Here is a 121896-nt window from a genome sequence, read left to right on the forward strand (position 1 = left end):
CAATTTAATTTAATTTAATTTAATATTTAAATTTATATACCAATGATGTATGACAGATAACTTTTGAGTCATGTTTATATAGAATTACTCACAGGGTGAACAGAAATTTAGAATGCTTTTGAATCAACTAAAATAAAATAAATTAAGGGCCCGGGTTCTAGAATGTCATATATATATCAGAAAAACAAGGAGAGGCTGGTGATGAATTCAGAAGAATTTAGGAAAAGCTCTTTTTAGATTCTCCGCCTCTGCCCTCTTTTTCAGGATACGGATATTGTCTTGTTCCCCAGTTTAAAATGAAATAGACAATACTTGTGCTTTAAAAAAAAAAATAATGCTACTGTTTTCTCCATTGATTATAACAGAGTATCATCGCTATTAGCCTGCTTTTATGAAATACAGGTAGTCCTTGACTTACAACCATTCATTTAGTGACTGTTCAAAGTTACAATGGCACTGAATAAAATGACCAGTTCACACATTTATGATTGTTGCAGCATCCCCATGGTCATGTGACCAAAATGTGGGCGTGTATCAACTGGCATGTATTTATGACAGTTGCACTGTCCCAGGGTCATGTGATCATCATTTGTGACCTTCCCAGCCAGTTTCTGACAAGCAGGGTCAAGGGGGGGGGATCAGATTCACTTAACGACTGCATGATCCACTTAAAAACCACAGTGATTTGGCAAAATTGATCATAATGTTGGAGCCCTGACTCAATTAACAAATGTGGTTGTAAGTTGAGGTCTTTCTATACTGCTGTTCTGTTGAGTTGCCTGGGAAAATGTGAAATGGCACAAATCAAGTCTGCTGGGCGAGGGTTTGGACTAGATGACCTACAAGGTCCCTTCCAACTCTGCTAATCTGTATCTGTAAATCTTTTCTTCATACTTACAGTTATTTTCTTACCATCATAGAAATAGCTAGTGTCTCTCCAAACCAAATATGCTCTGCCATATTCTACAATATTCTACCCATACTTCTTTTGCTTTGGATATGTAGCCTTACCAGCAACAAAACACAAGCCTCCTATGCCTCTAATGAAGTTGAAGCGAAGTGTTGGGATGGCAAAGGCGATGATGGACAAGGCAAAGCAGATGCAGACGAGTACAAATCCAACTAAGAAGGTACCAGCTGCACCTCTACCCCAAGCTGGAAATAAAAACAGAAAACAATGGTTCCATCCTTTTTTGCCTCATCCTGGCAAGATACAGCTCTAAAATACCATTCAGTTATTCAAGAAGGTATGGTAGGGTATACATAGCACTTCCATTTATCTGTGTTTTATGTAATAATGGCTTATCAAATAAACCACAATTGGATGGGTTCATATACAGCAGTAAGGCATTTGCCATGGCTTAGCAAACATAATAGCTGGATTTCCATGATCTGCTAAACTAAATCAAATGGGTCAAAATGCTTTGTGAACACCAATTATTACATCCATAATAATTGGAGGAGGGGGTAATTATTTCATGGAACGTGTTCTTTGGTTTTAAAGCAGCTACAGTTTTAGAGTAAGCCAGTGGTAGGCATTCATTTTTTCCAGGCAAATACCGTGTTTCCCTGAAAATAAGACCCTGTCTTATATTTTTTTGAACCCTGAAATAAGCACTTGGCCTTATTGCCATGTGCTCAAAAGTCCAGTTGGGCTTATTATCAGGGGATGTCTTATTTTGGGGAAAACAGGGTAGATATGATAAAGGGATCGCTACTTTTGCTCTTAGGCACCTTATCTTTGTTAAATAAGGCTTTCTGGGTTATTTTAATATTTCAATAACCTGTTTGAACAGGAATGACTGTGGGACATATAACCAAATTAATTCTGGTTCTCATAAAATCTCTTTCATGTCTTGCCATTAGTGCAGAATTGACAACCACAGTGACATCGATCTCTTTGGACCAAAAATACAATAAAAGCAGGAATAACTTGAGAATGCAGCAGAGAAAGGAATGTAGTAGAATCTAAATCTTAACCATCTAAACACTTAGGAGTATTTTTTATTTATTTGTTTCAACTGAGATGCTCATATAATACTGAATTGTTCTATACAAGATTAAATCCAGGAACGATCTTGGCATGTCAAATGTTAAAAAACATTTTGCTAAGATTAGTCGGCTCAGAATTTATAAAAGCATTTGTAAAAGAATAGAAATCTTTATACAAAGATATTAAAGCTGAGAAGATCATATTGAAAAGCTGTGGGCAATGAATGGTGGAAGCTAATTGGGATTTTAGAGACCCAAATTCAAGAAACATATTCCATGGCTTGGTGAAAAGAGCACACGGCACACAAGATAAATATTCCACTTTTATTTGTGCAGCATTTTTGCTTGGAATGGCATTTTAAACATTCCTGGGTATATTCCTCAGATTTCACCTACCAATCTAAAATAAATAAACTACTTAAATGTAGTTTTACATTAGGGTTTTAACCCTTAGAGGGTTTTACATTTTCTACACATGAAAATATAACTGACTCTATAAAAGTGATTGAAACTTATTACACAAAAATGATTGAATCTTATTACATAGTATAAATAGAATATCTTTCACTGACAGCATTTTAAACCCTTCATTGCTGAAGGTTTTTTAAAATCCTTCATTTCACTTTATTTGGCTTGCACCCTACAAAATCAGTGCAGCCTTCAAATATTTTGTACCGAAGAGCAGCCAGAAAATAAAACTGTTCATGACATAACACTATTTCCAGAAAGAGAACACCATATTTAATATGCTTCCAAAATGTGTCTGCTGGAAACATTGATATCAATACCTTCAGAAATACTGAACACTACACAAATTCATTGGGTATAATCATTTAACCCTATTATGTCACTGTATATAATCACCCAAATATTTTCTTAGACTTTAAGACTGGCACCAATAAAAAAAAAAAATCAAAATTATCAGTTTCGAAATTTTAAGTTGCTATGTTTTCTACTGACCAAGACAAGAATAACAGCTGCAAATTCCCTAACCTGAGAGTACAAATAAACCAGAAAAAAAGGAAGGTATGTCTTTATAGCATCTACTTGCACAACTGTGCTGTCTGACAATCAATTCCTTCTTTTTTTAAAAAAAAAACACATTACTAAGCATTTCTAATTTGGAGGGAAAAAATGAAGTAATGATAACAGTGAGAAGAACTACTTGGAGTTACATGTGCAAAAATGTTATAAAGCATATGATGCCCCTAAATCCTTAGTGTAATTTGTATCACACGCACACACACACACACACACACACACACACACAAATTGCCTTACAGTGTCTCCATCACTAAGATCCTTACCAAAATTCATTAGAGATGTACATCGCCGTTCATCTTCCAAAGAGCATAACTTCCATAACGAGCCTTCAGTCACAAACGGAAAAGTTTGTGAGGTTACCCAGCCCCAACCAGCTAGTGAAATGATGCCAAAGATCATTGCTAAGCCCAGCAGAAGAGGCAAGATCCATCTGCAGCGGGTATAATCCAGACCATACTGAACCATCTTGCTGTTGGGTTTTTTCCAGTCACTTTAAATGCTAAGCAAAAAGGTCTTCCTGCAATGGCTTTGGTAGTCTGGGGGGGAAAAAAACAGGGGGTAAATAAAATGTGTGTGAATGGAAAAGAGAAAAAGAAAGAAAGAAAAGCAGAGAGGAGAGAGCGCAGCTTTGTGATCCAAGGCCCTAAAGAAAACTCCACCTAAATTTCTATGAGCAAGTCACTACAACAACCTGTTGATCTGGAAAGAAAATTCAGGGTTGGGACCACGCTCATTTTAGAACCTGTCTCCTCCTTCTTTGTCAGCTACTAATTAAGATAAATACAGATTATATGCCATTGCCATTAGCATTTAATCTTTTCATGGCAGTAGCGTTTCACAACAAACAGCGCTAAAGTGCTTTTGAAGAGAGCAATGAAAGTTAAGAGCGCATTTTTTGATGAATAAACTAGTCCCAGTCTTTAAAAACAAGATATTGAATAAATGGTTGAGATTTCTCACTGCTTAACTCTAGGAGTCTGAACAGCAAAATCCAGTACGAAAGACCCATCTGGGCATCTGGTACTGTGAAGTGATTTTTATTGCAAAGCAAAAAAGTTCTAATTTTGAATAGTCATATATTCTCCAATGACAACTAAGAGTTGTATTAGCAGAAAAGGAGTAGCTTCTTACGTTGCATGATTATGTGACATCAGATTGTACTATATCCCTAATCCTTTTTAGCAACATAAATGGGCCTCTGGGAAACATCCAGTGATAGGGATTTCATGGTTTCCAACATCCTGTGAGATGTTTTCTTAAGCCCTGGAACTATAATTCCCAGAACCCCTAGGCAGAATTGGCCATGCTTGGAGTTGTAGTTCCAACTCAGTGGGAGGGTACAAAATTGGGAAAGGTGAAAATAAGCAAAAGCAATACCTAGGCTCCAAAAATCCAGAAGACAGAAAATTCTAGTTCTTTTTTTCTTTTTTTTTTGCTATCCAGTGATTGTCCAGAGTTTTGCAGCCCTGAATTGTAAGCTTATTTATTCATCAAGAGGGATACATGTGCATTTTGGGAGTTTGACTGAGAGCCACAAAGTAGATGTGACTAGGTTTGCTTGTTTCATTTTAAAACAGAAGACAATATTCTAATTTTCATGCATTTTCCAAATCAAGAGTGGATCATCAGAATCTAGCCCCAGATGTCAGCGTTCCAGAAAAAAAGCCAACTCCAAGTAAAGACTTTGAAGCAAGCATTTTTCAAAGTTCTATTTACTAGAATAGGTAAACTGGCACATCTGGGGAAAAACCCAAATCTGAGAGGTCCAGGCTTTCCCTCAGTAAATCAAAACCCCCAAAACCATTCCCTCAATCCTCAATTGATCACATGCTCCAATCAACCACCGTCCCATCTCAAGACATCACTCCGACCACTCCTTCTCCAGATGCAGGATTACCCTGACCTTGACCGACAGGAAGAATGCTATTATGTCTACAGACAAGCCCTCTACTAAATACCCCCTCCTACTTTCCCACACATGAGAAAGTGGCAGCATGGAAGCTTCCGGCCTAATATGGCTTCCAAAGCTGACACCAGGGTGCTTTGGGGGACCTTGGTGTGACAAAATATGGCCTATCCCTTTTTACTTTATTAGGGTTGCATGCATGCACAACAGATGTATGGCTTGAACTGGTATGTCTTTTATTACCAGATTAATAATTTTTATCTACCTGGCACAATGGAGAAGCTGCCTTCTAGGGAGAAATAACCAGATCTTTTGCAATGAGAGAATATGGACAATATACAACATTCAGCAACTCTATTGCAAGCAAAGTTTTATTGATTCCAAGCAAATCAGCAAAAAATTGCACTCACTCTTCATATATACCCCATCGGCCCTCCCCACCAGGTTTACCAAACTTATTCATGAATTATTGGATAAAAACCAGGTAGCAAGATGAAAGAGTGCACATTGAGGGGTCTTCCAGCAAGCCATTTTTCAGCACGCTGAATATTTAGTATGCCTTGGATTATAGAGTTCCATGCCTGTTTGCATATTCCTTGGTGCTGATACAAGGTCTATTGTGATAACAAATTATTAATGCTCAGGTAGAAAACATCAAATAATGGCTTGGCTAATTCACAGTCATATTAGCTTTCCTACCATCACAATTGATTATTCAGATTTTGCTGTAGCCTCAAAAGATTTTATCAAAAGATGAAACTAACTGAGAATACAGTGTGCTGGAAGGAATGATAGTGATATGTCAAAGAGATTTGGTTTAAGGAGTGTTTGTGCAAGTCTGTAAATATTGCATCCAGTGGTGAAATCTAAAATTTGTTACTACCGGTTCTGTGAGTGTGGCTTGGTGGGGGGGGGGTAATGTGACTGGGTGGGCGTGGCCATTTTTTCTTTTTTTAACTTTTAAAACCATTTTTTTCTACAACCTCTTCGCTGGAGGTTGTAAAAAAATGCTTTCAAAAGGCTCTGCCGATCAGGCAACTCAGCTTGGATCGTCAGAGGCATTTAAAAGAAAAAAACCCTTTTTTTCTTTTAAATGCCTCTGACGATCCAAGCTGAGTATTTTAAAAAGCCACTGCCTTTTGCCGAAGAGGTTGTAAAAAAATGCTTTCAAAAGGCTCCGCCGATCAGGCAACGCTTGGATCATCAGAGGCATTTAAAAGAAAAAAAGAGTTTTTTTCTTTTAAAAGACTTTGAAGATCCCATCTGAGCCGGGCGATCATCAAAGGCTTTTTTTTTTACTTTTAAAAGCAGAAGAGGTTGTAAAAAAAAATGCTTTTAAAAGTAAAAATAAAAGCCTCTGATGATTGTGCAACTCAACTGGGCATGGAGGGAGGGCAGGGTTTTTTGCTACCGGTTCTCCGACCTATCACAACCCCATGGACAACGTTCCTCCAGGCCTTCCTGTACCATCCTCTGGAATCCATTTAAGCTCACACCAACTGCTTCAATGACTCCATCCAGCCATCTCATTCTCTGTCGTCCCATTCTTCTTTTGCCCTCAATCTTTCCCAACATTAGGCCCTTCTTCAGTGAGTCCTTCCTTCTCATTAGGTGGCCAAAGTATTTGAGCTTCATCTTTAGGATCTGGCCTTCTGAAGAGCAGTCAGGGTTGATCTTCTCTAGGACTGACCGGTCTGATCGCCTTGCAGTCCAAGGATTCGCAGGAGTCTTCTCCAGCATCATAGTTTAAAGCCCTCAATTCTTTGGTGCTCAGCCTTTCTTATGGTCCAACTTTCACAGCCATACATTGCAACTGGGAAAACCATAGCCCTAACTATACGCACTTTTGTTGGCAGGGTGATGTCTCTGCTATTTAGTATGCTGTCTAGAGTTGCCATAGCTTTCCTCCCCAGGAGCAAGCGTCTTTTAATTTCTTGGCTGCAGTCCCCCATGTGGTGATCTTGGAGCCCAGGAAAATAAAATCTGTCACTACCTCCATTTCTTCCCCATCTATTTGCCAGGAGTTGTTTAATATATTTGTGGATAAATGCACTATGTAAACATTACTTTGGATGACATGGTTGGGAATGGTTGGAAATGTGAATGATATGTACTTTTATATGTACAGAGGATGTTACATTGAGGATGTTATGTTGTTAGATAAGAAATCAAATGATTTGTCAGGACTTTATGATGCAGTGAAAAGCAAAGGTCTGAAATTAACGTACTAGAAAATTAAGTACCATTGGTACCAAAGACCAATGAACTGTATTTGACAGAGAAACTGGAGTGAATGATTGCAAGATATCCATAACAGGGGAAATCAAGGCAACTAGATGAATTTGTAGTCCATCTATTTCATTTCATTCCTTCTTACCATTGTGTCTCCTTCAATTAGCTTTTGTGCCTGCAATGGAATGCCTCTTTCCCCCTGGCCATTTTCTCCCTGAATGCCAGGCTGCCAAGCTATCCTGAGGAAGTTCAGGCTGGATACAAGGAAGAGCTTCCTAACTGGTCCAGGATGCTATGCAAAGTAATGCATTTTCCTTCAATAGAGATCTTCTAATAGTAGCTAAATGGTCAGCTCTTCAAAATGCTATAGGGAATACTGATTAAATGCCCTCTAATCTTCCTTCTAATTCTGTGGTAACCATGCTTTTCTTTCTTGCAAACCCACCTCTTGGTTCCATATAACATAAAGGGCAGAAGAATTTCTACTTCTACTGGTATTTGCAAGTCTTTAAGTATCTTCATTCATTTTGCCATTGTAACAAGGTACACAAATTCATCTATTTGCTCTTAATTTTAAATATGTGTGTTGGAAAACAGTAGTTTTGAAGTAGAGAAGAAAGAGAAGATTGTGTTTATGGTCGGCTGGTGATATATATATATATATAGGTGTGTGTGTGTGTGTGTGTGTGTGTGTAGGTCTTTGGTTATTCGGGTCTTCTCCCATGTAAAATTGGAAGTGTCTTGGCGACGTTTCGACGAAGTCTCATTCGTCATCTTCAGGCTGGTGTTCTCGGCTTCGTGCTTCCAGGAGCAATGTGAGATCGCAGCTGTCTCTTCCTTTTAACTGCTAGTGGGGGTGTGAGCTGATTGGGTGGGGACTTGGCTGTGTTCTGATTGGGTGGGGGGTTGGTTGTGCTCTGATTGGATGGGGGTGTGTTCTGTTTGGGTGGGGGCTTGGTTGTGCTCAGCTTAGTCTGAGTTGCAGGGGGATTTGAGCTGGTGAGCTGCGTTGTTGTTGTTTGGCTTCGTGTTTGTGGCCGTGCGAGCTCTTCATGGTGGGTGTCAGTCTGCTTCATGTATGGATATATATATATATATATATATATATATATGTGTGTGTGTGTGTGTGTGTGTGTGTGTGTGTGTGTGTGTGTGTGTTTTTCTTTTAGCCAGGTTTTCCCTACGTAGCCAAGGTTTTTTTTTGTAGCTCCAGCTCAGTAAAAAAAAAAAAAACATAAACCCTACGAAGAAGTAAGAAAATTTATATATATATATATATATATATATATATATATATATATATATATATGTATATATATATATATATATATATATATATGTATGTATATATATATATATATATATGTATATATATATATATATATATGTATATATATATATATGTATATACACACACACACACACACACACACACCCTTTATATACACACCCTTTAAAAAATCTGCCCTAGAGCGCAGGCAATAGTTGTTAAGCTTAAAAACAGGTAATGGTGGCCAATATGGCAGATTCCAGGGTTTTTAAAAATGTTTTTGATGAAATGTTGAAGTTAATGTAAGGCCTAACACCTTTGTCAAGATTAGATCAGAGACTAAATTGAAAAATTATAAAATGCTTGGTAGATGGGATAATAGCACAATTTATGAAAACATATAAAAATATAAAAATGTTAACTGTATCTCCAGGAGGGAGCCCCAAAAGTCAAAATAGTGACCACAATCATGAAATCGAAGCCCAATCCCTTGATAAAGTGTGAATAAGAATCTGTAGGAATGGATTGAATGAAAAATAATTGACTTCGTAGTTCCTTAATTCTCTTTTGGATTGATGTTTCCATCCAGGAGATATAGAATGAGATTCTCAGAAACCATGTTGCTCCATACATAGAAGCTATGAGGATAGTTATGTATCCTATAAGTGTAGTTCATCCTCTTTCAGCCTGGGGCAGAAGCCAAGAAGGCTGATCAGAGAGCTTCTTCCCATCAACTTTTTCTTCATTCATTCCACCAGTCTCCCAGTTGTCCTTCAAGCAACATAGACTATAATCTTTTCCTTTATTATTTTAATATGTACTTTTCCTTTTCAATCCCTAGGCTGTTGACTACAAGATTAACTTCTGTAGGGACCGGCAAGCAACAGTGTAAAATATATTATCTGATGTGAAGTTTAGCATGTTGTTCATAATAGTAGTGCCTTGAGCAGTATCAGTATCAAGACAAAATGATGACAAAAGAACACAGATGATCAGAAAATGGGGACCGATTCCTTTTCCTTCTTGGTTATATCCATAGTTATTTCTCCTTTTCAACCTATTCTCATACTACTAAGTTTACTCTGCGAAAGGTTTATGATTAAAGGGTTTTAGGAGGGATACCTATGACTTTTTTTCAGGCATATAGTAAAATTATGTTGCAAGCCTAAAAGCAGATAAGGTTCTCCCATTTTGTACTTGGACACTGGGCTGCAATAGGGACAGGTGAAAAGGGAAATGAATCCTAGATTCATGTTTATGGTAGTGAAAAGGGTTTTAGCCACACAGTCCATTTCTTGTAGGAAGGCCTCAATTAGATATACACAAAGGAGGTTATTTAGATTTTATCTAGCTAATGATTGCCTATGCTATACCGGGCATGAGGTGTCCTTGTGATAGCAGTGGATGAAATGTTTTTCCAAAATCAAACAATAGATTGTCAACAAACAATTGTTGCAATAAGAGTTGCTAATTGAAACCTGTGTATTCAAAGATATTTGACTTGTGAGACTTGTTCTCATTCAGCAAAATCATTACCAAAGATGTGTTTTTCTTAAGTTTGCTTTCTTGATATTGAAATAATTTTTTGTTAATGCTGAACTATCTTTAAACATTTCATTTCTCTACAACTGTCCCCGGATGCCTCAGCACAATTTTTTATGCAATTTAGATCATTTGAATAAAGAAAATAAGCTCAGTATAAAACCCATTTAAAAGCCATTCATAGTTACAGAAGGCTGAAAAGACCAGTATTTATAGCTTTCTTGAACATCTAATGTTATGATCTTTCCTATCTTAGTGAAGCATTGATATTAACTAGGCCAGGGGTCTCCAATCTTGGCAACATTAAGACTTGTGGACTTCAACTCCAAGTTCCTCAGTCAGCTTTGCTTTGCTGGCTGAGGAACTCTTGGAGTTGAAGTCCACAGGTCTTAAAGTTGCCATGGTTGGAGACCCCTGAACTAGGCCAATCAAAATGGCCTCCTTGCATGATGAAGCCAATGAAAGAACAGCTGTTAAGTCATACCGTTTTTAAAAGTATATTCACATCCTGAGGATCCACAAACCGAAACTGATCAAATATAATCTTGTATGGTTGGCTGGACTGCGGCACTATGCCAGCCCAGAAGGTAGACTTCATCTGCAAAGAACTAATTAAACGTGGTGCAGTCAGATACATATTCTTGGCAGTTTGGTCAGGTTCATATAATTACTGCATGTTCAGACTAATTTGGATGAGCCCAACTATATTTCGAAGCTGCTTCTGCTATGAATTATCAGTGGCTGCTTGTAAATAATGCATAAAGCCAATGGCATCCCTCATTCTCTAAAGATCATCAGCACCCCACACAATTCCTGCCCCCCTTAATAAAAGGATGCTAGCCCGAGGTATACTTTCCAAGTGTTTAACTGTCATTGTGTCTGCAGGAATGAACCATTTTCCATACACTTCCCTCGTTTCTGTGTAGCCTCCATCTCTCCATGTTAACTGTTCAGGGCGGTAAGCTGCGCATGGTCTAATATTTTATTCTCCATATACAGGCAGCCCTTGACTTACAACAGTTCATTTAGTGACCATTCATATTCATCCAGTTTGACAATCTTAAGCTATTTTTCTTACAATTTTAGTTGTACGTACTTGGGAAAGGGACATGTTGCGCATGGTCTAATATTTTATTCTCCATATACAAGCAGTCCTTTACTTACAACAGTTCATTTAATCACCTTGACTTAAAAGTTCGTTTAGTGACCGGCACTTATGACTGTTTTTCACACTTACGAATTTGCAGCATCCCCACGAGCACGTGATGAAAATCTGGATGCTTGGCAACAGGTTCATATTTATGACGGTTGCAGATTCCCAGATCAACTTTGGCAATCTTCTGGCAAGCAAAGTCAAAGCAGAAGCCAGATTCACTTAACAACCATGTTACTAACTTCACAACTGCAGTGATTCACATAACTGTTGCAAAAATTATCGTAAAATGGTGCAAAACTCACTTAACAAACATCTCACTTAGCAACATAAATTTTGGGCTCAATTGTGGTCATAAGTCGAGGACTTCATTTATTTTCACTTTGCTCCTAGTACATGATCCCACCTTTATTGTTAAAAATAATACCAAATACCAAAAACTGTTTTGAGCTATGAAAGAACTATGGTTTGCAAGAAGGCAGATTCCATGTCACACCCTTTCCATAGGGGGCTTGGGTTACAGCCTTAATCATACCAACTTGAATGGAAGCTCCAATGGAATGAAAATTAAAATATATTTGAAACATTAGTGTATTTTTAACCAAGACCTGGTATGAAATAAAGGTCTGAATATTGATTGAGATTAAAATCTCTGTTCAGCCATGGATAACATTGATTATTCAAGTGTTTAATACATCACATAATATGGAAGAAATGTGTATTCTCAGCTCCACTGAAGAAAGGAAAGCTATGAAGACAGATAATAAATTTGATAGATTTAAATACTAGTTATTTTTCTATTATCAGTAAAATAAAAACCTACCTGGATGGATTACATTCTATAATTGAAAGTCTGCACAGCTGGAGTAATGAATGTGACTTTTGAAGGCACTACTAGGTAATGCCTAGTAATTCAGAATTTAAACACATATTTTATGAAAACATTGTACTTTAACTAAGGGATTTGTTATTTTCTCTCAGGAAATAAGTTGTCATGTCACCAAGCAGGAATGTGTGTTTTCTTTTTTAAAAGGGAATTATAATAAAATCCCATTTAAAATTTAATTTAATTACAATCTCCTTTTATTCAGTAGGAAGATTGCTGAAGTAGATTTATAATTTCTTGACAAACCTGAGTAAGGCAGTCTATTTAGTCCCACTTCTAATTGGCTAGAACACGAGCCTATAACTAATGCTCCAAACAATTAAAACTTTTCACCAATGTATTCTCAATATAATTTATCTATATTTTTTTATTATAGAGATGAAACATGTAGACTCCAAATGCCTATTTAAATATATGACTTCAAAATGTTGAAATATATGTACACACTTACCCTGTTTCCCCACAAATAAGACATCCCCTGATAAGCCCAACCGGGATTTATTACTCACAAAATGATAGAATATTAGTAATAGCTGGATTCTGCCTTTAGCTGATGATGCAAGTAAACATGAGTTTAAGGAACTTCAGGTGTATGGATTAAATACCCTTATTAAATTGGTTACATTGTTTATTCTATCAGTTTCTTTAAAAACTTCTCATTTTTACCAAAACAAACCTACTTTTATTTATCCAGAAAAAGCAAATTCTATTAAAGGTAATGGACTTATTTCCATAAAAAGGGATGGAAGATTTCTGTCTTCAATTGTAGATTGCATTATTTACAGAGCACATAGGCAACATTTCATAAGACCACTGTTCTATCACAATCCAATACAGTATAAAATACAACACAACTTTAAACAATGTGGATTCACATGAAAATTTCTTCTGTACCTTAAGCAACTTTTATTAATTAATTCATGCAGTAGTGTGCGGATATCCTTTGTGAATAATTGTAAACATACAAAAACAGTCATATCTGAAATTATACATTAGAATATACAATATTTCTGCAAATACAAAATAAGCTTCTACCAAAAGATACAAAATATATGGTATATAACCTTTTTTTTTTTTTAAAGTAACGTACATTCAGAGGTCTGTCAGGTTAACAATGGATTTAATGATATTAAAATATCTTAATGTAAATTAAAGTTTTCACATATTCCAGTCACAGATTCTATCCAATATTTTCGGTGATTATTTAATTTTCCTATTGAGATTAATGATATTAAATTCTCTGCAATCTTCTCTATGTTTATTTAAGATTAAGAATGACTGAAGTCTGTGTCCTGTTGTTGACTAAACATCCATAGTGTGGGGATTCTGAATGTGTACTGTAGGAATCTGGACATCTGATTGCCAAAGCCATATCTGTTTACACAATGGCTACCATAGTGTGTGTTGACAACTAGGCAGCAACTCACAGAAATTTTTTTAAAAAGGCAATGTGACATGATTATTTCCCCTAACTCCCTAACCCAGGGGTCTGCGACCTTAAACACTCAAAGAGTCATTTGGACCTGTTTCCCACAGAAAAGAAAACACCGGGAGCCACAAAACCCTTTCCTTTCTATTTCTTGAATAGGCACAAAACTATCATATGTAGTTGATTTAAATGTTCTGTTTTCTTCTGAAACTTTTCTTTTCTTGGATTTATCCATGGTTGGCCTACCAGGGGTTAAAAAGCTCAATAAATTGCATGCCGGCGGGTGTCGCACATTGGTGCTTGTGATGCATATTTTGAGTGACAGGGAGCTGCAGCAGAGGGGTGAAAGAGCCACATGCGGCTCCAGAGCTGCAGGTTGCTGACCCCTGCCCTAACCCATTTCACAAATGCTTTGCACTGCTGCAATTTTTCAGTGTCTTTCTCTTGCTAAACCTACACCCAAGTACCACTTTTATTTTGGAACACTGGGGATTCTATGTGAGATCCATAGGTATTCTTGTAAATAAATACGTCACGGACTGGCATTTTGTTTTACAGCATGCAAGCATTCCATATATTTTAGTTAAAAAAATAAAGTCCAATGCTGTAGAAGCCTGACTAGCCACACTGGAGTCGTCCTAAGGTTCTCTGCACCCATAGACATCACACTGCCTATCTGTGAGCTACACTGTATATATGCTTAAAGTTGGAAAGGCAAGTCTACTACTATTATTCCACTCCCAAGTAACTAATCCTGCAGAACCTTATCCAAAAGTTTAACAACCTTGAAAAATCAACCATACATGGCACTATCTTTATCCATCCTTTGATTCAATGCCATTTGAATGCAAAATACGCATATGGGGTGTAATCATGATAAAATGGGAGGAGAAGATCGGCAGCAGTAAAGCACTTTCTAACGGCAACTATCCAATAAACCAGCTATGTTTTTTTGCCTAATAAATTTGCCATCTAATAGTTATTTGGTTTTGGGTTTGTTTGTTTTTTTTTGCTTTAAATCTATATACTGAGAATAAAGTTGTCAGATATTGAGGAGAAAGGAAATTGAAAAGTATAACTCGAAAGTTTTACCTTCTCCCTAATTTAAATTTATGAGACATATTCAATATACAAATGTTAAGAAGTATGCAGGTAAATTAAGATGGAAAATTGTGGGCATTACTACCAGTGGCATTTATGCATTCTCTCTCAAGAGATTTCTTTAATGAGAGTGGAGGATCAGAAAAACCACAAAACAGCTAATTTCTCTACCCTAATTATCTGAATGGAGCAGACCTAACCTTGTCTAGAAGTGTCCAATAATGGGGGGAAGGGAAGCTGTCACATAAATTCTTTAACACGGGAAACCTGCACACACAGAATACTATAGTGTTAATTCATTTAGTATCAAGTAAGCTATGAAGCATTACTATAACAGAAATGCCAGTAAAATAATATTAACAGAATCTAATGCTTAGAAGATTGTATACTGAATGTATAACTATATTTTCAAAAATTCTTTTATTAATACATATTTGGATAAGGATTTTGAACCACAGGCTAAAAACAAAAATTGTTTGACAGTTTTAAAAAAGCCCTTACATATTTATTCAGTAAAATATTATCTTAGAATAAATCACCTCACCAAAGCTTCTGTCCTTTACCAAAAACAATTAATTCCTGAAAGGAATTATTATTAGTTAACAAAATTCAGAATGCAATCTCTCTTTTTTTTAATAAAGTAAGTCTGAAAACGGGAATGTCTAAAAATAAACTGTTATTCAAACAAACGAACAAATAAACCTATGTCAGAAACAATATTGCTTTATTTCTTAAAAGTATCTTCTATAAAGTCCACATCAAACTGGTTAAATGCCATCATGCCTATAGGGTTTTATGTTACCCAGGACTTCATCTTCCCAATTGGGAAGACAGCAGAAAAAGAAGGCACAACCTATCACAATCACTGTACTTGCCCAACCAAAACCATAAGCCCAGCTGAACATGTTGCTTCCCGACAAACTAATATCTTCGGTGTATTTCACTGGGTAGATGACCAAGCCTAAGATCTGGAAAGCAGCTGGATGGAAACAAGGAGGAAAGAAAGGCATTAAATAAAATCTCACACCACACAGAAATTTGCAGCAAACTGTATTTACATTAGAAGAGATTAGGATGGTCTCAACCTTGCTAGCCTTTTGTAAAGTCCTAAAGACTTGTCTCTGTGCCCAGAATTGGGGTCTCAAGTGTATGAAGGGATTCATATTCCTGCTGCATTAGCATTTGTTGACTGGATTATTTCCTTGGCTGCATGCATTTTAATTATTACATTGTAACAATACATTGCAATTGTATTTTTTATTTCATATATTTGTGGCCCAATCACTTGAGATTGGTGGCTTTACAAATTGATTGATTGAATAATGAGGTATTGTTGATCTAGTACAAGACACTAGAGTATCTACCGTAATTATAATCATTTATATGTATATATATTAAATTTCCTAATTAAATCTCTAAAGTTTCAACATTCTTTCTCTGCATGCTATCTCACAAAATGGAGTTGAGATTGCGGCAATCTAATCTAGAGAGAATCATCCTGCACAAGAGAGATGACAGAACTCTGCCAATGTTCAATGACGTACCTCTGTAATTCTTGGCAAGACCAATAATTGGTCTTACCAATAATTAAGATTTTTCAAGTCTGTTTGCCAAACACTTGGAAAATTTTTATATTATTGACATTATTTGCTATCAAATAAAGTTGATAATTACTGTTGATAATTACTTGTAAAAAAATTCCTTAATCATGGGAAACATCCATCACACACAATGTATGAGGCATCCCTATGTTATTGTGTATAGCAATCAGACAAATGAATATTAATGTGATACACCTGTTATACACATCATCACAGAATTAGGAGGCATTAGACATACTTCTTCTCAAAACAAGAATCCAGCACAACTAAAACTCACTGTCCAATCACTTCTTTTAAGAAGTTTTCCCCTAATTTTCCATTGGAACCGCCTCTCTATAACTTCAGAGCATTGTTAAACATCTTACACTTTGGGATAATAAAAATCATGGTTATTTGCTGTGTAATATTCTCAGATACTTGATTGCTACCAAATCCATTTGGGAACTTTCTGCTATTGTTGTTGCAGAGGTTAATATATTTAGTGTTTCATGTATTTTCTCACTGAAATGTTCAATTCTATAATCATGTTGGCCTTCTTTGTAACTGTGAAAATTTGTCTGAATCTTCTTCTTCAATTATGGCACCCAAAACTGGCCAGATGTTCAAGAATGGTTATGACTAATGCAGAATAGGGTGGAATTCATAACCTATGATTTGGGAAATTTCTATTAATAAAACTTAAAACCATGTTTGACTCTCTGCAACCATGCATATTCTAAGCATGATCAACTGCAATTTTAATTTTTTTGCATACAATATTACTAAACCAGGTTTCTCCTGTGCACCTCTGATTTTTTTTTTCTTGTGACAAAGTGCATTTGCTTCTGCCTAATTTTATTCTTTTGTTTCCAACTCCGCTTTCTACCCTGGGGGGCGGGTGGTGGTGGCAATCCATGGGCAGTTCTTCAAGACTGTGAGACACAATTTTGGATGTTGTGTTTGAAGGGAGGGCGAAATGTGGGAATAGCAGTGTTTTGCCTTTCCCATTCCCACTCTTAATGCCCCATACATGCCAAAATAAGCCAGAAAACCTACCCTCCTCAACTGTATCCTGCAGCCTTCCAAAAACCTGAAGGTTGAGTTACAACTTCCAATTCTAAGAAGTTGCTAAACTTGACTTAACCTATTAAAATAATTTTGATTTGTGCTTTCATCTTTAAGGATACTAACAGTCGTGCCTAATTCTATGTTCAGCAAGTCTGGCTGGCATTCCTTCCACCACCTCCCCCAAATCATTAATAAAAATACTGAAGGGTGTGAGTTCCAGATGAAGGGTCTAGTTGAGTTTCTGCACTACCCTCATGGTTTCTGAGTGTAATAAATCATGATTGGATAAAGTTTCACAGTATAGTAATCTATAAACTATGCTTCACAAATCACCCTAAATTCATGCAAGACAATAAACCCAAACTATAGAAACCAAATTATATGAAGTTTTATAAATGATTCTCAAGCTAGCTGTAGCTCAACCAGAACTAACTTACTAAATATAATCCTAGGAGCTTTTTTGTTAAAATATTTTGGAGAGATTAAGTTATATTATGTCCACAATATAGAAGGGAATATATTTATGTATTAAATATATTTTTGCAAATTAATGCAATTGCAAATTTATGCAAATAAAAACTCATGTGATATATCTTTAATAATACATGTATAATAATACAGTAATGTTATATATATATATATATATATATATATATATATATATATATATATAAAAGTTTCTCCAAAAATGAAGATACTTGCTTATTAAAAAATAAAATTGGGGAAGACAAATTAGAAACTAAATGATGGCTTAATGCTGGCTAGCTTCAATTAAGAAAGCTGATTGAGACCTGATTGAGTCTGGACAGTTGTTTGTTGCTAATATGAAATCTAAGAAAAGTTGTACAAGAGGAGGAAAGAGCTAAGAAAAAAAATTTTTTAACATATTCTAGAGAGAAACATACTTTGGGAAAATCACAAATAATTATACTTGGTCAGAAAATCAGTTCTCTTATTTACAGGCTTACCAACAACGAACAGCAAACCACCAATTCCTCGAACAAAGTTAAACCGCAATATATCAATGGAAAATGCTATGACTGCTAAGCAGAAACAGATGCAGAGGATGACAAAACCGACAAGATATGTAGCAGCAGCAGCTCTGCCCCAACCTTTGGGGGAAAAAAAGAGATAAACATATATACCTTATATGTAAATATATACATTTTGTATAAATTAAATGTAAGCTTAGAAAAATATTGATTGAAGGAACTGAGCAGAATCTTGCTTTTATTGTTAAAGGCATTATCTGTTAAATATTATGATCCTTCTTTTCATCTGACACAACTGCAAATCTCTACAAAGAATCAACAGTTTTTATAACAGGTATGCCTGAATTTGGTTGATTATCTTCTATTAACAGCTTTTTCTCTCCCTGCTCAAGACATCCCACCCCCCACTGCATTTTTAAAAGAAGTTGGTTAATCTACATGGTCAAAAGGGACGTGAAATTAGAGACACATCAAACTAAACTGCTAGAATGGTTGAGATATAGCCCAAGTCCAGCATCTCAACCATACTAGCACAGTTTAGCTTGATGTGTCTCTAATTTCTCTTTTCAATCAGACTTCATGTCAGATTGGTCACATTGGGGAAGACTGCACTAAATCAACATTTTTATCCATCGTAATTCCAAGAAACCTCTCTCAGTTAGTGATCCCTTGCTTACAACCTTACAAATGTAAATGTAACGTTTTTAAAACCTTCCATATGTAATACTTTACACTAGATTACATTTGTTCACCCTCCAGATTTGAAGACATTATTTTGGGATTTTCTAGTTTCTCTTCTTGATCCTCAGACAATTTGGTCACTTCCAAAACATTTATGAATAAATCATAGTACTCATCTGATTATAGATTCTTGGATTAACCACTGCTTACTATCCTCCATTATGAGAAAAAACAACACTATCCCTTTTGACCTATAGCAACCAAAAGTGGACACAGTATTTACTTGTTAACCAAGAGTACTTGAATTCACCTGATTATGAATCTTAAATCGAGTTTTAACCACTTGATTATGTCAGTGTCAAACATACCCTTTATTTGGTGCCATACTTGCTCATTCCCATTTCTTGAGGGACCAATCTTAAAATTTTCTCAGATCACCATATCTAATTTATTTAAATCATTTTTTTTCCATTTTACTAAGTAGAATTTAATCTGTTGTCATCTCTATTTATCACAAATCCCTAATTTCTTACTGAAAATGTTAGTTTTGTCATATGTATATTGTACTTTTTGCAGAGAAAAATCCTCTTTTAATTATATTTAACACCCTTTGTCATTCAATGGTTCAATAGTTTTGCAGATTAAAGGAAAAAAGAAAGCAGTTTTTAAATTCAGAATTAAAATTAAAGATAGTATTATCCAGTATGGAAAGAGGGAGAAAAACCATACAGTAGTAGAGAGAGAGAGATCCCATAGTTTACTCCTAATCCCTTACCTATGATTGTTGGCTGAGGAATCATTATTTACAGCTACTGTATAATGACTCTAACAAACTATTTTTTTAAGAGTAAAAGATACAGCAAGTCAGATTATGTAGGCCTGACCTTGATCAGCAAAGGTGATTAGAAAAGTTTATGATGACATCTCTCCTGTAAAATTCAGTCAACAGTTAATTACAATTTCATTTTATAATCTTTGCTGATGGGACCCACCTTTTCATACTGGATTTCAGTTGTGTTGCTAATCATAGGGTTCTAATGCCACTCTGACACTTGCACATTTTAAAAAGCAATTAGCAAGAGGATAATATTTATATCTCAGGTTTGAAATGAGGGGTCCTTGGTGCTCTCTGAGTTTGGTTGTTTTCTTGCAGACGTTTCATTACCAAACCTAAGAAACATCATCAGTGCACCATCAGAAAACAACTAAGCTCAAAGAGTGCCAAGGACCCCTCAATTAGCAATTAGTATTGTTGATGAAATTTTTGACAATTGTTAAAAATCGAAAGAAGAGGTTTTGTACACAACCTGTTTTGAGGGAAAAGCCATGTAAGGGCCATAACTTTTCAGTTTTCCAAACAAATCTGCTCTAGAGGATTAGGGGACATTTCCTTAGATTTGTGGAAGAGCAGAAAGCAGGAGAAATGAATAACCATGGCTTTCTTTATCTATCTTGTGAATAAGCATGGCTTTCTTTACCTATTTTGTGCCTGGAAAGTGATGGATTGGATGGGATGGGATGAGATGAGATACCATTACAAATCTATATCCCTTTCATTCTATGAGAAAAAGTGATTGTAGTTTTTTTCTATTTTTCATCTGGAGAGGACAGCCACAGTATTAAAAATAAAAGGTTTATTCCTCATGTGTTCAGTCTTCCTACATTTTAATTTCTGTGACAAACAGCTTTTGGGGAGGAGCTATTCTTTAATGCAAAAATAAAAATATTGGGAAAAGATATAGGACTCCATGTTACATCTAGTTTAATCTTGAAGCAAATCTGAATTACAAACTCTGCAATTTAATTATTATTCCAAACAAAGAATGCCTTCCTCCCCCAATGCATAGGGAGTGGCTCTTTTCTGTATTCTGTGCAATGTTAATACTTAACAAGTACAATCTTGAATAAGAATTTGCACCCGATGCAAATCTGCCATTAACAAGTGATCTTTCTCCAAGGTAGCTTCCTTTTAAGCAAAAGGGTGGAATAAGATCAATGTATGAATTACTTGCAATTTTTAATCTGAGTAACATCATTATAGGTATTAAATATGCCTCTTACATTTTTCTCATTTTTTAAGAAAAAAAATCACAATACAAATTGTAAGCAAGTTCTTCATTCAGGTAATTACTGAAATTTTGCAATAACCTTACCAATTAACTAATTGTGACACATTAATTTTAGCTAGCTTTCATGCAGCAAACACCATAATAATACAAAGATTTAATGTTCATTCCATACCCAGTGAATGATGAATGTATCTTTCTATCTAAATATTCTTTAAAAAGAATATTTCATATTTTTTTGTATAAAGAATATTTTGTATAAAGAATATTTTGTATATTCTTTAATATACAAAAAGTGCTGTAAGAAAGGACAAAGTTTAAGCACTGTGTCTTTAAAAAATTGATAACTGAAATAGCAGTTTGGCTTCCCTCACAAAAATCTAAATTTAAATAAACAAATAAATCTATGTTCAAATATTTTCCATGTACCCAAGTATACAAAATCTCTTTAATTTTTTTTGTTTCCAAATTGAGTCACTGAACTTCTGGATTCTAAATCCTAGCTTTTCCCCATTATCCGTATTTGATAGCTAATTATTTAGAAAGTCCAAACATACACAACTTGTTAAGCAGTTAAACTGTACTTTTAAACACATCTAAATTAGGGCACAATTTACTATCATAATTTCAATTATCAAATCTACCTTGAACACAAGTGTTGCAAAAGAAGTTGGGATAGTAGTTTCTGTTTGCCTCTATTTTCATGCATCAATCTTTATATCAAAAATTCGGTGTTTTATTTTGCTTTACATGATTTCAGTTCAGTTAAGACAAATTTGATTCCAGGAAGTTCTATGCAGCTGATAACTTGTTTGGGAAGGATAAAAGGAACACTTGGGTTCATTCCAGAATTTTTAGACACTCCTCATAAAATTATCAGCTATGACTAATAGCACAATATATGTTATCTCAACTTTCCACCAGACGTTTAAGCTGGCTTCTGTAGAGGTCTCTCTCTCTATTTTATCTACAAAACAAGTATGTGAGGTAGACTCAGCTGTCCAAGAATGATTGGCCTAAATCCCATCCTTTTCAGTGTGGTTAGTCCACAAGACTATTCTCCTTCCCTAGAGAAACCCATTTTTTTTTTTTTTATTTGATTTATATGCCGCCCTTCTCCGGAGACTCAGGGCGGCTTACAGTGCGTTAAGCAATTTTTAATGAGTTCATGGGAAAATTATTTCCTTTAGTAGACCGAACTGTAAGTGTTAGGGTTCCTCAGCTTATGTAATTTATATGCTTAAATAACATATTTTTGGGGAGCTCAAAACAATAGTTAAGTATAGGTAAGAATTAAAAAGAACATTTCTTTCTATTGCATTTTTAAAAAATTACAAGTGAAACAGCTTGCATTTGAAGTACAAATTATACCTATTCTTTATATAAAGGAACAAATGCAATTATCACTTTGCCTTTTCCAATTAAAGGGAAAAAACAGGGACTACCAACAGTTTTAAAAAACATCTCTAAAGGACATGGCTTGGCAGCACCTAAATTCCTCTTCTACAACTCCAATATGCTTTGTTATTCCATTAGTTCTCAAGGCACCATTTTACACACACTCAATCTTCTTTAATTGGCAGCCTCCAGATGTTTTGGGATCCCAAGTATACTTTGCTGTCTGAAAATCTTCGTAATTGCCACCCCAACATTTCTGGAGGCACCAACCTGAGGAAATCTAAGTTAATGTATCACACAAAGACTAATATGTTAACTTCTGGGTATGTTTTTTCTCCCCTTAACTACAAAAGGCTTGCAAAGCGCTGCAGATCTTCCCCTATTTGGCCATAATTCAATTCCAGCTCAGTCTTAAAAAAAAACAGAGATTACTCGCTGATTTGGTATCAAGTTACAACCAGCAAGCCAGGGCAAAGAGATAGTTACTCTCCCACCCCTTCTGAAAGCACAAAGGGCATTTGCTTCTCCAGCCCTGGCCGGAAGGTTAGGATTTGTGATGAAGAGCAGAAATACAATCAAAAGACTCGCCTTCTGTGCATTGAACGATGAGCAAAGCTCGTCAAGTTTGGATGAGTACAAGGTGTGGCAACCAGTTTGATCCAGAACCTTTCAAACTAGTTTCAATGAATAATTTTCGACTGATGTTGCAATTCGACTTATTGCATCTTAAAATCCTCCAAAGAGCAATCTATCTCAGAGCCTCGTCGCCTGCCTGTTACCTCACTATCTCCCATTACGTCTGGCTTTAGGATTTAACCCAGGGGTCTTGGCAACTTTAAGACTTGTAAACTTCAACTCCCAGGATTCTCTAGCCAGGCTGGCTGGTTAGGGAATTCTGGGAGTTGAAGTCCACAAATTTTAAAGTTGCCAAGTTTGGAGATAACATGATTTAACCCCTCTTCTCTTTTGTCCAGTTTCTGCTCTTCACTACCTGTTTCTCACCGGGCTACTAGTTTTGCATAAAGGCGAAACTGACGCCATATATGTAATTTGTTTCCAAGCAAGGCCTGTATTATATCCTTGAATGTGAACCGGTGCGCCCTTTGCAAATTGTTGTCTCCCGGGTAAGTTTCTTCCCGGATACATTTTTCGATTTACTGTAATTCCGACCTTTTCACCATTGTAGCCCTCCTCCCCACCTCGACTGAATAAAGCAAGACTTGAGAAAGCTCCCTGTAGGTTTAACAATGCACGCCGCTTGCCGCCAAGACTTACTGTAGTCCATGAGAGAATTGCAGAGCCAGTTCACATCGTCGGGCTTGTTTTTGTAACAGTCCCACCACAACCAGGCTTTACGCACGTAGGGGGCTTCGGCCGACTCCAGCCACCCCTTGCCAGCCAAGGCAATGATGCCAAAGATGATGGCTATCCCCAAGAGAAGGGGCAGGATCCATCTGCACCTCCAGCAGGCCAGGCCGCACCTGAACATTTTGCCCGGACAGATTTCAGGCGAGGAATTAAAGAGAGAAAGCAGGAAGCGTGGTTTGAGGTTCCCTTTTAAGGCCAATATCCTCGGGCCGGGCTTTGCGCCTGGGAGAAGGCGGCGGAAAAGGCGCTGCGCTTTTTAAGCGGCGGGCAAGGTTCGAAGGACGGCCCCGCCTAGATTCCGGGCGCGGAGAGCGGAGGTTGCTGCTGGAAGAACCTGTCGAGCGAGAGAGAAACTGACGATAAACAAACCTGGATTCCAAGCAACCTCCCAGGCTTTTAACTCTTTCTGCACGGGGAGGTAGCATGCGTATCCTGAGGTGCGGTTCTGTCAGGCTGCTGCTAATGAAAGGCGAGCAGCCACAACTCCCGACAAAAAACGCTCGTAAGTGAATGGATATCCTGGAGTATCCGTAGGTAAAGCAATAAGTATGGGTAATTAGAAGGAATTTCTTAAGGCCACGTGCTTAAAAACGGGTTGTAAATGGTGTTATCTTAGGAATTGCTTTCCAGATGCGTTCCTTCGCTTTCTTTTGAATCACAGTTTGTTTGTTTTTTTAAAGGTTGGTCATTTCAGTCCAAACTTCAAAGCGGAGCCGTTCCAAAAGTCCCAGATGGTTTGGAATCCAGCAGTTTGTAAAATTCCCAAACCGGAATTCAGGGATTTGCAACTCTGGGTTGGATGCCACCAGGTTGAGAAGGCTGCTGTAAGAGATTGTAGGAAGTTAGCACCCACCCCTTTCCTGGAAGAGTGAAATATTTTGGGAAATATTAAAAAGGCAGAATATTATGTTTCCCTGTATGAAAAATGGAGAAGCATGTTTTACAGACAAAGCAGCTCCCACCTTCCTGCCTCCCACCCTTTGTTAATGGGCCAGAGGCAGAAGCCCAATCCTTTGTCAAAGGACATTTGCAACACAATAGCAACAGAAACTAACACAATGGGACCCATCTAGACAGAAACTCACCACATGGCACCTGGGAAGATGGAAGATTACATCAGCCAGCAAGGCTAGCTAAAATCCCCACCCCCCCTGGGAGTCTGACAACCAACCAGGCTTTCTGGGCCCCAGGAAGTTCAAAGCCAGAGAGAGCATAAAACCCAAAAAACTCACTGTATCTGCCCATTTCTGTTCAAGAACTCAAGCCGTGTGATCCTGTCCACCATTAAACCATCTTTCCAACCAGTCTCCATGTTTCCAGTGTCTTTTTCCCCACTTGGAGCAGAACCTAGAAGGAGATTTTTTCCAACAAGATCTAAAGCTACCTTCTTGTACACTTCTTCGGAATGTATAATTTATTTATTTGAATAAGTAAAACGTGAAGAGATCTTGCTCTCAACTTTACAACCAGTGAGAACAAAACTGCCAGGGATCTGTCAGTGATCAAACATCTTAACAGTTTTCAGGAATCTCTCTTACTGTTTATGCTTTTAACCAAAGAATATAATCTAGTCCACTTCATCTAGTCTATACCAGGGGTGAAATCCAGCAAGTTCTGACAGGTTTTGGAGAACCGGTAGCAGAAATTTTGAGTAGTTCAGAGAACCGGCAAATACCATCTCTGGCTGGCCCCAGAGTGGGGTGGGAATGGAGATTTTGCAATATTCTTCCCCCAGGAGTGGGGAGGAAATGGAGATTTTGCAGTATCCTTCCCTGGAGTGGGCTGGGAATGGAGATTTTGCAATATCCTTCCCCTAGGAGTGGGGAGGGAATGGAGATTTTGCAGTATCCTTCCCTGCCACGCCCACCAAGCCACACTATGCCCACCAAGCCATGCCCACAGAACTGATAGTAAAAAAATTTGGATTTTACCACTGGTCTATACCCCTGCTCAAATATGATACTATCAGAAGACCTTCACTTGTCAGATATCACATTTTAGATTTTTATTCCAGCAGGGGTGTGGATGCATGGAAAAGAATGAAGGGGCAGACACTCCTTATATATTACATTTAGTGTATGACCTTATTATTGTTCGGTTGACTACAGTTTATTCAACAGGTATACATCTTCTAGTTAGTACAACTGAAATGATCGAGCAGAGATTTTTACCCAATGGAAAAATAAGATATAATTATATATCATGCAAATAAAGTCAGCCTATCATTTGGCTGTGAAATCATAGAATCACTGAAAACTAGAAGTGAAAAATATTTTGAAAGTTTCTCAAGTTATTCTTTAAATTAAAAAGGACTCTGGTTTTAATTATGCTGAAGGAAGGGGATAAGCCCTGCTTAGCTAGTTTTCTTCTTGTGTTGATCTTTATATAGAAGAAAGCCATTCACAGATTTCTCAGCCTGGGTCTGTGTGTTTGTTCAGTTATCTACGTATATGAGTGATGAATGTATAAGGATTGTCTCAGCCAGCGGACAAAATGGCAGAAGTCTACATTTCCTAGTGGTTTTGAAAAGATCTCTGAAGGAAACAACATCCTATGAGAATCTCAGTTATTTTTTGGAGATCCATAATTGGAGAATAACTGACTTAATCACATGCAACCAGTAGGAACTCCAGGGATTCAGGTTGAGACCAATGAAACAGAAAGGGCAATGTTTTGCAATGACAAAAAACAAAACCCCAAATTTTCCCAAAGCCACAGTTCTACTTTACATGGACTACAATTTCATATTTCAAAAAAATATAGTGAGTGTGATCTGAGAACTTTTACTGCCATAGTTTAATCTTCAGTCTACTTATTACGAGAAGAACAGGTAGCTTATGTAAGTTCACTAACATACTATTATTATAATTTAAAGCTTGGATAAAAGACGTACATTGGTTTCCTTGGGCTCCTTAGGTACACACATTTTTCTAAGTTACTTTAAGCTATGGAATTTTGTCATGTTCCATAATTCCAATGTCCGACTGACAAAACACGGACGTGCAAAAATATTGGTCATTTTAGCTGGTGGTATCTATGGTGATCTTTTCTGGTTCATTGAACTAGTTGTCATAGCTATATAATGGTTGACCCTTCTAGACATACAAGATAAATTGTGTGTGTGAATACAAGCAAGTAATGCATTGTTATCCTTAGATACATGGATTACAACATCCTATATTTTTCAGCCAGTTTGCTGATTCATTCTGGAACATGACAACATTATTGTTAGCATGGCCTTAGTCAAAATTTTGCTTGGCTCACGCATTTCTTGATAGATATAATAGGCTTGTTCTAGTCATCTGGACTATCTTAGATCTTTTTTAGGTTGTGTACCTTTGACATTTGGAAATGTCTTGATGATAGTCCTGCAAAAGATTGCTGTGGATGGCTTTTGTGTTCCCAAAACTATGGAAAAGGTAACTAATTAGATTTATCCCAAAACTGCTCTCCTTCCCTTAACATATGGGATTCTTTAAAGCTTTGGATTATTGGTCCCACATTTATATTTTCTAAGAAAGTTTATTGTATTCATTTGAAGATGACAGGCATTCTTGAAAATAAAGATCAGACTGGAAGATGACACAGTTAAAACATACCTGTCTCCCAGCTGCGTATCAACAGCCCTGCCCAGGCTACTCGACGCCCTATCGGGGCTGGTGGTGGAGTTTCCTAGACTCATTGTTCTGGGGGACTTCAATCTGCTGTCCCTGGGCGGGGCGTCGGGGTGGCTCGGGAGTTCATGGCTTCCATGGCAGTTATGGACCTGACTCAGATTATTCTAGGCCCGACATATGAGGGGGGCCACATGCCCAATCTTGTTTTTGTCTCGGAACAGTGGCAGGTGGAGTTCGGTGGGGGAGTATCTTCTATTTATCCCCTGTCATGGACCGATCACTATCTCCTCTGGCTGGGTTTCCAGTACGCCACCCCTCCTCACTGGGAGGCGGAGCTGACCATCTGGTTCTGTCCCAAGCGCCAGATGGACCCGGAAAGGTTCCAGATGGAGCTTGGGATGATACCTCTCTCTCTCTTCCACTCCCCAGTCACGATCCTGGTGGATGCCTGGGATGAGGCTGCTACCGGGGCTCTTGACCGGATCGTTCCTTTGCGGCCTCTGACACGACACAAATCCCGATTGGCACCTTGGTTTACCGAGGAGCTCCGGGGGATGAAGCGACGTAGGCAAGGCCTAGAGAGCCGTTGGAGAGCCAGTCGTTCCGAATCTGAGCGGTCCCAGTTAAGGTCGGCCACACGGGCCTACCTGGTGGAGTTGGCGATGGCAAAGCGTCGCTACTTCGCCAATGTCATCACGTCCGCAGAGAATCGCCCGGCTGCCCTGTTTAGGGTGTCCTGCTCCCTCTTGAATCAGAGGGTGAGGGAAGACCCTCTGCAAGGGCGAGCCGAGGAGTTTAGCCAGCACCTGTTGGACTAGATCTCTCAGATTCGGGATGGCTTGGACTCTGACTGGGCAGAGTCAGACGGTGAGGAGGCAGCGGGTCCTGTGCTTTGGGAAGAGTTCAATCCTTTACCCCAGAGGAAGTGGACAGGATCATGGGGAAGCTGAGTGCGGCCACTTGTGTGCTGGACCCGTGCCCCTCCTGGCTGGTTTATTCAGCTCAGGAGGTGACACGCGGCTGGATCCAGGCGGTGATAACGGCTTCCTTGTGGGAGGGAAGCTTTCTGGTCGCCTTGAAGGAGGCGGTGGTGAGGCCCCTCCTCAAGAAGCCAGCCTTGGATCCAGCTGTTTTGAGTCATTTTCATCCGGTCTCCAACCTCCGCTTTCTAGCGAAGGTTGTTGAGAGTGTGGTGGCACGTCAGTTCCCGCTGGCCCTGGATGAAGTGGATTACCTCGACCTGTGCCAATCGGGTTTCAGGCCCGGGTACAGCACGGAGACGGCATTGGTCGCGCTGGTGGATGATCTCTGGAGGGCTCGGGACAGAGGTTAATCCTCTGTTCTGGTCCTATTAGATCTTTCGGCGGCCTTCGACACCGTCAACCACGGTATCTTGCTGCAGCGCCTCGAGGGGCTGGGAGTGGGAGGCACCATTTTATGGTGGTTCTCCTACCTCTCGGGTCGAACGCAAGCGGTGTTGGCAGGGGGGCAGAGATCGACCTTGAGGTCCTTCACTTGTGGGGTGCCCCAGGGGTCGGTTCTCTCGCCCCTTCTGTTCAACATCTATATGAAGCCGCTGGGGGAGATCATCTGTGGTTTTGGGGTAAGGTACCACCAGTACGCTGATGATACTCACTTTTTTATTTCCACCCCGAACCAACCCAGTGATGCCCTCGACGTGATGGCCCGATGCCTGGAAGCGATATGGGTCTGAATGCGTAGGAACAGGCTTCGGCTCAACCCTGCCAAGACCGAGTGGATGTGGGTACCAGCATCTCGGTCCGAAGGAGAGGTTCCATCGTTGGCTATAGGGGGTGAGGTTTTACCCCCTGTAGACAGGGCATGCAACTTGGGCGTTCTCCTTGAATTTAGAAGACCATATAATGACCGTCACCACGGGGGCATATGCCCAGATTCGTCTGGTGCGCCAGTTGCGCCCCTACTTGGACCGAGATGCCCTACGCATAGTTACTCATGCGCTAGTCGTCTCCCGTATTGACTACTGTAACGCTCTCTACATGGGGCTGCCCTTGAGGACCACTCGGAGGCTTCAGCTGGTGCAAAATGCAGCCGCGCGGGTTGTGATGGGAGAATCCCGATACTCCCATGTAACACCTCTCCTGCGCAACTTGCATTGGTTGCTGGTTGCCCTCCAGGTGAGATTCAAGGTGCTGGTGATGACCTATAAAGCCCTACATGGCTTAGGCCCAGGATATTTGGCGGACCACCTGCATCCAGCAACAACTTCCCATCACCCGGTTCACGTCCATAGGGAGGGCCTGCTCAGGGTGCCGTCGGCTAGACAATGTCGGCTGGCGGCCCCGAGGGGTAGAGCCTTCTGTGTGGGCGCGCCTACCCTCTGGAATCAACTCCCCTTGGGGCTCCGGCTGGCCCCTGACCTCTGCACTTTCCGCCGCAAATTAAAAACTTGGTTATTCAAGTCCCCCAGCCTGGACTGATGGGGTTTTATATGGGTTTTTAATTTTTATTTGGTTTAATTGGGTATTTTAATTTTGCACTGTTGTTATTGTGGATTTTATTGTGAGCTGCCCTGAGTCCGTTGGAGATCGGGCGGCATATAAATTAAATAAATAAAATAAAATAAATAAATACCAATTTTACACTATTTTTAATTAAAACAATAAGTCAGATTGGATGTAGTGGCACTAGGAACTATGTAGGTACATTAGCTTTCTCAAGCAACATATAGATGATTTCAGCATGTGTTAGAGCCTATATGCTAGAATATAATTTCCTTAACGTTTCTTCTGGATTTTCTGAATATCTATCCATTCCAAATTGTGCAAATGCGAATTTAAACTGTAAGTTGTATGCATATTGCTGTAATTTTCCATGGTACATACATTATGCACACCATGTCATAGCATGTCAGTTACTCTGTTACAACTGTGAGTGAAACTGAACAGGTCTTCAGATCAGTGACTCAACAGAGAAAAATTAGTCTGGAGAAGAGCAAATTCTTGGCCCAGCAGATTTTACCAGTTTTGCACATCTCACGGCTACTTAACATTCGTTCCTAAAACACATCTTCAAGTGAGGAACATGTGGAATAGTATAGAAGTTTTGTTCTGTTTCTGATTACACCTTTGATAATTAGTACAGACTGTCCTGTTTTCCAAGTATGAGGCTTGTCAAATCAGAAGTCATAGCTCCTCTGAAATGTGTTGACAAATGGGCCTTTGCAAAGTGTGTGTCCTTAAAAGGGCCTCTCTCTACGTAGTAACTAGGCCAGTTCATAATGAGGCAGGCAATCTCCTGGATAGCCAGAATTAAATCATATACACTTTGAAGTGATTCTAGAAACGGGTAATCACAGCAGATCTCCCAGACTGATATGTTTTGATAGTTTTACCCACAAAGGAATTGTTACATCAGGACTTATTATTCCAGTTGTGATGCTCTTTACTAGTCCTATTCAGGTCCCAGGAGACTATGAAGAAATCATATGGCTATGGGAAAACTGCAAAGGTAGGATTGTGAAGGTATGGTATGAAATTTAGGAAAGGTATTTGTAATTGTAGGGAAACAAAGCTTTCATAATGAAACATATTGTCATGAAGTATCAGAACATGAGGGTTAATAAGAAATTAATAACCTTATACTAATGAAGAACCTTGTAAAATAGAGAATGGGCCTTGATGAGATATAGTGCAGTTTGTTTATTTAATTTAATTTTATTAAATTTATTTTAACCACCCACTCCCAACTCCCCACTCTCATAAAATCTAGTACCAAGTTAAAACAATTAGAAGATTAAAACATACCAGACTAAAATGAGCCTTTAAAACACCAAGTGACATGGTGCCTCCAAATATTCTGTGGCCTGGGCCCAAAGCCAAGTTGTAAGAGCATTTCAGAATCCCAGGAGAGTGAGTGGCCTTCGTACTTCTGAAGGGATGCTTTCCAGAGGGTGGGGGCTGCCACAGAGAAGGCTTACTTCCTAGGTCTTGGAAGATGGCAACATTTAATAAAAGGGACCAAGAGCACATCTATTCTGCCCAAATCAGAAAAGCAGTCCCTCAAATAACCAGGTTCTATGCCATGAAGGTCTTTCAAGGTAACAATCAGCACCTTGCAATGCACCTGGAAGCCAGCTGGTAGTCAATGCAGCTCATATAGCAATCTGACACATGGGCACAATGAGAGGTACCTATTACTGCTTACACTTTGAACCAGCTTCCAGATGTTCTTCAAAACGACCTTGTGTAAAGCACATAGCAGTAGTCCAGTTGTGAGGTTACCATGTATGAGTGACTATCTGCAGGGCCACCTAGTCAAGGAAAGGGCACAATTGGAGCACAAGATGTACCTGTGTAAAGGCTAATAGATTCAGCAATAGCTGTCAGTTCTGGAGCACACAAGGCTTGAATGGGGTAGAGCAGCCTACATATTCAAGACCAACAATGGAAACATTTCCACTTTTTGAGGAAGAAGAATCACCACAGCAACTCAGTCTTGTCAGGATTGAACCAAATTATGTTCCTTCCCAGGCAGACCTAAACAGATTCCAGATGTTGGGTCAATACCTCAACATCTTCATTTGTGCAGCCCAGCATAGAGATGTAAAGCTGGGTATTTTCAGATACTGAATCAACAGATGACCTCACCTAGAGAGTTTCATGTAGTTGTTAAACAGGAGAGGGGAAAATGTCAACCTCTGAGCTACATCATGAGTGATGACGGACATAATCTCTCTCCATCAATCCCAACTGGAATCAACCACTGAGGAAGGAGGTGAACTACTACAGCACACTCCCTCTTGCTCCCAGCCCCTACAAGTTCATAAGGATATCATGATTGATGATATTGAAAACTACTAAGAGATCAAGGAGCAAAGGACGGATTTACTACACTGCCACCCCCACCCCCCAGATCCACCAGAGGTTAACAATTGTGACCAGCTCTCTCCATATCCCAGTCTGAAAAAATCCAGATTATCCATTTACTCTAAGAGCTTCTGTGACTGCTTGAAATATGTGTTCAGTCTGCATTTGCAAGATAACGAGGCACTCTAAGAATGTGCATAATATAAATTGCTACAGGCCTAGAGACAAAAACAAAGCTCCAATGGAACAGGTTAGAATTTGGGATAAATACTAAAATAAGCAACAGCAACAAATGCTTCCTGTTCAAAACATTAAAGGAGCAGTACTTTTAGCAGTTAATTTAAGTTACCATAAAATGCAAATAGATTAACATTTTTATTAATTTAACTGTTAATCAGCCGGGCAGTATATTTTCATGATGTTGAAAAAAATATTTTTAATGGCCTTTATAAATATCCAGTGTCATTTTTATATTCTGCCCCCAAAAAACATCTGGGCCCATATTCTGCTTCACATAAAAGCAAAGCAGACGTTTCAGAGAAAGCCAGGCACCAAATATGAAGCAAAAACAAAAACAATGACTCGTAGCAGAAAGTGTGTTTGCTGATGCATCATTTTCCTGAGTTTCAACTTTGCATAAACACGAAATAGCAGGTGAGCACCACCCAAATGAACATGAGATTTGCTGCTTTGTTATCGCCCAGTTGATTTAGTGTTGCTTAAGTGTACTTTTCCTCCAAAAAAAAAAAAAAAAAATGAGCAGAGTAATTGAAAAGAAAGGGCCAAAGAAGATAGACGCTTTATTGATTGAGGAAGTTTACAATTCTCAAGCTTAGGTACAGAAGCAACACAGCCTATGACTGTGATGGTGAACCTATGGTACGTGTGCCCGAGGTGGCATGCAGAGCCATCTTTCCGGGCACGCAAGCCGTTGCCCAACTCACCGGCAGCTGCACATGCACGCGCAACCCAGCTGGTGTTTGGACCTCCGGTGTGCATGCACACAATTCAGGGGACCCAACTGATCTTCGGAGCTCTCCTGCACAGGCTCACGTGTTTGTGCATGCACGTGTGAGTACTTGTGGTGTTTGCGCATTTGCATTGCGTGCACGAAAACCGCACATATGCACAGATGGTGCGATTGCACATGCAGAGCATGGGGGAGCCACGTGAAATCTGTGCACATGCGCAGATGGTGCTATTGTGTGTGCAGCGCATGGGAGCTGCGCGAAAGCTGTGCGCATGCACAGATGGTGTGGTTACACGTGCAGCGCATGGGGGAGGAGAGGAGCCACACGTTAGCTCAGATAACACATGGACGCACAAAGCATATTTCTGTTCGGCACTCGGTGAGTAAAAGTTCAACACTACTGGCCTATGACATTGCGCCTGCTACTAGTTTAAATGAAGTGATGTTATGGACAATCAGAAGTAATTGTGAGAAAATAAAACCAAGGTTTATTTAGCAGGGTGTAGCAAAGATGCCACAAAGTCTAAAACAAAAAACTGGAGGAGATGGAACATCCATTAAGTGTTTAGGTTAAGATCTGATAAAGAAGAGATAAGGGGCAATTTTCTCACAATAAAAGAAGGTGTTGGCAATATACGAAAAAAAATAGCTGAGCATTCTGGACGAACTGTGTAACTGCTTTGTTAGATGTATTTATTGTGTTTAATAATATTTCAAAAATATTTTGGTTATGAATGTGTTTTTATTATTGAATTGCCTACCTCTAGTTTTATTTTTTCACACTTTGCTAAATATACTGCCCAATGTAACACAGCATAAGCATTTTTAGGAATGTAATTACTGTGCTACAGTATATGAGAACTGATGTATTCATGGAGCGGCTTTTATAACCAAAAGGTTTTTTTTTTAATTTGCATGAAATTCAGTTTAGGGAAAGGCGAAACCTGTCACCTAGTTAGCTACTCTACATTAAATTCTGAAGGAAATAACAACAGTGATCTCACTTGCAATCTTCTTATCACCTTTCAAGACAATCATGTCTACGAGATGCTGCTGAAAAAATCCTCCTCCTTTTCTCCACAAATGTCCTATTCTTTGGAAATCATTTCTATATGGACAAATTAATAATCAAGTTCTTATGCTAATTAACTGCTGCTCCAAGGATCTACAGCCATGATGGAAAGACAGTGGCACGATCCCCCAAAGCGTGTATCTAGGGATGGCATTATTTGACGTGGTGATAATGTATCTGATGTCACACCATATGCCATCTCCACGTCATTTTCACAATGTTTTCCATAAAGTACCAGGAGACAAGGAAGCCTTGCTCTCTTCCCAGTTTTGCCTGTGGACAAGATTGCAGCTCTACTAGTTCTGTCTTGCAAGGCTGACAGTATGTTTATTCAGATGGTTTCCCCCCACCCCCACCCCCACCCAATATTCAGATGGTTACTCACCCAGTGTTTGGATTAGTCTAAAGTTTTTCAGAGCTGGAGGTGATTCACCAGTTACCTGAATGAGATGACAGTTCTAAATTAGTGCTCTACATACTTGTTTCTCCAAACAAAACAGGTAAGAAATATGGATAATGAATTCAGGGACAGGGCTGAATTTCCAGACTGAAAGATGGGCAGTCTCAACTCAAAGTTCCCTGAGCTTCCAACCTAGGCCCAACTGTTAGTTTCTTCAATGCAGAAAGTAAAGATAACCTTGATGGAGATGGGGAAATATCCATTGCCAAGGCAATGGAGATAAACGTTGCAGAAGCCCAGATGAGGGAGGGTTAAGAAAACATGTCAGACAGCTGAGCTGAGGTGGCGCAGTGGTTAGAGTGCAGTACTGCAGGCTACTTCATCTGACTGCTAGCTGCAGTTCGTCAGTTCAAATCTCACTGGCTCAAGGTTGACTCAGCCTTCCATCCTTCCGAGGTGGGTAAAATGAGGACCCAGATTCTTGGGGGCAATATGCTAACTCTATAAACCGTTTTAAAAAGTGCTGTAAAAGCACTATGAAGCAGTACCCGTAATTCACATGAATATTAAAAAAGGGAGGAAGGGAATCACATTCAGACTTGCACATTTCTGTTACTATAACTGATATTAATAAAGGTAGCTTTAGGCCTACATAGTGTCTTATTTCTTGGTCTGGTCTGCCTTGTAGGGCTGACATTCACTACCACTATCTTAGAAAATACCTTTACCCACTTCTTCCTCACAGCCCTGCCGTATGAAAACGACAGGACTTTTACTGCCTATGGCTGACTTGCCAGTACAGCAACATGAATTAATTGCAAGTAGTCCTCGAATTAAGTGAAACATTTGTTAAATGAGTTTTGCCCCATTTTACGACTTTTCTTGCCACAGTTGTTAAGTGAATCACAGAAATTGTTAAATTAGTAACATAGTTGTTAAGTGAATCTGGCTTCCCTATTGATTTTGCTTGTCAGAAGTTCACAAAAGCTGAACAAATCCTAGGACATTGCAACTGCCTTAAATATGAACCAGTTGCCAAGAATCTGAATTTTGATCATGTGACTTACAGTTGTAAGTGTGAAAAACAGTCATAAGTCACTTTTTTCAGTGCCGTTGTAACGTTGAACCGTCACTAAATGAACTGTTGTAAGTCAAGGACTACCTGTAATTATATAAACTCTACTGCCCCCTCGTGGCGCTCATAGCTTTGAAAAATGCTACCAGAGAAAACTGCTGCTTTCTTCCTTTTAAGACGTTGGAAACCACAAGAGCCTAATTTATAAATAAAAAATTAAATTAGATTAAAATTAAGAAAAAAAACTTTGTTCTAACTTTAGGTCATTGCATCCAAAATCAGATTTGGGTGTATGAAGTAAAGACTACAGCACTGATACAGATCATAAATGGCATCTTCAAAATCAATCTGTAAAATGCTGTTGGAGAGATTGAATACCGATCCACCCAAAGTAGAGTAAAGAAAATTATTAGTTTTCTTTGTATACAATATACTTCAAATACAAAATCAGTCATTATCAGAAACAAGCAACAAACAAATAAATCATGAATCTTGTTGATACTTCCAACTCAGTAGCCTTACTGACTTTGCCTATTTGGGGTTCGGTACTACTGTAGCTGCCAGGTTCATCAACTCAACTTGTGAATGAAGATGGTCTTATTACAACCGATCTGTGGCTGATCAATATCATCTTAAAGCCAGGTTTACCAACAATCCAACTACCAGGAGTGGGGCTGCCAAGACTGAAGCCGAGCTCAATAATAAATTATCAGACTTCCTTTCCTGAAATGACACACCCAATAGCATTTGCTTTATCTCCCTTGGTCTGTCACAATTGGAAGCTTGCCATCATTCTCAACATGCCAGCCCCATTTAACTTATCCACTCACTATCATGTTCCCATACTCCTCCCACCAGCAACCACACAAGAACTCACTAGCCTATTATTCACTCACACAGTCTCCAATCTACTTTATCCCAACACACACCCTATAACTACCAGCTTTAGTCCTGGCAAAGCTACTGAGCCAATCATTGAGCTGGGCTAGCAGACCACTCTAAAATCTCAGTATAAGATCCACACAATGCAGAAACGCAACAAAACAAAAGCACTTAGACTTATATGCCACTTCACAGTGATTTACAGCCCTCTCTAAGTGGTTTATAGAGTCAGCATATTGCCCCCAACAATCTGGGTCCTCATTTTACTGACTTTGGAAAGATGGAAGACTGAGTCAACCTTGAACCGGTCAGGATCGAACTGCTGGCAGTGATCTGAATTAACCTGCAATACTACATTCTAACCACTGCACCACCGTAGCTCCTCCTCACCCATTCCTTACCATGTCCCTTGGAGCATTTTTGCATCTTAATTTTGCAGAGTCAAAAACAATTTACCTTTCTTTGTTCTTGGGTTTGCTAAAAATCATATTATTCATATTATGCTTATTTTACATATTTCCTACCCTTTTTCTTTATAAATGCAATATATATGTATGTATTAATGTACACATCTAAATTTGTAGCCCCCCCAGTTGAAAATGCGATGATTGGAAAAGCGTTGTTCTGCTAATGGGCTAAATTAAACTTGGCAGAAATGGATGTGACTATCCAATCCAATTCATATAGTCATTCTTGTATAATGTCAGGGTGAGGAATGATTGAAAATAAAACCAGGGTGTGGAAAAGAGCATGGAAATCTCCCACTCACTTTAATCCTTTGCCATCTAGTTGCTCCAGTCAACCCAAGCATTTTATTCTGTTCCCAATTCATCTTCAGCATCAAAAACAAAAACAAAAAGTCCTAAAAGCAATTATGGATAGAGTAAAACACAGGGCTGAGGTAGGAGTTAGAATTACCATATTTTTCGCACTATAAGACGCACCAGACCATAAGACCCACATTAGCTTTACAGGAGGAAAAGAAGAAAAAAATAATCTGCCTCTGCCTTCCAGCATCCATCCAGTATTCATCTGGCTAGCGTTCTTGCAGCAAAGAGCAAACAGCCTGGTCAGCTTCAGTACGTTATTACAGCGCCAGCACCTGGCTTGTCAGGGCTCTGCTCTGTTGCGCCCATCACCGGTCAACTAAGCTGAGCTGCTGCCGTCGGGAAACACTGGAGCCGCTGATTGGCGGTTGGATCGACCTCCTGGAATACTGCCAATCAGCTGTTCTAGGTGGCGGGGATCACTGCCGCCACCTATTGCTTCTGATCGCTGCCACCGCTGTTTACCACTAAGGTTTGCTGCTGCCGCCAATTGCTGCAACAAGCGGTGGAGGTGAGCGGCAAAGGCTCCAGCATTCCCCAGCAGCGGCAAATGGCAGCAGCAGTGACAACCCCGCTCCTCCCGCCGCAATATTCACTCTATAAGATGCACAGACATTTCCACCCACTTTTTTTTGCACTCTTATAGTGCAAAAAATATGGTAAAAGGCTGTGCTCTGTTTTTCATACAAAGAATTTTAAGGTAACCAGATCTCATCTGCAAAAAATAAGATATTTCTGTATCTTTTTTTTCTGCCTTCTAAGAGGCACCCAGATTTTATGCAGTTGAGATCTGGTAGCTCTAAGTAGGTCAATACAAAAACCAATAGCTTTTTAAAATCATAATTGCTTTGATATGATTCTCTTCTAAATGAATGACAGGGAGATCTTTGAAATGGACTCAGCCTGAATCTTTCCTACACACCTTTCGTGATTCAGTGTGTTTAAATGGGTGTGACTATGTCAGGAATTTGACCAATATTTTTAGCCAGTCAGCAGCTTGCAAACGATTAAATATTATAATAGGTTATCCTGAATATGATCCTGATTTTAATAAATGCTCCAACTATTTAGTCAAATTAGCTCCACCTTTAACAAATATCTTAAAGCATTTGTTAAAGTATCTTATTATGGATGATTATTCTATCCATAAAACTCAGAGAAGTTCCAGTTTGAACCCTGAAGGGAACAAAACCAAATTGTATCACCTTGTAGGCTGTAATTGGAAGAACATGAAGATATGGATTACTGCAATGCACTTTACATGGCATTTTCCTTGAAGATCACCCAGAAGTTACAACTGGTCCAGAATGCAGTATTGGGAGTCCCTAGGTTTGTCCATTTTACAACCTCTTGCAGCTATCTCCCAGTTTTCTGGGTGCAATTCAGTGGTGGGTTTCAAATTTTCTTACTACCGGTTCTGTGGGCGTGGCTTGGTGAGCATGGTGTGGCTTGGTGTGTGGTGGGCATGGCTGGGGAAGGATACTATAAAATCTCCATTCCCACCCCAATCCAGGGGAAGGTTACTGCAAAATCCCCATTTCCTCCCAATCAGCTGGGACTTGGGAGGCAGAGAATAGATGGGGGCGAGGCCTGTCAGAATTTTGCTACCGGTTCTCTGAACTACTCAAAATTTCCACTACCGGTTCTCCAGAACTGGTGAGAACCTGCTGAAACCTACCTCTGGTGCAATTCAAGGTGCTGGTTACTACAGAGACCAGGTTATCTGCAGGATTGCCTTTACCTGAGGAGATTTGTCATCCCAATAGGGTGGGTACACTTCAGGTCTCTTCCCTTAAATATTGCCATCTTGTGGAGTTCAGAAATATGGCTTTTCCACCGTAGCCTCTCCCTGAGATTCAACAGGCCCTATCCTTCAATCTTTCTAAAGAGGACTTTGAAACCTAGCTCTTCCCACAGGTGTGGTGATTGGGTGAGGCCAGGGTGGGATGAGAATGCAGGTACATTAGAGAAATGTGGCTGTGGCACTAAGTTCTCTTGTTTTTATTTTTTATTGTTTTAAGCCACCTAGAGTTGTTTTAAGATGGGTGGCTGTATAAACGTTTTAAATAAAACCCATAAATAAATCAGTGCTTTGTCATGTTCTAGCCAAGAACTGTAATTACTATATAACCTTTTCCAACACACTATTTGAGGTTCTCGTTTTTTCTTCCACCAAGCTTACAGCTGTAGGAGATGTCCACATGAATTAGTGTAGAACAAGATTCACCTATTGTATCATCCAGATATTCTAGAATTTGCAGTTTCACATTACTTTAAAATTATGGTATAGAAATAGCCACCTTCCACCTAGTGCCATTGCTACACGAGTGGCAGAATCCATGCAACTTATTCCTATTATCTTTGAAAGACATCTGCTATATCCTGTCCTTGCTATATGCTGTCAGATAATCATGACAGGACATTCTTGAATTTTTATATGCCTGCCTCCAATTGGATCTTCCCCTTCTATACTGGCAAACAAAAATATTCCTTAAACACCAAACTTCTGGAAGGTATCCAAGGTGAAAAACACTGAGCTGGGCAACCAAGGAGGTGCAGTAAATGTCTCCACCAATGTCAAAGCTACTTGTGGTGCTTCAGTACAGGTGTCTGCCTGGCAAATCTCTGATGCTGGATGATGAAGAGGGGACTTCAACGACTAGCAAACAGAGGTTTCTCTGTTACATGCATAGGAGAAACAGAGGCCTTGGCTTCTCAGCTGTATGACTGCACTCACTTAGCTTCATTTCCTTATTGCCTTTAGCTATTCCTCCCCACCCTCCACCCCCCACCCCCATTGAATCATGTTTGACTGTTGGAGAATGCCTGGACAAATTCTGCAATTTTCTTGGTGAGAGTGTTTTTTTTTCCAGATGTATTGATGATTTATTCCTTTTCAATATAACTGACTAGCCTTTATATAGTAATTTGTCTTTTTATCCAATTACACTACTTGCATCTTCACTATCCTAGTCTACATTGCTAAGAAATTGAATAAATATCAATATATGTAACCACTAGAGGGCAGAAGATACAAATATGAGGGAATGGGAGGGTTAAAATGCTGAATTATTTTAGGAGGTACAGCTGAGCAATATTCTTACAAGTTGTGAAGATGGTTTATCCCTACTATTTGCTAAAGTACTTCTTGAGCGATAAACACCTTGGAGAATGCACGTGTCCTAAATAAATAAAGTTGGAGAAGACATTTTTTTTCTGGTTGTTTTCCTTTTCAGACTCACAATTATAAACAACTGAATCATTAAAATTACTTACTGAAATATGATAGGAGCTATTTATCCGAATGATATGGGTTGCATCTGATCTGTCTACATGGTCAGAGATCTGGAGAACGTTCTTGCAGGCATTTGATTATTCGCAAAAGTAAAACAAATTGAAATAATAATAAACGGCATATGAGCCATATAGTATGATATGGCTGCAAAGAAGATAATAAAATTTTGGGCAACATCAACAGAAATATAATTTCCAAATCATAAGAAATAATTGTTTCACTTGAATCTGCTTTGGTTCAGCCCAGTCCTTGAGTACTGTGATCAATAGTTCTGAACACCCCATTTTTATTCAGAGAAATTGAAATAAGTTTACAGAAAGGCAGTAGAGATGCTCAGAGATCTGTAAAACCAAGCCTTATGGAGAGAATTTATTTTAAGAAAAGATGAATAAGATATTTATTTTATATCTGCTTTATTATTTTTAAAAAAACTCAATGTGGCTAATACATCTTACTTCTCCTATTTATCTCACAACAACCACCATTCTGACTCTGTAAACCACTTAGAGAGGCCTGTAAAGCACTGTGAAGCGGTATATAAGTCTAAGTGAGATTGCTATTGCTATTCTGTGAAGTGGGTTGGGCTGAGAGAGGGAAGCGGCTAATCCAAAGTCACCCAGCTGGTTTTTCATGGCTAAGTGGGGACTAGAACTCACCGACTCCTGGTTTACAGACAGATGCCATAACTATTTGATCAAACTGGCTCTAAGTCAGGGGTGTCAAACTCGCATCATCACTCATGACGTATCGCAACTTTTTTCCCCTTTGCTAAACCGTGTGTGGGCATGGCCAGCACATGACACATCCAGCCCCTGGGCCATGAGTTTGACAGCCCTGCTCTAAGTAGTATTTGATATCAATTTTATTTTGAATTTGAATTTGAATATTACTGTCCAAGCAACTGGAAGTACGTCACATAGAAGAAGGTGAAGAAGTTATCTCTCATTCCAGACTGCAGAACACAGAACAATGGGATTAAATTACAGGAAAATGGATTCTGATGGAATGTTAGTGGGGAAATTCTAACAATGAGAGCAGATGACAGTGGAAGCAATTATCCAAAGAGGTTCTGTGCTTCTTTTCATTAGAAGTATTCAAGGAGAAGCTAGATCGCCATCTGTCTGGGATGCATTAATCTGATTCCTGTGCTGAACAGGAGGTTTGATCCAATGGCCTTTTTAATCTATCTGAATCTATGATGCTGTTACGGGCAATACTATAAATGCAACCACTATGAAATTTAATATCTCTTCTGCTTGGCTAATTTTGTGTAAGATTTCTTAAATAGCACATATTCATCATTTAAATCGATTTAAGAAATCAATGGGAGGTTCAGTTCAGAAATTGTACTTTTTATATAGCACACAATCAAACAAGGGAATTAATTACCTCAAGAAATAGTAATGGACATCATAATCGTATTGCCTTTTTAAGACATTGGTTTGAATACATTTATTGGGAATAAGCCTTATTGAAGTCAGTGGGAACTTGCACAAGACTTTGAAAATGAATGGAGAATAACTCTATTAATCAAGAAAGGAAAATTGCACCTTAAGGTACCTCTGATTACTTGGTCTTGGAACTAATATTTAGGATATCCAGGTTCTTAATTATCCATAGGCCAGTTCTTTGGTTTGATTCTTTTAAGATTATTATATTTTATATAAAATGTTAGCAGATATTGTTGTGAATGTATGCATAGCTAATATGGAGGTGGAGATGCTAAAATGGACCCAGGAAATTAGGCTGCTTCTGACCAACTGCTGCCAATTTGTTCCAGCTATTAAAAACACAAAACGACATATCCAGAAATTTAGTAACTCATTCTATATTTTTAAGTACTGGATGCAGCACCTATAAAGAGCTGCTGCAAAATCATTCTTAGAACTATACTCTCAGTGGTGGATTAGAATGCCAAATCACTATGACACACAATAAATTTTTTAAATCTGTTTTAATAATGAGCCAATAGTCATATTAGATCAGAATATCCAACTAAGCTTTGCTACTAGACTGTGGCCACTCCTATTCTTCAAGAGGCCTCATATTCTTGCATGCTTAATATCTACTTGGTAGATTTCAGTATACTCCTGGTTAAATTTGGAGGTTGCATCCACTGTGTTAAGTACTCATCATCAGCAAACCTCTCCCAATAAGCAAAGATTTATTCACCATCTTTCAGTAGCTCCACAGAAGCAGACGTAAGGCCTGGATGCTCCCTCCCCTTTGAAGAAATCACAGATGGCTGGATTTGCTCAACTGCATGATTTGCAAAAAGGCCAACACTGGGTACACAAAGCTTATTAAGCCAGAACAGTTGTGATTTAGTGAGATATATCAATCAGGCCAATATTTTTCTCCTAGTTGCTTTCCCTACACTATAAATCTCTAAAAAATGATCTATTTTTTCTGAGGAAAAACATCTCATTGAATAGTGAGAACGTATGGGGAGTGGTTGGAGAGTACAGCTGGAAGAATTGGGTCTTTGTGGTTTCATTTGGATTCTGTGTAGTTCTAGGTAATATTGTAGGCATATTCCTACATTGGGCAACGAATTAACTGTTAGATGCTCACCCAACCTTTCCATATTATGGTTCAGGTTATGAGGTGACAGGATGCCTTTTTTTTAATCGCACGGACCTTCTATTTCTATTCCTCTCTTCCATTCTCAAAAACCTGTTTATTCATCAAATGAGTCTATCGCCAATCAACTCTTGCCTGCCCAAATTAAACAATTGCTTAAAACTACCCATTGCAGAGCTTGGCAAGCTTTCCCATTATAATTTTAAATTATTTAGATTATTATTTAACTCTCCTGGTTCTCTCCTTTAGGGCTGTGTGTGTTCCTAAGCATGTCGGCATGCCTTCTATTTGCCCCTGGGAATATAACCCACCATTGTTTTTGCCAAAATGAGAAGAAAAAAAAAGAGATTTCTGCTGCAGTATTTTGGATCCGTGGCGCTCTTTTTATTCTGAGGCGACAGCAATTCACCATGACGCTGTTAACATTGGGGTGTGTGTGTGTGGAAATGATGTCTGGATTGGAGAGGACCATAGCAAGTCTGATTCACCCAGCACCGTTTGGTACGTAAAACTGAACGGCTGGGTCCCCCACGTCAGCAAAGCGCACGCCGGCTTCCCCGTCCTGCCCCTCGGCGACCCGTCCGCCCCACCCTCCCGCTGGTGGCGCTGTGGCTGGAGGTCTGGGCAGCCACCGCTGGGAGCTGCCGTCACCGCCTGCCCTCTGCCGGGCGAGGAGGGGCAGGAGCGCGCCGAGTGACGTGTCCCCCCCCGATCCCCGAGCTTAGCATGATTCATCAACAGCTGCCGCTCAGATGCTGCGCGCAACCCCGATGTAGCGCTTGAGCGCCGATCCTCTCGCCGCACCACCCACCCCCGGCCCGGAGACTTTCCCTTTTCCTTTGGGCGCCGCAAGAAAAGGCAGGCAAGATGGAAGAAATCCTAAAGAAGCTGCAGAAGGAAGCGTCGGGGAGCAAATACAAGGCGATCAAGGAGAGTTGCACCTGGGCCAGCGGTAAGGAAGCGAGCGGCGGGCGGCAGGCAGGCACCTTCCCTCTTCTTCCTCCCTTCTCCTCCTCCGCGCCAGAAAGGAAAGCCGCTCTTCCTCGGCTGCCTTTCCGATGCCTTCTGCGCCAGCTGCATCTTCCCCTCCCGTTATCTGCCTTTAAAAACCCGGGGCTGGGATGTTTTTGTGCGGTTTGTGAATGCGCTTTTGCGTCGCGTCCATCTCTTCGCTCCGCTCTCCAAGCGATGGGCTCCCCTCCGCCCACATCTCCGGTGTATTTACTCCACCATATGGCTACGGAGATTCTCAGCCATCCAGGTCATGGCTGTCCCAAAGGTGCTTTTTTTTTTTTTATTTCCAGGAAAGCGTTTCGCTTCTCATCCAAACAGCTTCTTCAGCTCTGAAGACGCTTCATGGATGAGAAGCTAAAGGTCTTCAAAGAAAAACCGGAAAGTCCAGTTGCCTCTTGAAAAAATACTCTGGTATATTTTTACAGTCACCTCTAAGGCTGCAGTAAATTCCCATGTACTCTTATTGTGTTAAGGCTTATTCCTTTAGCTCTTTTAAAAGCTCTTTATTCTAAAGCTGGGTGGTTGTTGTTGTTTTGTTTTGGAGTCAATTGTTACTTCTGATATTCTGGGCAACAAGTCTGTCACCAATTGCTTTCCGTGCTTAAGGCAGGGCTAGAACTTGGGTGTCCCTGCTCCTAGGGCATGGCTTTAACCATTAGGCCTAACTGGTTGTGCTCCTAAGATGCAGAAGTTGTCAAGCGCCCGTAGGAAAGTGATTAAAAACAGAAAAATGCTACAAGTTGCCCTCGACTTATGACCACAGTAGGGACAGGAAAATTTATCGCTAAGCAATCATTATGTGAGACATCATGTGATTGCACCCAATTTTATAACCTTTTCTGTCAAGGTTGTTAAGTGAGACATCACATGACTTCCTTGTGACTTTCCCTGCTGGCTTACCCATTGACTTTGTTCCTCGAAAGCCAACCGGGAAGGTCACAAATAGCCATCACAGGACCCCAGGAAGCTGCTACCATGGTAAATGCAAGCCGGTTGCCAAGATCCTGGTTTGCAGTCACGTGACCACAGCGATACTGCCATGGCTGTAAGCGTGAGGACTAGTCATAAGTCACTTTTTTCAGCACCATCGTAATTTTAAATGACCCCTAAACAAATGGTACTGAGGGCTACCTATATGCTGATAAATTGAGGACTACCTATATGCTGATTTAATTTAGCCAGTCACAAGTGTTGGGGTACTCAGAGTATCCATGTATCCTCCCTTGCAAGAATCAGTTTTCTGATGAAATAACTATCACAGAGGACTTTTTGAGGGCAATTTTTATATTTCAAAGGTTGTCCAAGACCTCTTGACACGTCAAAACCCCGTAGAATGGCAATAGCAGGGCCTATTAATAATTGGCATCTGGCAGCAGGCCAGCCTGGCAAACAATCAGCCATTGTCTTCTAGCTGTAGAAACATACTGTATATTTTTTTTCTCCTTTAATGAAACATACACTTAATCTATTGCTACAGTCCCTTTGGGATTGTTTGTTTTTAAACCATTTTTCTTGTTTGGTGATCTATAAGTGACACTTATAGATCACAATAAACCAAGCAGGGATGTTACTGCAATCTGCATTTCTGCAGGTAATGAATATTAGAAGGAAAATGGTAACAATAATAGATCAGGATTATAAAGTCACTGGCTTAATCTCCTGTAAGGGCCTAGTAATTTATTATTCTGCCAACAGCTTTATTTAAGCTATTTCGTGATGATATCTGCAAGGAGGAAATTAAAATGTCAGTCAAAGCCCTGCCCCCCCCTTTTAACATGCATTTTACATACATACACAGGCCTCTAATAATCTGCAACACAAGACATTCTGATTAGACAATGATCAAACATGATATTACAATGTAGGTTAAAGAGGTTCCCACCTTTTTATCAATATATGCTTTCTTTAGTGACGACATAAATTTGGTATGCTATATAAATGTGCATGTTGTTCTTATTTATTTATTTAATTTATTTATTTCGTCAAGCATGTATTTTATGACATACAAGTGTAAACATAATTATAAATAAATGAAAAGAATACGAATAAAAGAAAACATTAGGACAGGGATGCTTATGCACGCCCCTTACAGACCTCTTAGGAATGGGGTGAGGTCTACAATAGACAGTCTAAGGTTAACGTTTTGGGGATTTGGGGAAGAATCCAGAGTCAGGTATGGATCTATGCTAGGCTGCTTCACTATTTTTATAACTTTAAATGGTTGATAGTTTTGCTTTTGCTATTCATACATAGAGTAATAGTCTTTTTAAAGTACTCCTTGAAATATATTTAAGAAGTTTACACTATTGGGGTTTTAAAATAAATTAGGTATCCTTGCATCAACTTGTGCTAAAATAATGCACTTTTTTTTCAGAGCTAGGAATGGGGTTATCCATAGGATGGATTATTTTATTTTTACTTAGCAGTTGGAGAAAAATAGGGTAGGGAGGGCTTTAAATAATGGCTCCTGTTCAGTACAGATTAAATAAGTATTTGTAAAACCTTCTGATTCAAACAATAAAAAGTAACTATGCTTGGATCATAAAACTGTACTTTTATTTATTTTAAGATTTGAGTTTGTTACATTAATTAAGCAATAAGTCATGTGCATTTATTTACATAAGCATAATAAATTCATTTAGAAGTTAGGAAATGATGTTATTTAAGATAAAGAGACAAGATTTGAGATATCTTATTGTACCATATGGAAAGGGAATTTACCAAGAAAAAAAACAGGCCTAAAGAAGAGGAAGAACAGAACCTATAAAAATAATTTATTGAGGAAAAGGTGCTTTTAATTTAGTTCTGAACACTTCAATACCTGCCCATGTCAATCTACATATAAATGCACTTGCAGTGTACAACTTGAACAATTTTAATATGGGATAATCCTGATTGAGTAAGATGGGACTTCAAGTTGCATAAAACTATATATAATGATGTATGTTTTCAACTCTATGCTGAATGCTTTCTGAAATAATTCCTTCTCCCTTTTCTACCCAGAAACATTAGAATCTCTGGATGATACTACCAAGATCCCTCCTTATCAGTTAAGGTAAGGAATATATTTTTTAAAAAAATCTTTGCTTATGAGTGACATTTGAAATGAAAGAGTGAAAGTCTTTTCTGTTTTATGTTTGCTGACTCTTGAAATCAGTATAGCACTGCTATGAACTAAAGATAAAAGCAAATTATCCCATTGGCCAAATTTTCTATTTTCTCACCATTGTTATGTATTTGTGGTTCTGAGATGCTCAACAATGCTTAGGTACATAGATTGCTTGAAATATGATGAACTGTGTTTGTAGTTGCCAGGGCATTCTTTTTCTCTCCCCCAAATTCTGTAAAACCTCAGCTCCCAAAATCAACAAGAACATCACACCTATTGTAATGGGAGAAGGAGAAAAGAAATGAAGGTATTAACTTAGAAGCTTTTAAAGTGCCCTTGTGAAGTGCATTACAGTGCTATCCCAATTAGTGCTGCCATTGTTAATTCACATTGTTATTGCTTGTTTTGGTAATAGTAATTCCATAATTAGAGAAGAACAATTCTACAAAATCCCCATGGTCCAAACCTTATGAAAGTCTATAAAGGCCACAAAATATGTAAAGAAATGGAAATAGATGAAATTAAAAGCTCAGAAGAGATGATGAATTATGCCTCTCTTTCTAATAAATTGTTTGAAAGTAAACACCAATGCTTCATTCTTGCTTAGGAAAAAAATGACTTGGTTAATATATTGTTTAATCCTAGTGTGTGGAATGAACCAATGTTGGCCAGGCTTATTCATAAACCATAGCTTTCAGTCACAGTTCATGCAACACATTAAGCCATAAACAGATCAATAGTGTTATTGATAATGATGATAATAGTGTTATAGATAATGATGCATCATGCATGAACTTAAGTGATGTACAAGCTTTGGGAAACATGAAAATGTTATTAGATAATAACAGTGGCAAGATTAAGACTGTAGAAGCAGTGGAGCAAACATTAGAGATCTGTCATGAAGTTCTAGATATATTTTTGTCTTCAGGCTCATATCTTTGATATATTTCTGATGATTAGAAGGCCTTGGGTTATGGAGAATATCTCAAAAGTTATTTCCATGCTCTCCTTCTTTGTTATTTCCTTTGTTAGTTCCTGTCAGAACTGTTCTCTGGATTGATACTGATCTACAACAAAGTGAAATACTGTCCCGCTATTTTGATAAAAGTGGCTACTTAATAGCGTTTATGGAAGATGTGTCTCCCAAATTGCAGCACAGAATTGTTGCTTTTCAGCAGGATACAAAAAGCCCAGAAACTTGTGAATGAGAGTTCACAGAATTAGGGCTGAGGAACAACTTAGCTTACGTAGGTGGAACCTGGCTAGAAAGAATATGCACATAAAAGCCTACGAAAAAAGAAAAAGACACACACACACACACACACACACACACACACACACACACACATATATTCTTCTGTTCAATTGTGTCCTATTCTCAGAGACTGCCTTGACAGTCCCTGCAGTTTTCTTGGCAAAGTTCTTTAGAAGAAGTTTGCTATTGCCTCCTTCTTAGGGCTGAGGGAAACTGACTGGCTCAAGATCACCCAGCTCTGTGGTTGGCTCTGTGCCTAAGGCAGGACTAAAACACACAGTCTTCCAATTTCTAGCCTGGTGTCTTAACCACCACTACATGAAATCGGCTCTCTACATAGGTGAATTTATTATATCAGTATTAAAACAGAATCAGGGGAGAGCTTACTTCATAACTGGTAATAACTTCTAAGTCATTTGAAATTTCCTTCTCTAGGAAGTATTGTGCCGATAAAAATATAACCATTTTGTGTGAGAGCAGAACTTATTTCAATATTTCTTATTTTCTGTATGAGTTTATTTCTTGACCTTTTTAGCTGTGACTCTAATAGATTAAAAAAAAGAGAAAGAAATCTGAATTTTTCTCTATCACACCACAGTTACATGGTGAATTTGTCTTATAATTGTTAGCCATATGGCATTTGTTCCTTATGAAAAAAAATCATGTTCTGAAATGTTGTATCATTCCCTTTAGCTTTGGACAACATTTTCTAATACTGTAGTTCTAGATTACGTAGATTTTTTTTAAAAAAAGAGAATGTCAATAGTTGCTTTTGCTTTGGTTTATATATGCAGGTTATGTTGTACAATAAAAGCTAAGTTTAGAACTATCTTTCTGCTCTAATAGGTAGGATACGCAATTTTAAGGATTGCCTGAGCTTTTGCAGAAGGTGGGTAAAGGCTATGGAAGTTGCGTGCAAGTTTTGTAAAATTGGTTCAGGTTGTTAAAAATAGAAAGACAATTTGATTTCCTTCCTTCATTTTTAGTTTTCTAATGTTTTTCGTCCTGGGTTTCTGCCAGGATTGTGCATCTAGAAGTTCTTTTCCCTGAGTCCTTATTTCATGCATCAACAATGGCTTCCATTCAATTGCTTTAACATTTACCAAGACGATTTGGTAATCTTTGTTAGCCTTCCATTAAAATAATTTTTGCTAAGTTTGTTTCAGTTTCTACTTTCTGCTTTCTTAATTCCAAATACTTTAACTGGTTTGAAGCTTTAAGTAATCTGACTTTAGATAATCTGACTAATTCAGACAATCCATTACATATTGTTTATTAGACTTATATCTCTCTTTTCCTTAAAAAAGCTCAAGGTAGCATCCATAGCATCTTTTCTCCTATTTCCCCCCCTAGCAACAACTTTGTGAGGTAAATTGAGCTGAGAAAAAGCATCTGGCCGAAAGTCACCCTATGGGAATCCATGGCTAAATGTAGAGTAGAACCTGAGTCTCCTTGCTCCTAGTACATATAGCCACAATGATAAATAAGATGCTTATTCAGTAAGAAGAATGAAATAATTGTTCACTGCTTTAAAGACATAATAACAACTACAATTGGATTATATTCAAAGGAATTGACATTTCCAAATATGTTCTTAGACTTGTATTCTGTATGTCAATTGAAGTGGACTCAGACAGGGGCGGGTTTCAAAACCTGTCATTACCGGTTCGCTTGAGGGAACACACGCGCTCACGCACGCGCACAATGTTTCTGCGCATGCACAGAAGCTCCCTGGCAGGTGGGCGGAGCTTCCTGCTGCTGCCGCTATCTGTTCGCCCAATCCGGGGCGAACTGGTAGAAACCCACCACTAGGCTGGGATTTTAGAAATTTCATGCTATAATTCATTTGTCCATTTTACAGTTCCGAATTATTTTACAGTTATAATTCATTTGCCTACTTTAGAATTGTTTGGTTTAGTTTTTTATTCTCCATTCAAGTGTTAAAATTCAAACTCTAGCATTTTGGAGCTAGTTGAACCATTGGATGGGTCAAAGTGTAGAATGAAGAGATTAGTGATAAAACTTCAGCTGATAAGGACAAGAAGTATCTAATTGGTATTTAATGTTGCTAAATGCTGTGATGGGAATTAAGAAGGTCCCATAACATTAATCAGAGCTTCGGCTAAAACCTCTTCGGCTAAGAGAACTAATTGAATTAGGTTGTGCTTTTTAATCTATTTCACTATAATACTGTACTCAGGTCCAATAGGGGCAAACATTTCAGATGGCCACTAGATGGTAACAGGAAAATAGAATTTCCTCTATCATTTTGCTTCCATCTAATAGTCTTCAAGATTTTTCAAACCTAACTAGTTCCATAGTTTACCAATAAACCAGTTTTATCCATTAAAATGTTGTATCTGTACCTGAAGGGTCTTCTGGCAATCAATGTATTTGTGGATTTTAGTTGTAATGCACCACATCAGTTTTACTAGAATTTACTTGTTCCTTTGCCAGGTGGATGTCTAGATGATTTGCCATACAGTAATAATAGTGGCAACAGAGATTTTCGTTTCTAAGGGCACAATAAATATAGCAGAATCAAGCTAGAATTTCCAAATGTGTTCAGAATGTACTTTTTTTGCTTTTGCTTCGTTGCTTGTTTAGCTTTTATATTCGATGTCAGAAATCATCATCTGTATTATCCTTTCGAATCCAACCCATAGACTTTAATATCTAAGAGGATTTACAAGCATCACAAATCAGATGTTAGGGTACTGAAGTTTGTAGTAGTAGGGATAGAGATTTGAATGCTGGGTCTTTTGGCTTTTGCCTGAGTAATCCAGGTTTATCGTTGATGTTGACAATAAGAATGGATAAATTCCCATTCTGCCTGGTTATATCTCATAGAGTAGACTTTTAGCTAAAATTGATGGCCAAAGAGAGCCATATTGTTTCATGAAATGAATTACCTGTTTTTCATACCTCTTTGATACCATTGAATGACAGCAGACTGTTTATTATTTATGTTTATAACATTAGGAGGAATTGCTCTCTGTTAACATATGAACAATGCTGTCAATACTGCTATGGGATTCTCCAAATCAATTTGCTGTAGCTTTCACATTTATTTAAATACAACGTTGTTCCATCCCATTTTGTATATTAGTAAATGTTTTAGTAAAATACAAGGTAAAAGTTTATTAATTTCTTTCTAATAAATGCTTTTGTTATAACAAATTATTTTGATATGCATTTTCCTGATAAATATATTATTCTTCATATGTATATTAAAAATGTGTGTATTAAGAAAAAAACAGACCAAGATTGTGGGTATTCTTATCTCTAATTTCCCTTAATACATGACTTTAAAAAAACCTGATTTCCAACTTTTAGGAAGTATGAAAACTATACTGTATTTGAATTCTGATCACTATCGGCTTAAAAAATGAGAATTAAATTGACTTTATTGAAATACAAATTATATTAATATCCTATCCATACGCTTAACAGAGTATCAGGATGCTGGAGCAAAATTCCATTTGATTATTATACATCGACTGCTGTTTTTGCAGTGTATTCATATCAAGCTGGAATCTAATTCTTAAAAGGGTTGTTTTGATAAACTAAAAGTGGGCATCATCCAAGACAGTTTTTGTGTTGTGCAAAAGCATTAAAGAAAAATCCTATCCGAATGTTGACAAAGGAATTCCATATTACTATACAGAGTTCAAGAACTTTGCAGAAATTACTGGCTACATGGAATTTTGGCAAGGAGATCATTTCTCTTTGTAATTGAAGAGAACAACAGCTTTGAAGTCAGAAGACCCCCGTTGGATTAAAAAAAATCGTCTAATTTTCTAAAATGCATTATAAAACTGTTCTACTCAAGTGTAACAAACAGTCTTCTTCTGGCACACCCATTTTGGGGCTGTAACTATAGATAGATATTTTATTTCTTTGTCAGAATGTTCTGTTCAGCTTTAAATCCTGGCTCAAACTTTGTCTTGCTGAATCATAGTTAAGATGCATTATTGATCTATTCCTTGATATCAATCAAAGAAAAAGAGAAGAAAAGGGCCCCAAAGAGGAAAATAACTGTAGGAATTGTATAATTTTGTTGCCTATGATTGAACAAATGATCACAGCGAAGATATTGCTAGCAACATAGCTGCATTCGCTCCTTTTGTCATTCATGTATGGATCAAATGGGGGTAAAGTACAAGTAAAATAAACTTTGAGAAACTATAAAAATATAAGCTACTTGATTCTGAGTTCTAAAGAAACCTCTCTTCCACTAGGGAGAAGTGTCTCCATCCACTGCAACTGGCTTTGGAGAGCAAGAATATGAAACTGGCACAGCAAGCTCTAGCAGGAATGCAGGTAGGTGGCTAAGGTTTGACCAGATTTGGAGTTATTGAGTGAAATAAGAAGTTGACAGGAAAAGTGAATGATATGAAAACTTAATTATACACTTTAAAAGCATGCAGACCGATAAATAATATTGAAGATAAGCAGGACTAGTGTTGTGGCCTGTCGGCCGCTGGCCCCTCCAGCTACCAAATCAGATGAGGAGGCGGAGTGGGAGCCGGGACTAGCATCAAGGCAATTGAAGAGTTCCGAGGGGGAAGAAGGAATGGAGCTGTCAGAGATAGAGACAGAGCCTGGGCTGTCCATCAGCCGCCAGATGGAGAGGCAACAGCCCCCAGGTCCGGAGGTAGCTGATGAGGAAGAGGAGGAACAGCTGGGTCTGGTGCCTGGAACATGGATATGCAGAAGGCAGAGGAGATGGGCCGGTCCTCAGGACAGAAGAGCCACCACTGCTAATTAAGCCCCCACCCTAGCTCATCTCTCTGTCAGTCAGCCACTGATATTTTGAACTTCTGAATCCTGTCGGGAACTTTATTGGAATTCTTTCTTGGAATCTGCGGCGTGAGAGTTGGTGCGCCTTCAGAGCGTGTGTGTATGTGTGTGTGCTGCTGGATAAGAGCGAGCGAACCTTCCAGGACTACCTTTATGAGTGTGGGTAGCAAGGGAGACTCCTCTCTATATTGGGACCATTTCATGGGGAAAGGGAGCGAGCTTCACTTTCCACAGGCACTTAGAGACTTTGTTATCCTGCTGTGAGAGAGAGAAAGACTCTTGGCCGGGGCTGCTGGCACTCCTAATAAAGGGAACGTTTAGTTAAAAACAGCATACTTATCATATTTGGGAGCTGGGTCAGAACACTATGCATTAGGGTTAATCCTGTGCAAAACCTTTACAGGGGATTATAAAGTAAAGGTAAAGGTTTCTCCTGTGCAGTCGTGTCCAACTCTAGGAAGTGATGCTCATCTCCGTTTCCTAGCCAAGGGAGCCAGCGTTGTCTGAAGACAATTTCGTGATCATGTGGCCAGCATCACTATATGCCAAAGGGCACAGAATGCTGCTACCTTCCCACCAAAGTGGTACCTATTTATCTAGTTGCATTTGCATGCTTTTGAACTGCTAGATTTAGCAAGTAAAGAAGAGCTCACCCTGTCACACGATACTCAGGTCTCAAACTGGAGCTCCAGTGTCTTAATCACTGAGCCATCGTATCCCTTGGCTATAATATAGCCTTCCTCAGAATTTGATGCTCTCAAAATATATCTGCTTAAAGCATTCTCAGCCAGCTCTCTTGGGAGTTGTATACTGACACACTCCCAGTTGGGGAACAATGCTGCAGTGAATATTTATGGAGCAATAAGGAGTCTTTCATCTCACTAAATGAAAGGTGGACTTTGTGAAGCCTACACAAAAGGACATCTCTGGTAAGTGCTGTAGGCCTCATATGCTTCTCTAATGAATCCTTTAAACAAAAGCCCTTGGTACCCCAAGGTATGATTACAGATGTTTCATCTTGGGACAATTATTGCTATGGTGCTTTTAAGATGAAAAAAACCCTACCTCTGAATGGATGAAAGAGAGGAGAAACTTAGCAATTCATCTTTTTTGAGAAAAGTCCAGAATGCAAGTCTGACCAGTATTGAATGAGTGGATTGGTGTACATTCTAAGGGCAAAATTAAATGCTGCACTTGCGTTTAAGATTTGCCATTTTTCTATCAGTTGGTTAGCAAACTTATCCTTAATTCTTGTTGGCAAGGTTGAGTCTTCTAATTTGGATGCTTGTAAAAATGTCTCCCCATCTCCAAGCTAGAACTCATCTTCTGATTTTATTTGCTTTATCTGAAATATAAAGGCCTTTCCTCTTCACACTTCCTTTAGGAATTGTGAGGCTTATTGCATCTTGTGATAGGCATTGCATGCGTTAAATAGATTTTACTATTCCACCAAAGCTTGCTCCCTGTTATATGGTTTGGAAAGCAAGGTAATTTGCTAGTAAATATTATTTTTATAACAACATTATGGGAGAACCAAATGGAATTAAATAGTTCCATTTTTTCTTTGCAGAAGCTACTGTCTGATGAGCGATTTGTATCCATGGAAACTGACTCTGATGACAAGCAGTTGCTTAATCAAATGCTGAACGCAATCAGAGTGACTCCATCTCTCAATGAGGACCTGCAGGTAGAAGTGATGAAGGTTAGTGTTTTACAGACGTCAATATTCGCTTGTTCACAGGACAGGCTTCCTATCTGACTCAGCTCTGCCATTCTGGAGTCGATTGTGACCCTTAATTGAATTATTTTATGCCACAGTACAAAGCTAGCTCTTGTGCTTGTGACACAGTTGGATTATTCTTTACTATTGTAAACCTGGATCTGCAGGACATCATCGGTATTATTTTTTATTCATGTAAAAGGTAATCTTCCTTTAGTTGAAAGTCTATAGGTACAGTTACAAGGCAGAACTTTATGCATGTTGATGACAACAGACAAAGCTAAGTGCCTTTTGCTAACAGAATAATTGTTTACACCAGTGATGGCTAACCTTTTTGCCATCACGTGCCAGAAGGGAGGGGGCGGGGGGATCATGCGCATGACCATACCCATAATTCTATGCGCCATGCGCATGCGCCCCCCCCCACTCCTGGCACGCGATGGCCCGGTAAGCCTGTTTATCTCTCTCACCTGGGTCCAGAGCCTCTCTAGGAGTCTGGGGAGGGCTAAAATGTCCTTTCCCCCACCCCTCCAGAGGCCAGAAACGGCCTGTTTGCCAATTTCCGGTGGGACCGGAAGGCCTGTTTTTTGCTGTTCCCAGCCTCCAGAGCCTCTCTAGAAATCTGGGGAGGGCGAAAACGACCTTCCCCGCCCCCCCCCCCAGAAGGATGGGGAAGGCCGTTTTCGCCCTCCCCAGACTCCTAGAGAGGCTCTGGAGCCAGGTGAGAGAGAAAAACGGGCCTTCCCTACCCCCCGAGGCCCTCCGGAGGCAGCAAACAACTTGTTTCTCTACTTCTGGTGGGCCCAGAAGGCTTGAAAATCAGCTGGCGCATCCGGAGCTGAGCTCGCATGCCCACTGATATGGCTATGCATGCCACCTGTGGCAATCATGCTATAGGTTCGCCATCACAGGTATACACTATTATTTAAATTCAAACCAATCTTGGCTTACTAACCACAACTAGTATCTTCTGGCTAGGAGAGAGTGCAACAGATAAACCAAATCCAAGCCAAATCATATCCAGATGATTACCTTTATTAAGACTATTATAACACAAAAATTGTGAAGGTGTTGAAAGTTTTGGAACTCTCCTCATTTTTGCTACTTAAAAATGGGGAACAAGGAGAACATTTTAAAAACTGGGCTAGACATTGAAAATCATGAAGTTTATAATTTCAGATGAGTCCTGAAATTAAGGCAGGGTATCCAACAAAGTCATTCTAGGTACTGTTGTTTCCAAACGGCACTCAGATATGAGGGAGAAATAAAGTGGACTTCCCCCCAACCTCTGGAGCCATAAATTACTCTGAAGTCCTATTCTGTTGCTTGCCAATGGCAGAGACAATCAGAATCATCACTGTCCCTAATTGTATACTGTATTATCTCCCTAAAAAAGAGAACAAGAAAATTTATTGGGCTCTTCAAAAGTCCTTAACTTTTGTGGAAGAAACGTTTAGTTCCAAATCTCTGTCTGCACCTGAATCTATATGTGCGAATTGTAAATACGTTGAATATTGAATGCCCTCTGCTACTCCTAGACGTACAGTTTCATTACTGTGAATTAAATTAGTGGTAGTGCTGACCTGGCAAGCAGCCATATGCATTGGAAATGAGAAAAATATCAATATAACCTTGTTCTGCTGACTGTTACCATGGCAGTTCCTTGCTGGAAGGCTGCATGTCTGGAGAAAAATAAAATTATGACAGTGTACTTCCATTCTGTAGGATGTGTATATCATTCTACCTATCGAGACACTGTAAGTTTTGAAAAACAGAATGAATTTGTGCTCTTGTATCTTCCAAAGCACTTCTCTGAATCATTTTTGAAGCATGTGCAAATGTTACCTTTCACACATGCAGTAGTTTTTACATTGATAGATCACAATTATGTTCACTTCACATTCTTTTAGGTGTTTGAATTCAATGCAGTACAATTATATTACAGTAAACTGTCTTGATATTTTGCTTCGTATTTTTATTTTTTTCATAGTTTAATTTTGGTTTTGAAGTTTAATGAGATGATGGTTGAAAAGAATGGAACTGAAATAACTTTTTTAAAGATAGAATAATTGAAGAGGTTGTCATTCCTTTCTATCATTCCAGAAGCTACCAGCATATTAGATATTGTGGAGCATTATGTTGGAAAAGGAGTGGCAGAATCTGTGGGCAGATTTAAAAGGGGGATCAGCCTAGAACCCTAGTACGTAGCTACAAGCAATGAGGACCTGGTTTTTCACACCTGATTAGGGCTTTTGAACATTTCAACCACAATAGTATTCTTTTCTGCTCTTTTCAAAGTCACTGTTTTCAAATGAAAAATTATTGAATTTTGCTTAAATTCTCAAATCCTTCTTATTTCTAATATTTTTAAATTTAAAAAGTAAGGATATCCAGGAAACTTCATAGATAGAGAGCTTAAATCTAATATTCCTTGTCTACTATGCAATTCACAATTATCTTTAGCTTTTCTAAACCATGGAGCATCTGAGAGTATAGTTCTAAATATTCAAGGTGTCCTTGATTATTACTGAGGAATGTTATCGGTAACAAATGCCAATTCCTGCAGAGAATTCCAAGGCACTTCAGCTGTTCTCTGGATAGGCCAGATCTGATTAGTTCTATGAATGCCATGCTTCTTCAAAAGCGTAGACCTGAAAAACCAAATAACATCTAGTTACTGGAAGTAGAACCTTTGTGGGACTAGCAAGTCTTCTGGGTGTGGTCCATGAAGTGAAAGAGAAAAAAGTGAAGATAGGGCTGAGATAGTGATGTACGCATAATAATAATAATAATAATAATAATAATAATAATAATAATAATAATAATAATAATAATAATAATTTTATTTCTATACCGCCCTTCTCCCGAAGGACTCAGGGCGGTGTACAGCCAATTTAAAAACACAAGACACAACAATAATTAAAGATTAAAATAATTAAATAGATTTGGCCGATTTAAAACCCCAACAATTAAGATACCCCAATTTAAAATTATTATATTGACAGCCCTGCCTGGCGGAACAACAGGGTCTTCAGTGTGCAGCGGAACACCCGGAGGTCGGAGATCTTACGTATTTCCGGGGGCAGTTCATTCCACAGGGTTGGGGCTCCCACAGAGAAGGCCCTCCCCCTGGGTGTCGCCAGCCGACATAACTTGGCTGATGGCACCCTGAGGAGACCCTCTCTGTGGGAACGGACTGGTCGGTGGGAGGCTATTGGTGGCAGAGGACGGTCTCGAAGGTATCCGGGTCCTGTGCCATGGAGCGCTTTAAAGGTGGTAACCAACATCTTGCATAAACTAGCATGAAAGCAATGAGGAAGGTCTATGGCCGACATTTCAGGAATTTGGGAAAGCAGGTCAATAAATGTGACTTGTTCACATTATTTTGAAAAGAAAGGTCCAGAAGAAAAGTGTGTTTGTGGGCAATCAATCCTGACTGAAAAAACAATAAGTGACTAAGGCACTTATTTTTTTACATTCTGGGAATTAGGTTTGTAGCAGTGGTGGGTTTAAAATTTTTTTACTACTGATTCTGTGGGTGTGGCCTGGTGGGCATGGCTTGGCTTGGTGGGCGTGGCTTGGCGGGCGTGGCAGGGGAAGGCTACTGTAAAATCTCCATTCCTTCCCCACTGCAGGGGAAGGTTATGCAAAATCCCCATTTCCTGCCGATCAACTGGGACTCGGGAGGCAGACAATAGATGGGGGCAGGGCCAGTCAGAGGTGGTATTTACCAGTTCTCCGAACTACTCAAAATTTCCGCTACTTCTCCAGAACTGGTCAGAACCTGCTGAAACCCATCTCTGGTTTGTAGGCTTCTATGTTGGGGTTAATCTGAAACAGAATATGTATTTTGGAGTTAAGGTGTCAACACTGTCATATACTCGCTTCTTTAGTTTTTATTTGACATTGGTGTTTTATGACTCTGTCCATCACAGCAGATTTTTTATGATTCAAAATGTTATTTCCTCTTGCAGCGTTCATTGGGTAACAGTGTCCTTAATAACTTCTCAAAATTCTAGATGTGTTACTAAGTCAAAAAGATTGATATGAAAGCTCTGCTTAGGATTTGCTATAATCACTTGGCTAGATTTTTTTTTTTTAAATCTATTCATTTTATGTTAATATTATCAGCTTTGGGCTGTGAGATGTCTGCAAAAATTGCTCAGTAGACAGTAATACCAAGAGCCTTGGTGGCGCAGCAGACTAAAGTGCTGTTAAATAGCACCAGCTGCCTGCAATTACTGCAAGTTCAAATCTCACCAGGCTCAAGGTTGACTTAGCCTTCCATCCTTTCGAGGTAGGTAAAATGAGGACCCGGATTGTGGGGGCAATAAACTGACTTTGTATAAAAAAGAACACCGCTTGGGGGGGCGGGGGCGAAAGCCCTACTAAGCAGGTATATACAAAAGTATGAAGGCTATTGCTTAACGCATTGTAAGCTGCCCTGAGTCTCTGGAGACGGGCGGTATATAAATCGAACCAATAAATAAATAATAATTTTGCTCATAAACTTTCCAGGTCACTTCATCAACCTAGCGGTAAAACTGCTAAATTGTGAACATGGAAGCATTATTCTAGGAGACAAGAAAATTGGTAACTTTCTGGTAGAGAAGAGATTTGACTGGGTATCTTTTTTCCTTGATTTGGCTTGTTCCAACTTTCCTCATTATCCTCAAATGTAAAAGTGCTGAGAAAGCAGATGCATGCAAAGAAAGATGAAAATAACTAATTAATCCCTGCTCAACTATTTCCCAGAACCAATGTCAGGAGTGACCTTTTCTAGTATTTATGAGCTATTACTTCTTTACTGTTAATTAAAGTGATAAAGAATCTCTGGACTGAGATGATGACTATATACACTGATAAACGGTTCTTTGTTTTTTTACCCTGACTCTGGAATAATTAATCTTCATAAATTTAGTAGGTCTCGTGTGTCATGCAGACATGGAATAAAAATTCCATTACCAAATGAATAAACAGTTACCTAGACAGGAGTAGGATAAAATAAGAATGGTTTATATCTGCATTTTCATGGAGAAAAATCTATCTATGTGATCGCCAGGAGTAGAAAATGACTTGATGGCACATAAATCAATCAATACTGCATTTATTTGATGGGTGTGTTAGTTACTTGTCCCTTTCAAAAAACATTAATCTTTCCTTAACCGAATGGAAGTAGAGATGCACTGTTATTGATTTTCTGTGTTGACTAGGATTCTCATGTTATTTATTGGACTGGAATTGTCCAGTCACTTTTCATACTCAGTGAAATTTAACTACATTACAATGAAACAGATTATGTTGGATTTTCTTCCACGTAAATCTTTTCATAGATTCAACTTTGCTGCGATGAATACATCCTGATTCTATTTTTGCCTGTTTAGATATAAATAATACTGGCACGTTCAGTGAGATTTCCCTCTCCCTTCTAAACCACCCCCCCATTCAAAATATAATATTCAAAAAATAATAGCATGTTAATATATCAAGTACTTAACTGCAGTGAATTTTGGTAAAAAATAGCCTTGAGAACAATAGTATATCTATTATATGTGTATCAGATTGTGATGGGAAATGAAGTAAAAGCTATATTAAACCACATTTAAGCTCATAATATTTCTTATTTTCTTTGTATAGCTTCAGATGCTTTTGATGAGGTTTAAGATACTTCAGGGTAGCTAAAACTGGCTTTGCAGTAGTGAAAGACTGTTTCTTTTTTCTGCAAGGTGGACCATTCGGTGTTTGCAAATCTCCTCTCCTACTCATTACAATGTTTGCTCTGGAAATGTCAAATGTCATTTATAATTACTTCCTTGTTCTGTCAGACTGGCAGAACAGGAGCTAAAGTATTTTTAGACACTCTAAATCACTGTTGTACAATATTTGGCATTTCCCAAGTCCCTGTTTAAAAGTGCTCCTTGAAATTCCACAATCCTGAATCTAGTATCTTAAAGGGGATATATTCATTTGGGCATTTGAAGAATATGAAATATTGCACTCAGAGAAGATGTAGAAATGTCACCTCTGAGGCAATTTCCCACTGTAGAACCAAACTAGCTTTATATTGAGTAATCAATTTGATCAATCCAGACCATGGATAGCAAGTCTGCTAACAACAATAGTGCCATTCATGAAAGAAAAGAAGTTCTGGTTGGCCAGTGTTCAGTAGCATTTACCAGGTGGGGAGGGACAGAAGAGTCAAAATAGCAGAACACAGCAACACAGTTGTCTTTTTTTTTTTACATGCCTTGATAGCACATAGATATTGTGGCCTTCAGTAATGCTGCTCCAACTGCCATTTTGACACTTAGATTACTCACGCAGAGATTGTGCTTATTCCCAGTTGCGGTTGTTCTTCATTTTTTTAACTATTTTTAAGGGTTAAAAGGTAAATGGAGGGACGCAGTGGCTCAGTGACTAAGACACTAAGCTTGCCGATCGAAAGGTCGGCAGTTCAGCAGTTCGAATCCCTAGTGCTGCGTAACGGGGTGAGCTCCCGTTACATGTTCCACATCTGCCAACCTAGAAGTTTGAAAGGACGTAAAAAATGGAAGTAGAAAAATAGGGACCACCGTTGGTGGGAAGATAACAGCGTTTCATGCGCCTTTGGCATTTAGTCATGCCGGCCACATGACCACGGAGACATCTTCGGACAGCGCTGGCTCTTCAGCTTTGAAACGGAGATGAGCACCGCCCCCTAGAGTCAGGAACGACTAGCACATATGTGCGAGGGGAACCTTTACCTTTAACACTGAATAAGAAATTTTATACCCAGAGCCAGGGATGAATATTATCTTCTTTCTGCTATTCCTAAACAGACATTTTTCTTGCTATAAACTGATATCTGTCTTAGCCCAATGGATTAATGCATTCCTTCTTTAGGGAACATCCAATAGATCACATGCTTTACAGTTATACCATGCCTGTATAAGAGTTTGTCTAAACGTTTAAGCATCCATCACTCTGAGTAATTGTTTCTAATCACTGGAAAAACCATTTCACAGCTCCATGTGAAATGTGAAAGCTCCGTGTTCATCCTCTTCATAATTAAACATATCATGCTGTGTACACTGAAGGAGTATTTAACCCTTCTAAATGTATACATATTTCCCAGTTTATTTTGCTTTTTTTAGTGGGTGGCACAGATGTGTTTCAATCAGAGGGCTGAATCTAATTTTAATAAATCTATTGTTAAATCATATTGCCTTTTCTAGACCTTGGTCAATACATTATCTATAAAGATATCAGTTTAGAGATCCTTGGAAATAACATATGGAAGTATGCCAGAAAATAAAAAATTAAGATTGCTCTCCATTCCATCCAGCATATCCATCCAGCAGATGAAAGTGGTTTGTTGCATTCATCATATATAGGATTACAAATAGTATTTGTAAACAGTGGGAGAAGCCTCTGAATAATGTGGAATAGTCCATCCCATAGATGCAAGTCAGAGCAAAACCAAAATGCTGGGAGATTACAATTACAATATCAACTGTAATCAGAACTGAAGAAGGAGGGAGGGACCCAGTTCTTAACCATTCTTGGTATATTTGTTTCCATTTATATGTGTTGGTATATGAAACAGGGCAAAGAGATGTTGCCTAGGGAATGGTCAGATAAGAAGAGACATAGTCCACAGGTGCACAATGGGCAGAAAAAGAAGTTCAGAAGGGACCCTCCAGTGGTGGGGTACAACTGGTTTAACAACCGGTTCGGTGAGCGCATGCTTTGCGTGTGCTTTGCGCGCGCGCACGCCTAATGCTCTTGCGTACAGCATTCAAAATGCAGCAATTTGAAGCTCAGCTGCTTACCTTCTAAGGCAACCCCAGTAAGTAGAACAGTGGAGGCATAGAAATCAGCTGTGCCATGCAAATCAGCTGAGCCAGAAAGAAGGAAATATAGGACAGGATAGGGCGGGGCGGGTGGGCAGGGCCAGCTGATCATCAGAACTACCGGTTCACCCAAACCGGTCCGAACCTGCAGCAGCCCAACACTGGAACTCTCCCTAACTTCTTAAGCTGTAAAGGAGACAATGGGAGATTTGTATTTTCAGATTTGCAAGATTCTGTTAATGTAACCATACAATAAAGTAGATCATCTGGCCATGTTTCCTGTCTGGTTTACCTGAGAAGGCTAACTAACATCACTCTGGCAAGTGTGCAGGTACAAATCTCCTGTTGTCTCCTTTACTGTCCGAGAAGTTAGAGAAGATCTCTTCTGAGCCCATTATGCAGTTGTGGGCTATGTCCCATCTTATCTGATCATTTCCTATGCAGTATCTCTTTAATCCCTTTATCAGGGTCTTTCTCATATACCATTATATCAAATTATTGCAACAGTATTTTATCTATGTCCCACTGAATGTGAATTGTGGTAGCCTCCTGGCACTAGAAAAATATTTATTCTGAGTAGATGTAGTTAGATAATATACGGTCTGTTACTTTGTAGTTAACTATTTCATTTAGCAGTACTGAATTCATATCAGCTGCTCGTCACTGCAACAGATAATCAGATAAATACAAGGAAAAGAATTAGAAATTTGGTGCAACAAATTTTGCAAGAGTATTCAAACTTCATATACAGATGGTATGCTTTTGAGCAATATGTTCTCCTATAACAGGTTAGAGATTTCTTAAAATTGTAGTTTAGCCAATGTTAGGCTATTAATCTTCTCTCCCTCCAAGGTTTCTAAAAATAACTGTGATTCCAGATTGAATAAATTGAAAGATTGGCAGCTTTGCAAATACAGAATGCTTTATTCTAGGACAGGCTATTTTGAAAATAACAAGAATACAAATCCTACTATTTTAGTCTGAGGACTTTAACAATTTCTTGAAACTGCAAGTTACTTTCTGAACTGAAATGTGTTGCTGTTTTACAATACTGGTTTTTCAACATTCTGCAATTGTATTTTGAAAATGAAAAATTCAAATTATATTAAGTGCTGATTGCCAATATGCAAGTGCTTGAAAATACTGCTAAATTCAGTTGTAGCAATATAGCTTTCTATTTAATAAAATCAGAATTTTTTTCTCTTATTGATTTGTAGAACCCACCAGGGTAATATTAATTTTCTTGGAAGCCAAAAACAATATTTTCCTCTTTTACGTCAGAAAGCTCTCCAGCTGTGATTAAAATCTACTGTTATCATGGCCATTCAGTACAGGCGGGAACTTTCTTCCGAGCATGTGCAAGACAAGAATCCAAGATTGTTTACTTAAAACAAAACAGGGTCTAACTGACCACATTTTAAGGAAAGTTACTTCAGGTTACTTCCATTCTGTTTCCAGTGTTTAAGCATCTATTTTATTCTCCATGAAGCCCAATAATACGATGACCTTATATGGGTATCTTGTCATTTCAAATATTCAGATTTAAATTGTGCAGAGTAGGATTTTATGTTGATAATTGATAATGGAAAACAGTCTCTTTTAAGGAGATGAAGAGGCAGCTTCACTTTGAGTTTTAGGACCTATTTCAATATTTTTCTGTTTACTCAGGAATATAAATTCTGCAACTATTCAGAATGGATGAAATAAATATTTACCCTCTTCAGATTTTGTCATTTACTGACTAATGTTAGGATTGTGTTTTCACTGTTTTATTGAATCCTAGCTGTTGTTTTAAGGAGAAGGATGAGCATTGTGTTTTATTTATGTCTTCGTTTGTTAGATTTATTCCCCGCCTTCCTTCCAGGAGCTAACAATGATGTACATAGTATTCTTCTTCAGCTTTTTATAGAATAGCCTTTGGGGTAGGTTAGAGAGATTGACAGCAGCTTGCACAAAGTCACTCACTGACCTTCCAGGACTGTCAGTGAATAATAGGACAATTTAAACAATCATGCCATCATTCACCTCTACAATGTAGAGAGGTTAGCCCCATCCCTGTTAACTTTCTGTAAGTCCCTCGAAACATGGTTATATCAAGAGGCCTGGGGACCCCAAGGGAAGAATAAGCTGTTGAAGTGGTTCCATTGTTGTTGATCTCTCCTTGCTTTTTAATCATAATGTTAATATTTTTAATTGATGTCTGTTTTTTTACATTGCTATGTTACAGTTTTTTTATTATTGTACACCACCCAGAGTCACTATTTGTGAGATGGTAACCATATAATATGATGAATGAATGAATAACAACTCATTATATGTTCCCTTGGATTGTGTCCTGGGGCTTGAGGATTTCACTACCAATTCCTGCAGTGACATTTAGATTTCTAAGCAGGGAAATTATAAACAACTCTGAAGCATAATCAGTATATAACCATTTTTGTGTGAGGATTTTGATTTCCCACATTTTGTACATTCTTTATGAAAATCAAATGCACAGCTAGCTGACACTTGCTAGATCAATTAAAAATTGACAATATCATCCACAGTATTTGATAGTCATTCAGCCATTGTTAGAATTTGCATTCAGGAAAGTGGTAGTAAGTGCCACAAATCATGCTAATGGATGCTATTGAAATGAATTCCTTTTTTATGATGGACAGGATTTTTTTTTCTATTCCATTTGTCTCCTTCCAAGAGTAAGCTTGAATAGGATCTACATTTTCACTTGCTACATGCAAAGGCATTCTTAATTTTCTCAGATTTCTACACTGCAGCCATTCAGTAGCCTTGCGAAACAAGACATTTGTCGTATTGTCCTTTGTAGCTCATTTCATTGATTTATAGTGTTACAAAACTGTTTTCGGCCTATAAATTTAATTCATAGTGTGGTAGATATACTGTTTTAGCAGATATAGTTAATATTCCTGGTTGGCACTGTAGATCTCTCCCCATTAGAGGTTGGATCAGGATGGTCCTAAAATATTTATAATTTTATTCTTGGCACTATAAACTTTTTCATGCTAATAGTTTCTGGATGCGCTAGACAGCAGTTTGCATAATCACTAGCCAGTATATAAAAATCTTATAAAAGACTGGTACAATTAATGTCAAGACCCTTGAACTACTGAGAGATCTTTGAATGATGAGTGCCTTTGTTTGGATTGTATTATTTTTATTATTTATTATTATTGTGTTGTGTTGCATTGCATTGCACTGCACTGCACTACACTGCATTGTTTGTGGGGTTCTATTCTGGCTTTAACATTATGATCCTCTATGTGTTGAATGATTTTGCAGTCAGATAACAGACAAACATGTTGTAGACTTGCTTCCAGATTGATGTTCATCACTTTTGACCATTAACATGTTTTTAATTGAGAGAACCGTCAATTCAAAAAAAAAATGTCCTGTATTTGTTTAACTCTAGGTATTGCTCTGCATAACATACACCCCAACGTTTGAGTTGAATGGAAGTTCTGTACTTAAGATTGCTGAAGTGAGTATCCTCTGTCAGTTGGAAATGAAACTTGAGCTGTTTAATAAAACAATGTGCTTCCCGTTAGATTATGGGGGGTGTTCATTCACAATGTTAGATTTATGTCAGTCATGTATCTCTAATGCACATAATTGCTTTGGGAGAATTTGTTATTCCCTCCTCACTCTCTTGAACTCCTCCAAGCAAGCAGCTTCTATTAAAGTTTTTTTAAAAAATACCTAGATACCAAAATGTGACTGCTATTAGTTTTCTGTTTTATATATATTACGATGAAATCATACTTTAGTACTCAGCTGTATAATAAGATAAAAGAAAGAGAGAGGGATGCTAATATGTATGATAGATATCTGGAATAGTGATTCATGTTTAATATAGGTAGTTCTCAACTTACAACATTTCGCTTAATGACCATTCGAAGTTACAACAGCACTGGAAAAAAGTGACTTATGACCATTTTTCACACTTATGACCATTGCAGCATCCCCATGGTCATGTGATTTACATTTGGATGCTTGACACCTGACTCATATTTATGATGATTGCTGTATCCTAGGGCAGTGATAGCTAATCTTTTTGCTATCGCGTGCCAAAAGCGGGAGTAGTGGGGGGATTGCGCACGTGCGGGCCCACACCCATAATTCAGTGCGCCCCGTCCCCCCACACATGCACGCATGACCCCCCCACTCTCCCCTCGCTTTTGGCACGCAATGGCACAGTGGGCCCGGTAGGCCTAGTTTTTGCCCTCCCCAGGCTCTAGAGCCTTTCTAGGAGCCTGGGAAGGTGAAAACAGCCTCCCCTCCATGAGGCCCTCCGGAGGCCTGGAAACAGCAAATTTCCCGACTTCCCGTGGGCCCAGAAGTCCTGAAAATCAGCTGGCCAGCGCGCACATGCGTGCTGGACTGAGGTAGGGCAATGCTTGTGTGCCCACAGATATGGCTCCATGTGCCACCTGTGGCACCCGTGCCATAGGTTCGCCATCACGGTCCTAGGGTCATGTGATCAGCTTTTGCAACCTTCTGACAAGCCAAGTCAATGGGGAAGCCAGATTCACTTAACAGCCATGTGACTGACTTAGAAACTGCAGTGATTCACTTAACAACTATAGAAAGAAAGGTCATAAAACAGGGCAAAGCTCACTTAACAAATGTATCACTTAGCAACAGAAATTTTGGGCTGAATTGTGGTCATAAGTTGAGGACCTCCTATTCATTATCTTCTAACCAGTATAATTGTATTGCTATTACAGCATTGTCTCTTTTTCTTTTTCCCAAACAGGTTTGTATTGAAACTTATATTTCCAGTTATCACCAGCGGAGTATTAATACAGCTGTACGGGCAACCCTCAGCCAGATGTTGAGTGATTTGATTTTACAATTACGGCAAAAACAAGAAAATACAGTGAGTCAGTCAGGCATCTGTAATGGGACTGGTCTTTGCTACTTATGCTTAAGTTAGAGTTGGTGTAATGCTCCAAAAACTGAATTTATAAATAGGTTTTTACAAAATATTAAAGCCTAGCCAAAAAAAAGTCAAGGAATTTTTACAGGCTCTGACATTTTCCTCTGGATCAAGTTTTATCTGAGCTAGACAAATATGGACTTTTTTCTGCTTCAGGAGCAAATTTCTACAAATTGTAAAGTAAGAGATTTGTCACTCTAGAGTAACATTGTGACTTTAGTTTTGTCTGTGTTATTGACAATACATCTATTCTTCCTTGATAGATGACCGAAAACCAAGGAGTTCTTCAAGGTTTCAGGAATTCAGGTATCAGTTAATTAATTTTGACAAAATGATTTATTTATAACTTATATTTATGTAAAATTATGATGTGGTTTCACTTTCACAAAAAAGGCTGGAGGCAGTCAACTTAATACAGGGAGAGAGTTCTTGCTTAATGACCTCAGTCAGGACCGGAATCTTAGTGGTTGAGCAAAGCAGTTGTTAAGCAAGACATCAGGTGACTGTTCATGTGACTGTTTTGCTCAAATGATCACAATCCCAACACTTCCAATTGTGGTCATTAAATGGATGGAGTCCTAGGTAGGGAGCACAGGGTTCCTCTGGGAGGATGAGGGAGACCCTGGGAGGTTCCACTCAAGAGCTGAAAACCTTCCCTATTGAAATCCAAGGAGGATTTTCAGCCCCTGAGGCAGAAAGTTGAGGATTACCTGTACTCTGTTTCAATTTCCATCAATTTCTCAGTCAGTGGCAAAAGAGTTTGAGGACAACATTTGAAAGGACATGAACAAAGACATTTCCTGTCTCTGATATATACAGCTTGTGTAATCCAGTTCTGAAAGGGCCACAACCCAGTAGTGGGCTGCGGCCCGGGGGTTGGGGACCCTGCTCCAATATTTAGTTTGTGTGTACTCCTATTTTATATCAGTTTTGTCAAAATACGATTGTATCTTTTGCATGTTGTAGCTTAGACTACCATTTTCATTGGTCAGGGGAGATGGGAAGTATAAGGTAGCCAAGCTGATTGGGAATCATATGAGTTAGATTCTAGCATAATTATAGCATACAAGGCTGCAGTGAATATGAGTAGCTTCTAGCAGTTTCATGTAACTAATGACTGAGCAGTTAAAAGGTAGAAATTATGTATACCAAGAAAATTTCAGCTCTTGGTTTTATCTTTTTTAAAAAGGTTTGGCATAGGTTGAAACAGGTCAAATGTCTGTTGATATGGTACATCTGAAATCCCAATAGATTTGTTATGAGTCAGCTCATAATTGTTTCCCGTAGTCTCTATAACTGTATGATATGCTAACATGATCACTAGAAGTGATAGGCTCTACAGAGAAATTTGCAGAATTCACACTCAGTCGATTATGCATTCCAAATAGTCACTTATTTGATTTGTGAGCTGGTAAGATTCTTAATAGAGTGGCTCTAGTTTTTCTTGCAATATAATATCCCAGTCATCCACAACTTCTGTGTGATGAGTCCTGTTGCCAAGGTTGAAGATATTCCATGTGCCTAATTTTGATGTAGTATATATCTGAAAAGGGACGTGGGGGCTCAGTGGCTAAGACGTTTAGCTTGTCGATCAAAAAGTTGGCAGTTCAGCAGTTCGAATCCCTAGTGCTGCGTAACGGGATGAGCTTCCGTTACTTGTCCCAGCTTCTGCCAACCTAGCAGTTCAGAAGCACGTAAAAATGCAAGTAGAAAACTAGGGACCACCTTTGGTGGGAAGGTAACAGCGTTCCGTGCACCTTTGGCGTTTAGCCACATGACCATGGAGACGTTTTTGGACAGTGCTGGCTCTTCGGCTTTGAAACGGAGATGAGCACCACCCCCTAGAGTCAGGAACGACTAGCACATATGTGCGAGGGGAACCTTTACCTTTATATAACTGAAGCTGCTAATACATGTCTTTTATTTACTTTGGAGATTCCACCACTGAATCATTCTGTGATGATGTTGTCTCTGTCTTCACGGTCTTTTGTGAAAAACTTCAGACAGCAATCAGGTAAGTGAGTGTTTCTAAATATAAATGGAGTCCTGTTCTTGGTTGGGTTCCTTATCTGTCTTATTGAATCAAGTTTAAATTTGTACTAGTTAATGATTGATTTGACAAGCATAACACTAGCCTGACGATAGGGGCTGCCACAAAAAAGAGGGAGTCAAGCTATTCTCCAAAGCACCTGAGGGCAAGACAAGAAGCAATGGGTGAAAACTAATCAAGGAGAGAAGCAACTTAGAACCAAGGAGAAATTTCCTGACAGTTAGAACAATTAATCAGTGGAACAACATGCCTCCAGAAGTTGTAAATGCTCCAACACTGGAAGTTTTTAAAGAAGAGATTAGGTAACCATTTGTCTGAAGTGGTGTAGGGTTTCCTACCTAACCAGGGGGTTGGACTAGAAGACCTCCAAGGTCCCTTCCAACTCTGTTATTCTAAGAGAAGTACCTGGAAATTCTAAGATATATTCAGAGCCATAGATATTTTCTGTATCCAGCACACACTCTGTTCCTAAACACCTACATCCTATGTTTTCCATCAGCAGTAAAACTATGAAAAACAAGTTTTGTATATATCGGCATAATGCAGAACATATTACAAAAAACAAGTGCTGTAATTTTTCAGTGGCAGATAGTTGCTCTGCCATGTGCAATCTTTCAGGCAGATCCTTGCAGTATTAGTTTTGATTTTGTTCATGTACTCCCCATTTGGGATGTTAATTTCTATTGTGTTTTGAATATTTAAAAGAGTAGCCCTCATTTTTGCATTGTTACCATGAAGAGTGCTCTGTAATATAAGCGGTTAGCAGTAAACAAACTTCCTTATGTGATAGAATACATTTTGGCAAATTAGTTCTTGATGTGCTACATTGTAGTACATGAGCTTCATTGTAGAAAATTAATTGTATATTGGATTGGACAACTACAGATTATGTAGTTGGAGGAACAGACAATTATTGCCCCCAGTAATTATTATTATAATTTATGTAATAGTATGTAAATTTCTATAAATTTAGGAACTGTAATTACTTGTGCACCTAAATAACTATAATTATTTGCAAGTTATATCTAATTACTTTTTAATTGCATGCAATGTATTAGAGAAGTTAATTGCATTGATGGGTATGTTTTTAATGATTTCGACAGTGCTTTTGTAAGTGTGGTTTATTATTATCGTCTATTATTTCTTTATTACAATAAATAACATCCCATCTTTTAAGAATACTCAAAAAACATCTTATGATAAATATGAACAATTGTAAAGTCTCAGCAGTGAGAGTATCTGCTTGACTATGTTTGAGAATACAAGATAAGCAGGATTGAAGGATCTCAAGGACTTGCAAAGGTTGTAAGTTAAACAGGGACGTGGAAAAAAAATCACCTTGAATAAAGAGGGTCACAAAATCATTTTATATATTGTAGCTTCAAAAACTACATTGATGACTCTATGGATTCACCAGGACTTGATTTACTTTACTTAAATAAAAACTGAAAAATAAATACAAAAAAGAAGGCAACTCCTATGATCCCACTGTTAGTAGTAAAAGCTTTCTGGGAGTTGGAGAGTCTAGGTGGGAAGACCAGATAATTTCTAGAATGCTGATGGAGATAACCATTGAAGTGGCCTCTTTCAAGCATGGCCGTTAAACCATCATTGCTTAACATAGAAATCTGGTCTGTTCTGGTCTTAATACTATAAGTCTCTGATTATTTCCCTGTTAGAATCCTATAACATCCTCTAGAACCGTGATGGCGAACCTATGACATGCGTGCCACATGTGGCACGTGGAGCCATATCTGTGGGTACGCAAGCTTTGCCCTAGTTCAGCTCCAGTGCGCATGCACGCGCCAGCCAGCTGATTTTCTAGCCTTCTGGGCCCACCGGAAGTCAGGAAATGGGCTGTTTCTAGCCTCCGGAAGGCCTCGGGCGGGGTGGGGAAGGCTGTTTTCGCCCTTCCCAGGCTCCAAGAAACCTCTGGAGCCTGGGGAGGGCGAAAAACGGGCCTACTGGGCCCACCGTGCCATCGCGTGCCAAAAGTGGGGGGAGTGCGAGGGACGGGCGGGCATGCATGCATGCGCGGGGGACGGGGTGCATTGAATTATGGGTGTGGGCACACGCACGTGTGACCCCCACACACTCGCCTCGCTTTTGGCACGCAACAGCAAAAAGGTTAGCCATCACTCCTCTAGAATCACTCAACCAGCATGTATAGCAGAATTTAAGAAAAGGAGATTATCTGCCAGTAAATGTAGAGAAAATTTTAAAAATCCTGGAGATCAGTAAGGAAAGAAAAAGCACTGAAATTCTAAGTGAGACTCCAAAGCATAAACAGAAACTAAACATTTTTGTTTTTCTTTTTCTAAGGGTACCAACCAAGAACACGGGAGGGTATTGTGGAGGCAGTATTTCCCTTTTTCTTTTCTCCCCTTGAGAATGAGCAATCTTGACCAGGAAGCAATATCCATGCCCCATATCTTAAATAGAAAGCCTAAATCCAGCCAGCTCTGTTTTCCTTCAGGGCTGTGCATGTAGAATAATTTATTATGCTCTTCTCCTGTAGTGCTTCATTTCTTCTAATTGCCATCTCATAGGAAATCTCTCTCTCTGTCTGTCTCCTTATATATGATTCTCATACATTACTGATACTGTATCATTGGGATAGTACACCTTGGCAGATTGTTTGAAGAAGAGAACCATGCGTTTGTCTGCTTCCCAAGTAGCTAGATGAGAAACAAGCATAGAGAAATGTATCTTAAAATATTAACAACTCTTTAGGCATGCATTATTATGCCTCCATATCTAAACAAGGTATGTATTTGCAAGTTTGCAGTTTAGATTTCTTTAAATTAATGTTCAAAACATAATGTGTTTGTGCTCGGAGACATATGGATGAAGCAAGGCATCAAGCAAAGAGAGATTTCCATTTCTCCAACCATACCATCGTCTTTAAAAAAGAAAAAAACACAAGGCAGTGAAATTTACCAAAGGCAGTAAGATAGAGGTTTTCTTCATTATTTTCTGCTTGGTATAGTATCTGACTAGATTGTTATTATCTCTATTCTCTCTTGCTGGGTTATTTGTGGGTAAAGTGAAATGGTTGAGCAGAAGAAAAATTAGAGAAGATTAATATGCTTCATAATTTGGTACTTGCGTATAGACCCCTAGTGACTTAAATCAAAATACTTAAAATGATTATTTCCTGGAGTACTAAATTGCCTGGCTGGTGAAGGCCCTTCTTGTGATCACATGGGGCAGTGATATAAAACAGAGACTTCCCAGTCACACCATTTCATATAAAATTCCCTCATTAGGGAACTCTAATTAGCCTCACATTGCTGCCTTTTAATGATAAATAAAATGTTCATTGCAACTGGAACCTTTTCATTTTACTTGTATATGTATACCATGTTGGCACAGTGTTTAGAATGAAGTAATGCAGTCTACTTCTGCTGACTGCCGGCTGCCAGCAATTTGGCAGTTCAATTCTCACCAGCTCAAGGTTGACTCAGCCTTCCATCCTTCCGAGGTCTGTAAAATGAGGACCCAGATTGTTGGGGGCAATGTGCTGACTCTGTAAACCGCTTAGAGAGGGCTGTAAAGCCCTGTGAAGCAGTATAAAAGTCTAAATGCTGTCGCTGTATTTTTATTTGGGCAGATATATTGGGATATATTGATAATAATAATAGCAACCTGGCAAAAATGTCTCAGCCCTTAAGGAAGGAGTCATGCATACAAGCAGTCTTCTGTACACAAAATATAGAGCCACACATATGAGTGGGTGCCATGTTCATAATAGTAAGATATTCACCCAGCATTCAGTAAATGGGCAGGATATATGCAATAACGCAAATACCCTTCCAAAACTATACAGTGAGGATATATAAACTAATTGCCTATGATTAGAACATGATTGAGTTCACAGACGTAACTTGCAGCACCCTAGCCACATTTCTGCATACAGAAGTAGTCCTTGATTTAAGACCACAATTGAGTCCAAAATTTCTGTTGCTGAGTTTGTTAAGTGAATTTTTTTCCCCATTTTACGAGCTTTCTCACCACAGTGGTTAAGTGAATCCCTGCAATTGTTAAGCTAGTATCATGGTTGTTAAGTGAATCTGGCTTCCCCCATTGACTTTGTTTGTCAGAAGGTCACAAAAGGTAATCAAATGATCCTGAGTCGTCATAAATAGGAGTCGGTTGCCAAGAATCTGAATTCTGATCACGTGACATGAGGATGCTGCAATGGTTGTACAGTAGTGGCCAAAATTGTGGAAACCTTTTGGGAAAAGTATTTTCTAAAACTAGCTAATAACACCACTTTTTTTGGAGTAGTACCATAAAAGTATATATCAATGGAAAGATAATTTAATCAAGAATGTAATGCAGTAACTTTTATGAAGGATTTGCTATTAGAATAGCAGTTACAGTATAAAGAAGAAAAGTGAAACACGTAGAAAAAAAGAGATATACAAAAATTATCACCATAGAAAAAACAAGATACACTGTATACAAAAATTATCACCGTGTCAGTTAATACTTAGTTGGGTAACCTTTAGCATGGATTACGGCCTTACAATGTCTTCCCATAGAGTGAACCAAGTCTTTTAGTTCTGCAGCTGTTATAATGTGAAACCAAGATTGAATGATTGCTTCTATTAACTGGGTTTTATTGCTGGGTCGCTTCTGACTAACAAGTTTCTTTAGACGGCTCCATAGATTTTCAATTGGATTAATATCTGGGCAATTCCCAGGCCATTCCAGCAGTGGAATATGATTGTCTTGAAACTCCAAAAAAAAAAAAGTGGTGTTATTAGCCATCAAACCTCAAAGATACACTTTTCCCAAAAGGTTTCCACAATTTTTGCCACTACTGTAAGTGTGAAAAATGGTCATAAGTCACTTTTTTCAGTCCTGTGATAACTGAATGGTCATTAAATGAACTGTTGTAAATCAAGGACTTCTTGTACCTCTTTCTTACTGAAATGTCAGCCTTACACTAGACAGGAAATATGATCAGATTAGCAAATTCTATTTTGTTGTAAGATTACATTAATAGAATCTCACAGACCTGGAAGTACAATTCTCCTACCGTCTCCTTTACTTCTGAGAAATTAGGGAGGGTCTTTTTTGAGCCACTTCCCCCACCCAATATCCAGCTGCAGGCTATGGTGTTTCTCATCTGACCATTCCCTAGACCACGGGTGACAAACTCGCGGCGGCATGTTGCAGTCACGTGATGTTTTTCCCATTTGCAGAGCTCGGGGGGGGCATGGCCTGCCCATGACACATCTGGCCCACCAGTTTGACACCCCTGCACCTCGAAAGTGCCTCTGGGCCTAGTTTCTGAAAGTTATTCCCACAATATTATTATATCAAATCAGTTGAAGGAACATGTCCTTTTTATTGCACCCAAATACTTAACTGCTAAGTTTGTGAATATTTTCAGCAATGTTTCTTCTTTCATTTTCACAAGTAACAGCACTAGGTATAGTTTTGACCCCCATAATTGCATACAGCTGCTTTTTCTTACCATGCCCTTTGAGAGGACTTCTTTTTCTCTGGCTCATGTGAAAGTATGTAGCACTTGCTTTTTTCATTATTTCTGTGGAAGTGAACCTGCTATGCTTTGTGCTTCCATTTTTCAGTGAGAATCAGCAGTTGCAGCTTCTCTACCTCGAATGCATTCTTTCCATGCTGAATAGCTTCTCTTCTGGTATGCACCACCATAAAGGATTCACTGACCTCATCTGGTAAGTAGATGTGCTTTGAATGATGCCAGGAACAAAGTTTCAGCCTTGTAGAAATCTTCTTTGGCCTTATATTTGTGCTGAAGTAATACCTGCCTAAGGACGCGGTGGCTCAGTGGCTAAGACACTGAGCTTGTCGATCGAAAGGTTGTCAGTTCAGCATTCAAATCTCTAGTGCCGCATAATGGGGTGAGCTCCCATTACTTGTCCCAGCTTCTGCCAACCTAGCAGTTCGAAAGCACGTAAAAAATGCAAGTAGAAAAATAGGGACCACCTTTGGTGGAAAGATAACAGCACTCCATGCGCCTTTAGCATTTAATCATGCCGGCCACATGACCATGGAGACATCTTCGGACAGCGCTGGCTCTTCGGCTTTGAAACAGAGATGAGTACTGCCCCCTAGAGTCGGGAACGACTAGCACATATGTGCGAGGGGAACTTTACCTTTAATATCTGTTTATATTAAAAGAGGGGGGAAAATACTTAGGGAATTCAATCAAAGTGAGTCTGAAATTGCTTTGTGACCAACAGTCTTTTGGTCTTTTATGCTGCACATCAGAAGCCACATCTGTCTTTCAGAAGAATACCAGTTAGAAACAATGCTTCTCCCCATTGAAACTGAAGTAGAGAAAACTGGGATCTTACACTAAAGTTGGATTTCATGAATGAACTTGTGTCTTTCACAGTGGGAGGACTTAATGCAAACCTCTTTCTCTTAACCAGGAGTGAAAGAGTTATTAGAGAGCACGCAAATTGAATGGAGTGAACAATTGCATTGATATCTTCTTGTTTTTTCTCACTGAGCTCAAGAGGGTATATATGGGCATCTTAATTTACCCCTATAATCCTGTGAGGTATGTTGAGTTAAGAAAGAATAACCAGTCCATAATCCCCTGGTCAATCTTTTGGTCAAGAAAAGATTTGAACTGAGGGCTTCCTGTCTGGTTTCCGGTGCCGCCAGACGGTCCTCTGCGACCGCCGCCCCGTTGCCTGTAAAAGAGCCGCCTTTACATCTGAAAGGCGGCTCGAAAAACTCCATTTCCTGATGGAAATGTGAGTCTGAGCGGGTGGGGGTGGGTAGAGCCCTCTGCGAAGTCCCCAGAGTCTTTTTAAACTCTTGGGGACGAGCAGGTTGGCGCTCCCCCTTTTTCCCTCGCCGCCGCTCCAGGCATCGGGTGCACTATGCACTTTTGCATAGCCAGGCGCTGGAACCGGACTAATCAATGAACTTAACAGATGGATCTACTAAAAAAAAAATATGAGATTTGGATTTGGATTTGGGACCCTAAACCGCAAGTATTCTTAATGAATTTACAAGCATTTTAAAGTGAAGAGAAGGAAAAAAAAAAAAAGTTTTAAAATGGCCGCGGAGGCTTGGGAAGTAGAAGAAAGAAGAGTCTTTTTATAACAGATACAAAGTTGCGGAATATACAGCGCTGGCTACAATTTGAAACAACAATAGTTATTTTAGGTTCCTCTCTTCCTGGTGATTACTTGATCTTGTTTGGGGGGTAAAAGAGAAAAGTCTGCTGGAAGGATGGCGTTAATAAAAGCTGACAGACAAGAAAGGGGGGGGGTGCTCCCCCACTCTCTGAGCCTACAGACCCTGCAGAATGGTTGTAATTTAAAAGAATTTATTCAGGAGGAAATGGCAAAATATTATGAAACTGTGAATCAGAAATTTGAAAATTTAAGGCAGGAAATTAAAGAAATGATACAACTAAAGTATGATAATTTGCAACAAAAGATTGTAACAGTGACTAATGGTTTTTCAGAAATTGCGATAAAGTTGGATACAAATATTAAATTGCTAGAGTCTAAAATGGAGAAAATTGATAACTTGGACAATAAAATATTAAGAATTGAAAAGGACTTAGCAAATATTCGAGATAATAGCTTAGAAGTAAAGTCTAAAGAAGAAGCTGGTCACGAGACTTATAATCTAGAAGATATAAAGCAAGGAATTGAAAGAGAGGCTGTAATGTTGCAATACAGGATCACAGAATTTGCGATCAGAATTAGAGGCTTACAGGAAAATAATAGTGATGACTTAAGAAAAACATCTGCTCAAGTTTTGGCTGGGATCTTAAAGGTTCATCACGGGGACGTAATCAGTAAAATTGATAAGGCTTACAGAGTGGATTCCTGGATTGCCAAGCAAAGGCAATTGCCTAGAGATGTGGTAATTTACTTTACAGAAAAAGAGATAAGAAATGATATTCTGCAAAAATCCTTTAACTCTACTTTACAACTGAATGGGAGAAAAATTTGGATATATAAGGAATTGCCGCCTAAGATCTTAAGAGATAGAAAGAAATTTGGGCCCTTGGTGACTGAGTTAAGAAGACAGAATATCTTATACAGGTGGGATGTCCCAGTGGGTATAATATTGAGATATCAAGGAGTAAGATATCAGTTAAATACTTTTGAAAAAGCGGAAGAATTCTATTATAAGGTACTTAAAAAGCAAAATCAACAAGAGATAGAAACCCAAGAAAAGCAGAAGGAGATGGAAATAACGAAGAAACAACAAATTAAAGAGGTCTCCATAGTTGAGCCGCTTTTGGATCCTCTTTCAGAGGCCTCAGCTGGATTATCTAATATAAGAGAGGCGGTTCCGGACCCTAATGCAATGATTTGTCAAGCCACAAACGAGCATGTAAGTCAATCAGCTGATATACAATTTACAGAACCAGAAAGATCTCAGCCACAGATGCAAACCCAACAGGATCAAGCTACTCTTCAGCAAAACCAAATAGTTGATACACAATCTACAGAAAGGAGTTTAGGATGGAGATCCAACCCACAAGAAGTTAAGAAAAGAAGAAGTAGGTCTCACAAACATAAAAACTTTTAAATTAAACAACAGTGTAATGCCAGTTACTTATGAGAGGACTGAATATATAAAAAGATAATGGGCAAAATATTGGCTTATTTTATCCTGAGGAGAGTGGCAGATCTCTGCAGTGCTGAATTATTGGGTGTGAAAAAGGCCTTAAACCAAATGGTTGGAAATATCTTGTTTGTTTTTTGGAGTTCCGGATAAATACGTGTATGCTGAGCTATATGGCAAGAGACTTATTGGATTGGGGCACGCAGAAGATCTGGTTGTTACCCTATTATGATGGTTGGAACCAATTATCTGGATCAAAGACACCTCCATAAACATTATATGGAATATAATTATAAAGTCACTCGGGTGGTTGTCGGGGTTTTTTCTTTTCCAATATGAAGATATTTGTTGCTGATGGGGGCAGATGGTAACTGAAGATATCGAAAATACTGTTGGAATAAGGATGCGATGTTACCCTAACATGGGTGGAGTTCATCATCCAGTTGAAAGATATTCCAGAAGATGCTATATGGATCATAAGTTTAAAGTTTTTTTTTTCTTTTAGGATCTTATTTACATAAGGGAATATTTTTCTAGGGGATTGGGTAGAAGAATAAAGATATTAAGAATAATTATGGTAATTCTGTAGGAAAGTGGGTGGAGAAAGGTTAGGTTATGGATTGTCTATTTTAAAGAAATGTTTAGATGTGAATATTTGTAATGAAGGGGGGGAAACGAAATGGCTACTGGAACTGAATAAGTGTTAAATTAGGACTTTTTGAATACTTAGAATAGAAGTATGTTTTGAAATGTTATATTGTCTGAGGGGTAGTAAAAGGGTAGACTACGAGTAGAAATTGTTAAATTGGGAGATATAATAATATTATTATTTTAAATCAGGAGTTATTAGATAATGTTATAATAGAATGTCACTTTGAAATGCTTATTATAGCATAGTATACGGGGGGTATGATAATCTTATTAAAATGAAAGGGTCAGTATATGGAGATTGAGTATGTGGATAGTAAAGTATGATATAATCTGTTATGAACTTGGGTTTTACTATGAGGAAGTCAAGGGGAGGGGGGGTGGGGGGGGAGGAGGGGGGGAAAAAGGGGGAAAATCTGTATTTGAAAAACTTTTTCAATAAAAAAAAAAAAAAAGATTTGAACTGGGATCGGTCCTTCTCCAGTACTTCAGTGCTACAACCAGGGACTTTACAGCACTCTGGAGTAGGCAAGGACATCAGGCAATGCTCATGTAGCACCCAGTTGCAACTCGTCAGCTGCAGCTGTTTCTTTTCTGAGAATCGTATGTCTATCATCTATGGCTGGTAGCTTTCTCTAATGCTCATATGCTGAAGAAAATAAACCTCACAAGGGGTTCAGAAAATTGATGAAAATTTGCATTAGAATATTGCTTTTAAAGAAGACAGGGTATCATCTGGACAAAATAAATATTAATATGCCTACAGAGAATGTCATTTCCATTCCCATGGAGCTATAGAATGATTTGGAACATCCAAGAAGAAACAGAGTAAACAGCAGAAAAGTTTTTCAAGAAGATCTCAGAATAGCTCATAGATTGAACAAGTACTTGAATATAAGTAGATGAAAGGTAAATTTGTTGTTTTAGTTCCTGGCCTGAACTCCCTTTGTGCACTGAAGTTTGGAAACTTCTGCTGGCCTGATCTCCCCTTGTTTGCTGGGTGGAAGGGCTGAAAGACTATGGGGATCTCGAAGAGCAAGAAACAGAGCTCAAGGGGTGGGCGTAGCCTTGGGAGACTGGGGCAGGTGGCCCTGAACCTGTGTAGGCCTCCAAGGGCCTCCTCTATCCCTGAGGCACCGAGTGCTCCATTTAACAAACATTTGTATTCATTTAAGGTTTGCATCAAGGGATGGGCGCATTAAGTGAGGCCATTTTGTTTAATAGCTGTCCTGACATGCAACCATAATGGGCAGGCTCCATATCTCAAGGACTATCTGTAATCTTTTTTTTTCCCCCTAGGTCAGCATTTACTCACATTCCATACCTAAAGTATATGAGTCTAATGTATAGGGACAAAAATCAGTCAAAGACCAGTGCAAATTAAGGCACATACATGAAGGGGGATAAAGGGTTGGTGGACTAAATACCAAAGCCTTAATTCTGTTTCTAAGTGACTCATTCTGTGATTCAGTTATTTTTGATTATTCATTTTTTTCGATAGAACTGTACTTTCTTTTCCAACATAACTATTTTAACTAACTCTTCAGACACTGTATCATTCACTCCTTTTCCCACACTATTTCTTTAATTTATTTTTTCCAGGAAGCAGCTGTGTCCAGCCCTGATAGTAATCTTGGGCAATCCGCTTCATGACAAAACGATCACATCTGCTCACAGTAACACCAGTCATGAAGCCGATTCTCCTTCTTCCGGAGTCTCTGACCACGGCCGAGGATCAGGCTGCTCTACAACTGCCCCTGCCCTTAGTAGTCCTGTTGCACGGACTATCTACTACATTGCAGCGGAGCTTGTTCGGTTGGTGGGCTCAGTGGAGTCCATGAAGCCAGTTCTGCAATCTCTCTACCATCGGATGCTTCTGTATCCTCCACCCCAGCACCGAGTAGAAGCTATCAAGATCATGAAAGAGGTGAATTTACACTCCCTGGTTGATTTTTAAATTTGCCAACTTAAATTGCGATTAAATTACAAGTTGCAAACTCTTGGGAATATTGGAATATTCTTTATTGACCAAGTGTGATTAGACACACAAGAAATTTGTCTCTGGTGCATAAGCTCTCAGTGTACATACAAACATCAGAGTGATAAGTCATAGATCATAAATCATAAAATACAATGATAAAAGATACAAACAATGAGTAATAAATCATAAAATAGTAATAGGAGAAGGTAGTAGGGAAGATGAGAAGGATAAAAGCAATTCAGCCCTACTACATGGGTAAATAAGCATAAGACAGTGCTGTGGGAATTCTGTACTTAACAGAGTGATGGCATGGAGGGAAAAATTATCTTTGTGTCTAGTTGTTTCGGCATGCAACCTTATGCCTTTGTCTTACCTCTTTGTCTTATCCTATTTGTTTGGATGTGGTGGCTCAGTGGCTAAGACACTGAGCTTGTCGATCGAAAGAGCGGCAGTTAAGCAGTTCGAATCCCTAGTGCCACGTAATGGGGTGAGCTCCCATTACTTGTCCCAGCTTTTGCCAACCTAGCAGTTCGGAAGCACGTAAAAAATGCAAATAGAAAAATAGGGACCACCTTTGGTGGGAAGGTAACAGTGTTCCGTGCGCCTTTGGCATTTAGTCATGCCGGCCACATGACCACGGAGACGTCTTTGGACAGCGCTGGCTCTTCGGCTTTGTAACGGAGATGAGCACCGCCCTCAGAGTTGGGAATGACTAGCACAGATGTGCGAGGGGAACTTTTACCTTTACCTTATGTGTTTGTCTTCAATAATAAAATTTAGAAAACAATACAGTGATAAAAGAAGCTGTTGTTATACAATCAATAATAATGTTCTTCTTTGCAAGAATACCTGAATAAATTTTGACAACTGACAAGTGATTTCAAGATTAACTGGAAAAAGTTTATTTCTTTATTAAATTTATATGCTGCCCATCTCAAGGTGACTTTAAAATAGTGTATTTATTGCATGTTGCTAAATTGCATTATATTTAGATACTTGGAAGTCCTCGGCGGCTTTGTGATTTAGCAGGTCCCTGCTCCACAGAACCAGAATCAAGAAAGAGATCCATTTCAAAAAGAAAATCCCATCTGGACCTTCTTAAACTGTATGTACCCCATTGTTTTACAATATTTGATAACTGGATTGCTTGAACAAAATATTTTCTTCTTTGACAGTATTTCATTCAGTAGGCTTTCTATCATTCTAATTAGGAATCTTTTTCTTCAACTGAGAGTACAGACCTAAAAGGCTAAGATAAATAATTCTAAAATGAGCAAAATGTCTAATGGAGATTCCGGGTCATGTTTGTCCCAAAGTTGCTTTTTAAAAATACAACTGGACTTTCTTTGTTTTTTCCTTGAATATGTTTTGCTTCTCATCCAAGAAGCTTCTTCAGTTCAGAATAAAGACCTTTGGGTCTAAAATATGCAGGTGTGCATCATAGATATTCTGACACAACAGGAAAAAAATGTAATTACAACATCTGTAGGATTTCTCCTTTGGAATACAATCAATGACTGGAATACAATCAAAGGCAAGAATTTGCTTTATCAGATGATGCCTTTGTTAATTAATCACATGGATCCAGTTAATCAACTGTTTGCTCATTACCAAAGAGATGAAACCATTCCTCTTTTTTACAGTATAAATTCTTTCCATTGTATAATTGACTTAGGAGGCATAACCAGGGGTGGGCTTCAAAAATTTTAGCAAGGGGTTCTCTGCCCGGTTGCTGGGTGGGCGTGGCCATGGTGGGCATGGCCTAGTTGGCTTCTAGCACCGGGGGGGGGCATTTTTGCCCTCCCTGGGCTCCGGAGGCTTTCCTCAAGCCTCCGGGAGGGCAAAAACGGCCTCCCCAGGCTCCAAAGTCCCTCTGGAGGCTGGAAACGAGCCCATTTCCGGCTTTCCCAAACTTCCAGTAGGCCTGTTTTTTGCCCTCCCCGCTTACCTGCATCCAAGAAAGGCCGTGCGAGGACTCCTGGGAGGGGCGGGGTGGGATGGGAGGGGATGGGAAGGGCCAGCCAGGAGTGGGATTTGGGGGTTCTCCGAATTGCACAGAATCTTAGCTAGAGGTTGTCCCAAACCCCTGCGAACCCCCAGCAGCCCACCCCTGGGCATAATAGTAAAGAGTGTCTTATCTTTCTTCACATTGTAGAATCTTGGATGGGATGACTGAAGCCTGCATAAAAGGTGGCATTGAAGCCTGCTACGCCTCAGTGTCCTGTGCCTGTGCCCTGCTTGGAACTCTGGATGAGTTAAGTCAAGGAAAGGGCCTTGATCAGGAGCAAGTGCATCTGCTTCTCCGACGGCTGGACGAGTTAAAAGAAGGGCCAGAGACCAGTAGAGATTCCATGGAGATCAATGATGCTGATTTTAGGTGGCAAAGACGTATCCTGTCATCAGAACATACCCCCTGGGAGCCAGGCCATGAAAAGAGTCCTGACATTAGCATTAGTGTTACCACAGATACTGGTCAGACAACCCTAGAAGGAGATATGGGACAGACGACACCAGATTCTGACATTCGTAAAAATTCTTTGCAATCCCCAGCTGGACAAGCAGGCAAAGAAATTCATTATAAAGAGCCAGAATCGGAAACAATTGACCAACCGGATGTAGTTCAACGGAGCCATAATGTTGTCTATCCAGATATAACTAATTTCCTTTCTGTTGATTGCAAGGCCCGTTCGTGTGGATCTAGATACAGCGAGAGTAATTTCAGTGTTGAAGACCAGGATCTTTCCAGAACTGAATTTGATTCATGTGATCAATATTCCATGGCAGCAGAAAAAGACTCTGGAAGGTCAGATGTGTCTGATATAGGTTCGGATAACTGTTCTTTAGCTGATGAAGAACAGACGCCACGAGATTGTCCTGGTCACAAGTCTTTACGAACTGCTGCCCTTTCGTTGAAGCTACTTAAGAACCAGGAAGCAGATCAGCAGAGTGCCAGATTGTTTATTCAGTCTCTTGAAGCTCTCCTTCCTCATCTTATAGCTTTTGCTACAGTAGAAGAGGTGGATTCGGCTCTCCAGAACTTTTCTTCAACTTTTTGTACAGGTTTGTAAGCTGCTCGCTTACTTTCCCATTAATGTTCTATTATTGTATTAGAACAGGGGTGTCAAACTCAAGGCCTGTGGGCCGGATGCGGCCCACGGGGTACTTAAATCTGGCCCGTGGGGCCTGCCTCTGGCACCCAAAATGGGGCACGGGGGGACTGTGAGCCTACTTACCTACTAACCTACCGGTTTCTCCGTGTGTGTGTTTGTGTGTGTGTGTGTGTCTTTTTACTTTAACTAAGGAAACATCTGACTCCTTGTGGACTTCTTTTTTAGGAAAAACCTATGAATGAGAGGTTATTCCAGTGTTTTAATTGTCCTAAAAATCCATTTAATACTTATTTTTTTGCATAACCAAATCTGATTCAGCTATAGGTAGGTAGTATTCGAAGTCAGTACAATTATTTATTTTGATTTTATTCATCGTATTGGTTTTTAGAGCTTCTTCAAAACTCAACAGGGATTCCAGTGGTAGTGGGGGATTGGTTGAGAGAAACAGGGCCATATCTAAAATTACCCAGAAAACTATCATTAAACCAAAGTTACCCAATGCAGCACTGTAGCCATTACTCCAACCATGTTATTGTTTACTAGGTGGTTTCAACAGTGTAAGTTATCATTATTTTCTACGAATTAAAAATGACTGATGCTTAGTTCTTGTGCATAATTCCCATCTCTCTGTATTTATTAGACATGATGCTTTCTCCAGGAATTGAAGGGAGTGTCAGCTTTAACTTCCAGAACCTGATGAACGCAGATAGCCTCTATGCAGTCTCTCACTACATACTCCTGCTCAACCTGAAGCTGTCAAACACAGAATACTATCGGAAGAAACCTGCCCAGTCCCCTGTATTATTGGTGAGGTCAAAGCCTGCTTTGACCCCTACAGCGATGAACATTTTGCACTTGGCCACATCCCGTTCTATAAATCTCCAGTTCAGTGATCAGATTTAACCTTTCTTCGGCTCATGAGTGTGAACAGAATAATCACAGTTGCTGTATCAGAGATCAGTTACTGAAACACAGAACATAGCTGCATGAATTTGAAGAAGAGGGATGCATGAAATACCGCAGAGATTAAGATGTCTATTTCCTCTGTTTCAGTGATTTAGGGTTTAGATTTTTAAACACCCTTTTGAAAAGCATTACTCAGAAAACAAATCCACAATTAAAAATGAATGCAATCTTTCCCTCCTGATTTAAACGCAGGGAAAGGGACATTAAGGCCATTCCTTTTTTGATGTACACCCGTTCATAGTGCCCTCAGTTCAGTCAAACACTAAATTGCTAAGAAAGTTAAAGAAAACGAAATAATTGTTCAGTGAGATAAAATGAAAGAGGGGAGCACACAAACCTAAGACTCAGAGTGCTCATGTATAATTCGATATTGCCTCAAAATGGAGAGAGAGAGAGAGGGAGGAAGGGAGAGAGGGGGAAAGAGAGAGAGAGATGCTGAGGCACCTTTTGTAAACATAGCAATGCTTTTATCTCTGTTGTGTGCTGTATGTCACATTTGTATGTGTAAAATTCCTTAAGAAACAATACAACTAGCTGTATCTTACTGACTAAATGAACGCTCTTTCATTCTGCAGAAGGAATTCATGAAACAGGTCCAATCCAGTGGACTATTGATGGTATTTTCTCAGGCCTGGGTCGAAGAACTTTACCATCAAGTATTGGAGAAAAATCTTCTGGGGGAAGCTGGTTATTGGGGAAATCCTGAAGAGCATAGCCTTCCACTCATCACTATGCTGACAGGTTGGTTCCATAACAGTGTTGCCCTTTGAGTCCTATATAAAAAGAGGCATGTGTGCTAACATGAACATAAGTGCATTTATCCCAGTGTTTAATATATTAAATATTATGGGGATCCATTTGATATTGCCTCCTTTTCCAAAAATAATTGGTGGCTGAGCTATTAGGCTTAATTATTTCAAGTTGATCTTCATGACTTTACCAGTGCTGCTGAGATGAAAGAAAGAATAAGAGTGATGCATCACAGATGATTTATACAGATGTTTTCCTTTGCAGACATTGATGGCTTGGGAAGCAGTGCAATAGGTGGGCAGCTGATGGCTTCGGCTTCCAAACAATCTCCTCTATCCCAGACCTGGAAACCAGATGATACATTGATGGCAGGTGAAGAGATCTGCACAGTGAGCAGCACGGCTCACATGTCATATATCAGTGTCATAGTTTAGGCTAGAGATTTAGTTGTTGATTGAAAAGGAAATGTTTCCTTTTCAGTGTCTTCTATATCTGCCTGTGTGATACAAATCTCATTTAAAATCTGGTTCCAGCTTTTACCTGTGACAATGAACTATGTTTTTTTTTTCTTCCATGTGGGGCATTTCACAAACATCATTAATGTTATGGTTCATATTGTGGGGGGAAAATGTGTGCTTAATTTTGGAATAATTCACATCCTTTGAAATAATTTATCATTTTCTTTCTGTTTCTTTCTCAACCTTGGCCTCACTTTGTCCTTGTCTTATGAAAATCTCCTCTGCCCTTCTATTAGCTCCAAGGGAGGGGATATGATCCCATAAACATCTGTGAAAGTTATTTTTCTGGACTAATGTCAATATGATGGAGAGAATTTCCATCAGGATCATGATTGGAGGAAATTACCGTTCCCCTCCCATCCCTAGATGTAACTTCTGATTAAATATTTAGCATAGTTAGAATCAGTGGTAAAATCCAAATTTTTTTACTACCGGTTCTGTGGGCGTGGCTTGGTGGGCGTGGCAGGGGAAGGATACTGCAAAATCCCCATTCCTTCCCCACTCTTGGGGATATTGGCAGGGGAAGGATATTGCAAAATCTCCATTCCCACCTCACTCTGGGCCCGCCAGAGTTGGTATTTGCCAGTTCTCCGAACTACTCAAAATTTCCGCTACCGGTTCTCCAGAACCTGTGAGAACCTGCTGGATTTCACCCCTGGTTAGAATAATTCCTAAGACTGTCTTTCATTTTTCTTTGCTTCAGGAGTTGCTTTCGCCCGATATCTTCTAATTGGTTGCTGGAAGAATTTGATTGATACCTTATCAACACCTCTGACTGGCCGCATGGCAGGGAGCTCCAAAGGATTAGCATTCATTCTTGGGGCTGAAGGCATCAAGGAGCAGAACCAAAAGGAGAAGGATGCCATCTGCATGAGTTTAGATGGGCTAAGGAAGGCAGCTCGGCTCAGTTGTGCTTTAGGTAGACTGTATTCATTGGCATAGTTTTCATTTTTAGACAAATCTGTGTACTCTTTCAGTATCCAATAAGGAAGCTTCAACAAAGGAGAATAATAAGCTTTGTGATTTTTCTCCTTCTTGGTTACCAGATGTTTAGCAAATGCATGGTTAATGGCTCCTGGAATGAACTATAATTCATCAGATGTTTTCCTCCTGATCGTAGGAGTTGCTGCTAATTGTGCATCAGCCCTTGCTCAGATGGCAGCTGCCTCATGTGTTCAAGAGGAGAAAGAGGAAAGAGATGCCCAAGAGCCCATTGATACCATTGCTCAAGGTACGACTTCTCAGATGCTCACTGGCTCTCCATCAAGATATTCATGATCTCCGTATTGCTCATTTTTTACCCCCTTACTGCGGGCTAGTATCTTCTGCAAGATCAAGAATGCTTTCTTCAAGCAAAGAAAGAAAAGCTTTTACAGATTTAAAATGGGCAGAATCCTATTGCATAAAACAAGAATAGAAATTTTATATATACAGTCCCTTTAGAAATAGATTTTATTATGGCGTAGTATTGTCACAATAGGTTACAATGTGCAGTTGACTTTTCCAATTGTGAAAAGGCTTAGCAGGGTCGGATCCCATTCATACTTGATGGGAGATAATCTCAGACTATTAAATTTGACTCAGTTGGGAAAAAAAAGATTCCCAGAGTAGATGATGGCAGACTACTTCTGTACATTGTCAAGAAAATAATATGAATGTATCAAAGTAATAAACATAAGTGGAACATGACTCAAGGGAGACTTTTATTTTATCCCCCATAAGGTTTGACTGGAGTGGCAACCAAGAATCCTATAAATAAAGTAACTAACTATAGCTGGTAGTACAGGAGTGGGTTCTACTTACCTTTACTACCGGTTCGCAGTGGGGCTGCGCACACTCTTCTGCACATGCACAGAAGCGTTCTGATGACATTGGGGTCGGTGGGTGGAGCCTCTCGCCAGTTTTACTACCGGTTCTATAGAACCGGTGCGAACCGGGGGCAACCCACCACTGTGGTGGTATACAAGTGTGAGATTATTTCCTATCTACTGTTGTTTTCAGGCCCATTTTACTTCTTTGTAATAGACACAAATATACAGAAGGGGAAATGGATTTGAACCTTCTGATTCTGCCCAACTTGTGAGTTCAAGTTGTTTTTGGTCCACATACTTGCACACACACTTGCTGGCTATCAGAAAAATTGCCCATTTAACTTGTCTCCATTCAACATTTTTTTTTTACCTTTTCTGTTGAATATTTGAAGGTTGGGAACAGTGCCAATGGGACTGTTTCCTTCCTTTCCTCTCCATGGCTTAATGTAGGATGGGGCAATGTGTTTGTTTGTTTTTAAACTGGAACTTCTTTTTCTTCTGCATGGGGTCTTGGGTGATGACACTGGAATGGGAAAACAGTTTTCCTTAAACATTCCACCACCTAACGGCAACCATTTTGACTCTTCACTTACAAAGAAGGGAAAAAAAATAGCTCAATTGAGAGGGGGGAGTGGTGCTGCCATACTCTCCACATATTAAATACCTCCAATCCACCACAACAAAATTAAGAAATTACATTTTTAACCCACCCACCCCACTCTGGGTCCTTCAGGGGCCCATCTCAGACCATTTTTGCTTTAATTTGCTGAAAAGTTATAAAAAGGCTCCGGGGTATTTATATATTGCACTGAAACTCAATAGGCTTTTAAAAGATATTCTTTTCTGTCTGAATATATAATGATACAGTAAAACAGAAAGTGGAGCAGAAACTGGAGCAGATGGGGAAGGCGCAAGGTGTCTGCCTCCACACCGCTCATGTTTTATGCATGGATGCTGTTCTCGCTGTGGGATTGGAGATGGGAAGCCACAATCCAGACTGTTGGCCTCACGTGTTTAGGTAAGGAAACTCTTTGGTTGAGTCAATTTAGACTGTAATGTTTAAATTGCTTACAGACAGCTTTCTCCAAAATGAACTTGATATCTCGCAGATTGCTTAAGTTATTATCAGCTGCTTTGCTGTAATTATTCTGACTCCTTTAAATAACACAAGATATTATCCGTCCCTTTATTTAAAAAAAAAAAAAGCTTTATGGAAGGTTTTGTAGTAATTAAGCAGGAATGCAATATTGCGTTTTTATATTTTGCTCTATGCATTTCAGAATTTGCAGATTTTACTCTACATAACTGCAATTTCTGAATTCCTTTTCCTATAGCTGTTGCTGCCAGGAGCCCTGATTCTCATCTCACATAAAGGTTTTAAGAGTTCTTCATGTACTTGCCAATCCCCACAGTTTAAAGCCCTTTGTCTAACTCAGGGGTGTCAAACTCACAGCATCACGTTGTCACCACGTGACCTATTGCGAATTTTCCCCCCCTTTGCTAAACCGGGGATGGAGGTAGCCAGTGTGTGACACATCTGGCCTTCGGGCCACGAATTTGACACCCCTGGTCTAACTCCAATCCTTAAACTTCACTTACCAGACAGCTGCACAGATGACCACAAGATGGCGGCTACAATATACATAAACCCAATGTTTTTTGCTGTCACCTAGTGCTCAACAAGTGAAACAGTGTTCCATAGTTTTAAGGAGTTTTGTTTTTGTTTGAAGTCAATCACTAAATAATAAAAAAGGGGAAATGCAATATATGGAGTAACCAGGGTATTATGTATACCAATTGGAGGAGATTTTTAACATGGTGGATGATGTTGACTAGGACTAGAATTTCAGCTGAGAAACCGTCAATCATGGGCCTCAGAATATTGCGTTTTTAAAGCCGTATGTATCCCAGTTGAACATAAGAGTACAGTAATATTACTGGATGCAGTAATATTTAGAGCAGCATAGTTTCCTGCTAGCTCTGGAACCAGAAAGGAGGAGGGGTGAATGTGATTTGTGTTTATCACCTCAGAAGCCTTCAGTATTAATGCTGTATCATTCACTAGCATAAGACCTGGGCATTTTACGGCCCTTCAGTTGTCCCTGTCTGACCCATGGCAGTGTCTCCAGTGGGGGGGCGGGGGTGGAGGGAATTGGCAGGGTGCAGGGCAGCAGCTCTCCACAAAAGTCCCAGTTTCTCATGTGACCCCTTGGGCAAATTAAATGCCCACCCCTAGCAACTTCTCTCTCTCTCTCTCTCTCTCCCTCTCTCTCTCTCCCTCCCTCCCTCCCTCCCTCTCTCTCTCTCCCTCCCTCCCTCCCTCTCTCTCTCTCTCTCTCTCCCTCTATCCCTCCCTCTCTCTAACATTGTGACTTCTCTCAAGTTATCTCTGACCAACCTATTTTTTTTATCTCACCTATTCCAGAGCTTAATTTTCAAAATCCCATGGGTTACATATAAAGAATTCTTATATTAAGAATTCTTGATCATTCTGCTATATCCCAGCTGAAATATTTGGGTAGGGACTGACAACAAGAACCAGGAATATGCATGTTCTCAGATAGGAATGTACAGTAGTAGAATCAAAGGGGACAAGACAGGAGAAGAAGTGGGAAACTTCCTCATCTTTATTTTGCTACTGTACTTTCCACTTACAAATTTCATATATAAGTTGTGGTTTTCCCTTGCTTCTATTACATTCCTCTTATTTGCTTTGCCTTTTAAGAATTCAGAATAAAAACCAGTAGGCCTTAACCTTAAAGTTACACTTCAGGATTCATTAACATTGTTTAACCAGTACTAGGCTTCATAATTATTACCTGTCACACATTTTATACAGTACTTGATATTTGTAAAAATATCAAATACTGTCAAAATTATCCAAAGATTGGTTCTTGAAAGATTATTAAGAGGTTTCCCCAGCTTATTTGACATTTATCTCTATCTAACTGGGTAGAGGGGTAGGTATTTCTAACTTTCTCTCCATGTAAAAACATTCTTACACAAATAAGCTTAAGTGTAAAACTTCATTAGCCCAGTTAAATTTTGTTTAATTCTGCTTATTTAACCATCTCGCTAGAGCTGCTGTGACTAGCAGAGTATTATTAATGAAGATGTACTGATTGTAGCTCAGGTTATCATTTTAATTTGCAATTAGCCTGTATGCTTCTTGTGTTTACAGATTTACTAATTGCTGTTGAATTGGTCCCTACAGTGGCACCTTGGTTGTTCGTATTCTTGAAATAACTGAGGATGACCTTTAAAGGATAAAATGTTTGATATAACCAATGAGATTTGAGAGAATAAACTAGCAGAACCATCCATGCTATGGTTACTTTCCCACTTTTATTTTCAGAGTATGCGAATACATCAGCACTCTGGAACACGTCCATTTCAGTGATGGCACTTCTCAGCCACCTGTAACTATCACCCAAGCCCAACAGGGGGCAGTGGCACTTCTGGGTGAAGTTCAGGCTGCAGACTTTCCCCAGGAATTGATTCTGGACCAAGAGGCAGCCCTGAGGAACAACCCTGTCATCCAACCAGTATCCATTCAGGATCTCATCAAAGAAAGCAGTAAGGGAAGAGCTTTTGATTTTCGGGGAGGCAGCCTGATGACCGGGAGCAGTGCTGCCAAAGCTATCCTCACCCTCTCTAATCAAGCTGACAGGTATTACTAACAACATATTGGATGAAGTTTTGGATTTATTTAATATCCAACAGTGGGGGAACTGCTGCCATTTTCACAACCTGGGTCAGTTTAATAAATGTCCAGAATTTGTGTGTGTGTGTGTGTGTGTGTGTGTAGATGGCTGGCCCCAGAGTGGGGTGGGAATGGAGATTTTGCAATATCTTTCTCCCAGGAAAGGGGGGGGGGAATGGGAATTTTGCAGTATCCTTCCCCTGGAATGGAGTGGGAATGGAGATTTTGCAGTATCCTTTCCCCTGGAGTGGGGTGGGAATGGAGATTTTGCAGTATCCTTCCCTTGCCACGCCCACCAAGCCACACCATGCCCACCAAGCCATGCCCACAGAACCAGTAGTAAAAAAAATTTGAATTTCACCACTATTAGGGAACATTGAAATTTATGCTCATGTGAGATGGGTAGCCATACAAATATGACAGACAGATGTTAAACAGATGATAGACAGATAGACAGATAATTCTTAGGTCATTGTTCTTATTCAGTATCTTTCCATTTTGAAATCCCTATGCATGAACATAACAATAGATACATGAAAGGTAGAAGAGTCTATAACTTGTAATCAACTAGTCTTCTAATTTAGTGATGAGAAATCTAAATATGCCACCCCACCACATTCCATTTTTGTAGCTCCAGGGGGCCAAGAAAATTGTCTGTGAAATTTAGATGCAAACTGCCAAAAATAACAATGGAACATGTCATAAGAAACTCTGAAGGGGAAGAGGAAGTGGTCTATAATTGCTGTAAAGTTAGATACATAAAGAAATAAATGGACACTTCATATTGCTCTCTTCAACTTGCATTGCCAGGAATAAATGCTGCAGCCAGTTAAGTTATCCTATGCTTGATTATTGTGGTTAAAAGTTGGTTTGCTTGAATCTAATTATGATTAATATCATCTGATAACATTGTAACGTGTTTTGGAAAAAGAAAGTGACAGGTTCAAATTCTGCCTTCTCCTGGTGTGTAAGAAAAGAAAATAGGCAAAACACACAATGCTCATTGTGGTTCATTCTCAGCATGCTGCATAATAATTGAATGTTATGTCCTTCATGATTTTTGTGTTGGCACTTTTCTCAAGTGTCTTTTCTGTATAATGTCTTTAAACTACTTTTTTAGAAATTATATTCTTTTGATATATATATATTTTTCTTATACATCTCTATCATAAATCTACCATAAATCAGGATTTCAATATAGATTGTATAGATATTTGATTGTACTATTTCTGTGTTTAATATATTCTCAATTTCCCCCCTGTGTTTTATTGGTTATCGAACTGATCAAAAGTTGAGTTACTCGAGGTCAACAAAATCAAATTAGTCCTTGCTGGTTATATTAGGATTCAGAAATACCTCATTCCTTGTTTATTGAACTGTCACTGCTTTGTGTTTCTTACTGTTATATCTGTGTGCTAAACTCTTACCCATAAAGGAGAAAAAATATATGGTAACTCAGGTCTGCTTAGTTGCTTATATGAAAAGCTTTGAGAGAAAGATTTGATAAGGAACGATACCTTCTGCCTCTTTCCATGAAGGCTTTTTGAAGAATCTGTGGACAAATTGAATCTGATGGCTTTGGGAGGTTTCCTGTACCAGCTAAAAAAGGCCTCCCAGTCCCAACTCTTCCAGTCAGTTACAGACACAGTCGATTACTCTTTGGCCATGCCAGGTATGCTTCTGGAACAGGTATCATAAACGTCTTTCTTTTATTCTAATTACGGATGCAAGGCTGTTAACATACATGTTCAAGAACGTTAATAATGAAGGATCTGCACAGGTGCTAGTTCTTGTGGGAATTCAGATTAAGAAGCTGAACTTAACCTTCAAAGTTTTCAGCAGTCTGGAACCCATATTTCTGAAGACTCAGCTGTCTTGGTTATTAAGATCTTTCAAAAGGGGCTGCTCATACTTGCTATGGGTTGGTTTTTTATAAGACAGGGACTTCTGTATCACCTCCCAAGCTGTGAGATGTTATTTCTTCAAAGCCGAGGTTAGTCCCCAGGTTTGATTTTGAAAAGAGGTCAATATCTCTTTAACCTGCCTTGTTAAAACTACTAGTAGAAGGTTTTAAATGTTCAACAGATGAGTTGTATTTTCATCCACCATTCATTCTTTCTATATAAACTATGTATTTCACTGTTAAGATTGGCTTAATCAGTTTTTTATTTGACTTTTGAAATTTCCTATAATCACATTGTCTTTTCTCAAAAAAGTTACCTTCACTGACCCAAAGGTGCTTTTTCAAGAGGCAGCTGGACTTCCTTATTTTTCTTTGAAGACGTTTCACTTCTCATCCAAGAAGCTTCCTCAACTCTGACTGGATGGTGAGGAATGGAAGAATTTATATTTTTTGCAGATAGCTGGTCAATTGCATTATTTTAGGGAGTCGTTGATGCCACTTGGAGGTTTGTCTATGTCCTCAGGGTTACCTGAGTAGTACAAGTGGATGTACAAGTACAAGTTAGAGCTGAAGAAGCTTCTTGGATGAGAAGTGAAATGTCTTCCAAAAAAAAACACAAAGTCCAGTTGCCTCTTGAAAAAGCACCTTTGGGACAACCATGATCTGGATGACTGAGAATCTCCATAGACATTTATCTTCACTGAATGCAAGAAATGGTGCAGAAAATAGATACTTGTGAGCAAGACTTTTCAGTGGTACCTTCCCCCAACCCTTGCCTCCAGTCTGTAACATCCTAGAATGTCCTAATGAGGCACTGACTTTATTGTCTTTTTGACACTTGAAAATATTTTTTTTAATTCTCTCAGGCATTTTAATCAGTCAGTCTGCTAATTTTAAACGTATATAGTGTTTAGTAACTTTTTAATTATTTTGCCCACTGCTTTTATTTTTTTAGTGTTTTATACTTTAATTACTTGATTACTGTGTTTTATTGTATATTTTAGTAGTTTTTAGAATTGCATGGTTTGTATTTTATTGTGCTATAAGTCACACTGGGGCAAACTTGGTTTTGAAGGGTTATTTTCAAGATGTAAATATAATGAATAGCAGGGAACAATGAAGAAGTCGGATGTGTATGTATATATTGCATTATTTTAATCTTTAATTCATATTACAAGATAATTTTACTCATTCTTGTAGGAGAAATAAAATCTACCCAAGAAAGAAGAAGTGCCCTTCACTTGTTCCGTCTAGGAGGAGCTATGCTCCGAATTGTGAGGAGTAGAAAACGGCCTTTGCTCCATTTTATGCGCTGTTGGCACCTAGTGGCTCCTCACTTAGTGGAAGTGAGTGAAATTGGGGGTGGGAAGAGGAAAAAAATATAGAGTTTATACTATTTTCACATTGCAATTATTTTTATTTTATTTTATTTAGACGAATGAAAAACTGCCTCATTTCAGAGATTCTAAGGCAGTGTGATGGCTAATCTTTTCCGGACCGAGTGCCCAAAGTGCTCATGCGTGCACAAATGTACACATGCCTGCATGCACTCCCAAAATGCAATGCGTGTGCGGCCCTCCTGCATGCACCCCGCCCCCCATGCATGCACGGCAGAGACCCGAAGACCAGCTGGCCAGGGGGAGGCGTGCGTGTATGTGCAGCAGAGCTGAGCTGGGGTGATAGCTCGCGTGCCCACAGAGAAAGCTCTGTGTGCCACCTCTGGCACGCATGCCATAGGACCTCCATCACGGTTCTAAGGCAAGAGTGTCCAACCTTGGCAACTTTAACATTTGTGGACTTCAGTTTCCAGAATTCACATGCTGGAAGTTGAAGTCCATAAGTCTTCAAGTTGCCAAGGTTAGACAACCCTCTTCTAGGAAGTATATTAAATCAAAATACAATATTGTACAAGGAACAATGTTCTTACATTAAAAAAAAAAAAGAAACATTAATGGACCTGTTTTATTACCAGAGGCCTTCTGGAATAGCCGTATTCTAACTATTCTCTGTAAGGCCATATGAGTGGGGCCATCTTGCCTTCACATTTAAGTTGTTCCAAAAGAAGGAAAGAAGCAGCCACTAAGAACATCTGGATCCAAATTCTCTTCCATTTGGCTTCCTGATAGGAGGGAATTACCAAGTGCTCTCCATTCACTTGGATAAGATGGATGTCTAAGATAACCACCTCCCAAAAGATACAGGGCTTTCTAGGTAATCATCAGCATCCTAAATTGCACTTGGAAACCAACCAGCACCCAATACAACACTTATTACAGCAGCATAATGTGGCAATATCGTGACTGTACTATAAGCATATAAGCAATCACACTTAGTATTAGTTGAAGTTTCCAAATGACCTAGTCCCGTGTAGAGCAAATTGCAGTAGTCCAGATGTAGATTAGGGTAACCATCTTCAGAGTATCTAGTTAAGGTACATAAAAAAAAGCTGTGAAAGTAAATGAAATTATGTAAAAAAGATAATGCTCTAGGACAGGGGTGTGGAACTATGGTCTCTTTATGACCTGTGGACTTCAACTCCCAGAATTCCTGAGCTAGCCATAAAGGAGCCATAGTTCCACACCCCTGCTCTACGGGATATTCCTCTAACTTGGTGCCTTCCAGATATATTGACCTATAGCCGTGATGGCGAACCTATGGCACAGGTGGCACATGGAGCCATAGCGGTGGGCACGTGAGCTCAGCTCTGGCGGGCATGCACGCGCCAGCCAGCTGATTTTTGGGCCTTCTGGGCCCACCAGAAGTAGGGAAACAGGCTGTTTCCAGCCTGCGGAGGGCCTCTGGGCGGGTGGGGAAGGCCGTTTTCGCCCTCCCCAGGCTCCTAGACAGGCTTTGGAGCCTGGGGAGAGCAAAAAACAGGCCTACCAGGTTAGCCATCACTGGCCTATAGTTTCTGCAGCCACAAAATGGGAGAGGACGCATTTGTTAATACAAATGCTGAATGGGGATGTTAGAATTTGGAAGACAACAGTTCCTGAGGAAACCATGTGAGGTGACCTGTACTGCTGTTATTTTCCATATACTTATATAATTGGCTTTTTGGTGTTTAATGAATCTACTTTACTTGCTTATTTTTGTATATAGTTCAGTTCAGCTATAGTATCCCATATATTTGGTGCATCTTACAATTATTATTTTTCTAAACATAAATACTTTTGTCCTCAAGTTGAATTTGATCTACAGCAGGCAAATTATATGCCAAAGCTATCCTGACAGGTTAGTAATACCTGTCAGCTTGATTAGAGAAGGTGAGGATTATATGTGGGGAATAAAAGAAGCCAAAACAAAACAAAAATACAGTAACCAAATAATTAAATTTATTTATTTATTTATTTATTTATTTATTTATTTATTTAATTAATTAATTTGATTTTTATACCGCCCTTCTCCAGCAGTACTCAGGGCGGTGGACAGCCAAAGTAAAAACACAACATACAAAAATTAAAACAGTTTAAAAGATATTAAATAGTGTCGGCCACAATTTAAAATAACCCAGTTAAAATTAATTTCAAATTAAAACCAAAGGATGGGATCAAGCCAGCCCAGCTAGATGAAATAAGTGAGTTTTAAGGGCCCGACAAAAAGTCCGGAGGTGCGGTATCGTGCGTATTTCTGGGGGTAGGTCGTTCCAGAGGGCGGGTGCCGCCACAGAGAAGGCTCTCCCCCTGGGGGTCGCCAGCCGACATTGTCTGGCCGACGGCACCCTGAGGAGGCAATTGGTGGCAGAAGGCGGTCTTGTAAATATCCCGGCCCTAAGCCATGGAGCGCTTTAAAGTTGGTCACCAACACCTTGAAGCACACCAGGAAGACCACTGGGAGCCAGTGCAGTTCGCGTAGGAGAGATGTCACATGGGAGCGCCCCATAGCTCCCATAATCCCCCGCGCGGCCGCATTCTGGACCAGTTGGAGCCTTCGGGTGCACCCCAAGGGGAGCCCCATGTAGAGAGCATTGCAGTAGTCCAGGTGGGAGGTGACGAGTGCTTAAGTGACCATGCGTAGGGAGTCCCGATCCAGAAAGGGACGCAACTGGCATATCAGGCGAACCTGATAAAAAGCCACGGCCGTCATATGCTCTTCTAAAGACAGCCATGCGTCCAGGAGGACGCCCAAGTTGCGAGCCCTCTCCGTGGGGGGCAATGACTCGCCCCCAATAACCAGTGATGGCACCAGCTGGCTATATCGGGACGCCGGAAGCCACAGCCACTCAGTCTTGGAAGGGTTGAGTCGGAGCCTGTTTCTCCCCATCCAGGCCCGCACGGCCTCTAGGCTTTGGTTTATAGGTATAAATGCTTTGGTTTATAGGTATGACAACCTTCCTTAAGCTTAGATTCCTATCAGAAGGTCTATGTTTTCCTCAGTTTTCTTGATCAAAATATTTTCTTATTAACAAAACTATTATACATTTTGCTTCTAATTCTCTTGCTGCAGGCCGCCTGCCATAAAGAAACGCATGTTTCTCGGAAAGCTGTTTCTTTTATCCATGACATCCTAACAGAGGTTCTGACAGTCTGGAACGAGCCACCTCATTTTCACTTCAACGAGGCACTTTTCCGTCCCTTTGAGCGCATCATGCAGCTTGAACTTTGTGATGAGGACATTCAGGACCAGGCAAGCTAGATTTTGGTTAAGTAAGGAGGATCTGACCTCAGGTTTTTAAGTTTTGATTTTTAAAAAAAAAATATTATATGCCTAGTGGATGCAGTTTTGCATTTGGTTATAGAGGTAGTCGTGGACTGTTTGAAGTTACCACAGATCTCTCCAAAACTACTTACCACCCGCTTTAGAAATTATGATGGGTTCACAAAAGCGGTGTGGTCACATGATCCCATTTTGGTCTCTTGGCAGCTGGCTCATCCTTTATGACCATTTGCAGTGTCTCGCAGTTACGCAACCACAATTTGTAACAGTTTTGCTGTTTTTCCAGCATTTACTTCCAGTTCCCAACAAAATTATTGGAGAAAATGATTTCTTTAACAACTACAGAGTTTGCTTTTAACAGGATCAGCATTATGTGTAACACATTACTGTGAATAGCTGAAACAGAAACATTGATCAGTTGTATCAGGATAGAGATGTCCCACACAAAATTTTGTTTTGTTTTGCTAATTTATTTTATTATGTTATTATTTATTAAACTTGTATTCTGTCCATCACAGGACAGATATTTTTAGTGCTATGATTAGAAACATATAGCTGATAAAGAAGTTGATCGTAGTAATCCACATCCTGGTTTATTTGATGTACACATATGAGATCCATGAAGGTGTAGTGCCATGTTTAGAACATTCCAGAATTTAGGGGTTTTGTTTTTCAGGCGCTCCTCAACTCAGGGTTTTTTTTTGGTAAAGTTTTTTTTATTTTTTACATAAACATACAATGTATTTTTTGCTGAACAGAATATTTGGCCGGTTAACAAATTTAAACAATTTTTAGTCCTCAACTCAAAGGACTCAACTCATTTCTGATGTTCATATTTCTCGCATTTTCCCATGTTGTCCTCTACACTACTGTAGTGTATGAATTCACGTAGTAAATAACCGAACACAAATTTCATTATATGTCCAGAAATTCACCGAAGTTAGTGGACCTTGTGAGTCTGAGCTATATGTTGTCTTTATTAACAATTACCTCATACATGGTCGCTTGCAGTTATGACAGCAATGAAAAACTAACTTTGATCTATCCTCACATTTATAACCTTCACCAGTTTGTAAAGCAAAGTTGAAATAAGCCACAAGCACAATTACTCATAAGCCTGGTTGCCATTCCCAATAAGAGATCTCTCTGTCATTCATTTCCTTGATCCCAGTGAGTGTGTTCTGAGCCCAGCGATCCAGCTTATCATTTTCTTTATGTTGGTTGTTTTCTTTGTAATGCTTTGGTGCTTCAATTATACCAGGTGGTCACATCTATAGGAGAACTGGTGGAGGTGTGCTCAACTCGAATTCAATCAGGCTGGAGACCATTGTTCAGTGCTTTAGAAACTGTGCGCAGCAGCAGCAGCAAGTCAGAAGTTAAAGAGTATCTTGTTGGGGAGTATTTGATGGGTGAGGTTCTCTAATTCTCTCTTCCCCCTCCCCTACTTTATGAATTCATTTCTGAAAACCAATCTGTTACAAAATACTGAAAAATATGACTTACCTGGTAAATTAAAGTTAATACAAAACTTTGTTGCAAAATATTAAAAATAGTCAAATATTTCTATTTGATAAATAAACCTTGATTTTTATTGCTTCAGTTTTAGCATATTTCAGGAAAAATCTAATGATTTACGGTAACATAGCACTGATTTCAGGGGTTGGTTCTACTTACCTTTACTACTGGTTTGCAACGGGAACGCGCGTGTACTTCTGTACATGCACAGATCACCCTTGATGTCAGTGCGGGTGGGTGAGCCTCTCACCAGTTTTAATACTGGTTCTATAGAACCGGACAGAACCAGGAGCAATCCACCACTGACTGATTTTTTTAAAAATCTCTATCTATTACCTTTGTGCTTGATTTTCGAAGCTACACATAAAGCCATTTAAACAATCGATATGATAAATGTCTTTAAAGTTAGCAAATGTTGACAACCATTTCCACGCAATACTGTTTTTAGTCCTCAATACCTCACAATTTCAGCATGAAAATAATCTGTGTTTATCTTTGTTCCTGGTGACCTCAAGGTGTTAGGTATATACAGGGAATGCCATGCCTACTGTTCACTGAAGCTAATCAGCAGGAGCATGCACGTCATCAGATTAGTATATTCTCTCACTATTAGGGCTGCACACCCACAAGACTTTCCATCCAAAGTAGAGACTAAACTTCAGGGGGAATAACTTTTTAAAGAATGAGGCTAAGTTTTCAGCATATCCAGACTACAATAACATATTAGTTGATTAGTTATTCTTTTTAAAAGTTTGGGTGTGTTGATTCTGGTCTGGTCATAAATTTCTTGTTTTCTTTTGCCCAACTACATTGCTGTTCCAGGAAGAATTAACTCCCTTTTTATATCCCTGTAATCCCTTAATTCGGGTTAGAGTCAGGGTCGCTATGTGGTGCTGAGCATTTACTGGACAGATGCCCTTCCCGACGCCACACGGAGTTCGCAGCAGATATTTTTTTTCTTTATGCCGTAGGAGAGAAACATCTGCTTCTCCTAGGATTGAATTCTCAATCTTCCAAGTGGGAGGCAAGTGTCTTTACCACTGGGCCACCACGCTGCTCAAATATTACAGAAATCCAAAACAAAAACAAAAACACCAAACTACAACCAACAAACTTTGCAAACTGAACTGATGTGAAATTTGCTGACCCTAGCAACCAATTTTTTCTCTGAAAGTATTCATCCCTCCAGGCATTTAATAATTAACAGTTATCCAATTGATAGTCAAAGTTCCAGGCAGGTGCTTAACTGAGGCAGGATGGACATTCTTCTAGTTTCTTCTCCTTCCAAACTGAACAGTTCAATCAGGAGGGATCCATGATTATTTTGCGATTACACAATTAATTATGCAGTTGCATAATCAGATGAAGATGTGTAGAACTTTTATTTAACTGTTTTATAGCCGATCTCCCTATGGTAGGGCTTTATCAGCTTTATCAGAGGAACATGAAGCAGCAACATGAAGATTACAAAAACTCATGCTTTCTAATGCTAATGACTATTTACTTGGATTTTTTTTTCAGCCCAGATATATTATTCTTCTACATGAATGAATGTTCTTATAGGAAGCTGCTTCATGCTGAATTAGACCATTAGCGTCTCCTTTATCAACAGTTATTAGCAGGTTCTATAAGTACACCTATCTTTGTATAAACCTGCTTGCGGCTTAACTTTAAAATATAATTTTAAGAGGCAGAGAATATACTTCAAAATAAGCCCACAACAAATCATATTATGTGCTCTGAAGCCATTCGGCTTCTAGAAAACGGAACATTTTCTAAATATTTTCTTTGTCTCTTAGGAAAATGCCAGGCTCCAGTGTTTGATGTCTTCGAAGCGTTTCTAAATACCGACAACATCCAAGTCTTTGCAAATGCAGCCACCAGTTACATCATATGTCTTATGAAGTTTGTCAAAGGATTGGGTAAAACTTTTTTTTTTTAGGAAAAAAAATGGGCAAATTTTATGTCATATGAGGATTCATGTTTGTTGAAAGAGATGGCAAGCAGTGTGTACTGGAGAATAGCCAACACCAAGAAATACTTCTGAATGCAGTTAAAACAACAACAATTTGTGATTTTCTTTTAATGAATGCGGAAATACCAGCTCTATGATTTATGGAAGTGGACCCATATGAAACTTTTATGATGTTCTGTGGCCATCCATTCCTACCCCCATAACTTTCCAAGAATGCTGGAGAACATTTTCATTGTAATTTAGATAGCTCTTTTGTTATTTTCTGGAGACTACCATTTCCCATATTATACCTTCAATTAGCATTCATTAACAACTGTAGGAGAGTTTTATGCAGCTTTGCTAGTGCTCTAAATTCAGAATTGGCCAGACTCTAAAACCCAGGAGTGCAGACAATTGGTGCTGAAGATTAACAAGATGGTCAGCATATTATTTTTTTAGTTTTAACAGCTTTAGTTTATAATACAAAATACAAAAGTACAAAAGCAAATAGTACGGAGGAAAAGGGGAAGAGAGAACTGTAGAAAAGAAGAGAAAAAAGAAAAAAGGTGTAGACTTCCAACTCCCTCTAGTAGAGTAGAATAAGACATTAACATCAAACCTCAACTTTTTACTTTTGCATGATACTATAAACTAGCCACTTCTATAACAACAAATCTATATAATCAATAAAACCCAAAATCAAAGTTTCTTCCACCTCAAGCACAAAGTCCAGAAGTGGTTTCCAAATAGAAACAAGTACTTGTATTCTTTTCTTTGATCAAAATAGTCAGTTTAGCCATCTCTGCTAACTCCATCAACTTTTGCAGCCATTTGTCCATTGTAGGAATCGAAATATCCTTCCACTTCTGTGCATAGGGTAGTCTTGCTGCCATCAACATATATAACAGGGATGTCAAAGTCACATCGTCATGGCGGCGGCACATGACATATCGGGACTATTTTCCCCTTCACTAAACCGGGTGTGGGCATGGCCGGCATGTGACGCATCCAGCCTATGGGCCGGGAGTTTGACAGCCTTGATATATAACATCGAAGTTCCAATTTTTTTCCAAGTCTCTTTCAAAGTCAGCATTTTTAAAAAGCCTTTTATTATAGAAATAAAAATGTAATAGAAGGGCACCCTCTGACTTCTCATGATTGGCTACAATCAAAATGAATTATGTTCCTACATATAACAACAATAGGCAGGAGATCTCAACTCCTCCCTGGTCCATTTTGTCTCTTAACTCTTCTGTGTCTTGCTGTGAGATAGGTGGCAAATAAACAAACAAACAAACAAACAAAATCCTTCTTAGTGGTGGAACTGAAGCACAGGAAAACAATCCTTGGAGTAAGGACATAGTGTAGTATGTTTACTACCAGCAGTTGAACCCTGAGGAAAAGCTAGAGATACACGGGCCCTCCAGCATTATATTTGATCCCTGAACCAAGCCAACAATTTCTGTGTATACTCCCAAGTACTTTTTCTACCTCCCCCTATCTGTTAATCCTTTGAAACCCTGTTTTATTTCTGTGCCTGAGTTAAGCCTTTCTGGATTTGATTGATACATAGTTCATAACAGCAATAGTCTTTTAATGTATCATGTCTCACCTTTTCCTTTCTCTCCTCACAGGGGAAGCAGACTGCAAGGATATTGGTGACTGTACATCAGGATACCCATCTACAGATTTGTGCCTTCCTGCACTTGATTATCTCAGGAAGTGTTCCCAGGTGAGCGGAATGAAGCCGCACAGATTCAGCTGTCATTCCATCAAGGCACTTAAATGAGTTCCTAATCAAAGGCTCTTACACACAGTGAGCCTTTCATGTGCATTAAAGACCTGGCTTAGTGGAGAGGGCTACATATTTCAAATCTCAAGTGATACATTCTAGACTGAAATAGTGTCAGGATTGGTGGCTTCCCCTATTGTTTTTATTATAATGCCACATTGTTCACTCCTAGGTGTGTGAAGTTGCAGAGGAGTTTAACACTTAAATTCTGTTTGTCACAATTACTGTTAAATTTCCAAGTAATCAGTATTAACAATTGAAAGCATATGGTCAGAAAACAACCAGTGAAATTAAAATCACAATGAAGGATATTGTTTCAAAGTTATGTGATGGTCCATATTCTCCATTCTCATATTTAGCATCATTTTCTTCTCTGCCACCTAATCATTGCTGCAATTCGTTCTGACGAATTGTCTAGTCTATCAAAAAGTAAAATATTTTAGCAGTGGTTTTTTTTTTTAAATATCTACCTTAATGTCATGATATGCCAATGGAAATCCCAAATCAATCACACCATGTCCGTCCCTTTTTAGCTACTTGCCAAAATCTACAAAATGCCCCTGAAGCCTATTTTTCTCATTGGGAAATTTGCTAACTTACCCCAAAGGATCCAGGAACGATCCGCGAGCAGCGAGGAGGGCATTGAATGTGTCCTTTCTGAGTTTGACGATGGCACAGGTAAGCAAATATGGCTTATCAAATGAAAAATGAACTTCAATATCACATACTAAAAATGTGGTCCCTTAGCTACTGTATGCCATATGAAGTTCAACAGATAGATTAAAATTGATTCATTGAAAATATATATATGTAGCACCCAAGGATTCAAATCAGAATTTGACATCATTTCCATTTGCCATGGAGATAATTTGCTAGAAGGGAAAAGCTGCAGCCATAAAAGTTTTAAAAGTTTTAAAGAAAAGAGATGAAGGCTTAAATTTATCTTTGATATTAATTCCCCAGAGAACTTTTTGCGGGGAGCCTAAAATGTTAACCCAGAGCTAAGAGGTCAGTGTCATCTTCTGCTCTTGGTTATTATCAGGTATCGTAAGTGCTTTAGAAGATTTCCTGTAGCAATGAGGAATGAAATATATGTCCTTCAGGGTTCTGTCTAATTATAATTCCCCTCATTCCATCTGAAGCAGATTAGGCACGTGCACTGTGCAAAGCAAATCTGCTTGCATAAATTTCTTCCCTGTTATATTACAGCCTTTAATGTGCAAATGCAAGCTGGAGCCTAGCCATTGTGGAAAAAGAAAATGTCTCCAAATCTGATTTCTAGTCAGTTCCAAATCCAATCTCTGGTCTGTTCCAGATAGGGAAATGTAATTCAGCTACTATAAAGGGCCAGATCTGCTGTAAAACCTGCAGTTGCTATAACCTCTGGTTTACAGAATGTCCTCTAAAATATTGTCTAAGGAATTTCCATTGGAAACCCGTTGTCTATTTGATTATTTGCCAAATTCTCAGTTTCTCTCCATTCCTCATTTCTGCATGACTATAACAATATGATCTACGTCTGAGAACAAACAGATCTCTGATTTAAAGAGAACAGCAGTATTTCTGCAAGCATCACTATTTCACGATGCTATTTTTGAATGTATGTACAATGTATATCACAATATAATGCCTTCATTCAGCAGAGAGCTACATATTTCTTTCTGGCTCTGTCCTTAGTTGGAGCCATTTCTAGTCAATATTGTAGATTTGCTTTTTGTATATACCTGTTGCGGTTGGGGAGGAACATGGGCCAGTCCTGAAGTTCGAGGAAGGCTCGGACGATGGCTCTGAGTTGGAGGCAGAGAGGAATCCAAGGCCATCTGGTAGTTCTTTGCTGCCTCCAGAGTCTCTGGAGTCTGACATCAGCGAGGCAGAAGAACAGCATCAGCCTGTACCCAGTGTGCGCATGCGCAGAGCTGCCAGGAGACAGGAACAATTAAGGAATTGAAATCAGAGTTGGGAGTAAGGCTTGGAGATGATTGGCCCCTCCCATAAGACATAAAAGAGAAGCGAACGGGACGTGAGCTTCTGCAGGAAGCAATTAGTTCATCTGGGTAAAAGCTCTGGAAAAGCTCAGTTTGACTCTGTGCTAAATTTGGGCTTGCCCTGCGTTTGGCAATTAGTTCTCTGGCAGCATTCCAAGGGAGATAAGGTGAGTGCTTGTAAACACTCTTCTGAAAGATTGTTTATCAAGCCTTGCGGACTATAAATGAAAGTAATTTACAGCCGTATGAATTAAAGAGGTTTGCTGGGACTAAGTTTGTGCTGTTTACTTTCTAAGGAAGCCTAGGTCAGAACAATACCCTATTTTACAATGGACCTGGATTTTTATTCTTTTTTTTTTTTTAAATATCTATTCTAGCTCACATTTCTGCTTATATCAATAATCAAAGTGACTTGCTCTCATCCCCCTTTTGTGACAGTCCTCTATTTTCCTATCACTTGCGTCATATAGGGTTTTTTTCCCTCACTGAAAATAAATATGTTAACAAGAGAAAGGCAGTATGAAAAAACAGCAGAGTGGTGCTAATTACTTTCTGAATGGAAGTAGGCTAAGTGGATATCAGAGGTACAAATGGGCTGTGTGTAGTTTTTCAAGCTGGTCAAACAATTTGTCCTTTTCTTTTTCACAAAATGGATAATCCTACTTTGGAGGAAGGTTCGAACTAGGTTGTGTTCCTCATTGATTATGAATTTCTCGTTTTTAAAAGGCTGCCCCTTTGAATATGCTGTTATATCAGAGTAGAAGAAAACATGGACACGTACTTTGATTGTGGTGTATTGCATGAAAAAAGTGAATGATTTGGCAGTCAAATTTGGGCAAAAGGATAAGAGAAGAACAATTCAGATAGCAGATGCTCATGTGGAGAATTTCTTTTCTGACAAGCCTGGCATTTGGCATTTAATTAGCCTTTACTGGAAGCCAGGAAGACAGAATTCAGCAATTGCAAACTGTAATAAAATTAATTGAGCCTCTTACATGCAGGCTGTAATAAAATAAAAACAGACATAATTGGAATAAAAAAGTATGAATCTGGGGAAAACACAGAAAGTTTATCATATATTATCCATATCCTTTTACATAAGATTTTGTTTCCTTAGGCCTTATTAATGTCTGGATCCTTCTGCTAGAAGAGCTAACCACTGCCATATCTAATTGTCCTCGGCAACACCAGCCTCCTACTCTGGATCTGCTCTTCGAACTACTAAGAGATGTTACCAAAACACCAGGTAATTAACCAAGTTGCAATGCAAAAAAAAAATAAAAGCACATCTAATTTCCACAACAGGGGTCAAAATCTGCAAGTCATGGCATCTCAAAAGAAGTCTTGCCCCAAAGCAGTGGGGCAATATAATATAATGTAATGTAATGTAATGTAATGTAATGTAATGTAATGTAATGTAATGTAATGTAATGTAATGTAATGTAATGTATGTATGTATGCCTCCATTTTGTAGATTTTGACATACTTACAGGTACATCCCACCACTGCCACTGATTTCCACATCTGCATCCAGAGAGGGTTTGATGCCAGTTATTGTATCTCAGACCAATCTACTGCAAAGGCTTTTTGCGGGAAAAAAAATTGCAGAACATTTTCTGAGAGCATGCTGTGTTAATTAAGTCTAACTGCTGTGATACAAACAAAATGGAGGATCAGAAATTGAGAAGAAAAGCACGCCCAAGGGCACCATTGTCTTGCAGTTTTCATTTGTACTCCATGTTTTATAGTATTATTAAAACTGGTTCATGCTGGTATATTTATATTTTGCATGATAGTTGGTAATTTAAATAGGAATGTATTGATCAAATGCTACTGTACTTCTTTGGACCCCAAATTAAAACATTTAAAGTTGACAGAACAGGTTTAAAATAGAGATAGGGAGTGCCAAAGGGAGTCACTTTGCAATCCCTTGAAATTTCTATGAATATACTGCAAAAGTCAGTGGCAAACAAATAATGCTTACATGAGTGTGTGTGTGTGTGTGTATTTTGTCAATAGGCTTAGTTCATTATGAAATTAAAAACCTTTTAAAATAGGGGGGAAACAACTCCAAAATTCTGACACTCTCCCCCCAAGTTACCATTTTCTCACAGCTTGCTCTCTTTCGTGGTCAGCATAGGTTATTTAATTATAAGCAAGAGAGCTGTTAAAGATCCTGAGCTTGTCAGCTGGAAAATTGACAGTCCAGGTTTGAGACCTAAGCGCTGTGCGACAGGGTGAACTCCCGTTACTTGCCACAGCTCCTGCCCACCTAGTAGTTCAAAAGCATGCAAATATGAGTAGATAAATAGGTACCATTAGGTGGGAAGGTAACAGTGTTCCATGCACCTTTGGAGTATTGTCATTCTGGCCACATGACCATGGAAATGTTTTCAAACAACGCTGGCTTCCTCTAATAAGAAATGGAGATGAGCACCACCGCCTAGAGTCAGACATGACTGCCCAGGGGAAATCTTTAATTATAGGCAATTGGGATATAAATTCATAAAAGAGATACAGATTCATAAATAAAGCTATTTAAAGTCATTTTATAAGTCTGTTGCCAATAAAATACTATTTCCAGACTGTATTTCTTTAGTGTGACTATATTCAGGATCAGAAAAAATACATGTTTATCTCAGAGAAATCATATAAAAGCTGGTTGTCACACTAAACTTAGAAACATATGTGAATTTTATTTATTCACTGTTTTAAAACACTCATTAAACATTTCATTCGAGAAGCTCTAGATCACGGGTGTCAAACAGGTGCAGCATCACATTGCCGTCACATGACATATCACGACGGTTTTCCCCTTTGCGGAGCTGGGGTGGGTGTGTCCTGTGCATGACACATCCAACCCGTGGGCCACCAGTTTAACACCCCTGGTCTAGATGTTTTACAAAATTATGTCTATATCTCATGTCTTCCTGATACAAAAAAGAAATGCAAAGAAGATGGCTAGAAATGCTCAGCTAAGAATAGCTCCATCATCTGTTTCCTGTCCATTTTTATTTTCTGGTCGTCAATAGGCAAGCTGTAGTTCTTCAGAAATTGTGTAGCTTAACTTAGCATACCTCCCATGGTCCATCTTAGCTGAGACTGCTAGGAATTAGAGTTCAACAATAGCTGGAAGTCCATAGTTCCTCTCTAGCGTAGTCTATCAAAAATTCCTCCTCTTCTCTGCATTCTTGAGATATAGCACCCAGAGTATGGTCATGAATTAACCTAAGCATATATTTGAAGGGGGAGGAGATTCTTTATCCTGCTTTTTTTTCATCTTTTAGGCCCAGGATTTGGTATTTATGCAGTTGTACACCTCCTTCTCCCTACAATGTCTCTTTGGCTTCATCGCAGCCACGGCGATCATTCTTACTGGGATGGGGCATCCGCTAATTTCAAACATGCCATTGGCCTTTCCTGCGAATTAGTGGTGGAGCACATTCAAAGTTTCATACATTCAGGTGAGTAAAGCACATCTCACTTGTTAACCAGGTAGCAAATAAACATGACTATTGTAGGTTCATGCAACGTAATCAAAAGCACGTGTATTAACCATTGAAATGACAAAGAGGCCATATTAAAGTAAAACTGGTTTACTTTCTCTATATCAGTGGTGGGTTGCCCCCAGTTCGCACCGGTTCTATAGAACCGGTAGTAAAACTGGCGGGAGGCTCCGCCCACTGACCCCGATGTCATCAAAATGCTTCTGCGCATGCGCAGAAGAGCGAGTGCGCGCAGCCCCTTTGCAAACCAGTAGTAAAGGTAAGTAAAACCCACCCCTGGTCTATATAGTTTTATATTTATTGCTGATTTCTATTTCAGCAGAAAAGGAGAAAATGGAATAATTCAGGTCCAATTTCTTCGGTTTGTAGTGACATTCCAAAAATTGAATTGAAATTGAAAGTTATTTATTCAGAGATTTCAAAAAGTAATTGAAACCTACTTATTTATACATGCATACATACATTTTATATAGCCAACCAGTTCACTGCAGACTCTGGTCTACTGACAATAATAAAACAAAAACAAGAGCAGTCGAAAACAGTTAAAACAATTATAATAAATCAATATATTGTGTACCATTGGGTACTAAATAACTCTCCTTCGGTGGCCTCTTCTAACTACCTGGCCCTAGTGCTTGAGAGAAAATGCAGATTTTTAATGTCATATACAACACCAACAGGATCAGAATCATCTGGATCTCCAAGACAGGCACCATGAAGGCAGAGAAGGCACATCTCCTGGGTCCTGCAAGATAACACTATTTAATAGAAAGGAGGAGCCTAGAACACGGGTGTCAAATTTGTCACATCACGTTGCCATCATGTGACGTTTCACGACATTTTTTCCCTTCGCGGAGCTGGGGTGGGTGTGGCCTGCGTGTGACACATCCGGTCTGGGAGCCGCCAGTTTGACACCCCATGTCCACTTTATTGAATCTGGTGTGGCAAGCAGAAAAAAATGAGAGAATGATGATCCCAAAGCATCAAAACTGTACACAGTCTCATTGTGATACCATCAGTGGTGTTGTCCCAAAGGTGCTTTTTCAAGAGGCAACTGGACTTTCTGGTTTTTCTTTGAAGACATTTCATTTCTCATCCAAGAAGCTTCTTCAGGTCTGAACCAAAAAAAAAAAAAACACCTTTGGGACAACCATGACGTGGATGACTGAGAAGCTCCATAGACATTCTACTGCGTAGTAGAACATAGATTCCAGGCATTCAAGCATCCTTAGATGCTTCTAGTTAGAATACTGGGCTGTTGTTTTTTTTATCAAGATTAAACAAAACCTTCTGCCAAAATAGCAAATTGTGCTCCAAAACAAAATTTCTGATGGTTCACAAATTGTTCTCGCATATCATAATTTGGTTACCTATAAATCAATACCGAAACTCTAATACACATGGCAGTAACTAGTCAAACTTGGTTAATCTCAAAAACCTAAGTACTTGAAGTAGCTAAGACACTGAGCTTGTCGATCAGAAAGGTCAGCAGTTCGGCGGTTCGAATCCCTAGTACAGGTCTCCTGTGTGAGCAGGGGGTTGGACTAGATGACCTCCAAGATCCCTTCCAACTCTGTTACTGTTAAAGCACTTGGATAGGAAACCAGAAATGTTTTTATTTATTTATTTTATTTATGTATTTATTTGTGTATCATCTTTTTCATTTTTTACAAATGCAGCGAACATACCCAATACTGCTTCCTCCTCCTATTTTCCCTACAACAGCTGCCCTTTGTTCCCTACAACAGCTGGTTTAGGGTGAGAGAGTGAGTGACTGGTCCAAGGTTACCCAGCTCGCTTTCATGGCTAAGGCAAGATTTGAACTCATGGTCGCTTGCTTTCTAGCCTGGTGCCTTAACCACTAGACCAAACTGGCTATAATTAAGTGGTAAATGATTTGGATGAAACAGAGCAGTTCCATACCTATTTTCAAAAAAAAAATATAGCTCTATAATATAGCTTCCCTAAGCTCAACAGTAAGTAAATGAAGGCTTTTCTTTTAGTAATACTTTTCTTTCTCTTTTAGATGTTGGCTATGAAAATATGATCAACATGATGCTCAAAGATCTTTTCAAGTTACTTGTAGCTTGTGTAGCAGAAACCACAGAAACCATCTCAAGAGTCGGGTGCTCTTGTATCAGGTAGTACAGATTTTCTTTCCATAATTGTTCAACTGAGAGTGAAGTAAGCAAATATTTGTATTCTTCGAGTACCTAAAAATCCTGTTTGTTTCCTATCCAAACAGATCATTAACACTAAATGAAAGGTCAATAAAGAATGGAAGTTATATTCCTCTTTTTATTGTTGTTCTTTGCTTTAATTTTGTGATACGTTTTCCCTACATAACTTCTTGATTATACACGGTAAATTTATCACTGACTAAATGAGTATTATTTCTGTGAACCTTTCCTGGGTGACAGACATGAAAATCTAATGCAAATAGACTCAATACTTCGATAGCACATAAATCTCTTCACAATTCTCTGACCTAGCTGGCAATTCAATAAGGACTATCACCTGATTGTCGACTGAATGGATGGAATCCAATAGTCGTCTTCTAATAACTGAATAATTCAACAATTAGTATGAGAAGGCCATCTTTTGCCTGTGTAGACTTTGGTACATCTTCTGTACAACTGTTCTGAAGAGATGAGAAACTCCCTTAAGGGTATGAAGAGAGGAGAAGTTAACCGATTAACAGAGTTGGAAGGGACCTTGTAGGTCATCTAGTCCAACCCCCTGCCCAAGTAGGAGACCCTACACCATTTCTGACAAATGGCAGTTTAATCTCATCTTGAAAGTGATGTGATGACGCTCCCACAACTTCAGAAGGCAAGCGGTTCCATTGGTTGATTGTTCTCACTGTCAAGAAAATTTCTCCTTATTTCTACGTTGAATCTCTCCTGATCAGTTTCTATCCATTATTTCTTGTCTGGCCTGCGAGTGCCTTGGAAAATAGCTTGACCTCTTCCTCTCTGTGGCAGCCCCTCAAATATTGGAACACTGCTATCATGTCTGCCCTGGTCCTTCTCTTCACTAGACTAGCCATGCCCAGTTCCTATAACCGTTCTTCATATGTTTTAGTCTCCAGTCCCCTAAACATCTTGGTTGCTCTTCTCTGCACTTTTTCTAGAGTCTCGTTGAAAGAGTACAAGCAGATTCCAGAGATCATTAGATCATACCCAATGATAATCAGATTTCTGTATCTTCCACCATCTTGTGCCTTCTCTACAGATATGTACTAGTGACAGCTGGTCCTGTTTTTACTGAAGAAATGTGGCGTCTGGCATGTTGTGCCTTAGAGGATGCTTTTTCAACTACTCTTGAACCAGTGAAGGTATAGCCTGTATATGATTAAAACTGATTTTAGCAGTTATCATTTTCTTAAATGGTTCTTTTCGGGTGTGCTTGTGTATGCATATGTGTGCACACGGTTATTTATTCATACACACATTATTTTATTTTTATTTTTTTTTAATTTGATTTATATGCCGCCCTTCTCCGAAGACTCAGGGCGGCTTACAATGTGCTCAGCAATTATTTCTTCCCACATACAGAATTTTATGAATACTGATGTGGCAGCATTGTTTCTTTGAGCTCACAATTTCACAGAGATAGGGGTCCTTTTGGGATCACCATAATGTACAAATGTGGGCCCTACTCAGCCATACTCAGGAGTCTCCAAAAGGAGGGATTCTATACAAGTTTATATAATTTTTTAAAAAACCCTAGATGTCTTATAATGATTAACAAAACATAAAAGACAGAAAACCCAGTGGATAAAAAATGCTTATAATTATAAATAACAACATAAAATTAATTCAATTCTTCTATTTTTAATTATTTTTTATTTTTACATATTATTGATATTTGTAAAAAAAAAAAAAAGTACACAGAAAATAACTTATGGCCAAAAAAAACCACACACACAAAAAGAAATGTTTTTAAAAGATAATATTGTTCCATCTAATTGATATTAAATTAATATTAAATTATGAAGTATATTATTTACAATTAAAATAGAAACAAAAAGCCCTAAGAAATAATATTAATACATAAAATTAAATGAAATATGAGTGACCTAAAATATATCGTATGTTATTTCATAACAAAATATCAAATCTACACATGCAATTGTATATTCTTATAAAAGATTATGAAACCTATGACAAAAAGAAAATATTTTTAAACTATAAAAATCTTTTTTCAAAAATTGATAAATTAAATCCACTAATCCATGATATCTGGACCACTAATAGATTTGCACTCTCTCAGTGTACTGTAATTCTCTTTCCAGTGGTGCGTATAACCAAAATTCCTCAAAGATAGTCAGATTCCTTTTTATTCCTTTTTATAGAATCTATATAAGGGGGGAATTCTACTGTTGAAGAGTAATCTGTAGTTACAATAGAATCCAAAGGCACCAATTAGACTTGTCAGGCGCAAGCAACCAAATCCACTTGTGAAGAGTTCAATTAACTGTTTTATTGCTCAAGCCTATACACAGGAATCTTCTCAGATTGATGGTTTGCACCTTGGTGTCACTAGATAAGGTTTGGTGGCATTCAAGCAAAGTCAGACTTTGCCCTCTTGTGCCCATGTACAGATTCCAGACTAATTGCTCATTTGACTCTTTCCCCTGGCTCAGCTTTCTTTTACATCTTCCAGTTAATACTATAACCAGAGTATAAGCCATGTTGCTGTTGACTTCAGTAATCTTTCGTAATGACATTACATGTTTATTAACGATAGCTATAAGATCATCAGCATATCAGAACAATTTACATTAGCATGCCCTTTGGCTCTTTTGCTTAATTGCTTTACAGTCAGTCCTTGACTTGCAACCAGTTGCTTAGTGACCGTTTGAAGTTATGATGGGTACCCTCCCCCCACTCAAAACTACTTACACGGTTTCAAAATTCCAACACCTTCCCCTACAGTCATGTGATCACATTTTGGGTGCTCAGCAACTGGCCAGCATTTATAGCTGTTTACAGTGGTCACATTTACAATGGTTTTGCCAGAAACCGGCATTTCCTTACAGTTTCCAGTAAAAACCGACCCATAGCAAACAATGGGTTCACTTAATAACCACAGTTACAATTGCTGCAAAAAAATTTATAAAATTGGGCCAATCTATATGTTGACCTGCCTTACGACTGTCACGATTATGACTATAATTGCCAAGATCAGCTATGGTGGTAAGTCAAGAACTACTGTACTTCCCATTAGTGAACATTAGTTGCATGGCACAGCAAACCATGTTTAGTTTGTGAATCTTGGTTGTCCCATCTTACAAAACATACCAACTCAATATCAGCTATGATATGAGCCAAAATTAACTGTACCTTCAGGTTTATATTGGAAAAACAGAAAAGTATGAATAACAATACCGTAGTGTAATATGAGAAGGAACTATTTAGCTTTGCATGTTGCTTAAGATACAGTTTATTATACCGATAACATTTTGCCTCTCTATAGAATCTGTTGGGCTATTTCCACAGTGGCTCTGAAAATCTCAGCGGTGATGCCTGTGAGATGAAAATGGCAGCTCCTTCCCTCTCCCCAAGTGCCGAAGCTGAATACTGGAGAATAAGGGCGATGGCCCAACAAGTAAACAACTTTATTCCATACTTAACTGGTCTGTGCACGGATGCGTTCTTAAGATGTCTTAACACTTCCGATAAAATCAGTGCTTAGCTTTGACTAGATTAATTGGGAATTCATTTGGAGCATTTTAACCATGCTCTTGAGTTGATTTTATGTTATCAGGTCTGTAAAGATGGTTTTTTTAACGTAGGGGTGGGCTTCAAATATTGTAGCAAGGGGTTCTCTGGCCAATTGCTGGGTGGGCCAGCAATGGCCATGGTGGACATGGCCTAGTCAGCCTCCTGCACCATGGCGGGGAGGAGTGTTTTTGCCCTCCCCAGGCTCCGGAGGCGTTCCTCGAGCCACCGGAAGGGTGAAAACGGCCTCCCCAGGCTCTGGAGGCCCTTTTCCCAAACTTCCAGTAGACCCATTTTTCACCCTCCCTGAGCCTCCGGATGTGCCCTGCAATTACCTGCATCCAAAACTGGCCATGTGAGGACTCCTGGGAGGGGCGGAGCAGGGCCAGCCAGGAATGGGATTTGGGGGTTCTCCAAACTTCACAGAATCTTAGCTAGAGTTTCTCCTGAACCCCTGCAAACCCCCAGCAGCCCACCCCTGGTAACGTTACTGACTTCAGTTATCTAAAGTTAATTACCCTGACATATATCTATACGATTTTATTTATCTGTTTATGTTTAAAGTTTCACCCTTCCGATTCAAGGGAATGTTCCGTGTACATTGATGTCTTCACTGAGTTGAATAAGTTTAGGTAGGCAAGAACAAGAAACCTTTTGAAATGAAAAAAAAAATGTAATTCATTGAGTGTTGGGGGAGGAAATACCAGTTATTCTGCTGGGCTGATTTTGCCCATTGAAGAACTCCATTTGCAGTGCAGATCGAGAAGGAACTGCCTTGAGCTAAGTGAAGCCATTGAGCCAATAACAACAACAAAAAATGCCAGGGGAATATTCCGCACGGTAGTTTCTCTAGTCTTGCTGAAGTCCTCTATATGAGATGGCTTAAGTGAATAGGGCAAGACTCAGATTGTCTCATTTTAATTCCAAATTGCTTGCTCTGGTGCTGACTTGCCTGCGGTTCCTGAATATCAATAAGGCAATAGCACATTGGTATGATTTTTTTCCCCACAGGTGTTCATGTTGGACACCCAGTGCTCCCCAAAGACACCAAATAACAAGGAAGGATTTGAGCATGCTCAGTCTTGTCTGCTTATTATTGAGCTGCCTCCTGATAAGAAGTCCAATGGCCACTCACAGAAAAGGTAAGAAACAGATTTCTAAGATTAAGCAACAAACAAAATGAGACAGATGAAAAGCACTTTATATTCATATTCCTATGAATATGGTGCCTTACCATGGAAAATAAAAGGTAGTTGGGTAATTCAATAGATCAAATGTTTCCAAACTCTGTTCTGAGTCCCTTAAATAATAAATAAATATATGTAAACAGAATGAATGGGGTTAAAAAAGAAATAAATATATCTTTTTGTCTTTAAATTTTACTCTTTACACCTTGGCATGTTCAAGCTTTGCAATAGAATAAGGAACATAGACCGCAGCAAATGTTGATAGTGCAAGATTTATTTATTTTTTAAAAATGGTGATTCTCTTTCTGAGTTGCTTATGACCCCAAAGTAGTGCTGACTTACAGTTTGAGAAGTCCAGCATCACATGCGGTCTTGCCTCAGAATAAGAGTGTGGTGTTGAACTTCATCAAATATCCTTGGCACCATTAGTGCATGCTTAAGATGCAGACCCTCCCAGCAAATCATAGATTTGCACCTTTAATGCTGAGTTAGCCAAAGTATGTGAGAGAGAAAGGGGAACATGTGTACAGTCCGATGAAATTTTTTTTTTCAAGAGGTTTTGCAGAAAGCCAACAGCCCCTAAATCCAGATTTCTGGGTTAATTGTGAGCATTGGTACAAACTGTGAATTCATTGCAGGAATATAATAAAGGACATTCATGCCGTCCCGTTTCTCGACCTATTCTGATTGGGAGCTCATTCCTTAAATTTTTTTTTTTAGCAGGGATACAAATGTCCCTCTTTACAAGACTTGCTACAACAGTGGGTTTGCTGTTTGCTTATTTTATATTCTCTTGTATGTCAATCCAGAAGTGTTTTTTCAGTTTTGTTTTCACTTAGTCGAGTTTCTCTTTTTTCTGTCTGATTTTCCTTTATAATGCTGCAACCAATACACAGGAAACTTGGGTAAGACAGAGTTTCTTTCCTTCAATGCAATTTCAAGCCAACATCCAAATCATGTATTTTCTTAAATGGCATTTGAGATACAGATATTTATCCACAAAAAGTATCCCCTTAGCTATTGAAGAAATTGAAATAGATATTTAAAATGAACTGCTATTCCCTAACTATCTAGTTTAAAAGGGAGACGCCTTCCTATATTTTAAAGACTAATTCAGCAAGAAAGAAGGCCAATACAGTTACAATTTCAGTTCTTGGGTGAATTGCAACCTCTGTCAGATGCATTTACAAAATGCATTATTAAAATGAAACCCTTGAAAGTTCCTGTGTATATTCCACCCTTCCCTTTTGCCACACTGCAATGTTCAAATATGCCATGGTGAGACATTTGCTACTTTGCTATGGTAGTAGTGAATGTGTTACCAAGGACAACAACTTCTCTCCATGCACAATTTCTGGCACATTGTGATACCTCACTGTAAAACTTGCACGCATGCCACAAGAGAAAATATCCCCGCCACTTTTACTCCAAACTGAAATGTGCATTTTGGCTAGTCTTTTACCTAGCATTCCTCAGAAAGCCACAATTTTCTTTGGTGCCAGAAAACGAATGCCAGTAGTCCACCACCAGAGAGTGTTAAAACACAATGAAAGCATTATAAACACAACAGCAATTAACAAAGCCCACACATTGTAAGAACAAGTTGCAGATGATAAGCAGCATTAGTTAATGATAATGTTTACAGCAAAAAAATTATAATGATTCTGAGATGGTTATTACCTTATCACCAGAGGTTTCGTGGAAAAAGAGACTAATATAATTGAGCAATTTGAGAAACATTCATGAGGTTCTAAATTCTCTCTCTTTCTTTTTCTGCTACACGAAGTATCCCTTTCAGAACAATTGTAGTGAGCCTGCTTTCCCACCAAGTGCTGCTGCAGAATTTATACGATATTTTGTTGGAAGAATTTGTGAAAGGGCCCTCACACACTGAAGAGAAGGTAATACACCAATTGCCAGAAACCAAACTCTCTGGTTTCCTCAGGTACATTTCTATGCAGAACTTGGCTGTCATCTTTGATTTACTATTGGACTCCTACCGAACAGCCAGAGAGTTTGATACAAGGACTGGGCTGAAGTGCTTGCTCAAAAAGGTATCTGGCATTGGTGGGGCCGCCAATTTGTACCGCCAGTCGGCTATGAGCTTCAATATCTACTTCCATGCCTTGATCTGTGCTATTGTGACCAATCAGGAAAATATCACTGCGGAACAAGTGAAGAAAATCCTTTTTGAAGATGATGAAAGGAGCACGGATTCATCCCAACAATGCTCTTCAGAAGACGAAGACATTTTTGAAGAGACTGCTCAAGTCAGCCCACCAAGGGGGAAAGAGAAGAGGCAGTGGAGGGCCAGGTTGCCATCTCTGAGTGTTCAGCCCGTGAGCAATGCCGACTGGGCTTGGCTAATCAAAAGGCTTCACAAACTCTGCATGGAGTTATGTAATAACTACATTCAGATGCATTTGGATTTGGAAAATAGTGCTGATGAGCTCCCTGTCTTCAGGGGAGATCCTGTCTTAATCCTTCCAGCCTTTCAATCAGAAATACCCATACCATCTACTGGATCCCTTTCTGGAAAAAATACCCCTTCAGAAGATGATAGAAGCCAGATTAGGGACTCCCTCACCGAAAACCTCACTCCTAAGGGAAGTACAGATGTGGTGCTTCTTCCACCTTTGAGCCCCAAAATGGAGAAGAAAGACCAAGGCAGAAAAAAAGAATGGTGGGAGAGTGCTAGCAACAAAATTTACAGCATAGCAACAGATAAAACAATATCAAAACTAATGACGGAATATAAAAAAAGAAAACAACAGCAGCATAATTTGGCTAATTTCTCCAAAGAGATGAAAGCTGACAAGAAAGGGGATCCGCTCGGAACAAGAGGGCCAGATTCACCTCTCCCCCAACGGCCACAAAATCTGATCGATCAAGGCCAGATGAGGCATTCCTTTAGTGCAGGGCCAGAGATTCTGAGGCAAGAAAAGAGGCCACGCTCCGGGTCAACTGCCAGCTCATTCAGTATATCGGTCCGGGATGGAGAGGCACAAATACAGGTAAGAAAAAAGGAGAAGAAAGGAAATAAAGGGGGAAAACTTTAAATTTGGGAGACCTCCTTTTGCCTTTCATATTGGGGCACTTGGTTTCCTAATTGGTTTTTAAACAGAGACCTATGATCATATAAAATAAATTGGTTTTTTAAACAGAAACCTATGATTATACAAAATGTGAGATGCTTGTGACTACACAATGAGTCTTAAGCATATTGTATTTTTAGCAAAATGTTCAGGTGTTGTTATATACATGAAGATATACACCTACATATAAAGTGTATACATGCAGCTTCTTGTCAAAAGTGTCTTATTCCAACTTATCTCCACATGAACACTCTTGACAATCATCTAAGTTTCTTCTGCACTGAATTTTTTGTGATTAATTCAGATGTCAACAAGATCCTTGTGAACCTTCCCAGAATAAGTTGATATCCAATATGTTCTGATTCCGCTTAGTTTAATTCGTTCAGTGTAGTCACCAGCTGTTTCCAAACCAACTCTGGGTGACATACAATAAATCTTCAAGGTAAATTCCATGCAGAGCACATTGCAGTAGTTATTTCCTTTTAGTTTTTCATTTCTGGCATGTTTGTCAAGTCAGCATTTTTATGCATCTTGGCTTGGATCAACTAGATATAGTTGATCAACTAGAAGATAGAAAAGGGGTTTCTAAGTGCCCCTTATTTAAATAGATTATTCTCCTTTCTTGGGTAGTTTACACTGATAGCCCTATTACTCAACCCTGGGAGAACACTTTTGATACCGAACTGCCTTATGTTCTTACTTAACACTGATACTGCATTTCTTCTAAAGATGTCCTTCCTATTTTCCCTACTATTCTATGTGCTTCCATTTGTTTTTTGCATTGTCCTAATTTATAGATTTACTTGTTCCCTTTTTTCCCCCTCCCTCTCTCTCTTTGCATTGTTTTAGGCATGGACCAACATGGTCCTGACAGTTCTTAATCAGATTCAATCCCTACCAGACCAGATCTTCATCGCTCTACAACCAGCGGTATTTCCCTGCATCAGTCAATTGACTTGCCATGTGACAGATATCCGGGTTCGTCAGGCTCTGAGAGAATGGCTAGGAAGAGTGGGCAGGGTTTATGACATCATTGTGTAGAAGACTTTAGTTGCCTTATCAAAGAGAGACTGAATCTAAGATACTTCAAGGAACAGAAATAAAGTGCATTTGTTGAAAACTTGCCTGTTAAAAAAATGGTAGAAAGATGTACATCTGCCCATTTGCTAGTCCGTAATAACTAGCAAGCTCTATCCCATGCTGTTAAATCTTAAGAGCACAGTGTAGTCATACTCATAACACCAGAGAATGTAATATAGCAGAGTATGACAGAAAGAGCCTTTGTATTAAATTTGAAGTAGGTATTCAGACAGACTGACAGGCTCGGTTTGTTTGATACTGCATATTTTTTAAAGAGGAAAAAAAAAGTCTCTTTCACAAGAAGGTAGCAAAGAAGATTGTGGAGCAAGGAAAATAATGAGGAATGAACACAGTCATGTAATAGGCTTTGTCAGAATTGACCGTTGAGAATGTAATGATTGCTGAAATGTCTGTACAGATTTCTCTTACGTCTTTAATGAGGCATCGGATCCTTAAGCCATCTAAATTTAAAACAATATTTGTACCAATGAACAGAGGAGCCCATTTATTCTAACCTTTATAAAACATCTTGGCCATGAAAACTAGGCCTCCAGACTTAGGAAGTGACTATATTTCAGTGTGATTATAACAGGTTTTCAGACAGAAGTACTTACCATCTTGGAAGTACTGCACAGGCGCCATGAATTATTTCATATTGCTATAAGGTGTCTGTCTAAAAATTGGTAGAATTGTCCAATGCTCATTTAATAAATAAGTTTAAGTCATTTTTCTCGTTTTGGTGCAAATCCAAGACCAAAAATGTATTTTCTCTGTTGTGTAAATTGCAAATGCTACTTAGGTTTTCTGGTTCTATATTTTTGCTCATCCCTTCACTGGGTGTTAACAAATGCTGTGAAGTGTGTCCCAGGTTTTCTGTTTTCAGGCTTTCCATTTGTATTGCCTGGCTTCTCTGTCAGGACAAAAGAATCTGAAAATTAGGCACGTGACTAGAATATGTAGAGTTATCAAATTTTTGCCCTTACAACAGATCTGTAAACTAGATCACTCTCAGAGATATTTAGTGACCTTTGTCGTTTTATGGCCAAGCAGAATTATCGTTCACTCATCATTCTTTTCTTAAACCAAGCTGGGTGACATCCATAGCTGAAAATAAAGAAATGTAAGAAACGTTATCTTAATTATGGGACAGATTGAGTCACCACATCTATTTATTTACTACATTTATACAAAGTGTATAAATGCTTTCTCTATGTTTTCTTACAGAGAGTAAAGCATAACTTTAAATATTAGTGTATAATTTAATAGGCTAGTTACAATTGAGAAAAGTAGACACAAGGAAGGGAAAATACACAAGTTTATATAATGTGGCCATTACATAAAGGGCAGTTCTTGTAGAAGAAAAAAGGAGAAAAAATCAGTATCTAATTTATGGGAAGCT

At 39.1% G+C, this 121896-nt stretch overlaps 3 protein-coding genes across 3 annotated transcripts in view; 1 reads left to right on the forward strand and 2 right to left on the reverse strand.

Annotated features, from left to right (window-relative positions):
- The window catches only part of LOC117666305 (p53 apoptosis effector related to PMP-22-like), a 6430-nt gene extending 2372 nt beyond the window's left edge, over positions 1 to 4058 (reverse strand). The window contains exons 1-2 of the mRNA XM_034418894.3: positions 3300 to 4058; positions 1012 to 1155 (exon numbers count right to left, since the gene is read on the reverse strand). Of these exons, the coding sequence (XP_034274785.1) occupies positions 1012 to 1155; positions 3300 to 3501 (346 nt within the window). The 5' untranslated portion in view covers positions 3502 to 4058. The remainder of the gene's footprint in view (positions 1 to 1011; positions 1156 to 3299) is intronic.
- An 8849-nt stretch (positions 4059 to 12907) lies between these two features.
- LOC117666306 (p53 apoptosis effector related to PMP-22-like) lies at positions 12908 to 24395 on the reverse strand. The gene is made up of 3 exons (XM_034418895.3): positions 23616 to 24395; positions 18172 to 18315; positions 12908 to 15534 (listed from the first exon to the last, which is right to left on the reverse strand). The coding sequence occupies exons 1-3, from the start codon at positions 23827 to 23829 to the stop codon at positions 15323 to 15325; spliced, it is 570 nt and encodes a 189-aa protein (XP_034274786.1). The 5' UTR covers positions 23830 to 24395; the 3' UTR covers positions 12908 to 15322.
- Positions 24396 to 43667: 19272 nt separating this feature from the next.
- On the forward strand, positions 43668 to 121222 carry ARFGEF3 (ARFGEF family member 3). The gene is made up of 34 exons (XM_034418897.3): positions 43668 to 44228; positions 47294 to 47345; positions 52896 to 52977; positions 55028 to 55159; positions 66437 to 66505; positions 67781 to 67903; positions 68227 to 68269; positions 69899 to 69977; positions 75617 to 75721; positions 80862 to 81186; positions 82233 to 82345; positions 83396 to 84300; positions 84991 to 85157; positions 85892 to 86057; positions 86331 to 86438; positions 87288 to 87503; positions 87705 to 87815; positions 89263 to 89413; positions 91751 to 92065; positions 93637 to 93770; positions 95202 to 95347; positions 98448 to 98627; positions 99919 to 100066; positions 101972 to 102094; positions 103761 to 103858; positions 104452 to 104596; positions 107021 to 107149; positions 109191 to 109367; positions 111436 to 111550; positions 112644 to 112746; positions 114891 to 115022; positions 116147 to 116277; positions 118109 to 119336; positions 120267 to 121222. Exons 1-34 carry the CDS (start codon positions 44144 to 44146, stop codon positions 120456 to 120458), a joined length of 6528 nt encoding a protein of 2175 aa, XP_034274788.2. The 5' UTR covers positions 43668 to 44143; the 3' UTR covers positions 120459 to 121222.
- The last annotated feature ends 674 nt before the right edge of the window (positions 121223 to 121896 follow it).

The sequence above is a fragment of the Pantherophis guttatus genome, chromosome 1, assembly GCF_059756535.1.
Source record: "Pantherophis guttatus breed Tessera chromosome 1, ASM5975653v1, whole genome shotgun sequence".
Taxonomy (NCBI): domain Eukaryota; kingdom Metazoa; phylum Chordata; class Lepidosauria; order Squamata; family Colubridae; genus Pantherophis; species Pantherophis guttatus.

Excerpts from the sequence above, each read along its gene's own strand:
- ARFGEF3 (XM_034418897.3), top strand. The coding sequence starts at position 44,144 with ATGGAAGAAATCCTAAAGAAGCTGCAGAAGGAAGCGTCGGGGAGCAAA. Across the intron at positions 82,346-83,395 it reads CATCTGGACCTTCTTAAACT|AATCTTGGATGGGATGACTG; the intron begins GTATGTACCCCA and ends TTCACATTGTAG. Across the intron at positions 93,771-95,201 it reads TTACTCTTTGGCCATGCCAG|GAGAAATAAAATCTACCCAA; the intron begins GTATGCTTCTGG and ends TCATTCTTGTAG.
- LOC117666306 (XM_034418895.3), bottom strand. The coding sequence starts at position 23,829 with ATGTTCAGGTGCGGCCTGGCCTGCTGGAGGTGCAGATGGATCCTGCCC. Across the intron at positions 18,316-23,615 it reads CAATTCTCTCATGGACTACA|GTTGGGGCAGAGCTGCTGCT; the intron begins GTAAGTCTTGGC and ends TTTCCCCCAAAG. Across the intron at positions 15,535-18,171 it reads TGGTTTGCTGTTCGTTGTTG|CTGCTTTCCAGATCTTAGGC; the intron begins GTAAGCCTGTAA and ends GTTTCCATCCAG.